Raw genomic sequence first — 105350 nt, 5'->3', positions numbered from 1 at the left:
CGGCAAACTGCGGCTCTTTAGCCCTTTGAGCGCGGCTCTGCCGCAGATGCTCTCTGCCATATTTGATATGGCTACAAAGAAGAAGCAAAGAAAATGGAAGAGGATATCCGTAAATGTAATGTTGAATAGACCGAGACTTTGCGTTTATTCAAAACTTAAATGGCTTACCAACCTTTATTTATGTGTCGGGAAAAATTAGCGCATTCAAATTTAGAGAGATACTACAACTAAAAACTCGTAATTTTGCGCTAAATATTCTGTCGATTATGCAAGGAAGAAAGCAGCTGAGGAGAAGAGTCAAGAAAAATAAAGTTCTGTATTTAATTAGGTACTGAATAACATCTTTCAACAATGTTAATATTGCAAGTTTTGTGATTAGTAAAAAGATTTCCAAGAGAGGAAATCAAGAGTAAATTGAGAAATCGATTTATTGATGAGAACCTGGAATCGTGCTTAAAATTAAATCAACAACATACGAACCTGACTTACCCAAACTTTACAAGGAGATGCAAGGCCATTATTCACATTGAGTTTGTCAGTCATTGTCATGATTCAATTTTATGGATACCTGACTTACAATTTAATTTGTATTAATAAATAAGATCATTATTACGTATGATATTCAGTTTTATTCAGTGTACCTACCTATAATTTAATTATGACTTAAAACTTTAACTAAAGTTTATTAAGTAAATTAGCAGTGTACCTACTTACTACCTACGCATATAATTTAAGTTTAAGAAATTTGGTTCTCAAAAGAAATCTCAATCGTTGTACTGTTGATATTTGGCTCTATTGACTAATGAGTTGGCCGACCACTGGGCTAGGATATTTGACGGGCCCCCTATCCACCGCTTAGATTAAAGACAGTGTAAAACACTACATTTACGTTTTTTAAATTGTGTTTTACTTCAAATTGAGGGTACTTATACAATGAATTATTGGCGATTTTCAATACATCTACTTTAATAATGGAGCTGTCGAGTATCGACACATAATAATCTGAAAATATATTGGACAATTATATAATTTAAAATGTTGTGATGATGTGTGTTTATCTCACTTATCTGGTCAACCCGACACGCCGGCCTCCCACAGCCCGGGCCCCCAGGCTAGAGCCCTGTCAACCCTCCCCAGCCATCACCTATACCACTCCAGAATTCGGGTGGACACCGAGAATTTCATTAGGGAACGGGTTTCTAAAAAAACCTGACATCAGTGTTTCGAAATTTTTGTGATAGAAATTAAAATCTAAGAAATTTTACTAAAAAGGGTGCTGGAGAAATACAAATCATTTTTTGCCATGTTGTTTGTCTAAGCCCAATGTATAGTTTATTGGCTTTCGATTTCAATGTGTAAAATCATTCTGATGATTTTCATATTTTGGGGGGGGCCAAGGCCCCCTGGCCCCCCCCCTGGGTGCGCTACTGCGTGTAATTATGCTCATTGTCTAAGTCTCCAGCCTATCTCGTTATGATAAATCCAATGACACGAGGATTGCCAAAGGGTCCAAAGAGGTCATGATGTGGTTTGTCCGGTCATGCAAATCACATACCGATTGTCAGTTTGATATTTATATGCGCGAATTCAGAATCTTTTAAATCACGTAAATTAATGAGTATTTTATGAAATACATGAAAAGCACTGATTTGGGATAGTAGCATAAAACATTTACTGAACAATAAAACACATACTATACCAGTAAGGGTTGGGTTGGCAGGAACAGAATTCAAGCCGCTTTGCAAAACCTTGCAAAAATGTAGAACCTTTATGACACCTTTCATGTTTTTGTTAATACTTAATAAGACAATAAAGCGCCACCCAAATTGAGGTGCATGTCACGGTGCATGTCGCCTACTGTCACGGGCTGCCGCTACGGGGGAATACGTGTGTAATGTAGTTGTTATTGGTGTTTAAAATGTTATCAGACTGCTGCTCCTATCCCGTGGCACATTTTGAAACTTTAAACGAACATTGTGAGTTGGCTAAATCTGCCGTAATCACTAAAACAACAATGAGGTCACCTCACGTTGAACTGCACTGCATCGACGCCTGTATGACATTTTGAACGTTTATATATATTCCACAAGCCTACACTTTCGAACGTCATGTCAAAATCACAATTTTTTGTTTATGTTGTTAGCTGTTGGCCAGTGTTGCCATATTTTTCTATGCTGATTATAGTACAAATGCGTAAAAATTATAGTATTTCTTAAAAATATATAGTACAGGAACATTTTTCGTATTGAATCCTTTTAAAGTATAGTATTTTGGTATATTTGGCGTAAAATTATAGTATTTTACATTTTTCGCGAAATCAAAATTATAGTATTGTACTATAATTATAGTACGGTTGGCATCACTGCTGTTGGCACTTTGTATTTTCGATGGTCTGCAGGTTGGGTTCTATTATCTATGGATGTCATTCCGCATGTATTTTAACGTAGGTAGTCACACGTAGAAACTGTTAAAATTAATTTTAATTAGCATGAATAATAATTCAAATTACTAATACATTATAGTAGGCACTCTTCATCAGTGTCATTTTTCAGTGAATATACGGAGATGGTGCACGTTCAAAATATTCTGCAAAATGACGAGACCATAGACTAAATTTTGATGCAATCACGTACCGTGACATGCACCTCAATGTGGGTCGCGCTTTCGTACCTACCTATTGTTATTTCGGTTTCTATACTTGCAAGTGCGGTTCCTTTTCTTTCGGTACAATACTGTATTGATACGTTACCAATACCAAGTATCGTTACTTTTACTTTCGATATAATGACCCTAGTGCCAAAAGAACGGATATGACAAAATAAATGCAATTACTATTTGTCTAATCTGCATTACCAAATTCATTAAAAGAGCCGCTACTTAAACTATTATGAAATCTAATAGTTATTCAAGACGCGAATAAAATGGACAATCGCTTAAAATGCATTACGTAATATATAATTAGATTCTAATAAGCCGGTGCCCGATAGTAAAATAATAATTAGTGGTCACTGGCCATTATTAAAACGTTTCCGTTAGCCCAGTTCGAATTTTAAACACATTTCTACAATAATAATATAATTTGTTATAATAATTATTAGGCTGGCTGTCAAAAAATTAGACCACATACTTGCCATTCGCGAGGTGCATTATTAATTTCATATTTTCGTGTAAGTTGTAATTATTAATAATTTACGCGATCTGACCATGAGATTCTGAAAGAATTCGCTTAAAATCAACGTAGTTAATCACGACTTTGTACAAGGTTGATAGCAGGAAATTTTAACATCAGTCGTGAGAAACCGTTGTTATAAAAATAATTACAAGATTAAAAGAACTTTTTATATACAACGTTTTTAAATCTGTTGAATCATATAAACTTGGCAATTCCATGTATTAATAAAAACTTTTTATTCTACTTAATGGAAATACTGAATAAATATAGAATACTGAAATGTCATTTTGACATTTCATATTGATTTCAATAATAACGCACGTACCTATATATTAATAATTTAATTGCCAGGACCCCTTAGCAACCAACATTAATAACTTTCCATACAAAACAGAATTAACTGAAAATGAATTCAATTCTGCTTAAAAATGGCTAAAAGTATTAAAAGAATGCATTGTCGTCGTGTTCTGATATATTCTAAAAGTTTCAAATATAGATAGTCAGGAAGATAGTTAAAAATTTTCAATCGTCCAATACAAATCTTGGACAAACAAGAAAAAAATTATACTGGACACACAAGAAAAAATCTGTACCGGACAAACAAGAATACGAGCTAATAAAAACGTGGTAATATTAGATATGTCATATCGAATGAATCAATAAGTAATAATTTATAACTGACCGAATTTCCACAGTATTGTTATATTGTTAAATAGAAATAGTTACTCGTCACTCTCCCAATTTTACTTATACACCAAGTACGTTTAACTCATTATGAGTCACATCAAAATCAACCCCCGTTTCTACGTATTGTTTCGAACTAGGTGCGGTAATTGTGCGGAAGTTGTGCGGTAGGTGTGCGGTAGTTGTGCGGAAGTTGTGCGGTAGTTGTGCAAAAGTTGTGCGGTAGTTGTTCGGAAGTTGTGCGAAAATTGTGCGGTAGTTGTTCGAAAGTTGTGCGGAAATTGTGCGGTAGTTGTGTGAAAGTTGTGCGGAAGTTGTGCATAAGTTTTGCGGAAGTTGTGCATTAGATGTGCGGTAGGTGCTATATATTGCTTATAAGTACAAAACGGTGACGTCCCGCAGAGGTAGACTGTTTAAATGCGCCAGATAAAGGATGGAAAAATAATACTAATTCTGATTTCATATTTTGTAAAAAAAAATGTTTTTTTTCGCCTATCATCACATCCACGTAACATTGCACATCACGTCCACATCGCATCCACGTCACATCCATATCACATCCACATCGCGTCCACATCACGCCCACATCACATCTACCGTTCACATCACGTCCACATCGCATCCACGTCACATCCACATCACATACACATCACATCCACATCATATCCACATCACATCCACATCACATCCACATCACACCCACATCACATCCACATCACATCCACATCAAGTCCAAATCGCGTCCACATGACGCCCACATCACATCCACACCACATCCACATCACATTCCACATCACATTCCACATCACATCCACATCGTATCCACACCACATCCACATCACATCCAAATCACAACCACAACGTATCCATAATACATTCCACATCACATCCACATCAAGTCCACATTACATCCACATCACGTCCACATTACTTCCACATCACATCCAAATCATATCCACATCGTATCCACATCACATCCACATCGTATCCACATAGTATCCACATCGTATCCACATCGTATCCACATCATATTCCACATCACATCCACATCACATTCACATCACATCCATATCATATCCACATCGCATTCCACATCACATCCACATCACATTTACATCACATCCACGTCGTATCCACATCACATCCACATCACATCCACATCAAATCCACATCACATCCACATCACATCCACATCACATCCACATCGTATCCACATCACAACCACATCGTATATACATCAAATCCACATCGTATCCACATCACATCCACATCGTATCCACATCACAACCACATCGTATATACATCACATCCACATCGTATCCACATCACATTCCACATCACATTCCACATCACATCCACACCAAGTCCACATCACAATCACATCTACATCACATCCACATCACATCCACATCGTATCCATCTATTAGCAGGTGTTCACTGAAGCTGTCGTAAAATACTTTGACGTATTTTTTTAAAATCAATTTATAGTATTTTCGCTTACAAATAAAATATAAGCGTAGTAAATGATTCGACAGCAAAAGTTTACATACACCTGGCATCACAAGCGATTCTCCCATATTATTTATCACACCAAACACTATATTGTATTCAAATTCGTTAAAATTATTGTTTACGAGTGAAATAACAAACTATGCTCACAAGATTCTAGGTTACCTTGATAATAATAATTCAATATTGCGGGTAATTCGACTATACTATCTATTTTAAAATCAATTCGGAAAAAATGCCAAAATGTCGTAATGAAATACATAAATTATTATAATACAATTTACTAACAAGGTCAAAGAAGATTTAAAGTGGAAAAATATGACAACTGAATACTGGTGATTTAAAAAAAAAACCAAGTCTCGGCTCCAAGTGACAGATATTTTCTTCTTTGGGTGCCACATTAGGATATGATATCTCATTAGGAGAAAACCTCTCATCGTAGGTATTCTTGAGACCTTCTGGATCTACTGAAGATTCTTTGGTTGATTTTTCACGGCAATATATATGTTCTGATGGGGAAATGATGTGTCGTTTGTAACTACCACGCCTAAATTCAATATTAAACCATTGACCAGGTTCTTTCATTGTCAAAAAGCGTGAAGTTTACGCGAGAAATACCTAGTACTTATAAAAAAAACAACTGAGCCATTATAGAAAACAACCACACACCCTACACGTGACTGCCCTAAGCTTAATATAAGTAGGTATGTGCCGGTCGCATCTTTATTTGCCTAACAATTGAATGCTGCAATTAACAGAGACAGAAGACAGGCCTCATTATAACTTATAAGATGCCAGCGGCCAACTCCCATTGATAAAATCTACCCAATCATTGGCATCACTCCCCCGTATGCGCGGAAAGAAGTAGCGGTAGGTATTCCAAAAGAATTAGTTGAGATCACAAAAATCTACACCATTGACATAAAGACTAAAAGTCCCTAGAGTTTCTTTAAGATTATGATCAAAAAATGGAAAGCGACACTAAGCCCGGTCGCACATACAAGCTCGTGTCAACTGCAACACGTAGAATTTGTCGATGCGATTTTGTTGCCATTAATAAAACATTTTTAACTAAATGTACTGCTACGTATCGCGCGCATGCAACATTTTCTTATTTGCTTGTCGCGTGTAACAAATTTAACTCGACATGGTTTGGGGGCACGAGTAGAATAGGAAATGTCGTATCAGCGGATGTGCAGAAGTTGTTTTTTCATTCGTTTCGACTAACCGCGTGATGATAATTGCACTATTCCCGATTGGTTTTCATTTATGACCATATCCTAGTCAAGATGATTTTTTATGTGCGACCAGGATTACTTCCATCTCTCTAACAATAAAAGTCCATGTTTCACACGCATATGGGAGCGTTGTTAGCGCACATTGGTTGAACACTTTACGTTTATGACACAATAGTCACTTTTTAAGATACTATTCAGGCGCCCAAATACACTCCATGCCAGTTTGAAATTTGACAAACAATAATTATAGTTACTTATTAATATTTTTGAGATATCACTGCTTTTGGTGAATATCACCAAAATGTTGGTACTTATGTGTATAGTGTAGGCCGTAAGGTCTACTTTAATATACAACCAGAACGCTTACACTGTAGGCGTCTCACGAATGCTCGTCTCCACTTGCCACGTGCACAAACTGGATATTTGTTTGATTCTTGCAACTGAGTAATGAACCTTCATTAGATAAATACACTGTACATACATACTTATACTTACGCATACGTAGCAATGGTCATCTTTTGACAGCCTTTTCCGGATCTCCGAGGATTGTTAGCACCCTTTGCCTTCATTCGCTGATATGTCGTGATCATTGCCAGGTTGGCTTCCGGAGAATGAGGGCCGGGTTTTAGAAGTTTTCATTTCATTTGAGGGTTTTGGACATAACACACCACGCTGTCCAGACGGGTTAGTGTGTAGTTTTTCTCGTTTTAAGGCGCCAGAGTTTCGCCTTGCACCCTTCTCTATTAGCTGCAATCGTCGGATAAATTTAGTCATCCAGTGGTATCCAAGAGGTACAAAACGTCCGCAAGATAGACCTAGAGGTCGCTGGATCGATGAAATGAAGTTCTGCGGAAGTACGCGGCAGCTCAACGCACAGGACCGAGAGAAGTGGAATCAGCTTGGAGAGGCCTTCATTCAACAGTGGATAAATTCAGGCTGATGATGCTGATGATGAAGATGACTTACGCATATTTATAAACAAATATCTACCTACCTATAATTAAAGTTATTAAATTGATAGCGTCCATATAAGCCAAAGGAGTGTGAAATTTAATCTCTCCAATGATTGCAACGCCAATTTAGGTGAGGTGTGAACGTGGTCGTAATAAACATTTATTTATTTTTGAAAATGGAAAACACCGTTTCGCGCCATATTTGAAAAATCGAACCAAATCAGGGGGCAACATGTATTGATCTACGTTCATTTTCCTCTAAAAGATCGTGAGTATCTAATGTTTTTCTGTTACTCTCAATTTTCGCCTATTTCCTGCACACCCAGAGACTTCAAATTTGGTACTCACGTTAAAATCCGGTAACAACACATTCTACAAAATTTGGAGGCGGCCCGATGCACCAACCATAATATTATGGTATTCTTAAACTTAAATAAACCTTTTTCTAAATGACGCTATCGAACTGAAACTACCACTAAAATATTCATTGTTTACGATTTGCAAATAGAAATGTAAAAACAAATAAGAGTGCCTTCGATCTACTTTTTGAAATAATGAAATTTAAAGATTGCATTATCTTAGTTAGGTGTAGTTGGTGGAGCTGAAAGCTGCCAGAGGGCCGAAGTCCCACTAGTATAATATACTTATACCTATTATGATATTATAATGAAAAATTGATTTACGGGTATTTCCAGATATTATTGTTATTGTCTATTTGATGTTTAATATTTTATAAATTATCTTAATATCTCCCAATATTATAATTAGTATCTACTAATTGGTTTTGGCGTAAATATTTATCAATTTGCAAATTGAAGATACGATCTTTTAGTGGGCAGTAATTGATTTCCATATCATCATAATGCACTCCGTTAAAAGAAGTGTTTCTATAACGTGAGCTATGAACTTAATATGTGTCATAAGTGCATACGTAAAGGTAAAATAAAAAGAATATTCATAACGAAAAAAAAATTAAAAAGTTTCATTGTTTTTATTAATGTTCTTCACAGTTTGAATTGTTATAATTATGTATATTATGGTGATGGTAATACTGGAAACACAATACCATCACGTCGTCATGTGAGTGCACATGCTATAAACCAGAACATTCAATAAGAAAAACTGACAACTTACAAAAACATTGTATCAATTACCTGTCATTTGTAACCCCCTTCCAAAACACTAAAATCAAAGATACGTAAGAGCACGTGACTCAAAAATGTGTAATTTTTCAGAAAATAAAAAACGTTGTATTACGCGTGAGGTTAATAATATTAATATGGTCCTGGTACATTTTGGCAGATTTTGCTAACTGACACTATTCGTTTTCGGCTCAAAATGTGCTACGGAATGGGAGCATCTCTCTGATAACATTTTAAATACTAAAGCTCAAATTACAACGTCAGATTCTCAAGCCAACCGTCTACCACGATCGCCCTCGGTCGTTAAAAGTCACTTTTGAGTCGTTACCTGGACTCGTGAACGAATTGGAGCAATTCCAATTTTTTGACCACGATTCACCCGACGATTACTATGACCGTATGAAAATATTCGAATTAACCTTGAGCTTCCAAGTATGGCCGCACGTGTCCTACCTTGCGTGTGACATAACAACACAAATGTCACGTTTACCTTACGAATACTGTCTGACTGTATTCATTATTTTAACAGATATAATAATACAAAAATAATATCCTAGTAAATACAAACAACTCGTTATTCTTGTCTAAGTATTTTTTCCGTAGTTATAATTATTAATTTAATCTACTAAAACGCAAAATTTTTGGTCCAGATTTATTTATTAAAAGTGGAAAAGGTAAGTAAGTATAAAATTTTTGCGTTTTAGTTTTAAATTAATAATACAATGCATTTCCACCATGAATTGAAAGTTAACACAATAAAAGAGATTACTTATAATTGTTCACACTAGCAACTGAGCGTATATTATGATCCAATCAAATCAAATCAAGCGTCAACAGGATCGTTCCGTGTAATTGCTATAAAGTCGACGACTGCTCACAACGATAAGATTGTTGAATCTGTTTGGAATCTGCGAGTCTGTTGGTGTAATTACATTACATTGCACAAATAACATTGCACTACTGTCCAACAAGATCTTCTTGGCTACGCATTAAAACTGTGAACTAACAAGCGCCTTCTATTTTAACCGCACTTCGATTGGAGCGGCTTCCGGTTGGCGACGAGTTGTCCACGTGTTAAAACTGTGAACTAAGCAGCTCCTACTTTTAACCGCACTAGCGATTTTCGGTTATTGCCTAGATCTTCTTGTCGGACAGTACTTTTGCCCATAGCGCGAGCTTACCGTGAGCTCACGTAACGTGATCGTAACCTGTTTCTAGCCATCAATGACAGAATGATAATTGAATATAAAAATAAATACTATATATTATATATTATTAGTATCGTTCATCTATCGGAAATGATATTGGTAAACATAAAATATGTCTACTATGGTGCAATGCTACTTTCACTTGTTCAATACATTTTTACAAATTAGTTTTGTATTGCAGCCAACAATAACAAATTAATAATAATATCTAAGTACGTGAATGTTTTTTTCAACCACTGTACGAAGATTTCTTTTGCTTCCGTTTTAGTTGACGTAATAAATTTTGAAAATATTATATTCACGCATGAGGCACGATATTGAAATTGCAAATCAATAACGTCATGTCATGTCATGTCATACACAAAGCTAAGACGGTGTCATCTTTCTTTCACATAGTATTATTGTAAAGACTGGAATATATTATATTGTTGTTGGATCATCCATAGCATACTTAAACTATTTTGGTTTGATTTAGGAAGGGTTGAATTGAATAATAAAATACATAAACACCTCAGATATACATATAACTAGAAAAAAATACGACGCCTGAAGGGATTTGAACCCGTATATTCACTGGTTTAACATTTAAGCTACATGCCTCCTACTTAATTACGATAATTTAAACTAGTGGGTCCTACATGAAATCCTTATCAAATTCCGTTATTATTGACTATTAGTTTTTGTGTTTTAAATCAAGTAATAATAATTGCCTTAATTACTAACCGACGCCCGGCTCCGAGATGTTTTCAAGTTATGACTTATGTACCTATATTACATTCTCAAATCTTGTGAAGTATTTGCTGAAAAAAGAAATGTTTTATTATGAATTTCAAAAACTAAAAAACAATATAAACATTATAGTCTTAAAGAAACATAGGTACATAATTTGAAAACATCTAATGCATATTAAATACCCACTATGGATTTTTTCTAGTAGTTATAATATGCAAAATATATTTTCATATTATGTATGTTCAATAATATATAATGTTATATTCTCAAATCTTGTCTCTTCTTCGTCGAATAAAAAAAAGTTTATTGTAGTATAGAGAAAACAAATACGCTTGACTGACAAAGTTCAGTATGCACTATCTTAACAGACTACCTCCACCCTTCATCAGTGCTATAATATAGGTACCTACCAATTATTTTATCTAATCAATGTTATTATTATAATATTAGGTACCTACCTACTAAAATTCAGTTTGTTTGAAAACAGTGTTTTAACGCGGAAATGTATTTCTTTATAATAAGGGCATAAGGGATTTATTGGTTGTATAGAATACTAGTTCGTAATATTTGACTCCACTAAGTGCTAGCGTCTCCACTGAGTTAACCTATACCTACCACGACCACAGAATTATTATTCATTCATTAGTTATCAAGAAATTGAAAGTAGTTGCCTCGGTTTGCAAGGCACAGGTAAATTAATAGCTTCGTTGGTTTGTGTTGTATTCACAATCACAGAGTTCGTGGAATGTGTTGCAGTACAAAGGAAACACCTGCCTTGCACTAGATTCGATAGATATGTACCTACATGTGTTATTATTACCTTTGGCAATAGATAGACGACCGTAAGCATGATTGCTTCAATGAATACGACGTACCTATAACATAGTAATACGATTAATAACGTGTAATACAGGACAGGACGCTTGTTCGCAAGAAGTGTTTTCTTTTGATGTCTTCGGTGTTTTCCGTAGTTGTTTGCTTTTGTGTGGCGGTTAGCAGTAACATCCCGCTTTGAGACGAGATATAGGCCTAGCTTGCCGGCAACACCGTTTATTTGAGGCTTTTCAGCAATTAGGAATGCAGAAATTATATAATTAAATTGTATACAATATAATAGAGATACGACAATTTCAATATTAAATGTTATATTTTTCTGAAAGGTCATAGTTCTATTTATCGCTGTTCTGTTTTATCACTGTTCTGTTTTTTCGTGTTCTGTTTATTCATGGAACCGTCATGGTACGCGCTAAATCCAGTACAAACAGCTTTCTCCCGAAAAAAATCAATCTGGAATCGAAATAAAACTATTTTTAGCTTTCCTCCCTAAAAAAATAATCGTGCAGAATCAAAGTCGTGAGCTTTTTATCGCTTTCCTTTACTAATAAAGATATTTCAATACTATGGGCTCTTTTTGCATATGAAAATTACTTTTTGCTTTTGCTCGATTCAGATTAGGTACCTACTGACATTTTTTTGCTTTTCTTAACTTAACAAGAACCCCGTTTTTGACGTTGACATACACGGAGCTGCGATTTGCAGCAAATTAGCACAAACTGTGACGATTCTTGCTTAATTCCAATTAGATACATTATGTAGTCGAGTTAAAATCTACGTTGACGCACCGCAATCTTGACCGCCGAACATTTTGCGTCCCGGTTGTGGTTCAACCAGGATCCTGGACAGAGACTTGTTTTCCGGGTAGTGCCATAACGTTCGCAGATTATTATATCAAAATGGCATGCGTGGACGAATACGTCTTTGATTTTCAAATATACTATTTTTTTTACTGTACTTTCTTTTACCAAAAATAATAATCGACCGCAAATGATTATCTGATCAATAAAGCTCAATAAACAAAATATTAAATGTGACCAATCAACCGCGATAGTATTTTAATCGAATTAGAGCTGTGGTATGCTTCATGACCCAGATCATGAATCTTCTATTTTCTCTATCATCCGAAACCATTATACAACCATAATCATAATTATTGTAACGACTAATGAGACACAATAGTGGTATATAAATTTGTCTTAATCTTTAACTTACTGACCATCATTGCTGATGGTTACTCCCTTTCAAAATATCTCCCAATAGCTGATAGGATAGCCTACTATTTTATGATTTTTTGTTTGCACTACTTATTTCATATTTTTTTCTATTATAATATTATCGTATACTCCTTCTTCCTCTGCACCACATTCCAGCAGTGACGTCCCGTGGGGGTAGGCAGATTGAGCGTCGCTTGGGGGCGGCAATTACTCGAAGGGCGACAAATCGAGAAGAATCATTAGGTATAAGTATATAGAAATAGGTACCTAAACTTATATCTTTCAATTAAAAAGTTCAGCTCACTGGTTGGAAACAAAATGTATTAATTAACATAAAAAGTTTAACAGGACTGTATATTTTGTCGGGGTTGCGATGTCTAGTTTACTTCCGTTGTACTTGGACGTCACGTCCTTGATGACCGAAGATTTGCGAATTATATTTGAATTAATTATAGGTAGGTGCATACTAACGTAATTAATTTATCCAAATATTTTTACCAATCACTTGCGAGTTTCAAAAGTTGAAAGTTGAAAATTCGTGAGGAATTTTGTTGAATTGAGGAACGACGTGACGCTAAAAATGAATTTCGCTGATGTTCCATTGGGTATTTTCTAGATTTCGGTTAATAAAGAATATCCTCGGATTTCCGACAAGGCTATCGCAGTTCAGCTCCCATTTTATACGACATATAGGTACCTATGTGAGCAACTTTTTTCAACTCAAGCTATAATTAAAAATGATAGGTAGTCATACTTGACGGGTGATAAGAACTTCGGGTTTCTCTTTCGTCTATATTACTACGCTGATACTAATATTTTTAAATATGCGATATGGGAGCGTTTGTATTAATAAATACAAAAAATAGCTAAACATACAATGAATACCATTAATTTTACCTCGAACACCATTTGAAAAACACTACCTACTTTAGAGTATCACACTGTCTTTAACCTTAGCGATAGGTAGGGGGGCCGCTTCAGCATGTGGGGGTCAATATTTTGATGTATAAATTGTTTTACCTGTGGTGTGCCGCGGAATTCTGGGAATACCTTTGGTGTGCCATGGATGAGAAAAGGTTGCGGACCACTGCTGTATTGGGTACCTTTCATAAATGATTATTATTCATTCAACACTTCCAGAATTATTTGTTTTGATGTGGTTGAATTAGCAGCCTTATAAAATAACGGTGGTCTGTATTGATATTAGGTATACCTAATATATGTATGACATACTTACTCTTAATTGAGATTTTTTGTGATTGTTCATCCAAAATAATATTCAAAATTACAATAGTACAAGAGAACTCGTTTTATCCTGACGATATAACTATTATAAATAAAAATATATATGTATATATTATATATAATATACTTTTTTGAATCGGACCCGAAGCTCTCGGATGAAAAGCCAGAGCCTTACGAATTACACCTGTTATATTATAATACCCATTTTACTACAGATTGTAATGGCGGTTTATCGTACAGGCAACATTTCGACAGGGGTGCCTCCATACCTGTCAGCGGCATAGACCTCCGCATACCTAAAACCACCACTGTTTGAGAGTAGGCTTCGTGAAAATATTTAAATTCTTAGTAAATGGTGTATATCTATATTATCAATTTAAAGATTTTTTGTGTATTTGTCTGTATAAGAAAGCCGAAAATAGATAAGTAGGTAGGTACCTAACGAGTTTTTGAAACTAAAAATGAAAGGGGTCGGCATTCTAAGTGTAAGGCCAAGGCGTGCATGTTAAACAAGTGAACACAATATGTGCGCTGCACGTTCCGCATAGCAAAACTCTGCCACTGAGGCCTTACACTAAGTCACTGTTTAAAACTCGTTCGACGCGGACGACACGGCTGCCGTGTCCCCGTTAAATGGCCATTAGATGCAATTAGCATGTTATTTAAATGTGGTAATTAAAAATTAATCAAAAGGTACGCAGTGATTATATTAAGGATGATTATTATCACAAGTCATATGTTCTTACATACACCAGCAACCATTTGCAGAACCCATTTGGGGAAAGCATCTTTAAAAAATAAGTAGGTACATATTTTACTTTTATACTTTTGAAGAATTCATATGGAAAAAATTGCAAATTTTATTATAAAATAACTACACACAGTGAAAAATAATTAATAGTAACAGGCTTTAAAAGTTTTATTTAAAAAATGATAGATATTCTAAGTATGTAGGTTAGTTATGTAAAAAAATCAAATAAGTAGGTAATTCATTTTATGCGTTTGATAAATTTCTTTTTAAAAATTGACAACATCCTTGGCAATCCCTAAGGCCCCCAATAGCATTCTTCCGGATTTATTTTTCAGTTTGCACCAGACCTCCAAAATGGTGCAATTTGGATATTCCAAAGAGAAATATCTGAAAAATAATAATAATACATATTATATAACTGAATTATTATTATAAAGCAGTAGCGAGGGAGGGTAGAGGTAGGCTGTAAAGATTCAACATAAATAATGCACACTAAACTGTGTCAGTCATACACATCCTCGTTGAAACTAGAAAATTGTGTAACTCCAATAACACTACAGGAGAAACACAAAAAACATTATAGTTTTGTCTATGTAAATGTAAATGTAAATCCATGGCTATGGAGTTATATCATCCATGATTTAAAAATGCTAAAATATTTTTGGAATTACATCATTTGCAAGACGGGTAGATATTAATAACGGTCACTAGATGGCATTCAGCCAATTTTCGATTAAAACTGAGTTACACATTTTTCAACGATGATATTTTGTTTTCATTGAACTAAGAATACAATTTGCAGATGGTGCTGGTTAGTGTTCAAAATTCAATTAAGCCCTTCCTAAACCAAACCATAATAGTTTAGTTATGCTATAGGCGATCCGACAAAATAGTGCACACTTTTTCAGTCATACTTATTTGTTTTCGTTGAATTAAGAATACATAAGACAGATAGTGTTGGTTAGTATTATATAGATAAAAAATCTAAAATTATGTATGGTTTAATGGCATAATTTTAGATATTTTATAGATAAATGAATATTTTTTGACTATTACCTACTGTGGCTTGGATTATTATTACGTATTATTATTATTAGACCATGTCCAATCCGAATTAATTAGATTATATGGGCCTCCTGAGTGGAGGTTTTTGTATTAACAATTTTTTTTTTTACGTAAAATGGATGTTAGCCACTTGCTCAACCTGTTTGGTCCACACTCTCGACTCCGAACACAAATTGAAATACAATATTATGAGAATTTGCCAGACCGAGAATTCGATCTTGAGACCCATGACATTATAAAACGACGCATAAGTCGCTCAGCCATCATCGGTGGTTAAAGAGGCGTGACTTGGATTAGGCGGGGTGTAATTGAATTTTAAAAACTAACAAACACTATCTACACACTGTAGTCTTAGTTCAATGAAAACAAATACATTTGACTGACAAAGTTTAGTATGCACTATTTATGTCGGATTTTAAGAGCACCCTTCGCCATGGAGGTAAATGTTTTAAACTATTTTTTTTTATTCAACGAATAATTCACAAGATTTAAGAATGTAACATTCTTTTATTGAAAATACATAACTTGAAAACACTAATCACTAGAAAAAAAAAATATGACACACAGCAGGATTCGAACCTGCGCCCCCTGGGATCTGCGCCCATGAGGACTGACCACAATTCTATACGTGTCCTATCTAATTGAGACAAAGTTAACCAATAGTTTATACAATAGTCCCTGAAACGCTTTCTAAACTGTGTTAGGTACTTATTGGCAGTCAGCTTTTGTATTTAATATGGTAACATCATGGCCCCCACATCCTGAAGCAGGCCCCCAGGCCGGAATCTTTGGCGGGACCCCCTACATATTTCTAGGATTAAAGATAGTGTGACGGTTTACAGTAGCGTTTTCCAAATGGAGTTCCAGGTATAATTAAGGGTATTCAGTATCATCAATCATCACACTTTCATTTCACTTCACACTCACATTTCACAAAAAAGGTGACCCTCTCAGCTGCGACAATTACCGAGGCATTACGCTACTCAGTGTTCCGGGAAAGATTTTGGCAATCATCCTCTTGATGAGAATAAGGGACCCAATAATGCATGTACTCAGGAAAAACCAGGCTGGGTTTCTACCTGGAAAAGCATGTGCAGACCAAATCCACAACCTTCGAAGTCTTCTCCAGCAGAGCCATGAGCTGAATAGTCCGATTGCCTGCTGCTTTGTGGATTAAGAGAAGGCTTTCGACAGTCCGCACTGCCCATCCCTCTGGAGGATACTGGGAGCGTACGAGATCCCTACCAAGATCATTGCCATAATCAAATGCCTGCACGAGAATAGCGAATGCTATGTTAGAATTGGTGACACTGTCACAGAATGGTTCGGGGTCACGACCGGAGTCAGACAGGGTTATGTCCTTGCTCTGTTTCTCTTCATCATCCTCTTTGACTTCATACTACGGAAGTCAATACCACTCAACCGAGGCATACCTGTTACCCCCACGGTGAAGCTATGTGACCTGGAATACGCCGATGACGCTGTCCTATTCGACAACTCAATCGCATTAATCGCTCAAGGGCATTCGACAGGTTGCATAACAACCAACAACTGGTTTGAAAATCAACGCGAAGAAAACCAACGTTTTGTGTAATAGAACCTGTCCTGATCCAGATTTCCCTCTGATTAGCGACGGACAAAACACCAAGAGCGTCGACAGCTTCAGGTACCTGGTGGTACACATCACGGGAGTTGGCATTTTGCAGAAAGAGCTCGCTATCTGAATGGGAATGGCTGGAGCAACATTCAACTCTAAGCGAAATGTCTGGGACTCACGATTGTACTCAGTCAAAACCAAATGCCGCCTATTCAACGCTTCCATTCTGACGGTGCTGCTTTACGGTAACGAATCATGGCACCTTAAGAAGGCTCAGAGCAAGCGTATACTGAATTTCGAAAACGGATGCTTGCGATGGATACTGGGTGTGCGGTGGGTATGACTTTAGGAGCAACGAGGAGATAAGAGAACACACCAAGCAGCCTCTCATAAGCCTAAGAGTGAAGAGGCAATGTTGAACCTGGCTCGACCAGTGTTGCGGATGCCAGAAGAGAACCTCAACCTGGCTTGCCTGTTCTTCAAGCCAACCGGATTTCGGCGTCCTGGAAGGCCGCTGAATACTATCTATAGAGTGTATGCGGCGGAGCTATGGGATGCTGGTTTGACCTGCAAAGAAGCAAGAAGACTGGCGAGTGACAGGGATTCTTAGAGGCGCCGCGTGGTGTCCATATGCTACAACTAAGGGGCGGATATGGCCGAAGAAGAAGAAGACGTGTATTTTTAACGATTTTTTGTATTTTACAATAATCAAAAATTGCATTGCAAAACCACGTAGCAATTATAGCAGATTTGTGAAGTGTGTTTATCTCACTTGTCTGAATGATCCGCCATGCCATGCCTTACCCTTGAGCCCAGGCCCTCAGGCTAGAGCCCTGTCAGTCCCCCCCCTTGTGGACACCATGGGTAACATACTATATTTCTATTGTTTTTTAAAATCATGTGAATAAAATTCTAAATTTGCATAAAAAATAAATAAAAATGTAACATTGGTGTAACTGCAATACTCCGAAAGAGTCAATTTTTTTTAAATATGTTTTCTGGGGTCTAGGACGATTTGGCGCCGGGACAACTGGACGCCACGCAATTCGAAATTAAATAGACGTAAGGTATTTATAGGTAGGTACTTTTAAAAAATATATTTATTATTATTTATATTTAAATTATTATATTATGATTTAATAGTTGGTGAGAATTTAAATTTGCACACGTAAATAATGATTTAATCGTATATGGTAATGGTAATTGTAATGGCAATTATTGTTTTAAATTAATAATTGTTGGCATGGTAATTCCCAATCCGCATTAAAAAAACATTATGTTAAGAGTAAAATAAATTAAATTGAATAAATTAAATAATAAATTAAAAGTAGTAGATATAAACTGATTAAAATTCTTCATCCAATTGTCCTGGCGTCCAGTTGTCCCATTCCCGTTTTCTGCCACATTCTGTTAAAATAACAAGACACGTAATTGATGTGTTAAAATCATAGAATCGATCAATAGGTTTTTTATCTACTTAAATCAATAGCATGTGGGAATCATCCATATCACATGCCATAAAAGAACATCGTATGAACCATAGAATAGACATTTTCAAAAATGTTTCATTCGCAATAGTGCAGTTATCCGATGACAAGTGATCACAATTACCTGACATCCCATTTGTTGTCATTTTCTACCGGTATATAAAATCCGGGATGGGTCATCAGAAGATTTTGTTGCAGCGTATTAAATGATTTAGAGTTAGCATTCACCGGACGTAAAACAATCGACACATTCTGTCCGGGCAGCGATTTGGGCACGTACTGACCACTCGTCAACACAACGTGGAATATTTCCCGCGTCCTATTATTCCTGAGCGAGAATATCAAATGAAGATCTTGGTTTCTTGCCACGTCAAGTTCTTTGACAGCGTAATAAACTGTGAAGTTATGATCGCACAGCAATTCGCAAATGAAAAGACGGGATATTTCAGGTGATTTAGTATTGTTTACGGGAGATATTTTGATACAACCGCCGCCTTCCAAACTGTCATCGTGATAGAATTCAACGCAGTTAATTTTATCTCTTTTAAGTTTAACCATGAATTTTTTAACTAGCGGTCTAAATTGTTTAACTTCAACACACGTGGTTTCTGATTTGATAATAGTATTTTCTTGTAGTTCTTTCAGATCAGTCTGATTACTTGTGTCAGTTGGACATATTGTATCACAATGAGTACTGTTAACTGGCAATTTATCAAATGCGAGGTCGGTGGTTTCAAGAACATTTACATCTTTTTCTAGATCTCTATTTGGAATCTTTACATCACTAACATGTTTATCAGAATAGTTTGTCGAATCACACATTCTCTTCTGCCTTTGTACACCGTCTGTGTCTTTCATAACATTCAATGTTTTGTCATGCGGTTCTTTTGGTGGCGTTGCAGCTTTGGGTTTCTGTATTTCTGGAGATTCAAACGTGAGCCAATGGCCATTGGCGCATATTGGTGAAGACAATTGGTAATCTTGCTGTTGAAGATTGAACCAAGTTCTATCTTCGATGACCTGCCAATATAAATATGTAATATTTAATCCATACAGGAAGATAGAAAATTTTTAAATATAACAACAATTTGTATTAACAGAAACTATGAATTTGAATTATATTATTTAAGAATTATTAAGAAGGTAAGTTATCCTTTTAATCTAAGTATTTTATCCACAAAACATCTTCAATAAAAGAAGAAATAACCTAAAATCAAACACAATTATGTGTTCTTTTATCTTTTTTTTCTTTTTTTTAACACTAAAACAGACCATGAGACCTAAAGACAGTATACTGAAACAGTAGTTTAGTTAGTAATAAAAGTGAAACAATCACAAACATATAAATAATATTATGACTTCATTGGGAATCGAACCCGGAGTCCCCGGATGAAAGGCCAGTGTCTTATACGCACTTATTATGATAATTTATAAACTCACCGCGTATGTGTTTTTGTTTGTTGTAGCAGAATGTCCATCCCTGAAGCCGTGGGTTCGAATCCCTCATCAGGTAAAAATCCCATGCTGTTTTTCAATGTGTCTTTGATCCAAGCCAAGGACCCAATCGATTGGGCAAATGGGTAACAACCGTTCCTTTTAAAAAACTCTGTCAATATAACCTACTTTTTCTCTCTGATATACTACGCTTAAAAGTGAAAATGATATTCAATATAATAAAGAAACGTTACAGTTCTGCTCTTAAGCGGAACATATTATGGGCCTCCATCGAGTAGACGTTATATTAAAAAGCTTTTTTATGAAGAGTAATTGTCAGGCATTCATCCAGCCTATTACGTTGTTGTACTGGATCAAACCATCGGAAAAAAAATATTTGCCGTCCGCAGGATCGAACCCAAACCCACGGCTGCAGGGATGGGCACACTACCATCTAAGCTACCGTGGAACTATAGTAAGAGAGAATCTTTGAATTGGTTACATTTAAAGGAGCTGTGGTAAGAAATAAAATACAACCTCTCCATTCATCCATTTCTTTTCACCAGATCCAAGACAAAAGAATGTCTGGAACGGCAACTGTGAAGGACCTCTCGTGTTCAAATAAGGCCACAGAGTGTTCCAAAAAGCATTCTCCCGCAAAATGAAATGTTCTCTGACAGCGCATTGTCTAAATCGTTGACTGGGGGATAAGTTGTTGCCACCGCTGGCAGTTTCATCAAGAGCTTTGGATGAGCACGATTGAGGATGATCTGGATCGCTTTGATTGTACTGCTGGTCCATCACTTGGATACTTTGGATACCCTCATGTGTCCAAGCCGGTGCAAATATGGCCAGCGATAAGCCCACATTATGGACCTCTATCACAGCCTAAAAACATAAATAAAATAAAATGTTAAACTCGTGACATACTTTGACATGTTGTTTGTGATTTTTTATCTAAATATTATAAATATAATAATGATCGTTTACTGCATAAAAAACTTGTTTTAAGCTTCAAAGAGTCATTCAAGGTGTTTTAATCACAATACAGCCCTGCCCATGGCCCTCTATAGTCAGGCCTTGGCACGAAACTTTGAATTTTAATCGTAGTGCTAATTATTGACCATATTTTTAATAAAATATGGTACTGTTTGTTGAAAAAATTGGTAGATATTAATTAATATCTAGCATTATTTTATTAATATTATCACACTGTGTATCTAATATCTATATAATATAAATAAGTATGAATGTCAAAGTTTAGTTTGCATTACTTATGTCGGATCTCCATAGCCTACCTCCAACCTTCGCCACTGACATAATTTGTTGTAATAACTCCCTTATCTTTAATAGTTGCCAGATATGGCAAAATGTTGGGTTGCCAATAAAAAGGTAACTCATCAATGTTCTATATAGAGAAGGTTCCCTCTTGTTCCAATTGTTTAGTGTTACCTCAGCTGTGTTGAACAGACCGCCGCCCCAGAAATTCCTGCCCCACACATCGACACCGACATACACATCATGCTTCCGGGCACCCGCTTCAATCACACTCCTTTCCAGGTGAGATCTGCCCCAGCAATAGTTGGTGAACAATCCATCACACACGTTGAAGAAGTCCCTGGAAAATTAAAATAAACAATAATAATATAATTCAACCAAGCACTAGGTATAGAATCGTTTCAATTTTTTTTTGATTTCGTTCACTTGGACTCTTTTGACTCACTCAGATTCATATGAAGGGTAGGTACACGGCAAAAAAGGCTCATCTACAAAATGATAATTGTGCAGGAGAGCAAAAAGAAGAATAAAAACATTATAGGTAGGAAAATGGTTTTAATATTAAGTAAAAGAATTTATATATTGATTTCTCATTTACTTTGATATATAATAAAAGTGAAACAAAAACATATTCTACGTTGTTGTGCAGTTTCATACGCAATGAGCTGATTTATTGCCTTGACGACACTTTCTTATCCCTTCATTTATGAAGCAATGAAATCTATTTTGGTAGTTTTAATGATACCATTTTTGAGCACTTGCTCTGTTGAACAAATTGGCATTTAAATCTCAAAAATGAAAAAATGCAATGAGCCTGTTTTTGCCGTGTACCCTTCATATATATTCAATCAGACTCATATAATATAATATTCATGTATAAAAATGATAACTGTGAATAAATAAAAGATGACAGGAAATGCTTACCACAAAAAAAGAGAACAGGGCATAATAAAAAAAATTCAAAATCACCATGGGCACATAAGAAACTTTTTTCGACTTGTAACAATGATGCAATATCTTCTAATCTCAGTGAGGCCATGAAAGATAAAAATCAAAAAAGAAAATGTGAATCTTGCTATATTATATTAACCTACAATGTGAAATGACTTTGAAAATTTAATCGTTAGTCTTACAAATATTTTTATATTCTTCACTTTCATAATATATTATTAAATTTAGACTCCATCTTTGTATACAAAATAAAAAAGGAAAGAACAAAGTGTCTCTTTATCTAAAAAAAATATTTAAGCAAGGGTGTCTATTTTTATGATCTTAATAATGGTTTCACAACTGAAATGGTTATTGACTAAAAACCTAATTTGTGGAATTTAATATAATTATTATATTATACAGACGGCAAGAATTGAATGAAAAGATACGATACTATATAGCCTTACCATTATATCTTAATTGTGAACGTCTTAGTGGTGATCTGCGTAACAACAACCCCCCCTCCCACCTGCTTTTTCACATACAGATCTATGCCTCCGATCTCTAATTCCATCCATTACACTACATAGCGCGTTATAAAATCGCAGCCATGACACACTAGTTAAAGAATAAGCTCTATGGTTAGCCGTACAAAGCTTGCAGCGCAGTTCTACCAACTGAGATTGAGAGACCATGCTGGCTAGGTTATGGACACCATATTAACGACAATGATCCGGTAAAGGAAGTAATGTCGAGCTATCCAATAGAATGCAGAAGGTGTAAGATTAAAATTTGTTGGCTAAATGAAGATAGCAATTACTGCCGTAACTTGGGGTACTGAATTGAAAACCTGCTATTATGGAAAGAAAATTGTTCGAGGAATCCAGTACCCATCCCGGGTTGTTCTGCTCCTGATGATGATGATGATTTGTACAAGTAGCTACTATTATAAACAAAATGACTGTACTTACATGTTCTTTTCATTAAGACAATTTTGCCAGGAGAGCGACCCATCCTTTATGACGCTGTCATACCAGATGACCACGGAACCCGGTATCTCTTCATGCATTGTTGCTGTCAAGTACTTGACAAACTTCAAAAGCATGTCAACATTGTCGATTTTATTTTCAATGTTGATCAACCACCCGTCCATTTTCAAATACTTCGCAATCGTAACGAGCTGGTCGGCGAACCTTTCCATCTCTTCTTTGTTTGCCAAAAATTGTTCACAGGTCGCTTTTCCATCGTTCCACTCCGTTATAATGGTACCTGGGTACATTGTTAAATGTTCATTAATAATAATTGAGAAGAAATTACATAATTTACTAAAATTCAAAAAAAGTTATTGATGAAAGTAAAAAATAAACAGTAAAAAGTGGACATAATTTTGTTAAGTAGATATATCCATTTTACGTGCTTCTTATTACAAGTTTTTTGGCGGTCAAAAAAATAAAACTGCGCTTTGCGTGCCCGGAATTCACGTTTTCCCGCTTTTTGCGTGCAGTTTCTGGAATCCCATTTCATTTTTTTCCGACCAGGATCATATGGGCCTCCACAGAGTAGAGGTTTGTATTAAGAGATTTTGTTTTTTACGAGAAATGGATTTCAACCACTTGCTCAACCTATTAGGTCCACACCCTGACTCACACACAAATTGAAAAACAATATGTATACTTGCCAGACCCAGGATTCGAACCTGGGACCTACGGCGTTATAGTCCAAGGCTTAAGCCGCGCGGAAACCGTGGGCGTTTCATTTTATTTTAGTACACTTTAAAATACATTTAATAAATACACAGTTTTATGTTTTAATTTCTCGAAATTTACGTTTGAAATTCATTTTTGAAATTGAATTAAAATTAAAATTTATTTCAACACATTCAATAAATGCACAGCAACCATTGAAATTTTAAGGTGCAGACGCATAAGCACATTTCTTTTTAAAGACAAGTCTGCAGTGTAGGCCAAGTATACACAACGCAGTTGACGGGTGATCTTTTACTTTAGCCAGCGTGGGCACACAATATTTTTTGTCATTCTCCGTTTTGGCTCAAATATTTTACTAGCCTAGCCTGACGTACAAGACGAATCCTTCAAAATAATTTATAAATATATCGAGTTTTATATTATAAACAAGCCAATAATATGCACTGAACCAATTTGTACGATTTTTTTAATTTTTTAATGCCCCCCATTTACATTTTCTCGCTATTTACGTTTTTTAGTCAGTCCAGTCAAAAACTTTATATCAGGATTTCACTGTATTATATAAATCACTTGTAGGAGTGGAAAGAGATGAGGAAAAGAAGAAGATAATAGAAACCCATGGATACAAGAATAATCTATTGATGATTTTAAAACTAAGTGGATTTTAATAGTCAGTGGGATTCTATCACAAACCTACCGATTGCAAGCTCAAAGTGAACAGCTCTTCTCTAGGAATAAATAATTTCTGATATATATTATATTATTAAAAAATAGTACCTAGGTATCCAGCATCTACTTACCTAAGATTTGTACTCCATGTTTATGGGCAGCATTTATCCACCCAAGCGGTGGAATCGTTATAAAATGATGACTGAAGTATATAAACATGTCAATGGCGCCCCAATGGTAAAAACAGTATGCTGAATAATTATCTGTTCCTAGGATAAACCTGTCAATAAATTTTATTAGAAGAAGGTACGCGTAAGCGTCAATGACATTGAGCTACTTTACGAGGTGCTTGTTGGCGAATTTACAATCTGCCTGTAAAGTCGCCCAGTGTCATCATCGAACAATCTAACAAGCAGATTGAAAACAATCTACCGAGAAAAGTTGAGAGCCGGTCAACTTTACACGCTACACGCCAGCATGTGGGCCTACTGCGTCTGCACAGTAGAGCGTAGTAGCGACCTCCCGGTAAAAAATGAACTACGTTCTGTCAAAATAGTCGCTAGCTTGTTGGCTTCTCAGCGAATGGAAAGTTTTGTGTGTCATCATCGCAATAGCAGTAGCTGAATCGGCCGCTTTTAAATTCGCCAACAAACAGCTCGTAAAGTAGCTCAATGTCATTGACGCATTAAGGAAAATAATCATTGTATAAGAAATTTAGTAAATCTATAATAATATACTTAGCTAGATATTCATTTTTATAATAAGAGTATCATAAAAGCAGTAATAAAATATTAATATGAAAATCGTAGGTATGCATAAATATAACCATTCTGACAAAACACACAGCCATATAATTAACTAGCTAATAAAAAATAAGGTAATTGTGCCGCAGATGCCGTCATGAGCTTTTATGTTTTTTTTTTTTTTACAAAAACAGTTTATTCCATGTAGACAATTATAATAAATACCTCTTTCGGCGCATAGGCTTTTCGATCCAATAATTATTGTTAATTTAAAATTATAAATTTTCATACATTTTGATGTATCATTATCACAAACTAAGATTATAATATTAGGTAATAAAATTAGGTTGGGGTAGGTTAGACTAGGTTAGTTGATGTTAGGTTAGGTTAGGTTTGGTTTAAAAAGAAAGTTATAAAATCTCATGACGGCAGCTGCGGCACATTTACCAAAAAAAATATATCGAAAATGTGTTGACAAAAATAATAAGTTAATAATTTAGTAGGTACCAATTTAAGAAAAGAAATGTATGTATTATGAAATTTATGAGTAGATATCAATCACACTTCTATGACTATTTTTATTGAACATTATTAATTTCCAACTTACCTATCATCGTGATATCCATTGGCCATGTCATGACAAATCAATGTTTTTGGTACACTGCCATATTCAAATCTCGCGGGTACTTTTGTCAGTTTGTTAAAATGACAGATACTTCCGTTGTCGTACAAATCACTATTTTTTATAACTTTGCTCCTTTTGTTCAGCGTTATTGTATTTCCTCCCCAACCAGGAGGATTTTTTATGAAATCATTTACTTCTGATAATGAATCGAGGGGTTTACAAACATTGGTTAACCTTAACTCGGCACCCGCCATGTTTATTTACATCCGAAATAATCAACCGAATATTTGTGTTTGCTCAGGTTGTATCGTATTTCTAGAATATTTTCGGTTGAATTTAATGCGAGAATAACACCGCACCATTCTGTGAAGTATGTAACTCACTGGACATCCGAGTGTACTTGCAGAGACATTAATGTAAACTTCGATTATATATAAACCACATAACCTCACATTGCCGACCGATTGACAGCTGATAATTTTGATTAATAATTCTATGATAAAAAAAAGATCGATAATTTAACCCAGATTAGGTCGAAAATTTTCAAATTAGAACATTTCTTTCACGTACATATTCGATATATAATATATTGTGGTATTCGTAATATTATCATTCATTTGTTAGAATCTGCTAGACTAGAAGTTTTTATTCAGTAGGTAGGTAACTGGGTCAGGGGTTCTGAACATTTTTAATTGTAACCCATCAAAATTATGACGTCCACCATCGTCACATCTGCATAAGTATGTTTTAAAAAATACGAGAACAATTAAAATAATGGGCTATTGTTTATTAATAACATGGAGGTACCTCTATGGGAATCTACATAATTTTGCCTGAGACTCACCTACCTACCTTGTAAATTATTATCACCACCTAAATATATTCATGGGATTATTATCCCCATGGGCTCCACAGGGCTCTAGCCTGGGGGCCTGGGCTCAGGGCGGGTCCGGTATGGCTCATAGACCAGATAAATAATGATATAAACACACATAAAAAAATTGATCTAATAAAAGAAAGTCCCTTGTATTTCAAGAATGTTGACATTTGAAAAAATGTCGTACAATACAATTTTTGATTATTGTGTGTCGATACTCGACAAATCCATACCTACTTCAAGTGGATGTATTCAAAAACACAAAAAATTGCTAAAAATAAAGTAAATACCCTTGATTTTTCCTCGAACCCCATTTGGAAAAATAAATGCTACTGTAGATCGACACACTGCCTTTAATCTCGTTAACTGCTGACCACTTAATGAATGTTAATTGCTACGCGCCAGGTGCAGTATGCACATTGAACGACTTAACCTTAACGATAGGTAGGGAGGCCCACCAAGGATCCTGACCTGGGGGCCCGCTTCAGGATGTGGGAGCCATGATATCCCCCACAGTCAATACTAATAGATTACCCCACTTTCCTATCTCACCTGGTAGGTTTTTTTTAAATCCATGGGAAAAGCAAATCAGGAATAAACTTTAGGTACCTACTATGGCATCATATCACAAACAATAGTTACTGAGTAGGTGGCAATAAGTATAAACACACCGCCCAGCCTCTCTTGAGTATAATCGTGTTTCAATTTTTAAAAATGTGCAATCAGGGCCGAATTAAGAGAGTTTGAAGCCTATGCATGGCTTTAATCCGGACTCTTTAATTCTTATTTTTATCTTTTGTCTATGTTTACAATAGGTAACCATAATATTTTTTATTCAGAAAAATTATGAACTGTTGAGAATGCCTGAACTTAAGATAGGTAGTTCCTATCATTGTGTTACAATAAATAATTGTTTGACTATCACTATCATGTGCTACATACATCAATGAGTCAAAAGGTTCCTATCTACTGTTTTCCATGTCAACAAAACAGTCATGTTTATTTAATTTATAAACCCAAGTTGTTTGTCAAATAATAATTTCTAGGGGAAAATATATTTTCATTTAAATTTAGTAAATTACAAAGTTACAGAGGTAATCAATTTTATTTTATAATACTTTTTATGTATTGATATCCATTTGCCAAGTACAGTCGGTAGAAAATTTTATCTTTAAACGAATAAGGATGGCTGACTGTGAAAGTATCATCAGTCTTCCAGGAATTTTTGCCCTAAGCGCTCTCTCTCCGGTCAGTCACACTCCGTGTCTCTAAATCGCTTTTGAATTTATATATTATGTACTATTTTAAAAGATTTGGTATTGTTTCAACTGTCAACACTGAGTAAAATAACCACAGATAGAATATTATTCAGGCCAATATTGATTTAGGGCATGCGGTGAACTACAAAACCACAGCGAAGGGCACGTGATAAATAAGAAAAGTAGAACATGCATTCTTTTGTGGTTTCCAAGGAGAGAAACTGTCGTAACTTGCACAAATAGACAGTTTCAACTACTGAAAAAATGTTATAATATAAATTCACTTATAAAGACTTTTTATCGTACTCAATTAGATTTAGGACGGAAATTAGCTGGAGAAATCCCTGTCGCTAGCCTGTCTTCTTGCGTCATTCCAGGTCATACCAATAAATTACAGTTAATTCACAGTGATTTACACACAAAATCATAATAAGTATTGATATGTTTTATTTTCTAAGTTATGCCGATATGTAATTTGTATTCTAACTACGTTTCGTTTTCTTAATTTTCCATGTTTAATACGAATGTTAATGGTTGATTTTAATAAATAATTTCTGTACAAGTCGGTTATGTGGAATACAGTGGTAAATTTACATTTTGAAAATAGCCGATATACTGGATTATTTGTTAGGTTAACCTAACCAAACCTAACAAATAATCCAGTATATAGGGTATTTCCAAAACGTGTTTCCCGCTGTATTCCACATAACCGACTAGAACCATAATTTCATCTAAAGTCTAACACCATCTTCCTTTAATAATATGTATGTTCCGTCGGTAAAAATATAGATGTGTACACACAAAGAAACACAAATTTGCGGTAATACATGATCTCTAAATCATTGAACTTTTGCAGTTCACACCGCATTTGGTGTATAAAGATTTTTCCAGTGATTTAAAAAAAAATACCATATTGTTCAATACACTCTCAAATTTTGGAATCAAATTAGGCACAGCTACTTGGTGACATAAATGCCACTGCTTACTATTTTTAGGCTCAGTCTTATGGAAATAACTTAGGCAGATACATAAATTTTTTTTAAAATTCCGATATGAAATTGTTATGGCATGGTCTAAAAAGATCGAGGCTAGGCGATGCGCGGATTGTGCAAATGACGCGTGCCGAACGAAATATAATTTGTCATAAAAATCCAACATGCATCCATTTAATGTTATGTTTATTGTTATATTACTAATAATAATAGTATATTCATTGACATGTTTTCTTTTTTAAGTACATACGTAAAGTTTTTTAGTCATCTTTACACGATTTAAGAATATTTTCATCCGACGCCATGACAAAACAAATCGACATGCACACACTCTGCTGTCGGTCTCTGATTGGTGAGTCCAGGCGATAAGTGAGAAATTTCGTCGCACCTACTGTTGAAAATTATTTGCCGTTTCACTGAAGTTACGCTCTTAAACCGCAGGCAAAAATTTTATTATTCATATTCATTCCTTAGTTTGGCCTGCCTATCCACATGGGACATCACTACCCTTATTTCTTCCAGATCTTGAATCCACGTGAACTTCTTACTTCTTCAATCTTGAAAGTATTATCGAAATCAGTTGCTAAGCAGAGATAGGTGTTATTAAAAAACAAACATTTGTGTAATGAGAAGAAGCATCAGAGGACACAAACTGGCGTAACGTAACGATAGATTATATTGTGGAATCATAATTTTTTTTTAAGAAATATATATGTACATACAGACGAATTTGGTTATTACGGGGAAGATGCGCCCAACTGAATTTGCTCGTTATAAGCGTTACTCGTTATATCATAGAATAGGTATTTTTAAATGAGCGGTCACATAACACAAAAAGTCGCAATTCAAACAAAAATACACAATTAGAATTTTCCCCGAAACAACCATGGCATTCACAAACTACAAAAGAAATTGTTTATTGTAATGAGCGCTGGTAGGTACCTACTAACTTCCAAACCTTGGATTTTTTGCATGCAATTTCAACCATATGCATGGATACTTTTTCAATATTGTCGGCGAAAACACCAATTAGGTAGGTTAAGTAGTAGTAAGTTAAGTTAGTATTAACTAGCGTCATAAACGTAATGCGATCTTGGCGGCATCCTGTCCGGTTGGATTTTATTGCTTAGGGTCGAAATATTTTTAAACGATCGACACATTAACAGTTTTAAGAAAATTTTTGACCATATTTTAGCTCGGTATATCCGATAAGTTGCTCGTTATAACAGTGAATAAATATATGGAGAAAATAAACTAAAATATCAACGAGTGTTTCCTCATTACATCGGAGATCTCGCTATATCCGTGATCGTAATAACCGAGTTCGACTGTATATGTATACTTTTTAGCAATAAAACAGACCATAAGGCCCAATGGCAGTAGTGTGATAATAGAAGTGAAACAACCACAACACCCAGGCTTTGAGAAAATCACATATCTTGTAAACCCCACCCCTAGATGAAAAATCACCGCCTTTACGCACTGTACTACAAGAGACACATCTTTTTTCAAACGGCCTGCCCTATGAATTAGTGCACAATACGCTAATCTAAATTATGGTGTTACAATGTATAAAAAATTGTTCTACCCTTGCAGTACTATAATGGAAGGTTTGTTTATCTCAGAGAACAAATGTGTGATGTTTGCTACAAATGAATCTGCAGTAACTTGTAGATATTTTAATCATTAGTCTAATTAACCCATTTTCAGTTACATCATTTAGGCTGCTTCTTTGTATAAAGTTTTCTTTAACCTGTTCTATCCCAGGAGGTATTAGTATGGCCATATACAGAGGGCCGCAATTTTCTTTGAAAAAATAAACTTTAGTAAATATACTTTTTTTGGCATTACATTAATACTATATCATATAAACTTACCAAATTAATACACGATGTGTCCATTTACGCCGTCATTTATCAAAATAAATCAAACTTAATGTTTCACAAAACGTCAGGGTTGTCACAACACTTACACAGTAGAGATGAGAATGAGAACGTGATTATGTATGAGAAGTAATTCTACAATATGCAGCTTCATATGCACTGGTAATCAAAACATATTGTTCCTCTTCATCAAAATCACTGTAATCCGATTCAACAGTGAGGCCTGTTCGGCATTTTCTGATGTACTTTGTGTTCCTTCCATTTTGATTAGGAAGAACATAAAAAATTTTATATGTAAAAAAGTTCAAATATCCCAGAAACTTGACTTATTATAAAAAGATATAATACAAAAAAGTCAAATATGTTAAGCACTATGCGAATAAAATAAGTCCCGACACTAATATCTTATAAAATAAACAATTATCGACACAACACAGATTACGTAGGTTTAAAAATTACGAAATCGTACCCGTAAATTACGAATAAAAATGCAAAAAGTTTAAAAGTAATTATTATAAAACTATCATAAAAGAAGTGAACTATAAAGTGAAAATATTTCAGCCGCAAAACCGAATTAGATACGTCAAATATGACTACGGATATTCAACTGGTATATATTCCGAGATGTGTCACTCCTATTGAGCATTAGTGTATATTCAGGAATCACAGTATTCCCCGTTTCTTGTATGCATAAACGAACCATAATTTCGATTGCATCTACTATAAAGTAAACGGGAATCCCGGTGTGTGATTTGATAAATATAGGATCCGTGGTACAACCCTACTTGCGACGTGTTTCGGTAACCCAAGAAAGCTTTGTTTAAAATTGACATTTCATTGATAATATAGAAATTGTCAAATGTAAGTATTACACCATGATCCTAAGAGATGTCGCTGTGTGGACAATGTGATTGAATTATTCAAAACATTGACCTCGGCCGAAATATTGCGTTTCAAGTGGAGCGTCTTCGCACGCGCATTTCGCTTGGCCGGCCCTCTGTTCTCGGAATAGAAAAGCGTGCTAAGACGCTGGCGGCAGTTATCCGGTTAAAGGTTAGGTAAATTACTATGTTTGCACCTAAGCACTGAAGAGTATATTGACAGAATTGGTTGATGGGCATTCGCCCAACCCATCGGGTCTAAACAATAAATCAATTTCACCGAAGCGGCTGGAAATTTATTGATATTCATGTAAATTAAAACAAAGGGAATGTTTAAAGATTATTTTATTTTACTTAAAACAAGGTATACAGATTATATTTTTTTTTTCAATTTCATCGAAACCCAATTACCAACACTCTTGCCTTGGTTCTGAACTGACCTAATCTACACGTATTTAGAAAATAGTTTTAGTTGACCAAATGACCTTACAAATATAAAATTGTATTGCATATTATACTATGCGCCCTAACACACAAAGTTCATATAGGCATCATTTAGATATTCACAAAATACATAACTGATGATTGTACATTAACACAGAATTAAAATAACAAGGTAATCAGCAGGTGCTGGCCCATACCAGTCAAATCAAAACACATAGAGCTAAAAACAAGAAACATTGTTGCAACAACCGAAACACAGTGCATCCGTATTTTGTTAATTGATGTATGTGTCTGATGTTTCTGCCAATTTTTTAAGCGTGAATACAGAAGCACCGTATCTTCAACTGATGTATTTGTCCAATGACACCAGGTTTGAATGTTTCACATTTTGATTCTATGCATTCATTACACTTTCAATCTGGATCGTGGATATTGAAAATCAAAACGATTCAGTTCATCAATCCACCGATCTGGTCATTACACATTCATCCTGGATCGTTACACTGAATCAATCGCGATCCGAATTGAATGTCTAATGTGGAATAAAACACGTTTGTATGTGTATCTGGAATACAATTCTGTGTCTAAGTATTAATTACGTTGGTACCGCATCAAAAGGCATGCCAAGTTTATTTTCATGTATTATTTATGGAAGTTAATGTGTAAAAAATATTGTGTACGAGACATCAAATTTTTAAACACCTATGGCCTGCCACCTATTACGACGGTTAGATGTCTCTGATGTCTCTGAAATTGGTGAACGAAGAATAGGTCAGTTAATCAAGGTGGCAATTTTTATAGGAAATATTCTGTAGACTGCTCTCACTAAAATGTGATAGTACAATGAAATTGGATCTTTTTAATTATTGTCAATTTAAAAAAGGTAAACTATGTTTAAATGAAGGAAATATTCAAAAAAAAAAAAAACACAAAGACTCAGTTGATTGCGATTGGGTAACGAACAGGCCTTCTTATTATGTAATATTTACAAAAAAATTTACTCAGATTTGAGTATACATAATATCCCTCTGCAGATTTAAGGATAATAATTCTTTCAAATTAAAAATTAAATAAATAAGCAACACCACAGAAGGCTATAGCAAGCCATCGAACAACATTTTTCTCCATATTTCATCACAAACGTATTATATTATATAGAAACAGATAATATAGTTACTAAGCTACAAATAAATTTAATCTAATTATTGTAAGATGAATTAAATTATATGAGTGATGTTGTGCAACACGATTTTTACTTCCAGTTCTTTGTTGACTTTTACTAAATGCCTACGCCGGCTCGCACATGAAACGTATCGAATACGTCGACATGACGTCATCGTTATTCACAAAACACACGTTGCCACATGGCGCTCCGCAGATTGGTCGAATGCGACTTTTTAGTTGCTATCAACAAATCACATACATTTCGAGCTGCGAGACGAAGACGCCAGAACGCATACACACACCTACGAATTGGTCATTCCTATACCGGCTCGCTGGTCACCGCACCCAAATGTATATACGCTTCGAAAGGTTACGCGCGACTGTCGCAAGGTGGATGTGCACGGTCTTCATATGAAACACCGGAGCGACGTTCCTAGAAGGTTTGATATGTTTGTATTTGCGGCAGACGAGGCGAGTTTAGATGTGAGAGCCGGCTACCATGGATTTGCAACATTGTGAATTCAAACCTTTTCTAACAAAAATTAAAACATCTCTATTGAAAAGGAACAATTTTTTAATATTCATATCAAAGTAAGAAGACAGCAAATATTTTGCAGATGCAGGTGCAACTTTCACACCATTGATTTATCTTGGAAAACTCATAAATCCTATTTTGGTAAAAAATTAGATTTTTAGTGAATAAACTAAAGTTAATTACGAACAAGGTTAATTTGAAATTCACCGTAAATCGAAATATTCAGCAAATTTCATAAAATCTATTTATAGCGGTTTCCACTAATTCGATGAATGGACCATAATATAGATGTACCATCATAAATCGTCAGATGTTCGAATTTAGAACTAAGCTCACCATAGTATAAAAAGTATTGAGTGATATGTCAAATATTAGCATGTGGCGCCATCACTCAGCGGACAATTTGTACTGGTGGATCTATAGTCACCAGTGATATTAATTTAGAAGAAATTGTGTCAGATTTACAAAATTGCAACAAAAAAAAAATTTTTTTACTGTCTGCGATACATTTTCTATTTAGTAATTTGAATTTTTTGTTCAATTCTCGATCCTGTCGATTCTGAATTAACAGAGTTTTACGTATTATTCTTGATTCTAGATTCTTGCACCCACAACATGTCTTATCGTTTCAAAAATCAATCCACAAAAACCTCTTAAAAGGTTAAAACCCTACAACAATAAAAAATTTGCTTACGAGGTTTGCAGACCAGAAATCATTGTCATTTTGTTTTCATTTTTTGAATTTCGAAACTCCGTATGAAACAAAAACTAGACGGTTTTTACTGTCTATTAAAAAATATTACAAAAATGAATTTATGAGCTTTACATGATAGACGGATGAAATGATGATAATATAGTCTATTTTAAAATAATCCAGATCCGATTATCTTTTCACATTTATTAGAAACTTATGAAAGAACATTTCTTCAAGTCAGGCATAATTTAATTATCATTCTTCAGTCGGCATCATCGAAAATCGGGGGGGAGTTTTCCAGACAGCGCTGGAGGTCCTCACGAGCTTCTTGCGGTCAATTTTGGGGAAGATGTCAGCCAGATTAGGATTGAACACCGTCGTCGAGTAGAACCTCTCATAGATGGACGACTTAACGTAACCTTGAATCTTGCACAGAACTTTTCGTGATGGCTCTGAAATAAACAAAACAATCATATAAAGCTCATACTAATAATAATGGTTTCTTATTATTTTTTATTTTTTTTAATACACTCATGGATGCGAAGAGATCGAATAAGAAAGGAAACCTACCAGAGCATACAGTGGTTATATAATATTTAATGTGATCATGAAATATTGATTCCTAGACGAGAAAAAACAGGCCATCATAATAACCAATCATACATTTGTCTACAAAGTCTACAGATTGCTCAGGTTTTGCTCCCAAAGATACCTAAAGTTCTTCATTTTCCATCTTTATATGTCTTGCAATATAGTCTTCTGGGTATGGTATAACATCTGGGAAAATTGATCAGGAATACTAACCAAGCCATTGGATCCTGGACACTTTTTACTCGGTGATTATAGACTATCAAACTACCACTAGAGGTCTAGGTTTATTGCATACATAATAAGATTACATGTAAATTGTACGTATTACATTTAGCTGTAGCACAGTTCACTGAGAGATATCTTACCGGAAAGAAGTGACCATAATATAGCATTAAGATCAAAAAATTACACGGTGTTCATGGAGCATTGCAGACAGTAATGTTCCAAATTTATTAGTTTCAATAAGAGCATTAATTTGATAATGATCGTTATCAAATATTTGATAACAACGCTGTCATAATTATTGTACGACTTGATACATACGAGCACCAACAAGAATTTTATATAAATTATACAATATGATTGTATATATTTCTAATTTACTTACTTACATAATATGTAATAATGTCTTTTCCCTGTATTCCGGTGGTAACTGTTTTATTTAGACATGAATTTGATCTTATTACTATACGGCCTTCTATTTCTGACACAACATCTCACAATGATATGGCCAAACTGCACACGTACAAATTTCCGGATATGACAATAATATATAAAAACATTTTTTTTGAAATCTGAAATTATTCTGTATTAACCGGTTAAGTGCCCAAAGCGTCTTTGGACGCCCTAATTACACCAATTCTTATGTTAATTACTATCAATTAACTAATTGCGGCATAGAAAGGATTAAAAAGAAAATCAATGAAGACTCACTTTGGCACCAAGGTGGAAGAGATCGCTTGCTATGTCCTTCGGTTTCCGATTCATCATCTGTGCCGAGCTGGTCGAACGATTTGAAAACACTTTTACCTTGACTACCACTGGAAGAAGAACCTGTATAATTCGCCAACAATGATTAATTACATCATGAGAAATGTCAGAAATACAATAGAAACCATAATGAAAATTCATGGTACACGTGCAGTTTTTAGTACGGATGTGATTATGACGAAATGAAATTCTGACAAGTTACGAATTTGGTTAATTCCCCAGTCATCGGAATGGATTTTTGTCATAATTTGCATCCATACTAATTGTACGTATTCAGAAGCAAAGGATAATACAGGGCTACCTAACTCGTATGAATTTCACAGTGTATATTATCATTTTGTTACCTGTCAAATATTTTGCGCATATTTTTTGACATTGTCAGTTGAAAGTCTAAAATTCAACACAATGGATCATTTCTCCACCACATAAGAATCGTACAATCGTACTGCGAAAATTAAGGTCAGAACTCGGTAGAAATCATTGCCCAACTGAAGGCTGTATTTGCAAGCCGATTAAAAAATTTGAAGAAAATTGTTTTGAATCGCAATGCAAAGTAACAGATATTGACAAGGTAGCGGATGTGCCGCGTAGAGTCGCTTGATATAACTCCAGCCTTATAAACCTAAAGATTTAGGGCCAAATCCAATGCATAGTAAATAAGTGGGCTTTTGCGTGTGTCAGCCGATTTTCAGACGTATAACAAATAATACAACAAATCGTCAGTGGCGATATTGATATTGATATTGATATAGAATTTAAAAAAATGTGAAAACCTTTTTTTAGCTCCGATGATTCTATTTATTAAAGACACATTATAAGCTAATCACAAAAAAAGATACTATATTTCACTTCATATGCCAGATGCCATTTTTACAAGACAGGTGACTAGTGAAAAATGATAAACCTGCCAAGAAAAATGCCAAGTTGCCAAGGTTGGTAATGGATAATAAACTAACCTGTCTTTTTGGAGGTAGCCTTTGCTGCAGCGGCCAAATTCTTTTGTTCCTGCAGCTTACGGGCAGCCAATACTTCTCTTTCTTCAGCTAAGTTCTTCTTGCGTAATCTGTAAGCAATTATAAATAAAAAGAAATTTAGTAACAAAATGTAACCATTGTGCAGTACATGACTTGTGTATGAGATGTCTCACATAAAAAAAATTATGTTTTCACTATTTTATCTTTTCCCACTGAATAATTATCTCAAATAGGAATGGGATGATTTGTTCTATCTGGACACCAAGATAATAGCGCCTGTACACGTGCATGAATTTACTGGCAGCAATAGTGCGTATTTTAAGCTATCGTGACAATAACTGTTTACACGTAAAAGTGTTGTCTATCTCTCCGATTTCATTCTTCAAGATTTACTCTTGAATGCGAAATGCGGCATGATGATTGACAGGTCGTAAAAATCGGTTAACCTCAAGATGAGTCTCTCCGCTGTGTAGTTCGTTTTTTTGCCGGCAAGTTCGCTGATATCATTCTACTGCGCAGGAGCAGATCGAAAAAATCCCAACTGTCGCATGAAAAATTCAGAAACTACCGAACTTTTTTGATCCAAGCTGCTGCAATTGCATGATAATACATTGTTACCACCTAAAGCATGGCATCCTCAGAGGATCCAATTTCAGGAGGTCAGAACAATTATCGGGCCGATTCACAGATACGAGCAGATCGACTACGAGACAGAAATAGCTAGCCCGTAAGCTTAGATGTAAAAAAATTTTTAGTCACCCTTTTGCAACTTCAACAAAATTTAAAAGAATCATTTTAGCCCTTAATATATATAAAATCCTGCATTTTTTTTATACCTACCTTAATTCTAGAAGCAAGCCAAGTAAAACCTAGTGTCATTATAAATTGTATACTTATTTCAATTTTAAACATACAAGCAAGCTGTAATTTTAAACTGGTACACCGGTCCGCAGTTATTCAAGCACCTCCATGAAAATAAAACCAATGCTTGTGGCACTGTACGTAAAAATCGTAAAGAAATGCCATGCTTCAAACAGCTGAAAAAGGGGGAGACAGAGGCAAAGTCAAACAGCCCATTGTTCGCTCTCAAATAGTGTGACAGAAGAGATGTCCACATGCTTGCAACCATTACTGACTCCTTTGGTCCAACCGGTAAAACTAATTTTAGAACCGGAGAACCCATAATGAAGCCAAAGTGCGTCTTAGAATATAATAAAAATATGGGGACTGTCGACAAGGCCGACATGATGCTCAGCAGCTTGTCATGCATGAGGAAATCTGTGAAATGGTAAAGAAAGGTAGCATTTCACATGATTGACCTCTATTTATTAAATGCTTTTTATATGTATAAATCTGTTACTGGTAGTAAAAAAACTCTAGGAAAATTTCAGTTAGTCATGATAAAACAATTAGTTGCTAAGTATGCTGTGAAAATCACGAGAACTCCACAACCCAGATAGGGATTCCAATCCCGGGATCCCGAATCCCGGGATCCTGAGCTATTTTCGTTACCTATGAATCCCGGGATTGATAAACATAATCCCGGGATTTCGGGATTGGTTTTTTATCAATTTTTATGGAAAATAAAATAAAAGCGAAAATAAAAAAGAAAAAATACTTTTAATAAAAAATAACTACATTAGAAATAAACTGAGTTTGAATGAAGTTTGATTTATACCCATGTGTAGGTTGCCGATTCATTTTATTTTTTCACGTGAATTATTAAAGATGAGAAAGATTGGAAAAAAACAATGCTTTGCACTTTTAACAAAGTAATTCTACCATGATATCATACGTTTTACGGCAGTTTCATATTTGGCTGACTAATTAGATTTATGAAAAAATAAATTGAAAATGATGCGGAAAGGCCATAAGTACGCCATGATTATTTGCTTTACTATTTTAAATCTCGCTAATCCATTCATTATGTCTTTACTATCAGAAACAGCAATCTCATATTAAATTCACATTATTATTTATAATACAATATTATTTACTCCATTAAACTTGTGTATTTCTAAGATTGAACGTATATAATATTAACAATAAATGTCTTAAATAGTATAAATTATACTAGATTTATTTTTGACCAATTTTATCAATGTTATTTGTAAATATAAAAATTTTATTTAACAATGGAAAAAATGCCAATCCCGGGACCAGTCCCGGGATCCCGGGATTGTCAAATTGTAATCCCGAAATCCCGGGATCAGAATTTTGGCTCAGGATTGGATTCCCTAAACCCAGACCATCGACTAGTGAAAATCCATTAAGGTTGTTGCCTAGAACTTCCAACAGATCATTTGCCGGAACACATTCCGCCCACGGCAAATAATTAAAAGCCCAGAAGACACTGTCATGTGTGCGGAAATTTCAAAAATTAATAATAAAAAAAAAACCTCTATCTAGATAATATGTGTTGCCTTTGTAATGTAGCTCTATGTCTGAGTCCATGTTATAAAATCTACCACTCTTCAAAACAAATATGTAAAGTAAAAATAAATATGTAACTCATTAAAAATATTTAATAGCTGTTTAAGTGTTTGCCTAAAAGTTAGTTTAGTTTAAAATTATTGTGCTATATTTACGACCCTACTCTGGGAAAAAACATTATGTGTGATTAATTTATTACCACTTTCTTGTGAAGTGTTCTATACTTCTGCTGCATACACGGGCGTGAAGAAAAACGCGCACCTTGCAGTGCTCTATATACATAAAGGCAAAATGGCAGATCTGTTATAAATGGTAAGTGATTGTATGAATTTATTTGTTTGGATATTCCTAACATTATGACTGATTTATTATGGTTTTTTAGTATTGTAACATAATCTGAACATGTCTAGGTGCCTAAAGAGTCGTAAAACTCATTTTTTATTGCCATTGCTGAGTGTACTGGATTAATAAGTAGGTACTAACCAAAAATGTACCTAGCAAACAAACTACGATATTCCGCATGAAGTCTTCATTGTCAATTCCAGCGACAGAATTTGCAGATGGTATTTTTTTGTTGTTTCGAGAGTTGCCGAGGGATATGGACAGTTACAAAAGGCATTCGGGCCTTGTCTCTGTAACCGACGCACCTCCGCGAATTTATTTATATTATAAATATTTTCTTTTAAATTTAATTTATACGCTGTACTGTAAGCTGTAAATGAATTTCGTCAAATAAAACGCACTGTTTTGACGCAAATCCGCGTTGTCAATCAACACGCATATCCCCGAAAGAAGAAGCAAGACAATACCTACCTCATCTGCCACACTATCACAGGTCCAGGAGGGGTACCAGATCCTACGTCTGACCCTCATGTCTCTTTCGGAGGTCACAACATGTTTACACATACGTTTTCTTGTTATGGCCATGATAATACTTACCGTCAGCAGTAAATCCATGCACGTCTAAAAGGGGTATAACTAACCGATTGGCGCCAGTGAAGGTAAATGTGCACTATTCTTCTACCAAGAGCCACTTTATCAACAAATATCAAAAGTGCAAAGATGTTAGAATATAAATATCTTGTAGCATTCAATGAATTTAAAATTATAAAATACATCTACAACCATTTTGGAATTCTTGAAAAGCTTAGTGCCACTAAAAAAACTCCTCATGATATAGACATCGACGAACGGGGATAATTACTTTTCGTTTTCGAGTTGCTGCTTCTGCCTCAGCGCTTGTTGTTTACGGGCCTCTTCTTCTTGTTCTTTGAAGCGAGCTTGTCGGTTGGCATCTTCCAGCCTCCGTCTCTCTTCCGTCTCTGCCGCTTTCCTCTCCAGGGCTATTCTTTTCTGAAATTATCGTGAAATTGAAAAGCACATTATATCAACACGTGCTACATAAAATAAATCCTTCGAAGGAGAGAGCTTATGTTTTATAGAAGAGTTGTGTAAAAGCTCCACTCTGGTATCGAATTGAGAAACCCTAATATGTATCACTTTAATGGTATTAACTGTCAATTCTCAAATCAAAAGGACATAATCATCAACAAACTGCATTATGTAGTCTAGAACATAACCCACCAATTTAGGCAAATTGAGATGTTTTTCGATTTGGGATTTTCAGGATTTGGATGAGAAGTTCAGGTATCATAAAGCTTAGATGAATAATTTTATTTAAAATCAAGAAATTCAATTTGTCACATTCCATTAAGATCACAAATATATTTGCAATATGTCATATAATGACATTGATATTATGACACCGGTTAGTAATTAAGGTAGGTAATTTAATACTTTGATTTAAAATACAAAAGCCGATTGCCAATTAATAACTCAATTTAGAAAGCACTTCAGAGAATATTGTAAAAGCGATTACATAGTTAAATTTGTCAGAGTTATATAAGACACGCATAGCATAGCGGTCAGTACATATGGGGCAAATCCCAAGGGACGTAGGTTCAATTTTATTATCGTATTTTTATTGTGTTTTCAAATTATGCATGTTAAATTCATATGTGTCAGCCAGTTTTATTAAAAGCCACTTATATCAGTTCACATACTATCTATCTATTCACTATCCATTTAAATATTGACAGCACACACTGACATTTTAATTAACTTTCTAAGAAAATTATTTCTTATTATCATAAATACACATCTTGCAATATACACTATCAAGTTCAATGTTCAAACTTTCACATTGAAATGTACAAATAGTTCTAATTCAGATTTAAAACTCAACAGTTCGACTGGGTACAATACTCCCGTATTCTCAAAATTGGTTGTGTACATTTTAAGTGTTATTAATATTGAGTAATTAAAACAAATATTCAAAATACTCCTGATGTCATCCATAAATCAAGTCAGTAATGCCATTGCTTCGATTTAAATTACAAAGATGGTAGTCGTTTCTTGACGGAATTCTAAACATCTCAGATAACGTCATTGGAAATTATTCGCAAAAAGGACACGTAGGTTGGTAACCTAATTGAATAAAGGCACCCACCCAACTGGTAAGTGAAAGTTTTGTATTCAAACCCTACTTTTTTCAAGATTTATTAGTATATTATTATTAAGAGACTTTTAAAAATTCAATAAAAACAGTGTCACAATTTTAAAATCTCGCATATTATATTCAGTTTTAATGATATAAAATAATTAAAGAGGCTATTAGTTTCAAAAATAGTGACCTCCATATTTCTTGATTATGATTCTATAGATACTTTTTCATCGTACCTATGTATATTCATAAAATATCAAATACAGCTCACTTTGTCAGCTAACCGATTCCATGCCTACAGCAAGTTATCTCGCTCTATGAGGCCGTGATTAACAGGCCATACATATATATTTCGCGAGTTATCTCATCCGACTTTAAACTCAAATTACTAGCCACTGTCGATTGGTTTGAATTATCTAAAAAATGAAACACAGTGATATGAAATACTGATCCAAAATTATCGGTATTACAGCGATTGTGGTAAGAGCTTCGCTCTACATTCAATGTGTGTCGTTAAAAATCTGCAGGCTGCCAGATACTGCCATAGTAAAGGTTAAATGGAATTAAACCGGAGGTCGGTTTCAATGTCGTTTATATTTTTTATCACCCGCTATTTTGTTATATTATACAACTAACTTTAAATGTGATTTTCACCAAATTTTATTTAGCTACATATGTATTCGTTTTTTCAAATTATTTTATTTGCAGTCTTAAATGTGCTTGGTAGTTTTTTTCGATTATCTAAAAATGGCGGAATTTAAAGGTTGGCGTTGGCTAACAGCTTCACATTAATTAACCCTTTTACTCCCACGGGGCCGATATTTCGGCCCACCATACCTATGCGAAAACTCCATCTGGGCCGATCCATCGGCCGAAAGTTTGGAACCAAATTTACGATTTATTCCAAATTTTTTCCCGTCATATTTCGTTCATGTAGACGAAGCATTATATTCACTGTGTGTTGGGTGGTGACTAACATTTATTTTAGTGTCGGCATTGTTTATAATTATGCCATACCCTAATAACTCACAAGTCATAATTGCTCTGCTGTCGAACTTGAGACCAAAGAGGGTCATAAAAATAATAAAACATTATTTTTATGACACATTTTAAATTCTGATATTTCTTTTAGTTGTTTTATGATTAATATATCACATTACAAAATGAAATTTGAAATTTTTGAACTAACAATGGATGCCACTGTATTTTTGGTACGATGGTGAAAAAATACATGAATATAAATAATATTATAAATGATTTAGTGCTTTGAGACTTATTTTTTGAAATTACTTCATTCCATATCAGTTAGTCGTCGATACTGTATCGAATTCTCTTGCGATTTCGTGAATTGAATAATATTCTTGAATACCTTGACACTATACGATTTTTTTTGATTACTTTATAAAAATTCTATTTCATAGAGAAATAATAATATGTTTATTTTTTTTTCTGTTACTACATAAGGATAGATTATATTATAAAATTTGATATATCAATTATAAATAAAAAAATGTTGTCACACTTGTTTTGTTGTTCAAACATAGTTTTATCCGTTCATTTCTAAATAAATATTGATACATTATTTTTTTCTTTTGTTTTATTGATGTAAACTATCAATATTATTACTTATTATTGCTTTATACACCATTGAGAACACACAAAAAAAGTTTCAAATTTTTAAAACATGTGTAGAATTAGTTATTTAAAAAAAACTAAATCGACGATTTGTTGTCAAAAAACGCTTGGGAGTTTTCGCATATGCTAGGCTAAATCAGCTGGGAGTAAAAGAGTTAATAATTGTTTATTAATAAAAAATAACACTTGCATTGTCTATTAACTATTTGGAAATTTTAATATATACATGACTATATAATATATATGCATGTCTTGTTAACATATATTTTTCATGACGACACTCACAGTTTACGGTTATTTAATCTATTGACAAGTACCAGAGTCGAAAATTCACTGAGTTCACCCATATTTGACTAACAGACTATCACCGAACGAGTAAAATAGTCGAGGTTCTGACTGTTAACTGTAACGTGACGATTCTGAAATATCATGTTATTTGGGTGCAGATTTGCATCAATTAATAGAGATAAGACAACACAAAATTCAAGCAGTTCTAATTCATAAATTCTAACCTTCCCATTTATGATAAATATTTAAATAATCACCTAACAAAGAAATATAGGATCGTTACACGTGTTTTCTGTTCAAATGACGTATCATCGGTAGCTCGAACTCGCAGTAGTCAATAAATAATGACGAATAAAATATCCAACATGTTTGGAATGAAATTAACCCCAGGGCAAAAATTACAAATGATCTCAAAATCTTCTGGTTTATATGTCAATGAAACAGAGGGGTAAGCACAAAGAACCGATAAACTCAAAAATGTCAAAATGCAATTAGATAAGTTCATATAGGATGTGTCAATATAATATTACGCAATATTGACTGGGTATTTATTATATTAGATATTTCTTTAATACGTGAGAGTACATTAGCCACAAATTTCTTTGTGCACTGTGTATAAAGTATCTTGTACACATTCTACAGAAACTTAACAAAACTCAAATCAAGCCGAATACGTGGACGGTTGGCTTTCAAATAATTTGTGATGCCGCCCATTCACGCGAATGAGCAGTGAAGTCATAACACATTGCTATGAAACATAGTTATGTAGTGAAAATTAGCATAGTGAAGTATGTAATTACCTTTTCAGCCTCTTCACGTATCCGTTCCTCTCTGTCGAATTGCAACTGGCGTGACTTTTCCTCTTTCTCTCTCTCCAATCTTTCCATTTGGATCTGTTTCTGCTTTTCCTGAGCTTCCCTCGCCAACGCAGCAGCTTTGCATTTTTCTTCACGTTTTCTAGGTACATTATTTATAATCAGAAGACAATATAAATCCACATTTCAAAGAAAGTCTGCCTACTTTTATAGCGTTAATATTATGATTGCTGCTTTGACAATGAATAATTATGTTTAATCAGCGGCGACTTTCTTCGAGGCAATCGATTTCTTAGAAGATTAATATTATTAAATTTTCAACTACAGCCATAGATACATACCGTCTTTGTTCTTCACTCCTGGCTATTAACAACTGTTCCCTTTTTCGTACGGCATCTTCGGGATCAGCTCGCTGGTTATGCACTGTGACCTGATTGACAAAACCAAAAGTTTAGGTACCCAATTTTTTCCCAATTAATCCAATGTGGATCTTGGCCGCCTCACAAAGAGGTTTTGAAACAGATTTCTTTATGAGGCTCATGCTCTGGATCCAAACACAGTAGACTCCGGATTATCCGGGCTAATGGTGGAAAGAGGTGGCACGGATAAACGAAGAACACGGATAATCCGAACTATGGGTTTTTCTTTTTAAAATACTACCTATTATTATACATTTCTAAAGCAGACAATTATTTTAACATGTTTAATAATCATTATTTATTAAGAATATCTGTGATTTTGGTTTGTTTGCAGGAATCTTTCTAATATCAGTTCGAATTTTCCAAAGCGAGGTTCATGTTTACGAAAGTAAGCGATTTAAAAAAAATTAAATTCATGTACGGATACATAATCCGCACACGGATAATCGGGAGTTTACTATACATGTTATTGAAAAATAAATGAATGAATGAATTGAGCAGACACGGGATTCTGAAACACGACTTCATAAGCAATCTTTCAAGTTTCAAGGATGGATTAGGATTAGGTTCTTTTTTATCAGCGTATTATAAGGTCTCTCATAATTTAAACAGAGGCTGTATTGGAATTCGTTTTCTTATATAATATAGATGATAAACAAACAAATCATCATTATCGTTCTTCTTTCAAAAGTTGTTGCACAATTAAATCCACAATTTTATTGCGTCCACCAATCTCAATGTCATGCGATAAGCTGACTGTCAATGATATCAGAATGTATGCCAAACAGCATATTCGTCACTTACAACTATCATCTGCTGTTGTTGTTGCGTGTTGCCACCCGCAGACATCCGAAATCTACCTTTACAGTAAAATCCAACAAAAAATATGCTCATATTCTTTTTGTAATTTTACATATTCAAAACTAATCAAAACTATACGGGAAAAAGATGTTTAAAAACTTACAAAATAAATACTAATATTAAGGGTATATTGGCTGATAAAAATTGGCTTATTATTCTAACTTGAACTACAATACAATGAAAAAAGAAACCAACATTAAAACCATCACAAGTATCAAGATTCAATCACAAAAACGTCATTTATAACCATTGATATTAAATTGTATAATCGGTATTTAGAAATGAACACCCCATCTCAGACTAGCACTATACTATATCATCAATCTATCTTGTAAAAATAATTATTTTTTCATAAGACAGTGAAAACCAAACCAGCAATTAAAATTTAAAGTTCGAAATTGAAAAACTCCATAAAATGACAATTCTTAGTATTCAGGAGGTATGCCAATTTTTCCATTGTGGGGACACAAATCAGCGGGTTTTAGTGGATTGATTTTTTGAATGATTAAACACGTTATGTAAAACGTGATTTATTAATCTTATAAAATAGACCGCAGATATGTTAAAGGCTTGATATTATGTCATAAGAGGAAAAATCTTGTAATTACATGTCGCTAAGCGTTGTAGCATAATTAACGGGTCAAGTAAGTTACCGGTTTTACGGGAACGATATATGGCAGGTTGTTTTTGGAATTTGATTTGGCGCTGATGGGCGTTGCGATTTTGCTCCTCATCGGTTTTGCGGCAGGTGCAGGGGGAGCAGCTGCAGGATGTTGTTCCTCAATATTTTCTTTGCCATCATCCTTTAAAATAAAAAACAAAATCTTTTAAATTATTGCCAACATTACAGTCACATTAAAAATGTCACACAAGTACTGTAGAGATCCAAATAGGTATCTACAAAGATTCTTATTCAATTCAATCCTTTAGTACCTACCACATCATTCAAAAAAATATCCACACAAAAGTTAATGCACCGTGGAAACTGTGTGAAATTAATTATCACCAATGACTTTTAGGTTTGCTTATGTGACCAATAGTTATATATTTTAAAAGCACAGTAAGCCCTTTATCATCCATATTTTGTAAAATATTTAAATAATTCATTGTCAATCATTATCTCTATCTCAGCGTTACGGCACGTAACAGTAATGTGTTTTGGCCATTAGTCACACAATAATATGATCAAAACAAAAAGTACATACATATTCCGTGCGATTTCACAGAATATATAATGATCGATAATTTTTAAAACACTCAAAAATATTTAAAACAACGATTTACAGAAATCGATTTTTTGAAGTGTAAATGAATGTTAATAACATGGCCAATTTTTTATTTACTTTTTCTTATTTTCCAATATTGTATTTAGTTTACATACATGAAGATGTTTCATTTATTTAAAAGGATTATATTAATACTATCGACCGAGGGGTACTGAATGGAATTTAAATTTAAATTCTGATGGATATATGTTTTGTACTACTCCATTCGAGTCGTTTTTTTCGACCCGGGTTTCGCCGTTCGGCATCTTCAGGCACTCAACAATGATAAATGCACAGACAACGAATACATTCTCGCTTATATAATAAATTAATACAATATAAGAAGGTAAAAATCTTATTACCTACCAAGTAAAGGATCAAGTATAGAAAAAACAAACAAATTTTGAATATTTGAAGTATATATACCCATACCTAACGAAAATGCCGAAAGGCAAAACCCAGGTCGTAAAACTCGAATGTAATAGTATAAAACTAAATCTATTTGAATTTAAAAGGGTTATAATGCAATATATAACATTATTATTATTCAGTGGATGTTTACCTTACGGAGAAATGGCTTGAAAGGCTACAGAGTTAGCGTGGTCTTTGACAGGTCTCGTATAAGGAATGACACAAGAAGAATAGAAAATAAGAAATTAATTAACCTCTTTGGCGGCCATCGCCCTGGTCTTGGTGCGTGTCACTCTAGTGGGAGCATCCAGATTATCGAGATGTGCACCCCCACCACCCGCCAAGCGTTCGAAATGTTGTACATGATTTTTCACAGGACTACTGCAAAGAGAACAAGTCAAAATATGGTTAAAATGGGTTCTTTTGCTATTTCTTGTAAACAGAAATCATATAAATATAGTATTGAATGTCACTCACTCATTTCTAATAAAAAAAGTGTATCAAGTATCAATCATTTACACAAACATGCGGCTAGAAATATTGGAAAAGTCTTATTATTTAGCATGCATGTATCAACTAACGTATTGTTGCAAAGTTTCTAATTCTAGCGTTGTCCAAATGCTAAGAACGCTATAATAGCTGTGGTGCGTGTATTTATTCAAATAAAACACTGATAAAGTAACCATTACATTATTTAAAGTTTATATCAATTTATATTGTGTTGTTTTCGTAGTTTTATATTGATATTCTTAACATCCTTAGTTGCTATGAATTGAATTAAATGTTTATAACTGATGTCCTGCTTCATAACTTACACAAAATGGCATTACATAGTAGTCTCTACTGAAAGAATTGAATTTTCACTTACTCAAAGACTTCTTTAATTTTCTTAATGCATTTTAATGTTTTGCTTAGCAGAGGGCGCGGCGGCGTCTCCTCAACTTCACTCTCATCATCTGTCAAGAGGGAGCAGTTAGGATCGAAGTGAATCAGCTGACCTGGAAATACAAGCGGGCACATTTATATTAAATTCAATTCAGCCCTCGAGCTAATTACAATATTATTTTTTAATTTAAACTCCATTGCCATAACAATTTTTCAAGACACTACACTGAGTTTTATGAGGAATACATTTTGCTGTTGGGGCGAGATGATAAAATTATGTTCTGTGATATTTACACGTATCGGCGGTAGATCACCATTAAACGTCTGCAATCTGCGTCGACAACATAAATTTATCATTGCAAAAATAAGTTTTGGTTAGTTTTGGGATAAATTACGGTATGGTTTAAATGAACATAAGAAAATTCTGATAATACTCTAGTTGAGACAATTTGTTTTAGCAATTATAAAAGTACACCCGATCCTCTTTTTGCAGTTTCGAAATAACACGGTTTAGAAAAGGTAGCGATTATTTTTATTTACACTGATTTTTTTGCTTTATCACGGTTTAAAAAAACTAAAAAGAATAAAAATAAGTATGTAAGTATTGTACATATTTATCAAAAAATTGTGTTGCAATGGACCGCACGCCACTGGCGCATACATGTTGTCACCGGATGCCGCCCAGACATACATACGTACATACATGGTGCCACTAGTAAGTCACTTCGGGTTGATACGAGAGACACGCCGCATGCTTCGGCGTTAGCGTCATTAAATATTTCCAGTGATGAGAGTGATTTTTCGCCAGCGAAAAACAGCAATAAACGGGTACGTTTATTATCAAATAGCGAAACTGAATGAATATATTTCCCTATGCTGAATTTAATTTAAATCGAAAACGATTTATTTTTGAGTTCAAGAACTCCGTATTTTGAGTTGATTTTAAGTAATGGAACCTATCTACCATTTTTGTATGGGCACCTTATCTTTTTTTACACGGTTTTGTTTTGCACGGTAGTCTTTGGAACGTATCCCCCGTGCAAAAAGAGGATCGGGTGTATATGTTACGCCGAATGTGCGAAATTGAATATTACATGAAATGGGCAAAATTTTGCCTAAATCATGAAAAATGCAAGCCCGTTGTCTTATTCATGAATTAGACAAAATATCTGGAGAGTGCGTGAAATCGGCAGTAATTTTTCTGCCTACTTCATGTCTTGGACAAATTAGATACTAGCGCTACGGTGGTATTTTTTGCAACTAAACTAAATGTGTGAAATGCTCGTGGATTGGTCAAAATATACGTATATTGTCTATGGTCGAAATAGGTGGTCGCGCTCCGGTGGTATTTTTTGCAACTAACCAAATTTGTGTCAAATGTCATTGATTATAATATAAAAATATACCAATCAATAACTAAAATGACGTTCATGTCCATTTACTATGCGCAAAAAAACTAGAACTATAATATGATAACGGATGAATTTTATTTAAAGGTATTTTCGCGATTTGATTCGTGCTTGGGTATCGTACATGCAATGGTCGATTGTATTGTTGACACTTGTTAGCTAACCTCAAAATGGACATTCAGTTGAATAATTCAGAATTTCAAAACCTAATCTAACCTAACCTAACCTAACCTAACCTAACCTAACCTAACCTAACCCAACCTAACCTAATAATATTATATTATGTCCAATTATAACTAATAAAATCATCCGTATTAAATTTACTTTTTCTGCTGTCATGTTGACAGTTTAAGAATTCCATGCCCTGGCGACTTCATGTACTCGGTAGAAAATTTACCTTATTCATGAATAAGGCAACAGGCTTGACTATTACATGAATTAGCCAAAATTTAGCCCATTTCATGTAATAGTCGATTTCGCACATTCGGTGTAACATATATAATATTAACGATATGGTGTTTTCCATTTCTTTGAGAATTAATAAATACATAACTAAGAACATTAAAAAGAAAAATATTTTTTATTTAAAGTTAAAAATGATATACTTACAATAAAAAAAAACATCACAAATCTTATTATTACAGCCTAATTACAGATATGTGGTAGTAGAAAAAAATTACTGAATCACTCGGGCTTGAAAAAATCATAATTTCATCTTGAATCGATCCCGGAAACCCCCCCGTATAAGAAGCCAATGCGTTGAAATGCAATGCAATGAACTACAAGTCAGCATTATTTTAGCGTGTTTAGTGCATATAATGGAAGAAAATACAATCGCCAGGAAAAACAAACCATTCAGAAGGGTGACAGTCTGATTGAGTGGCGCAGGCACGGTTTCAAATTGTTGTTTGCCATTCTTGGCGGGAGATGACGCAGGTTTCTCCGCAACAGCATACTGACGTTTTGAAGGTGAAGAATTAGATCCCCGACGTGTTCCCTTATCAATCACCACAGTCTCGTTTAGTATCTGTAAAAAAATATATAAAATCAATGAACTATGTTATTTTTATCGAGATCAAATGGATTCAAAAGTTGTTAAACATTGTAGGTAGGTACTGTATCATTTTTTTTCAAGGGAAAAAAGATTAAATACAATCTGAAACCATCGGTTCAGACCAGGGGTTGGAAAACTCTTTTGTAAAAGGTCAAATGTTGTATATTTGACATACTCAACAAACTCGAAGAAAATAATATGTAGACCTACTTAATAAATATGTAACAAGAAAATAAAGTTTTTAAAAAAACAATTGTTTCAACAAAATTTATGTTTATAATAATGAGAAGTAGACAATAATTAATTATTCAATGTTTATTACCCCTGAAGTCTATTGAGATTCTGCATAAGAGTATTATTTCATCTCGCACAGATAGGTGCTACCATATTATAATATTACTATTATATAGACATAAGTCCTTAAGCACATTAAGATCTTAGCTGGCTATCTTTAATCATTTTGAAGACACATATTATATTTCAGTTAAAGTTTGCCGTTTAACGTGTATACATGTGCAGATTAATCACTCTGATCAAAAAATATCCGCTGCAAATTTGTGTGAGTGAAAATTTCATTTCTTTTAATTTTTACATAATTTTAAATGTTAAATCATTGAAAAATACAAAATTTATTCGTAGCTATCGGGCCATACAAATAGACACGGAGACTGGATTTGGCTGGTGGACTGTAGAATTCCAATAATAATATTGATTTCAGGTTATACACATTTTAATTTTTTATAAAAACCTATATTTTTACAAAACACATTAAAACTATGAATCACTCAAAAATGCCTAAACTGTATTAGAGGAAACTTAATAAACTTTAATAACATTCATTATAATAAAATAATAGGTATTTATGAATAAATAAACAATGTAACAAATTTCCAATTTATAATGGTATTTTTCTAATTGTAAATTTTATTTTGGCTTTAAATATCAAAAAATTTTGTTTCTAATGGTTTTAAATGCATCATATTGATTAATTAAAAGACTTTAAAATGTAAAATATCAATAAAATATATCAAATAGCAAGCTTCGTATTTTTCACCTTAAGCTATCGATCCTTCTATGATTCATGCGAATTATTTCCAAACTGTTATTCAAATTTATTTTGATTTATTCCGAATTTCACCCAGCCCTCCATCTCTAGGGAAAATAAAAATACCTTAAAAACATATACATAGAACTGTTTATAAATTAGGTAATAATCGTGAAATTCGAAAAAATTCAACTTAGTTCATTAGTTCAGGTACCCACAGGTTGGGAACCGCTGGCCGTGGATCAAAAAAAACATATCTAGGTATATGTTACGCCGAATGTGCGAAATTGACTATTACATGAAATGGGCAAAATTTTGCCTAAATCATGAAAAATGCAAGCCCGTTGCCTTATTCATGAATTAGACAAAATATCTGGCGAGTGCGTGAATTCGGCAGTAATTTTTCTGCCTAGTTCATGCACTGGACAAATTAGATAGTAGCGCTATGGTGGTATTTTTTGCAACTAAACTAAATGTGACAAATGCTCATGCATTGGTCAAAATGTACATATATTATCTATTGTCAAAATAGATGATCGCGCTTCGGTGGTGTTTTTTGGCAACTAATCAAACTAACCAAATATGTCAAATGTCATTGATTATAATATAAAAATATACCAATCAATAACTACAATGACGTTCATATCCATTTACTATGCGCAAAAAAAATCTCGAACTATAATATGATAATGGAAGAATTTTATTGAAAGCCATTTTCGCGATTTGATTCGTGCTTGGGTATCAATCGTGCAATGGTCGATTGTATGTTTGTGATAGTTTGTTGACACTTGTTAGCTAACCTCAAAATGGACATTCAGTTGAATAATTTAATTCAGAATTACAAAACCTAACCTAACCTAACCTAATCTAACCTAACCTAATAATAATAATATTATAGTATGTCCAATTATAACTAATAAAACCATCCGTATTAAATTTACTTTTTCTTCTGTCATGTTGACAGTTCAAGAATTCCATACCCTGGCGTATTCATGTACTCAGCAGAAAATTTACCTAATTCATGAATAAGGCAACAAGCTTGACTATTACATGAATTAGACAAAATTTTGCCCATTTCATGTAATAGTCAATTTCGCACATTCGGCGTAACATATACATTATGCAATTAAAGTCGAAATAGTATGGGATAAATGTCACTTTCAAATTTGGAGCGTGTCAAGATGGGCGAGCCAAGCGGACTCTCGCGGTAAAAATATGAAACAGAAGATCGAGATGGAGATCGATATGAACAACTAACGAAAATGTTTCCAATCATGCCAACATTGCCAACAGATCGCAGTAATAAAATATGACATTTGTGAGATTGTTCTAGATTGGTATTTCGCCTATAAAAATTGCGATATTATGCCGGTATGCCGTATTCATAAGCAATTCTCGTGATGTTATGATAAATAACTGTAGACATATTATTTTTCGGTAAAAAACAATATGCATCGAGATAGGAATAAACGATCAAACACGAAATGTATTGTGCTATAACCGTCAAATTTTTGAGTGATTAGGGCGACATGGTAACAAATTTAACAAACGTAACAAAAAAATTGACATGGCGGGTGAATTTCAATTTCGATATATCGAATTATATTATTGAAAAGTGACACATCGCGATTGATTAACTACTGCAATATTCTACACGCGTATCCCCCGCCTGCGAATTGAGAAAAGGTATTTGAACAAATTTATTCTAGCAGGCTCGCATAATCAAAATAGTTTATACAAGTTGTACATATTGTTAATTTTATTACAATCCCAATATCACACGACCCAGGTACGTCAGAAAATGTTACTAAAACCGTTTATATTATTATTATGAGGGTATTTTCAATTTCCATAAAATTTAAATCGTTACAGCTTTTAAATTCATAAATTATAATAAATATCTTATTTGTATTACGTACCTACATATTCAATTCGTATTTTAAACGCAAATTTCAAATCTTGTGTTAACTTTTCAATAAAAAACCACAATATTAGTGATTACTATTGTGGTCCCGATTCCCGAGATTTTACAAAGTTTACAAAACTTTAAGGGTTCCAAAGAGGGTTGGATATCACCGCCATAGAGAAGTTATATTACTGATTAGTGGATAATTATAGTCAGTGGCGCACCCAGGATTTAATATTGGGGGGGCCCAAGGAGGAGAATGTAAATTAGTCCCATGGGCTCTTTTTCGTCTTCACAGCCTAATTTTTCGTTTATCGGTATTTTGTCTATTGCACTCGGTATACCTACACCATGGTCTCCACATCCTGAAACGGGCTCTCAGGCTAGGATATTTGGCGGGCCCACTACCTACCGCTAAGATTAAAGGCAGTGTGAAATACTACATTATCGTTTTTCAAATTGTGTTTTAGTTCAAATTAAGGGTACTTATACAGTGAATTATTGCCGATTTTTAATACATCCACTTTAATAATGGAGCTGTCGAGTATCAACACATAATAATCTAAAAATATATAAGTAATTGAAAATGTTCATGGCCATGAAGTATAATAGCGCCGCAGCCGACTTTTTTTACTATTAAAGCTAATTTATGATGTGTGTTTATCTCACTTATCTGGTTAACCCGACACGCCGGGCCCCAGGCTAGAGCCCTGTCAGCCCTCCCCAGCCATGACCTACACCACTCCGGAATTCGGGTGGACACCGAGAATTTTTTGACAGTTCCATTAGGGATTGGGTTTCTAAAGAAACCTGTGTTTCGAAATTTTTGTGTTGGAAATTAAAATCTAAGAAATTGTTCTAAAAAGGGTGCTGGAGAATTAGAAATCATTTGTTTGCCAGTGTTTTTATTTGTCTAAACCCAAAGGTATAGTTTATTGGCTTTCAACTTCAATGTTTAAAATCATTCTGATAATTTTCATGTTTGGGGGGTGCCAGGGCCCCTTGCCCCCCCCCCCCCCCCCCTGGGTGCGTCACTGATTATTTATAGTGGTCATACATACATTCCTAACGCAATATCTTAAGCTATGTACCTATGTGTGGAAGTTAATAAAAGAATGCTGAGTTGCATACAACTGATAAAAACTGCAGATTTCAGTAAAAAAAATAAGAAATAATATCTTAGCTATAAATAAATATAACAACGCACAAAAAGCGATCGTATGTAAGCATGGCAAAAAAATGTCAATTGATTATTCGGAAGCCGAGGTGTATAACAATAATAATAAATATTAGGTGTATAGCAGTGTTTCCCAACCTTATTTGTGCTATGCCCCACTTCAACGCTTCTTTAACTATAGTTAACTAAGAAATTCTGAAAAAAATGAATTGCTTCAAATAAAAAATGCACATAGGCAATACTATTTTTAATTTAACTTTTATAAGTAAGTACCTATACCTATCTATAATATTATATTATATGTTGGTACCTACAACTCGGAAGAAAATTAGTGCGATCCTTGTGCTTGATGTTGGCTGCAAAGAGTTTTTTTGTGAGGTACCTACTAATTTGGTCAATTTTAATCTTAAAACTCCATAGTTTGTCATGGCACAACGATTTCTTTTTTTCAGTAACAAATCATTTACAGCGCTAAAGTACCGCATTCTGGTTTCAATATCAAAAAAATATTTTCGATAATGCATTTTTTAACAAAAAATAATGTACCAAATAATAATGATTTGCACATTGCCCCCAAAAGATTCAAATTGCCCCTCGGTGGAGCGTACGCCACGTTGGGAAACACTGGTGTATAGGTACAAAAAACTCTACGATATCTCCCGAACAATAAAAATACTCAATGCAGACATAATATCATCATCGTTATGAGCCTAGGTCGATCCACTATTGTATGAAGTCTTCCCCTAACTCTTTCCGCTCTTCTCTGTCCCTAGTTGTTCGCTGCTTACGCCGAACGTGACGAGTTCGTCGATCCAGCGGGTTTTAATGCGGCATTATATTCGTTCAGTGCACGTTGGGTACCACTGTATGATTGCATCACATGTCCAGCGATTTTCCACTCACCACAATACCATTTCATCAGCTTTGCGACCTCTATAACATTGCGTACTCTTCTTGTCTGTTGGTTTTCTTTTTTCTCATTATGACCAACATGCACCATCCATGTCACGTTGGGCTACTTCGCTACAGTATGGATCCATCAATGACATTCATACGTTAGAAGTTGGCATTGTGTAAATGTTTTTTTATTGTGGTGGCATTGGTAAGCAGTACCCGCCTCTTTCAAAGCGCGTCCCTCGAGACATAAATAATTTCGGATTAAACTATGTATTATTTTAACAGTCAACATAGTAAGTACCTACTTGCCGGCATCTTTTTAACACAACATAATATGCAGTGGATACTTACTGCTGATATTACCCAGAATATTGCTTCATGGGCAACTAGGACTGCCCTTAAGTCCGCTCGATCGTCGAATTGAGCAAGTTGGAAATGCGAGGCAGTGAAAGTCCAAGAACCTGCCGATAAGAGCTTGTGATTTCTTGAGATTCGAAAAATCTCGAAATCAAGAATATTGGTTTTCTCGAAAATTCGTGATTGGTTTTTTTGATTTAGAAATTATGTGCGTACTTCTTGCCGACTTTTTTAGAAATTCCGTTCAGAATGGAAGTCAACGAATGCTTTTTTTTCGAGAAATCAAATTTTCTTGAGAAATTCCATTCATTTTTTTAATTCATATTGCGTTGGGCAGCTTATCCCAGTGACAAAGATTTTCTCGAGAATCTCGTTGATGATTTCTTGCAAAATAGGAATTCTCGAAAATTCGGATAATTAATTTCTCGAGATTGGTCTGTTCTGAGTATTTCTCGAGACGAGATATCTCGATAACAATCACAAACTCTACTACCGGTGATGATTATGATAATGTTAAAATATGGCTCTGCTAACAATAACGTGTTTTTGTTGGTCAATGGCCAGTGCATAATTTACAATAGATTTAAGCTATTAGTCGTCGGGTGTTCTTAGTCATTATTGTATAGTTTATGTTATTGATTTGTGTTTTAAATTATAGTATAAAACTGTCCAGTTCTGAGACCATTAGGCCGGTTTCAGACGGGACACCGGTGTCGCGCTCGATATAATGTAGGAGACCTTTGTATTATGTTTATGAACGCCCCAGAGACAATGAATCAACGCATAATTTCGCGTTATAAATTAGAACATAAAACTTGCTGCGGTAGTAAAAACAAGTGTATCGGCGGCTTGAGAATGTAGCGGCCGACGGAAAAGTGTACCGGACACGCATTGACTCATTAGCTCTGGGGCGTTCATAAACATAATACAAAGGCCCTTTTATTCAAATACAAAGGCCTCCTATATGATATCGAGCGCGACACCGGTGTCCCGTCTGAAACGGACCTTAGTAATGGTGTTTTAAAAATAGCCCAAAAAAATATTAAAAAATTTTCTATAAGTATTTGGAGTAGGTACATCTTCAAGGTACACATCACTAATATTCATTCCGACACAAGCTTACATAAATAAATTTAAATCAACATTACCTATTCAAAAAAGTAGGTAGGGGATCACGATCAGTATGATCAGTCAACCAAACATAAATGACAAAGCTAAAACATAGGGCAATAGTGCCAACAACTTAGCTGTACCCAAGAATAAAAAAATAATAGGAAGTGGGTTTGCCTTCTGGGTGAAGGTATTTGAAGCTCGAGTGTAGAAAAATGTGGGACTAAATACCTCATGTTTTATTTTCAATAGTTACGTCTTTGTCCATAATAAAGTATGCATCAAAGTTTGTCACGTAAACGAAACGCGCATTCAATATTTGAGAACATTGTATTTTTTGGGTTTACGGTCTGGTCGCCATTAAGCTATACATATAAACTGGCTTCAAAGTCTCGGTCCATGGCGACTGGCTTTCACATTTTTCTATCTTATAAATCTGTTCTGTGGTTGTACAGTGTAGGTACATGATTAATTTGTAAGACAGTCTGAATATGAATGAGGCAAGTATATTGACCCACTCGTATGTATTTTAAAAATCACATTCAATACTTTCAAAGTATTATTGTTATTGTTGTAGGTAACAATTTAAAGATTTTCCGCCAGTGCGATTTAGTCACTGTAATTTCCGACTCGTGCAGAAAAAATCTAACTTTACTTGGTTAGTATACCTAACTGATGTTTTTAATGCTTGAAGTGGGTAGCTGAATATTAATTTTGAGAACACAATGCACGATAATATGCAAAAGGCGACGCGAGAGAGTACCTATATTATATTCTTATATATTATGTCTCGTATACTTGTTCAATTCTCGCAGAGCAGATAACCAGTTTGTATATTTGCATGTTTTGTCAGAAAAAAATGTCAAAATAATTATCATTGGCAAGAAAAGTTAAAAAAGAGTCTTAAATCTAATCTGGCGATTATTTTTATTTGTCCCCTTTTACTACCTACATAATCACGATAATGACAATAATAATATTAATGTCTTAAAAAATATGTCAACCCTGATCACACCGCATAAAAAAATATTCGATTTCACTGGATAGTGGACAGCTGATATTGTATAGCAGTGTTCTGCGACAATTTGGAAAGGTTTTATACACTTTTGCAATATTTTCCGAAAACTAATAAGGACGATTCCTGGATTCAGAATTCATTTTCCGTGACAGCTAAACCAGTAAGCTTAAGCACAAGTGACTATGAAAATCTAATTGATTTAATTAGTGACTGATTTGAAACAAAAGTACAAAGATCAGCCTTTAAATGATTTCTGGGCGAGTTTGTCAGAAGAGTTTATTGTTTTACTTCCGTTTTCTACAACCTATTTATGCGAAGCGGGATTTTCTTTTTGTGCTGCAAGTCAAAGTGAAGGAAACAGCTCGACGCCACACCAGATATTAGAATGCAACTTACCTTTCATCAAAGTCATTTAGTGCTTTATTTATTCATATTTTTACGTTTATAATATATTATAGTTTTATATTTAAAAATAATTAAGTACTAAATAAATACATAATGTGTTTTAATAACATTTTTTTTAAATTTTTACTGTTCGGAATTGCCCAACCTAAAAAATAAGCTAAGTGTTCCGTTAAAATTTCCGGGTTTGCAAAGTGTTCCATCGCAGAAAAAGTTTGGGAAGCCCTGTTGTATAGTATAGCGAACGCATACCTACTATAATTTAGGTATGTACGTATGCTTATCCGTTTTAATTAAAATAAAAAAAACACGGCCATACATCAAATAATGAACAACCTTCGTGAAGCTAATTTAGATAATCTATTAAGTGATTGCCTGTAAACAGTGTAAACGAAAGAGCCTCTGTCTCGATTAATTTCGACCGTTTATAATTTATAAGATGTCGGGCACCTTTCTCTAATTAAATTGATACTGCTTCAAAAAACGTAATTAAGAGAGTACCTATTGTATTGTTCACGTGAATATCATTATCGTACATTGCCAGTATGTCGGTTGTTAGGCTGATAAGTCGTGTTAGTCAAACTAAGGGTCGCGAAAATACTAGAGCTAAATGACTATAACTATATTATTATATTACAAAGTCTCTTCATTTGTTATGTATCTACCCCATAGCCAGAAATTAATTGATATTGGATATTTTCTCCAGATTGCACGAATTAAAAAAACATTTTCGCAACAGTTTCTAGTCAACATCGATAAACCCCACTTCCTCCATATCAAATATCCCCAACCGACGTTCTGCGAAGCCCTGGGGTTTTGCAAAAAAAAGTACAATAATTAATAAAATCATTTTTTTTGTTATAAACAAAAAAATGCTTAACATGACCTGAGTTTTACTTGTGAGGGGACATTTTGAAACAGTTTAAATTCAGTTTTCGGGAATAACTATCACCGCATACTACGCACTGCTTTATTTGTATTGATGTATTACATCAATGGTATCAACGCATTTTAAACGTCCACTTTAACATTACAGCTTTAGCATAGCATATATTTTTTGTACACTATTACAAGTACCTATGCCATTAATTTTGGACAAATGATATTATGTCAAGCATGGCCCCCACATCCTGAAGCGGGCTCCCAGGCCAGGATCTTTGTCGGCCCCCCTACCTATCGCTAGGGTTAAAAGCGGTGTGACCCTCTACCTACAGAAACGTTTTCCAAATAATATTCCAGTTAAAATTAAGGGTATTTAGTGTATTTTTAGCGATTTTTTGTATTTTTCAATAAATCCACTTATGAAGTTTTCGAATATCAACACACAATAACCAAAATTTTCACCACAAAATCGTATATTTTAAAATATTAATATTCTTAAAGCAAAATAACAATTAGAAAACGATTCTGTAAAAAGTCCCACTGCCTTTATCCCTAGCGATAGGTAGGGGGCCGCCAAAGATACCGGTCTGGGGGCCCGCTTCAAGATGTGGGGGTCATGATTCTACTACATTGTTTGACAGCTTGTTGTTAACGCGGTTATGGTGTTAATAAAAAAACATCACGTCTGTCAGTTAACTTCCCGATGTAATTAACTACCCTAATACGACATATCATATGTATCACTGTTTTTTATTGGTTTTGGATTTATGTCATGTTGAAATACTGAGATTTTACAAAATGCCTCAAGGGGTGGGGGTCATGATTCTACTACATTGTTTGACAGCTTGTTGTTAACGCGGTTATGGTGTTAATAAAAAAACATCACGTCTGTCAGTTAACTTCCCGATGTAATTAACTACCCTAATACGACATATATTTATCACTGTTTTTTATTGGTTTTGGATTTATGTCATGTTGAAATAATGAGATTTTACAAAACGCCTCAAGGGTTCCGCCCATGGCTCCACATTTTATAGCGGGCCCTCAGCCAGGCCAGGATCTATGGCGGTCCCCCCTACCTATCGCTAAAGTTAAGGGCAGTGTGGTTTTCTACAGTAGTGTTCCCCAATGGTTTACACGGAACCCCAGGGTTAATGGTATTCCGTGTATTTTTAGCGATTTTTAAATAAATCCAGTTGATTTATTGAGTTGTCGGCACTCGGCACATTATGAAGCACTGATGGTGACCTGCTTTTGTGGTAACCAAGTGGAGTAGGTATACGTTTTATAACTTTGCACTATTTTGCACTTTTTACCACACTGATAAGCCTCTTTGCGTGATTACCTCGAATAAAAAATATTTTTAGAATATACTACGTCATTTGCATGCTAGAGCCGGAGTGCAAAGTTATGAAGCATATACTCTAACATGGTAGCCTTCGCCATATTGGATAAAAAGCCATTTTGTAAGTCAAGAAACACACAAAAAATAATTATAAAATAAAATTCTACGCGTGAATTAACATTTAATTATATCAGTCATCAAATTACAGCACAGCCACATATTTTGAAATGTTAATAATCATGAAGGAAAATAGCGCCGCAGGCGACTTTTTTACCATTTCAGCAAATTTGTGTTTTTCTCATTTAACTGGTCGACTTGCCGGGCCCCCAGGCTAGAGCCCTGTCTGCCCCCATGGTACCGCCATTCAAAAAAGGTTGGGAATCAAATCACTACTCTATATCAATAGTATGACATGTTAATATCTACTATTAGATTTTCTTTGGATAATATATGATTTTTCGGAGGAAAGGGCAGAGTATTATTAAACTATGCATATTTAAAAGGTATGTAGGTTCTTTAAGCGTGTCTCTTTGTGAGTTCCCGATTTGTTAACATTTTACGTTTCTCTAGGCGAAATTGACTAAAAGCCTATTCTATGTGGTAAAGCAGTTGGGCATAGTGGTTTCTCCTTCGAATTGACCGAATCAGCACTGCGAAATTAATATCTACTCAGATAGACGGAGCTACATGAGCACTATAAGAAAAAATAGACTTAGCTTAGAGCTTTCTACATTACCTATTTTAAAAGTCTTTAAACTACGGAACCTTTCTCGTAACGTTCATAATTTCGTGACCTTGTCTCTCTACGAAATTCTTGACATTCTACGCTGTGTCCACGACTTGGAAACCATTCATTTTTATTATATTAATCCACAAATTTAACGCCATGAAAAATTTATCAAAGCTCCATCAAAACTTATCGATCAAAAATCGCTGTTGGTATTCATCCCGCCCTCTATGAGCAATTTATGATTGCGCGTAGCCGATTAAACATTTAGTAACTTTACTATACATAATAAAGGACAGGGGCTGTGCCTCAAGAATTACAAGGGCTCTAGATCAGTGATTCCCAAACGTTCCCAACCAACAGCCTATTGAAAGTCGTGTCCGGAAATGTGTACGAATGCAGTTGGCTGTATAGTGAACTAGTTTTATCAAAAATAAATGACCGTATAGCATTGACATCAAATTCATATATCAATAATTTCAAGTCATACCCATCAAATATCCGATTGTAATGAGTAATAACAGCATTTTTATCAGATATTTGATACAAATCAATATCAAATTAATGTTCTTGTTGAATCTAATAAAATTGGAACATTACTGTCTGTAATGCTCTACGAACGCGTTATTTTTTTATCTCAATGATATGCGGCCATCTCTCACCGGTGAGACAGCTCTCGGTGAACTGTTTTACGGCTAAATCTACAATTTGCAAGGTAACAATAAATAGAGAAGGTGATTTTTGATAAGTGATTCGATTACGATTATGACATTCAAAGTAACAACATGGCAAACCGGTCCCAGGTGAGCATACTAATAAATTTCTCGATTTGTAACACCTTTCAGTGTTGAAACTACAACGACAATTTTTGCATTATAATAAATAACTCGATAAGGGTGGAGAGTCCATTAAAGACGAACCTCACACCCAGTGTTGCCATCTTTGAAGGGGTAAAAATTATACTATTTCTAAAAAATATATAGTACAGGAACATTTTTCGTCTTATTATTAAATTATAGTAATTGGTATATTTGCCGTAAAATTATAGTATTTTACATTTGTCGCGGAATCAAAATTATAGTATTGTACTATAACTATAGTACGGTTGGCACCTCTCACTTGCGATCCTTAGAAGCAACATTTGAAATAATGTGCAAGAAATTTAAAGTCATAATTTTTGTACACAGACGATTGAATATTTATCGAGTAGCTGAATAAACGGACATCTGAAAGATCTTTATGAACATACATAATTCGAAAGTTTAGAATCATACAAACAGTTTTTTTTTTTAATGTTTCGAATGTCGATATAACCGTGCCAAATGAAACGAATCGTAGGACGTGGGTACACAACAATATCTTGCAGTACACCCGTTAATAAACTACGATATAAACACGAATACAAAATGTTTTACGGAAAGGGGTCGCGCGTGGAAAATATTTAAGAACCTGTGGCGTAGATTACAAATGATTGGCAATACTTTGCTAGCGACCCAACAACTTAAAAATACAGATTGTCATCGTAACTAAAATGTTTACCTTTTTCCAAGTGTTTCGTTTAATTTCAGTGTTGTCTTTATTTAGCCTAGTGTAGACCTAAAGTGAGCTAGAAGCAGGTAAGTCCCAATCAATAAAATAACATAACAAAAGTGTTGGAACGTACAATATACAATGATTAATAGGCTAGTAATTTTATATGGTTGATTATTTTTCACAATAGATATCTAATAAATTCATGTTTATTCATCATTTATTTCGGTTATTTAAATAATATAAAGTGGTTTTTCCACTCGGCACTCATTCGGCCGACTCTAGAAACATAACGGTTTTAACATGGTCAAATACTGCGCGGATTGACTGACAGCCGTGACAATACGCAGACTATGTCCGTCGGGGACCATTTCCATGGTTAATCATAAGTATAAAAAAGCGTGAATTTCAGAACGGCGATGCTGTGAACTCTGCACTGACGCGTGGCACTGTTCGATTAATTTATTCTTAGTATACTTTGGCACTACAGTCCTCTGTTGCACCTTGGCTGACCTTCTCCAGTCAATCATCCCCGGTCTCTTTGTATGCCATCAAATCATCGAAGGCGTGGTATTCATGCACTTGGTTTTCCTTCTGGACTATTAATTGTACTCGTGTCACGTGACCGCCCCATCACAGACGTTGAGTTTTCATAAATCTGACGACGACAGGCTCATCAAAAAAGCTTTTATGATTACAGTGACGTCGTCAGGTGCTATTCTCACTCATTGGGTGAAACGTTTTTCGCATGATACATCGCTCAAACACCTGTAGCATCTGATAAAGTTGCACACGTGTTAAAGAATAGGTATATTATTATGTTCAATAGTTACATCTTTATCATAATATGCATTAAAAATTTGTCACGTAAACGAAACGCGCATTCAATATTCAACGTGAATGACATTTTTTTCTCAAAAAACGCCAAATTCCGGGACTCGGGAACATTTTCAATAGAGGGATCAAGAAACCGAGCGGGGTTGTTGCAAACACTTGATACGAAAACTACAAACTACGTCATTTTAGTGGCAGACAAACTCACGCCGGCTAATAACGTCTGTAGTCACAACGGTTATACATACAAGGATATAGTCAATAATGTTTCTCAAACTGAGGGTCCGTGAATCACCCTTCCAATAACCCGTGAAATATTTCAGTAAAAACAATTTTATGTAAGTAGGTACTATTAAATTTATAATTTTAAAAAACCTACACATAGGAATATCGAACAATGTTTGTTATATTATTATCTATAGTTTATGATAATGGCGTGCTCAGACCCTCCATTAAAATGTTTTCGCAAATTATATTATATATCCTGATTAATTACTCACCAGATCATTGCAGTCTAGATCTTAAGAAAATTTAGGAAGAAGAATCGAAAATGGGGAAAGGAGAAAGTTCATCTGCAAATTCCCAAAATATGGGGGAAACTCTTCTTAGAATTCCATAATATTATCTCCCTATACCTATAGGTATGTTATAGAATTTAAAAATCAAAATTTTCGTACACCTTTCACAAATAATTGTTTTATGGACAGTGACGCAATTCTGTTTGAGTTACGCAATTCTGTTTGAGTTTATTAACAATTAAAAACGTCATATTATAATAAATGTACCTACCTACTTTTTAAGTTTTCGCTTATATTATTACACCTAGGTACTTGATGGCTAGTTTTGAACTGTTGTCAGGTTAATTATATTTTGTCTTGAAAATAGCGGTAAATTATTTTTTGGGACCCTTGAATTAATTGTTCCTGACGTATGAGGCCTTGCAAAGGAAAGATTTGAGAAACACTGCGACAATGTGTCATACATGTCGCTTTTCTACTATTTGTTTAACCTTGACCCATTCGTATGCCCAAATTACACGAGCAGCCCTGCGACTCCCACCGACAGTCCGGCCCGATCGAGAAATGTAATTTTGAATCTTTTCGTCGAGTCGTGAGCGGAATAAACATATATTTACATTTTAGACATATCCATTTGACGTTAACATTATTTAAACAGACAATAATAATACGAAACAAAAATTATTTATGGTAGTAGGTACCCAACTACGATCACGAACTTGTTACTTATCCGAATATAACATCTGATAGTTTGCGGGTGACATTTGAATTAAGAACATAATGTGTGTATGAAGAAGGATTTGTTAGTGTGGCCAGCAAACTAACCAGTAGATTTTTGGTTCACTTATAATTTTCAATAGCACCAGAAACACAACGTAGGTACGTTAAGAATCAATCAAATCAAGTGTCGAATTGCCAGAACAGTTAGTTACGTGTAATTGCTATATAATGTTGACGATTGCTCACGACTAGGGATTGCAATACCGGCATTTAAAAACCGGTATCTTATTATTTTTCAATACCGAAGAACCGGTTTTAAAATCGGACAATACCGATATATTAATTACGTAACATAAAAGGTTTAATATGATTGTATTTTTGTCGGGTTACGCGATTTACGGAGACCAGCAATAACACGTGCTATAAAATATTAATATTTTGAAGAGATTTATATACTATGGCCGAGCGGCTTAAGCGTGGGCTTATAAAGATTCGAATCCTGGATCTGACAAATACACATAGTGTTTGTCAATTTCTGTTTGGAGCCAGAGTATGAGACCGAATAGGTTCAGCAAGTGGCTAAAATCCACATCTCGTAAAAACAAAATCTGTTTATACAATCTCTATTCCGTGGAGGCCCATATAGTCCCCCGAGGATCAAACATGGTGAAGTAGTATAATATAGATATATGTACCTACTTATTAGTAGATACGTCTGTTTTTCCCCATATATTTCAATAATACCGGTATTCAATACCGGCATTAGTATTTTCATTCGGTATTGCAATCCCTACTCACGACACGAGTCGTTGAGTCTGTTCATATAATTGTAATTAAAGCATTTTACAAGATTGAATGAATCGGGTAGACATCTTCAATTTCCTTCGATAGCGAATCCATTCACAGCTTTCGCGCAATGATAAAACTAGCTCTCGAAACATACCTGAGAGGACCAAAACGCAATCCGGTTCGCGAAATATTCGAAACTATCACTCCGTCTCGTGGAAAAATTATATATTACATTCCGATTCGTAAATTATTAGGAAAATAATTAAATTTATTTATTTTACATTTCTAATATTTCCTGGGTCTGTGGATAAATCTTATGTTATCACTAAATCAATTAATTAAATGATATTAAATTATTTATAAGTATCTAGCAGCGATGTTCCGTGGGACTAGACAGATCATACACTGCTAACGGACGACAGACGAGAGAAGAAAATAGAATAATACAATTTGATTAGATGAATTTGATTGCCAGATCTTCAGAAGATATTATGCATGTCCAAAGTTTAAAAACTGTCATTGTCCGCCCACCCTAGTTAAACAACAAAAAATACACTTAATATTTTCGGAAAAGCTGGATAAAACTTGGTAGGTATGTCTATATAATGTATAAAAAAATCACGAGTCAGTACGTTTTTCTACAATACATGCTCGGCTCGGATTGATCTTAAACAACTGATAAATTATTATTGTTACACTTGGCAGTGGTTGGATGTAATAATAATATACATAACATATAAATAACATAATATTATGTTACAATTAATATTGATATACCTATCACAATATACTGGAGAGTATCAGTGACTATTTACAAAACTCAGGTTCGATGAAATGTAGTTGGTATAAATACGCAGAATAGTATGTTGTCTTTCTCTGTGGCAGTAATTCCCAGCCTGGTTCAGTGAGAATTCAGTACAACTTGTGGCCTATGTCCAAAAAACGTAGTAATTTTGGAGTTCAGCCTAATTAGATATAGCAACATAGTTAGCGTAAGGAGATTATTCGGGTTCAAATCGAGAAATTTTTCGCCGAAAAGATAGCTCTTTTTTCATCATCGAATAACAAATTCCGTCCCGGTTCAAAGTCTAATGCGTTTTTTCCCCCCTGGGAATTTCTTAGGTTTTCATTTCAGACCAAGGTAGGCAGGCAGTTTTATTTTCCCGTTTCAAATTCCCTTCGTTATCTTTTCACAGTAACAATTTCTCGAATTCTCATCAATGATTCCTCGAGATTCGAGATTCACCTTTCCTGATTATTTCTCGAGATTTCGAGAGCCTGTACTAACTACCTACTGATCTACACGTCGATTTCTTAATAATTAACCTTGATATTACGGCGTGATAGGGTTTCGTAAGATTTGACAAAATGTTTCAAACACAAAATATTGAGAATCACTGCAAGACATGGCAAATCCGTTTGTCAGGCGCCAGAGTATCGCTATAGATACGTAGGTCCGCCGCCTATCATCGGCGAGTTTTTCGGTCTAGTTCGGCATTCGCTTTAATTTATAGCATCCAGATAGAAATTCCAATAAAATATGTAATCTCCCTAAATTCATTATTGAATCAATAATCATTGTGTGCAGTGCAGTGGGGTAGATGCAGTGTATACCCATCGGAAAATCCACTTTTTCGTTTAGTCGCCCTATTATCTAAAATCTAAATAATAAAATGTATTATTGTATACAATAGGGTCCGGCGAAATAGTCTGCGAAAACGACCGCCCACCCGCGTAGCGATCGGCCCGCTACAAATTACAATCAGACGAAAAGTATGATTTTCAAGAACGAGCGCCTGACGACCGTCACGAAATTCGCCTACAACTGGAGCAAGCTGCTGCTCGCAGCTTTCTTCGTGCTTCTGCTGGTTCGATGGCAGTTCGCGTGGCACTACCGCCACATCAGAAGGTCGCAGATACCGGAGGAACTCATGCAAGGCATCAGCACGTTAGACATTAACTTTAACCTTCACCCGTGCGACTACACGGCTATACTCCAGAACGACACGGTCCTGGAGATACCCGACTGGAGGAATGATCTTACGTTGGACGACAGGACCGGCATCGAGTCCGGGCAGTACGTGCCGCAAACCTGCAGGCCGCTGTACAGCACGGCGATCCTCGTGCCGTACAGAAACAGGCGAACGCAGTTGGATCTGTTTCTGCCGTACATGCACAACTTTCTCCGAATGCAGAAAATACACTACAGGTTAGTCAATTCGCCATACATATTCCACCAAATATGACAATGTCCTACGGTGTACAAAGGGACAAATTACTCAAGTATGTCCAACAGTCTATCGGACCGAGCAGTGACAATTATTTTACTGCGAAGAACTCGATTACAAAGCAAATACATCGCGTTACATTCGGGTTCGCGAAATAAAAATACTAGATAATAATATTATTATAATATAGGTAAAATGTTCAGGTTTATTATCGTTTGAATAAGGACAAATCAAGGCAAAATATTCAAATTAGATAAACCTGATAAACGTTGCTATGCAAATAATAACATTAACATTTTTTATACCATGTCCATGTTGGGAATAAAATGCTTATAACTGTTTATACAAATAAATTACAATGTTTAAATCCTGTTTCACGCATATGTGGTGATGCGAAAACTGGTCCTAACCAGAGCCGTAGGAATCTAATCCATTTTTAAAGATTCGGTTCGATATTCGGCTCCGTCAAATAAAATATCGGAGCCCCGGGTCCGATTCTTTAAAATCATACTCACATACTTAAATCCACCTACCTACCTGGGATGGATATTTCAATTTCAAAACTCAGAAAGTATGTGTCATAGGTATGTATGTAGACAGTATTTTATCAGGATATCTTTACGTCACATTTAAAATTTTAATTACTATTAACATCAATGGATCCATATTTTTTGAAGGGTTCCCAAGGTTGGTTCTCAAGATTCGGAGTCAAGGGTTACGGTCTCGGTTACGGTTCTATTTCCAGCTTTGCTCGTAACTATGTTGTTTCAATTAAACGAGTATGTCACTTGTACCCGTTTAATCCCCACCCCCTCAATAATTATGTGTTTTATTTCCATATTTGTAATTTATAAACCATCCACTATCTACTCTAATAGTTAGGTACCTACCTACACTTCTTTAGTTGAGAAAAAATCATGGAATACTGGTAATAATTCTACCTCTCTTCACATGCATCGAAATAATTACTATCGCCGAGCTAAAGCCTATTCCAGACCGACATACATCTTCCCGTAAAGTAAACAAATAAACATTGTCGAAAAACTGTTTATTACCCAACAAATTTTGTATTTTTTTTTAAACATAATGGTTTTTTATACCAACAACTTTGGCTGTGGCCATGCTTGCGGTTTTTTTTAGTGACGCGCTGTCTCGCGAAATGTCGTTTCATTAATTAAACCATGCAAATTTGTACGATGTGGACCTACCAAACTACATGTACTTAATTTTATGACAATGTTTTGCAGGTGTGGACGTGCATTGAGTTTCAAAAAACGATCGTGCAGCAGCAAATGTTTGCAATCAATAATATATTATGTGTAATTTGTTCGCGGGCAATGTATTTTGTATTTTTTTTTAAACATAATGGTTTTTTATACCAACAACTTTGGCTGTGGCCATGCTTGCGGTTTTTTTTAGTGACGCGCTGTCTCGCGAAATGTCGTTTCATTAATTAAACCATGCAAATTTGTACGATGTGGACCTACCAAACTACATGTACTTAATTTTATGACAATGTTTTGCAGGTGTGGACGTGCATTGAGTTTCAAAAAACGATCGTGCAGCAGCAAATGTTTGCAATCAATAATATATTATGTGTAATTTGTTCGCGGGCAATGTATTTTGTATTTTTTTTTAAACATAATGGTTTTTTATACCAACAACTTTGGCTGTGGCCATGCTTGCGGTTTTTTTTAGTGACGCGCTGTCTCGCGAAATGTCGTTTCATTAATTAAACCATGCAAATTTGTACGATGTGGACCTACCAAACTACATGTACTTAATTTTATGACAATGTTTTGCAGGTGTGGACGTGCATTGAGTTTCAAAAAACGATCGTGCAGCAGCAAATGTTTGCAATCAATAATATATTATGTGTAATTTGTTCGCGGGCAATGTAGGTATATTGGTCTGTCTACGATATTATATTTTTTATACTCTTCGATCTACCAATGTTACCTAGAACGAATGTACGCGCGAGATTGTGTCAAAGTATACTAAGCCAAAGGGGCGTAACTTGACAGAGGATTTTATTGATTTCATGAAATCATAATTTTCACTATTTACTCCGCAAAACAAATAATTGTAACTCAGTCACGACATAACTCCTTCTGATGCAATTTTGGGAAGTCAACGACGATATTCTCAACAATTCAAATTCTAATCGCTATTTGTTTACGAAATGCTCATTACGCCCCTTTTCCTTAGCAAGAAGCGGCAAGTTTATATGCAAATACGACTATGATGTCATATTGTATTACGATACTGCCAATCAATAAATATAAATTGATAAGAAATATTAGATTGGAATTTCGGCTACCATCTGGTAAAGTGACGTGATGATGTACCTACTTATATATGTGTAAATATTCACCAAAGCTACAATTGCTCCGGAAAGTAGTACCCAATTGCGAAATCTATACTAATATATAGGTAGAGATATAGACCTTACATTGTAATGTGAGTAAATTTGTAAATCGGAATCATTGTCGTATTCTGTGCCGCCATTATGTATTACTGTGCCGCCAGATTTTATTATAAAAATACATTTGGATGTAGTTAAAAATGAACTCTACCTACCAGTGGGTTGGAGGTAGGCTGCCGCACTAAACTTTGTCAGTCATACTTATTTGTTTTCATTGAACTAAGAATACAATTTCCAGATGGTGCAGGTTAGTTTTTACAATTCAATTAGACCCTGCCTCAACCACACCATAATAGTTTAAGCTATGGGCGATCCAACAAAAATAGTGCACATTTTGCAGTCACACTCATTTGTTTTTGTTGAATTAAGAAACCATTTTTAATGATGGTGTTAGTTAGGTTTTTTAAAAATCATTAAGCCCTGCCCACGCCAAACCATAGTAAACGCATTAACCCCGCTTACTTGCACCGCAACACATAATCTATCCTCAATGTATTTGACTGATAACAAGCACTGTTTATCGAGTTAGAAAATTATGTAAATTATAATTTCAAAAGACACAGTCAGTAAGCGGTTTATGAGGACAATCATTAAAAAAACTGCATTTAAGCTTATCTTTAAAAATTTCAAGTTTGTTAATCATCTTTTTGGTGATATCAATTCTACATAAACATTTGACAGATTAAAATGTTTCCAAATTAATAAAATCCATGTATGACATGAAACAAAGGTCTGACAGTGGAAATAATTGATTAGGAATTAATTATCAAGAATTAGCTATGTGGATAATTATTAATTATACAGGTTATTTAGGTTGCAGCTATATCTGCTTACCATATAATCGGTGGCATTCTGGCAACACACCGACACCCTCCATCTATAAAAATGAAGCTAGTTTTTTTAATGAATTATGTTATGCAAAAAATTACGCTTCAGTCTAACGAAGATCTTACATTCCAACGCATTGAATTGACACTTGAAAGGCATTGTCTACATAACACTAATAAGACCAAGTGTTAGTGTGGTTTGGAAAATTGATGCATGACCAAATAGATGGTAAGAGTACTGGGCTCATTTAATGTAAGGATGCCCACTTTCACTTTGACAGTCCCACGATGGCCGCGCGGCTTAACCGTCGGCCTATAGTGTCGTGGGTACCAGGTTCGAATCCTGGGTCTGGCAAGTACACATATTGTTTTTCAATTTGTGTATGAGTCAGAGTATGGAATCTGCTAACACAAACATCTACTTTGTAGAGGCCCGTTCATATGATCCCATTAGGATCGAGGATTGAGCTAAAAACTTAAATGAGACCTCATTTCGGCTGTGGATTGAAAGTAAAGTGAGTCCTGTCTTTCGCGCCTTACAGCTGGCACACATGAATTTAATTTGATTTCCACAGGTTGTTCATAGTGGAGCAGGGCGGGGCGGGTCCTTGGAACAAAGGCAAGCTGTTCAACGCGGGGGCCAAAGTGGCCATGGAGTTGGGCTTTCCCTGCCTGGTGCTGCACGACGTGGACATGCTGCCGTTAAACCCGTCCAACCTATATGCTTGCACGGCGCGGCCCCGCCACATGAGCGCCAGCGTCGACAAGTTTAGGTCAGTCAGTTTACGACTCATATAGAAAATATTCTAATCTATATTAATCAAAGCCATATAAGTAAAAATAAAACAACTAAATCTTTTGGGATATTGTCTGTTGAAGCATGCTTGCATATTGGAATTTTAATGTTAGAAGAGATTTTTCCAACTTAGTGGTCCAACTGAAAATTCTGCCATTTTGACTGATGTTTTCATTGGATGACTTCATTGAGTTGGCCATAATTTTTTATGAACCATAGACATTTAATGTCGTTAACAAGAGTCTTAGCTACTGCCATGACTTAATGATAGAAAATACTCAACCACTAAAAAGGCACTTCCTTCCTTGATAAACCAGGAGAAAAAAGAATGATCCACGATATCTCAACTTCAGTCTATGTGATGGTCAATATAGAAATGGGCACAGAGGGAGGTCATTGCAAATACAGGAGATTATGAATGACAAACTGTGGTTCTAGGATAGAATCCCAATTCCTACCCATAAATGGAGTTTGAACAATTGGCTACCAACAATTTTGCTACAAATATTATGCATAGTTGATTGACTTGCTCATATAAATTGTGTTATTTTTAGATGATCAACAATGTGATTCACTTTGTTGTGGTATTTTGAAAAAAATAATGAAACCAGACAAGTTTCCGCAAGCACTAAGATTGCTCATACATTGTGGGGCTTCAGAGGACATGGTGAGAAAAATTATCTAATCAAAATACTGTTGATGTTTCAGATATAATTTACCATATGAGTCACTGATTGGTGGCGCGTTAGCCATGCTGTCCATCCATTACAAAAAGGTGAACGGATTTTCAAACAAATATGAAATGTGGGGAGGGGAGGACGACGACTTGTACAATAGAATAATCAACGAGAACCTCACCGTACAGAGGTAAGCACGGGGAGTTATTAATTCAATTGTGTTAATTTGTTTGTAGCAAACATGAGATCTGGAATCAATTTTTGAGGGCTGCGGGCAACTCTTTATACTTTATATAGTGAACTTTCTTCTGTCATTCTCTCTTGACTAAGGATCATGACCATTCTGAAATGCAATCATCCCTCAGTTGTCTGCTTCTCTCAGAGCAGAGTTAAGGCTACCCTCGGTTAGCTCCTTTACTCAGGCACTACAGCGGGCGCCAACGCTCTTTTTCTGCTTAGCCTTTCTTCAAGGCTTGCCAAAAACCACCAGATCATATATTCCATGACGAAATCTTCAATTGAAGTGTATTTCTTCGTGTTCTTTTATTTTTATTAAAATTAATGTCTCATGAAATGTTGAATTTTACAATAAATGTTTTTGTAAATAATTCACCTACACCCGGAGGTTTATGCATAGTACTATCCGATAAGATATTTCAGCCATTTAATGAAAAATAATAGTGCATTGAAATCGCTCGACACAATCATTCCTTCAATACATTAAAAATTCAAATTCAATCATTTTTCCTACTTGAGAGCTCGGTAACCATTGCAGATATGATAAAAATTATTCTTATAAAAAATGTGTATTTATTAACTAGTTGAATATGGCTGGTAAACTAAAAATCGTCTGCCATTTTCCAAGATGGCGACTGAAACACATCATGTATGATTGTTGATTTTTTGGTATGTTATTACTGGACAGTAGCACTATGTATATGCAAAATTTCACCATTGGGGAAATTATTTCTAGGTAAGGGTGGGGTAAGGGGATATTTTCTACAAAAATGTAGTTATTTCAACTTTTGTGTATACTTGAATATTAGCGTGCCATTCTCATACCTAACATTGTGGCTATCCCACCAACTCGAAGGGTGGAGGTAGGCTGTTAAGATCTGACATAAATAGTGCACACTAAAAATTGTGTATTTGTTTTCGTTCGTGTTTGTTGGTTTTTAAAATTTAATTAAACCCTGCCTAATTCAAGCCATAGTAAATAATCGTGAAAAAAATATTTTATAAATGGAAGAATATTTTTTATCGATTATGTTTGGCATAGGCAGGGTTTAAAGAATTTAAAAAAACTAACCCAATACGATCTGTAATATGTATTCTTAATTCAATGAATACAAATAAGTATGACTAAAAAAGTTTAGTGTGCACTATTTATGTTGAATCGCCCATAGCATACTTAAACTATTATGGTTTCGTTTAGGCAGGGTTTTATTGAAATTTAAAAACTAACCAGCACCATCCGCTATTTATATGGAATCTTAACAGCCTACCTTCACCCCTCCCTCACTACTGCTAACAACTAACTAACATACATATTTATGCATCGTTATTTTATAATACGAAAACTTTGAATGATGGATCATTTTTATTTTATAGGCCAGTTAACATTTCCCAAATAATACGATTCGTAAACAATTATTTCTATTCATGAAAATTTGCAATGATAAAACAATAATAATGAATAGCGCTTATAATGTCTATTGTTTGATTTCAGATTTCCTCAAGAGATGTCAATGTATACGATGATGAAGCACAAGCACGAGCCGTTCAACCGAAACCGGCACACATTGCTCGACGAAAACTTCGGCAAGCACAGAGAAGACGGACTGAACACGCTCTCCTACAAGCATATGGTCCTTTCGAAGCATTCCTTATACACAAACATTACTGTCCATCTTTAAAACATTTACGCCAATTCTAGAATAATAAAATTAGCACAAACGCAGGTTTGTTCCCGCAGGCAAATCACAAACTAGTCCAAACCGGTTTGAAAAATACTAGCCGGAACATGTAATCTTTGGATGACAATGACCACCAATTAGTTTACCATCAGTTATATCAAAAAATTGTCAGTTTGGTTGTCAGACAGCCACATTCTGGGTCATTTGAAAGCATCAACCGATCTCTGACCATCTCACACCATTTGCTTTGCATTTGACTTGCGGGAACAAACTTTATAATCAATTTATAGACAAAAAAGTTAAAATTTCCTGGGCTAGAAAAAATTATTTCAATTGGATCTTCATTTTACGGCATGCTCGCTCAGCTGTGCTTTTTTAAATCTCTGTCAAACGTCTTTGAAAACATTCAATGGAACTGAACTGTTTTTCGCATTCACAGAATACAGAAGACTGAGCCTCATCAAGAGAATCAGCATTTATATGGTGGTAATTATTGATAAATAACTTATTAAATCTATCTCTTGGTAATTCACCATATATAATTTTTATTATTTAATACAACACATATTTTCCTCGAGTACTTAAGCTTCATCTTATTACATTACATATCTTGATAAACTTACTATTTGAGTGACACACATATTAATTTAAATAAAAAAAAATTACATGTGATAATCACCAAGTGATCGATAAATTATATAAATAAAAATAAAATTATAAAAAAAAAGAGTTAATTAGAATTAAAAAACAATTTTCTGCTTGACATGGACCAAAATGTTTAGATGGTTTGGTCTGTAAATTCAAACAGTGAAAGAAATAGGGATTAGAACTGGCAAACAATCAATCCTTTTAATAACTCTGCAAGGATTCATTACGATTGTGTCAATGCTCTGACGGGGAACGTGCGTAGTGCAACAAAAAAGTATTGAAACTAAAATTATCCTATTTTTCTACGTTAATGAAAATGTCTACTCTCCTAAGGGGAAACCGATGACTAAATTTAGCATAGTAATTTTTGTCTTGTCAATTATTAATGTTACAACTGTGGCTAAATTACAATGAAAATGTTCATAGATCTGTATTAGCAAAATAATATGAATAATATTCTTCTCCTGTGGCCTTACGGTATAAATATAATCCTCCTTATTATGTATTATGAAATGTGCACATTATAAATGTATCGTTTTTAGCTTTTTTTTCGATTAATTAATAATCTGCATGTAAAAAATGTATAGTATTATTTTTGTTAGTTCAACGTTAAGAAGTTTATTTGTATAAGCATTTTTTTTTATATAAGGAAGCTTTCTAAAAAAAACCATTGTGATAATATGTAGCTATGTAGAGTTGTTGTGCGGTTTTAAATTTTCAGAATGGATATTACAAATTCCAATTAAATATTATGTTTTGAATAAAATTACTTAAAATTTCCAAAGTGCAATTTTAAAAATGTGGCCTTTTAAGTGTCAATATAAAAATGAATTGTCTCCTGCTACGTTTGAGTGATGGATATGGTAGTACCAAATATATGTATTGGCACACCATAAAACTAAATTTAAATAAATAAAGTATGCCAGTATATTATATCTTTTCTTTCACGTGTCCAAAATAAATATTGTGAAGAGATTCTGATTTGAAAAATTTATCTACCGCTGGTATTCACCAAAAGTTATTTACGCAATGCGTGTTTCGTTTTGTAAGAATTAAGTGGTGATTTTACTAATGCGATCATCGCATCCAAATTTAATTTAACTGTCATGAATACAGATGGTTTTTAAAATTCTATTAACCCTACCTAAACCTAACAAAACCATAATAGATACATAATATTCTTTTATCTATAAAATATCTAAAACTATGTATAAATCAATGGCATAATTTTATATAGTTTATAGATAGAAGAATATTTTTTATCAAATATGTATTTTAATTTGTTATAAACAGGTTTTAATTGAATTTTAAAAACAAACCTGCACCATCTGCAATTTGTATTATTAGGACAATGAAAACAAATAAGTATGACTAACAAAGTATAGTTTGTATTATTTATGTTTAATCTTCAGTCTAAATACAATCTTAGTCTCTGCCATATATTATATTCTCTCAACCTGGGACGTGTCTCTTTTTTGAGCCCTTAGAGCTTGTCCACATGACGCGATTCCCATCGCTCGAGAATCAGAAATGTCTTCCGTCCAGATACGGAGTAGTTTGCGCGTTTGAAACAATTAGGTGAAGTAATTCATTTTTGAATCAGCATAAAAAAACAAACGCGAGTGTAGAAAAAAGCACTACAACTCGATGGTGTTAGTCGGTTTCTATGCAATTTTGTAATTCGCGATTACTTCCAATACCTATTCTCCGCACTTTACAACCTAGGTGACGTAATTTATTTGGAAGTAGCAATAAAAAGTCTCGCGTTCGAGCGCCAAGCGGTCGTATTTCATTTTGTAATGGCTGTAAACTCCGCGTTTGTCCAGAGTCTGGCGTTTGCAGGCGATCGTTGCGCGAGAGTCAAAACGCGCGAGCGCTTGTGGACAGCTGAATTGGGTCACATGTACCTGGAGAATGCGCGATTTGTCACTTGCGCGTAAAAACGCGCCATGTGGACAAGCTCTTAAATTTCCAATTACATATAATAGCTAAATGCAACTAAGAATCAATGAATGATGGATGGTGAAAATTTCTTGGACGGTTCGGATGTTTCACGGGAGGATGTGGAGGTGTCACGCCTATCAATCCGCAAAATGATCGAAAGAATGGCGCAGCCTCAAGACACTTCCGAATCCCTGCATAATATTCTCATGTTTAAACTGTCCCAGAAATGTTCATCTATACTGCATCCACAAATCGCAGGAAGTAGGTAGCAGACTAGGTGAACATATCTGAGATATAAGAATAAATTGTGCAGTGATATGCAGAGGTGTCGCATCCCATCAGCCAATCCACAAAGAATTGCGGACCACCTCCAGACCCCCCCCACATAATATCTTCATATCTAAACTGTCCCAGAAATGTTTACCTAGACTGCTACTTCCTGCGATTTGTGGTTGCATTTCGATGTCGTAATGGGTGGTAGGACAAAGAATTTAATGAATTGTCGACATATCAAAAGTGGGTCAAATATTTGTTGTCTCCTCACAATGCAGATGTGGTGCGACTCCTCTAACTTATGCAAGCCCAATGGATAAAAAAGAGAAACAAGTTATCTATGAAATCTGTCACAGGTATTCTGTTTGTGCAATACAATTTTAAAGGGCCAAAATGCATAGTCATACTCAAGTGCCTTAATCAACACTTAACGTTACACCGTCTCAAGAGTAGTTGACTACTTAGTGATAGTGAGAAAAACAAGCAACATGTTATTACCATAAGAATTAGTTTTATTAGTAAGAATCAGAGTTAGTCTTAGTTAAGACTAACTCATCGTCAACATCTCTGCATTTGGCTATAAGACATTCTTGTCAATAATTTCATACCCCACTAATAAAACACTATCAAAAAAAAATATAAATGGACCCAGATAAATGATATAAATATGTACATATAAATATGGTAGCATAAAAAAATTATATTAATCCTTGGAAAGTATTTAAATTTTAGCCTAAAAACCTTACCTATCCTTAACCTTGTATGTAACATGTTAGGTGAAACGTTTCCTCTAATTCTTCTACATATTGTGTGCGTGGATAATAAACTTATCTGAGCCGTAAATTGTGTACAAAAAATATGTGCACAAATTTAATATACACTATTTTAATGTAGATAAATGAACTCGTCAAATTATTATTCCCTGAAAGAAAGTATCATCCTAACAAGGAAGTAATTATTGTTATGTAAATTCAATATTCTTACCCGAAAAAGGGTCACATGTACATTGTATTTATTACATTTTGCCGTAGCACAGTTCACAGTGAGATGTCTTACCGGAAATAGATAGCCATATAGCATTGAGATCAAAAAATCACTCATTGTTCATGGAGCATTGCAGATAGTAATGTTAATTTGATATTCATGACTGATACTTATGAGCACCTATCAGAATTTTATATTAATTATACGATTTGATTGTATTTCTAATTTATGTACTTATCTATTTTCTCTTGTCTTTTCCTACATTTTCATACATATTTTTAAGTGTTCTATTCAGACATAAATTTGATCGCAATATTACACGGCCATCTATTTCCGATACAACTCACGATGAACTGTCATATGGCAAACTGTATTCATACAAATTTCTGGATACGCCAAAAAAGATATTGTATGTAATTTGTAATATTGGCAATTTCAACAGAATCGGTATACATAATTGAGCGTAGTTATGCACAAAGCAGCCGAGCCACACAAACTTCAAACAGAGATAGAAGCACTTTTATGTAAATTGTGTTTTTTTAAATCAGCAAAGTCTCTGTATACTGTTTATACTTTTTGAATGATAAGATATTATATATAATATATATGATTTTGTATAACTTTTGAAGAGATAAAAGCATATAATCTATGAAATTTTGGTGTTTTAGCAGTCCAGGGTGTTTTGTGTAAAACGATTTTTTTAGAATGTTCATTCTACAGAATGCAGCCATCTCTTATTTTTGTAAGAAAAGTCTTTATTTTTGATTATTTTCTTTAAAAATAGCCTTCTAAGTTACTAAATTATTATGGGAATTGCAAAATTCTGAAAATAATTCGAAAAACTTGTAAATTATACATCAATATTTAGCTGCCTGGCACTATTTTTTATATGAAAAATCTGTATATTATATTATATATAATAAAATGAAAAACATATAATGTAATTGAGAAAATAATGTTTATTAATTGAATGTAGAAAAACACACCTTACAGTCGCGATTTTAAAAATTAGGTAAGTACATAATATTATCATTTGGCTGCTTTTTGCAGAACGAATATGGCATATTTTTAGAACGCATTTATATGACATTTTTGTACGACAGCAGCTTGGTTGCTTTATGCAAATCGAAAATGTCATATTCTGCGATTTGCAAAATCTTTAAAACGCATTTATATGAGATTTTTGTATGACAACAGCTTGACTGATTTGTGCAGAACGTAAAACAAACGTGTGAGATTATGGAAATCACAATAACTCATTTTTTTCAAAATTGTGGCTTGGCTGCTTTGTGCATAACTACGCTCAATTGAGTATAGTAGCAACACTGATTATTTATCTCATTCACACAGTATCAAAATAGTTACGGCGTAAAGAAATAGTGTATTTTTACACATCCTCAAATCAAATATGTGAAGATTAAAATAGAATAATGTGATGACATTTGACAAGTGAGAACTGTGATTAAATTTGGTGGGTGCCAATTAGTTAGTCTAAATTGGAAACATTCTTACGGGCACACCTTATAGGGAGTAATACGTAATTATTACCGGTACCTGCCGCAGCACGAGTTTATGGTGGTTGATAAATCTATTATATCGATACCCCATTTCAATATTTCAATTCCAAATTTAAAGGTTTTGAGTTAATAATGCCATTCAATGTAGAAAGGTCTTCTGTTTATAATTCAGCAATTTTTGAATGTGTCATAAAATCGAATAACCCTTTCTGAGATTAATCAGCAATTCCGTTATGTACTGAAATTTATTAGTTGATTCCTTATTAAACCGTTTCGTCAAAGTCAAAATCAGAAAATGAAAATTTTATATGATTATCCAAATGTACTGATATCCGGATAACCTACATTCACAAATAGTCCAGATAATTGAAAGTTTTTCTGTAATCAATTGTACATATTTATCATGTATTATTTTTGTGTTTTTTTTAGCTATTTGTTTGTATCTGTAGCAACAGTTCATCCACGTTATAGATTCTATGGTGTAAATATTACATGCATGTATGGATATCTAATTTGATATAATGCTATCGATGGTTTTTTTTTTACTTTATCTCCTGTCTTCATTCTTCATTGCAGTTCTGTGTTATGGCTGAACCACGTTTTAACCAGGATTTTGGAGTACTATATTGTATTGACATCTACCAAAACTTAACTTAGCGTTTTTTTTTTGATAATTTTACTGATTACATCACGGAAACACAAAAAAAATCATAATTATAAGGTATCAAAACTGTCATACATATTTCACAAAACTTTATTTTCAGTTGTTTAAATGAATCATTCAATCGCTCAAAAATATAAGTATGTACTTAATTAGATATTTTCAAAATGCTTTCTCATAAAACATTGCAAAAGGAAGAGGGCTTTAAGTCTAAAATCACTACTTTTCAGAAGAGCCAAAAGAAGATTGGTTTTTGGACTATTTTGTATGGGAACTCCAATGTTTCTGCGTGCATTTTAGTAATTCATGTGTTAATTCAACTCATCCTTTATCTTATTTGAGCATACTTGTATTATGGTTCATTTGGCATATGATTTTTAACACTCATACATACACTTAATTAAGAGAGCTATTGATATTAAAGGTAATTAAAGCATGCAACCATTGTAAAAAAAATGCCCGAGTCTGATTAAATTATGTACATATTCAAACATCCCATTATGACAGCATTTAGCCACCTCCGCTCTTCTTGTTAAAGTTATTGCAGTCTATCACAATATAACTTAACCATAATATGGAAGGACACCTTATTCTGTCGTCTTCAGTTACTTTTAACACCAAATATTCGACGCTACAATTATTGTCACTATTTAAAATGACTACAAAATTAATAAATGTGCACTAATTAATGTAATAGTATTATTAAAATGACTAATAAATTGTTATTGTATTAAAAATATATTGAGATCTGATCTTTAATGTATTTTCGTATTTATAAAAATAAATGAAATATTTTTATTTTATTCTATGTATTTACTGATTTTGCCCAATACCAATCATTCAATAATTATATTCCCTTTAACATTATTCTATAATCCATAGCGGTAAATTGTAAATCTGTCAATCCACCAAGCACCTTATAGAGAGAAGCCATACTGTATCCAACTTAAGGTCACATACCTGTGCATCTATGTAATTTAATCTCGCTGAGCATTATGAGATAAATAAATACATTGCAAAAAAGTCCCGAGATATCCCAATTAATGTAGACATCTGTTTAACAATAGTCCTCTCTTAAAACTGTTTTAAACGTCCAAAGATATTTCAAGTCTGTAGACTGAAATAAATAAAGTAAATGGAACTACGCCACTGTTTTCTGAAGGATAGAAGATAGATTAATATAATACACCCTCTCTTTCTGTCGTGAAATGGAAGTTGCAATGTTGAGTTGTCATGTTATTTTATAACATAACACACTAAGTCGAGGAAGTCTTTACGAGGGCAACACTACGCAAAAGTACGACCGGATCGCGCCTGCGCACGGGATAGTTTGTACGGAGTTCGTGACACTATTTCCGGCGCTATCGGAGCTAGCGGGCTTTTGACACGTAGGCGAAGCGAGAGTCGATCTCTCAGTCCTGATCGTTCGAAGGAAGCAGACGTCTTGGCCAGTTCCGAGCCTCGGGCCCTGGGCACAGGGCTTTCGATTTCCTGACGTTTTGGAGACGTGGACGATGATCATCTGAAGGACGTCCCCCCCACGCCAGGAGATCGGAGTAACTCAACGGTCCCCACACGTTTGAAGACGCACTCCTCGATTCCGTCCTGGAAGGAATCGAGGGCAGCGAAAAGGCTGGAGAGCCTTTTGTGTGATCGGTATTTATTGTTATTTTATGTTACGGTCCACCGACCGAACTAGTCTTTGTTTCGAATTAGCTTTTGGATTTTTGTTCTAATTTATTTAAATATTGTATCGCATTAGGTGCTCGTGAATCACTTAAGTAATTATACACTTTTATACACTGTAGCCCGCAAGTTATCTTATTTATTAATATACAATTGTTGAAATTTCTCTACTTGCTTTTCATTTAATTTTCCTTATCACAATTGTCTCTATGCATCAACATAGAGTGGCGCTCAAACCGAGATATTTATATTTATCCCATTTATTATGCCTTTTTATTAATCTAGGAACCTACACGAATGAGTATAGTAACCGGACAGGTAACTGAGGTCTTAGAGGTAATAAGTCAAACCACCCACGACCCTGCATCCCATTTCCCCGAGTCTCATGCTTATTCCTATATCCCCAAACCTATCCCTATCCTATATCCCGTTCCTGATCCCATCCTTCCTAAATCCACATGTTAAAATCTTTTTATATGACATTGGCACCCAACAAGCATCGTGTTTCTTGTTGAATATTTCTTTTCCAAAACACGATGACTTACCTCCTAAAGACTACAGTTATTTGTTTCGGATTATGTACTCGTTCGTTATTTTGTCCTAATTTTCTAAATTTTATTTGTTCCGATTATAAAACCTTAAATTTTGCTAATCACGATTTCATACAATAATTGTTACCGTAACGGTATTTTGTTTTCAGAGTCATTAGTTCTAATTACACTGATTTTTGCCGGCTCACTTTTGGAATTTTTTGGTTTACCGTCGTGGAGTTGCAAACGAATCCGTATCGGGCGTGATTTTAGACGCACTTTGATAATTATTCTATTTCTTATAACTTATTAAACTTGTAAATTAATTAATGACAAATTAAAACGTATTATTTGCGTTATATTTTTCTTAAAATTTTCTGGTTCGGTGGTCGTAACTATGTGTGTTATATTTTTCTTATATTTATATAGTCTTTTATTGACTTACGCGGTACTTGCAAGAGACGTCGGACTAGTCTATGCGGTATGCGCAGGATGGCGATCTAAATGATAGAGATCAATACGTCAATTTTATCATTGTCCTTGTGGAATTTATTTAATTTTGTGTTGTAAGTTACAATTATTCCTTCGCAAATTAATATTAAGAGTGTTATATATGGTTTACACCTAATTTTGAAATACAATTTGCACATTTATCACCAATACATACTTCTTCTATAATTTATGTGATACCCACATTATTGGTATGGAAATGTCAATATTTGGGCATCGGAATTTGTGTTAACCATTGATTGTTTCAGCAAAAAGTTTGTTTAATGTTTAGTATGGTGCTATAAGTGATTTAATAAAGTTCCAAAGGAGAAGGAAGGATGTTAAACTAGGACGAGATCGACATGAACATTTATATACCTACTGGATGACAAGAGTTATTAACCTCAAATTTGATAGAACCATTGGATTGAAACATACTATGTGGATGTAACATCAAATCAATTGGACAGCTGGATGAACCTTATTATGGAATGGAGTTTACAAAAGGTCCTTTCGTTCCATTTCTATATTGTGAATAATTAATAATTTCTATACCTCGAATAAAATCATTATCGGGTCTTTCATTTTAGTCGGCAGTCGCGCTGTCATCGATTATTTGAGTGATTTATTTTCATTCTTGTTAAAATTTGACACTAAATTATTCTGAATTCATTTCTTCTTAATTATTAACTTTCTATTCATTTTATTTTGCTATTACAATTAATTATTTGCGTCGGTAGAATACATTTATTTCGGATAATATGTTTTTACATTGTTTTTTCTTACTTGTTTGACAGTTCGATATTAGTTTTTTCAAATCTGTTCTTTTTATAATGTAGACAATTGAAATTATTAATTTCGCGTCCATTATTGATAAAATTGAAATAACCTTTCGTTCATTGAAATAAATTTAGTCATTTTTAATTCCTATTCAATTATTCATATTCCAAATTGATTTCTGGGTAAAACTTTAAACGTCAAGCGCGCTTACATTTGCAGTCGATAGATGACACCTTCATAGAATTTATTTGAAATATTTAATTTCAAGATTCTGTTCTTTCGTAAGAATGATTATTTATTATACATAAATAATTATTTTTACAGGTGAATATTTTTAATAAAATTTTCCTTCTTAATTCCTATATAAAACTTCCGTCTACATATTTTTTTGAATCAATTTAATTTTTTCTCTCCTGTCAATCCTTTCTAATTTAAAGACAAATTTTTTTTTAAAGCTTTTTGATTTCATTCTAGATGCTTTCACTCAACTATATGCAACTTTCCGTCCTCTCCTAATTTTTTAAAAAAGCATATAAGCTAACATTAATTAATATTTTTAAATTCTTTTTTTCTCTTTTAAAATCCTAGCCCTCCGCTATTTATTATTCATAAACATTCAATTTACTTTCACTTAAATTATTAATTACATTCTTTTTGATTTTGCAATTTTTTTATATAAATAAATAATTATTATTTAAAACTTCCATATATGCATTTAGAGTACATTTTAATTTTGAATATTCTCTTTCATTGATATTTGGAAAAAAAAAATTTTTCTTTGAGTATTAAAATATTTTTCTTTCAAATACAATCTTGAATTGATATTTAATTACATTTACATTGGAACTAACTAAATTATTTTTTCTTTCAATTTAACTTGAATTTAATAATTGATTATTTTTTTTGCTTGTTCAGCGTGCTTATTTTACTGGGCAAATATTTTTTAAAAATGCTGATATTTTATTTATTATCAACTATGTTTGAAACTTTTAGGAGTTGTCAAACCTTCATTCAGTATGACACACAATGTCAGAGATTTTTTCTTTTGTTATTATGGAAAGGTGTGTTTCCGTGCTAGTCACACTCAACAAATTATTTTGGAATTTTGTCAGGGCCGCATTTTAATAATGCCTATTTATTAATATTCAATTTTTTTTGTGAAGGAATTTTGTACTGTTTGGTCTTTTGTCTATTACACACCTCAGATATTTATAAATTATAATTATTATTTTTGCTCTTTTACAAGCTTCTTTTTTGGATTGATTTTCTTTTTATCGAATTAATTATCGCAAATTTTATACATATATTATGTCATTGAGTAATATTTTCTATTATAAAATTCTATATTTCTTTATTTCAATTTCTTTGTGAATTTTTACTCACCTATGGTAAACTATTTCAGTTACTGACTTCTTTCCTGCACATGGCAATACACCCTTGTTCCGGTGAACGTCCATCGCAAAGGTGGTGGTTGCAGACCTTTCGGGAAGGAGGCCTACTCAATTAATACCACACATTCAGCATCTGGACCAACTTTTGGTAAACAAGCATAGTTCTAAATACTACCATAGTGCCAGGATGAGAGTTATGGTGTTCCCGGAAGACGCAACCGCTGTCTTAGCGTTTGGAAGGGCCTGTCAGTTTAGTTACCTAGTGATATAATATCTATATTTAAAATTACCTACAATTGTCTAATTAAGTACATCGCGCTGGTGATCGTGTGATCTTTATTTATACCAGTTGCCTTTGTACTTGTTTTTGCGTGACGGTTTTGTTTGCTATTTTTATAATATATTTTTTTTATTGATTGTAGTGATTGGTTATACTTGTTCTGTTCAATGTATCTTTGTCGGTACAGGTTGCGGGGAGATTTTATTATTATTTGTTGGCTGCTAGCTCCTTGGAAGTCGTGGGAACTGAAGGTGTCTCACTACTGTCCGGTGTGTTTTAGTGATCCGGGGTGCCGAAGATGTTCCTCGGACGCGTCTGATTTTTTTTCTCTAGCAGTCAACCCTCTTGGTATTTGGGTTGAACTATCGGTGCTGAAGACGGTCCCGTTAGTCCCCTCTCTTTTTGGCGTTGGAATCTGCCGCTGATTGTGTGGATTCCACCGCACTCTGATGTTTATGGTGGTGAGTTGGCAGGCGTGATGCGAATAATAGAAGCGATCGTCTGTCGACACTGATGATGTTGTGCAGCGGCCTGGACTGTATGAAGGAAATCAACCTACTTATCAAAATTCCTTGAGGGAAGAAAGTGGACGTTATAATACGATCTCTTTAGCCTTTCATTTTTTATTTTTTGCAGCCCCAACTTGAATGTCGGACCAGTTGCGAACCATGTTGTTCTTTAATTACATTTAGTTTCCGATGTGTTCATGGTTTCCTCGTCGTTGCCTGGTTTTCGTGTGGTGCTTCCTTAACTTCGTTTTCTAGCTCATCCGGATCAGTTCTCTTCTTGATGGAGCTCTAACAGCAAGGAGGGAGTTGTCTCGAGATGGCGTCTCGGGTTTGGCGGGATTGAGTTGGTCCAGAATCTGCGGCGGAGTATTTTAAGTAGTTAGCTTTAAGTGTGTATGAAAGGGATATGGCTAGTTTTGCTATCGCGAGGTTTTAGAGTAGTTTGAAGCAGAGCCGTATATTCTGGAACGGACGATATCTTGCTACACCATTGTAGACTTTAACGTAGTATACTAAAATCGATGATTAATTTTAATGTTATATTTTGTACTAGGAATTCTTTTCTAGCTTAGTTTCCTCCTTGTTCGCGTTATTTTATTTGTGGGAGCGCTGCTTGGGATCCGGACCATGGCTTGGAGGTCCATCACACGTCATTTGTTCTTTCAGGCTTAACAGAGAATCCACATCACAGCTGTTGGTTGTTAGCCACACTGTTATTTTTATTCAGATTAGACATCTGAAAGTAGTATATTTTAGTAATGTTCTTTTTAAATATTCGGACGGTGCTTGACGCACAGTATTTATTACTTTCCGACAGATACGCCCTCACGCAAAAGCAAACTGGCACTCATTGTTTATTAATTAATATGTTATTTGTTCGAACCAAGTTGGTGAATTTATTGTATTTATTATTATTTTTTATTATGTATACTTGCCAAAAACCACGGCATATACGATTGAGAATTTATATTTTTTGCTTTGTGCACTTTATAACTTTTGCCAACTATTAAAGGTTCATCTTTTTTTTTCAATAACTTAATATCATTTGAAATCAATTTATTAAATCATTCACTGATCTATTATTATTTTCAACTTAATTACTCAATGCTTATATTATTACTCAAATTATGGAAGCAATTTTAATTTCTATTAATTACTTTATTATATTATACTATCTCTGCAACTTTACCAATTTAATGAATTGAATTAAATTTCTGGAACCAAAATATTAATTCATTTATATACAATATATTAATTTATTATACCATTTTATATATTATTATCTGAGGTGCATTTAGGTAAATTTTTTGGCTATTATTTCAATTTTTTATACTGACATCAAATCTTTTCAAACTAATAATTATTATACTCTTGAATCCCCACTATTTATTATGATGTGAATTATCTGTGATAAATTATTATATTTTATTTATTTATTTCCATGTACACGAGCTTAGGTGTTTTTATATTTATTAGATCTTTTTTAAAATTTATAAATTATTGGTGGACCGGTTAGGTAGGGTAAATCTACGAGACCTCTCCCAGCTCTTCACTCTTCAGCAAATAATCTTCTTCGTTTTTTGGATTCTTCATAAGCCTCTCCCTCTGTCACCAAATAACAGAGTGGAAACTTCATCTATATGTCTCCTTCGCTTCGCCTGTAGCCGCGCTATCTCTAAGCATGCCGTCCATGATGCCCAACCCCTGGGAGGATTGATGCTATCAGAAGACCCCCCCGAGAAGTTGACAGTCGAAGTCCTCGCTATGGCTTGTCCTTCTCTTACCGAGGTTGGAGGTAATGTCATGTTATTTTATAACATAACACACTAAGTCGAGGAAGTCTTTACGAGGGCAACACTACGCAAAAGTACGACCGGATCGCGCCTGCGCACGGGATAGTTTGTACGGAGTTCGTGACACTATTTCCGGCGCTATCGGAGCTAGCGGGCTTTTGACACGTAGGCGAAGCGAGAGTCGATCTCTCAGTCCTGATCGTTCGAAGGAAGCAGACGTCTTGGCCAGTTCCGAGCCTCGGGCCCTGGGCACAGGGCTTTCGATTTCCTGACGTTTTGGAGACGTGGACGATGATCATCTGAAGGACGTCCCCCCCACGCCAGGAGATCGGAGTAACTCAACGGTCCCCACACGTTTGAAGACGCACTCCTCGATTCCGTCCTGGAAGGAATCGAGGGCAGCGAAAAGGCTGGAGAGCCTTTTGTGTGATCGGTATTTATTGTTATTTTATGTTACGGTCCACCGACCGAACTAGTCTTTGTTTCGAATTAGCTTTTGGATTTTTGTTCTAATTTATTTAAATATTGTATCGCATTAGGTGCTCGTGAATCACTTAAGTAATTATACACTTTTATACACTGTAGCCCGCAAGTTATCTTATTTATTAATATACAATTGTTGAAATTTCTCTACTTGCTTTTCATTTAATTTTCCTTATCACAATTGTCTCTATGCATCAACATAGAGTGGCGCTCAAACCGAGATATTTATATTTATCCCATTTATTATGCCTTTTTATTAATCTAGGAACCTACACGAATGAGTATAGTAACCGGACAGGTAACTGAGGTCTTAGAGGTAATAAGTCAAACCATCCACGACCCTGCATCCTATTTCCCCGAGTCTCATGCTTATCCCCAACATATCCCTATCCTATCCCTATCCTATATCCCCATCCCATACCTATTCCTTATCCCCCATTAAAGCCCAATTTTCCATGACAGAGTTTCAGTTTTTGATGATCATTCATAAAATATAGATTAAGGGCTCAAATATCGTAGAATTAAATTCCAACTTAATAAAAATGTTTCAAATAGCTGCATGGAAAACATATAAAATCTGTTTAAAACAAATATTAAATAAGGCACTCACTCTGCTGGGTTTGGAGGCGGGAGCATCGTCTACAACGAATGTCTGGTCTCCGGCAGGCACTACTTCTTGTTTCTCAGCAGCCGGGGCCTGCGTATTGGATTTCCGTTTTCCAGATGATGATCTCTTTGTGGAGTTTTGGTTTTCGTTGCTCACAGCATCCGTTCCTATTAGATCAACAGCATCTTGGCTTTTTGCATTGCTCTCTGGTGCATTTATCTTGTATTGGTCGCCAGATGTCGTTGGGTCAATGTCAGCAACCCTGTTTGAAAAAATTAAAACTAACGTAGTAATGCATTGAATGAATGATAGTCAACAGAATGTACAATGCAAAATCAGTTGACATGAAACGATGGTATCACCTTCCACCACGACATGGTCACGACACCACCAAAACACTGGTCAAACACATTATATAACATTGTAAAAGTGCTGTACCGCGTCATTTACGTCACAAATTTCATACAACTCACTCCAATCTACTTCACCCATTAATGAGTAAAGCATATCGAAGTTGCAACCTTCAAACTTCCACCCCCTCTGCAGATTTGTTCTGTGTGAGGGAATGTTAGTCCTCTGAAGGCGCGTTGGACAAAACTCATGTAAAAAAAGCTAAAGTAGGGTGATACGCATCTTCTCGTACGATCGGTGACATGCATCGCGAAATTGATATTTTAATATATTAGAGTTAGGAACATCATTGTACTGGGTGAATTCAAAAACAGCACAAGGAAAATCGAGTTCGCTCTTGACCCTTTCACTGCTGCGCACTGAATTCAAGTTAAAATCTCCCATTACAATAATCCTTCTATCCCAATTACGATGCCAATGAATTAGAATGCTGTACCAGTACTTCTCAAACTGGGGGGCGCGGCTCTGGAGCTCCTGCCAGGGAGCCGTGAAATATTTTAGTATTTCAACAAATATCTCCCAAACTTAAATGAAGACCAAAAGTACAATTTTATTGGATAAAAACACCATTTGCTAAATCCTTGAAATATGATCATATCACGTGGACAGTTCAAGAAGAATAGATTGATATTATTAGATCAGATAATTCCCGCGAAGTCGAATTTAATGAAAGAAGTCTTGCAGAATTTAGGATAAGGCGACAGCAAGAATATCCGTCAATCGCAAAAGCAACATTGTTAATCATAATTCCTTTTGAGACAATATAGCAATATTTGAGAACCACTGCTCGAACTCTAGTTAATGCTGCAATAACTGCTAAATATTAATCTACATCTATGAGCGATCAACACAAAGTCACAGTTTGTTCAGGTACATATTGCAATCCGTATCATGTGACTATCAGAGCAGCCGCTGATTGGTTTATTCATTTTAGAGGAATTTGAAATTCACATGCCAACTGTTTTAGGGGGTTTTGAAATAAAGCTTAATTTTTGATCAAAAATATTGACGGTTTTAGGCCCTTTTGAGACTTTGGCCACATATAATGGACAAAAACATCTCTCTAAATATATATTATCTGACTCAAAATTTTATGAAAACCGTTTTAGGGGGTTTTGAAACTATTCACTTCATATGTACATATGTACATTTGCCCATTATATGCCCATTAAAAAATGTATTAAGTCACCTAGCTTGTATACTGTCAAATATGAAAAATGCAAAAACAGCATATGCGCACAGCACATTTTTTATACTCGTGTGTAAAGCGCGATGAAACACGCGCCATCTGGATAAGGTGTAAGATCCGCCAATGTACCGTATTTAGGATTTGGCAGAAAATGAGTAATTATGGACCTAAAGTAACATAATATATTTTAGAGCCAATTCACCTTTTGACTCTATGCATGCCAGAGACCCGAAATTTCTGGTCAAAATGTTGAAAGACCATAGACAAATCTTCAATTGTATATATGTACCCAAGTATTATTTTTGAATACATTGGCTCTCAGGTACACTTACAGGTAGTACAGGTATATTTTCGGGTTGTACTTACAATCTGCCAGGTGAGTTGGGTTGTGTTGATTCCTTTTCAGTCTTCATTTCAGGTTCTTGCTTCATTTTTCTGGTGCGCTTAGATCTACCTTGCGGCTTCTTTGATTCTAAAATAAATTTTAATTAAAATCACATAAACGGTAAATTATATTCTACTACAAAATATCAAAATAAAAAGTCTTACACAATTCAAAATATTTTACAGTTTTGAGTGCGCACATATGTTATGTTTATGTATGTGATGCAGTTATTCTATGACTCGCTTAATATTAAAAAATCGATATCAAAGAATGAACTTTCACAATACTTAGTAGAATAGCTCATTTGTGTCGCTAAATTTCAAAACCCGCTATAACACCTTTTTGAAATAATTAAGATATATATATCAATGGGTTCGCAATTAAAATCTCTACATGAAAACTTTATCGTCTCTTTCAAAATCCGCTACGAATGACCATCATTTATGAAACAAAATCAATGCGTCTATCAAATCCAGCTATAACACTATGTCTGACCAATAAAAAGTGAGAATCAGACTAAAAGCAACATAGCCGCAGTACATTTATGTTGTGACTTGCAAGAAGAATGTTATTTTGTTGATTTGATAATTTAACTATTTGCAGTCTTAAAGTGTGTGACGAACTTCTGAATATGGTTAAATGTCCAATTAATAAAGCAAGGAAGATGTCGACCCAACCAAAATCTCGGAGAGTCAAACAAATGCACCAAAAACAGTAAGTTAAATTTAACATAAATGTGTTAGAAATGCATGGGTCTACCTGAATTTCCAGTGGCGTGTAATTTAATTATGAGTGGTTAAAAATGTTCTTTTCACTAATATATTTTTTTACAAAGAATAAATTGTCATGATATCATTTAAAAATCTCATTCAAAGGGGCCCGTAAACGAGCCACTTTTTACGGCAATTGTGTCGCCGTTAATAGTTCCCCAAAACATGACAATGGTAGTCTACGTTGCCGAAACTTTACATCTATTGCCTTTGTTTCTGGCAGCACGGTTGGTCGATATATCGAACTCAATCGAAAATACGGCAATAATTGCTAGATAAATCTATTTCATTCTCGCTCTGCTCCATGTATGCGTCTCTGGTTGACCTCACCCCTAGCAACAACAAAAACATTAGTGACAGCCGATTTGACAATACATTGTTATAATTTTTCACCGTGTCGTTATTAATATTATTATGGTGTTATTACTTATCGTGAATTCACACTACGTACAATGAATAAATGGACAAACGACAGGGTATTGGAGCTTATTAATGAGGTTTATTTACGTCCGGAGCTATGGAACATCGAATCCAAACTATATAATGATCCTAATATGAAAAGACCAACTACAAAGCTGCACAAATGTCAAATTTCACTAAACGTCAAATTTTGACATTCTTTCAAAGTTTTTAAATAAATAATTATCAATAACTAATTCCTGGTTTATATTACTTATTGTTTCACGTTTGTTTAAAAGTAGGAAACGACCCAAATCCTTTTTTCATTTTGGATTAATTTGTTTATGTGATTATTTATATGGTGCACAAACTTCATTGCCGGCCGTTGTTGTCACATGTACACACAAAATACATCAGCCTCACTTGCCCGAAACTGATGACGGGTCATACATTGCCCAGCAACTGGCAATAGTTGCACCATTTTTTTGGCAATTTTATCGGCAATCTGCAATTTTTGATGCTCGTTTACGGGCCCCTTTATATACATAATATTTTGTATACGATAAATAATGATACCCAGCAGATAAATTAATATAAAAAGTTACTAAATAGGTACTATGCAAATTTTATCTAATTAACTGTTTCATTTCAGATATGCATATATTTTGGTGTCGAGAAAACAACATTTTTCTAGCAACAAGTTTAAATAAAAATATTCCTAATTCATCCCACACGCCACCAATGGAACATTCTGACATTAAGTTGTCAAAATATTCCCTAACAAAATACGCTATAACCTTCAATGCGTATTCCAAACATTCAAGTCTTTTATTTAATCAGTGGACTAGAATACATTATAAATAGGTATGCAAAATATTTCCAATAATGATCCAAAAACATCAATAATCCCATTATCTATAAACTGAGAAACAAGTTTTTATTGATTTTCACAAAAAAGTGTTATAGCGGGTTTTGAAACTTAGCGACACGTATCCTCGTGTGCATTCAATAACAAAGCAACAAAGTACTTCTACAAAGTCTACTTATAAATGACAATGTGAAAAGATGGCTTTCCTTGAGCATACGCATGATATAGGCCAGTTGTGCGCACGATCTTTCAACCAAGGGCCACCATATCTAAAGTGACATTCAGGAATGTTAAAATTTTAACTACCTCATCAAAAAAATTATAACATTTTTACCTAATTGTATATTATGCACACGCAACGGTTTCTCTTTCTTGCAAAATTATCACATTAATTCTAGTGCCCATCTATGTACTTTGTTATTTACTATCAAAACTTCAATGTCAACCTTTTAGTTTTCGCTTATTATATTATTTCATGAAATATTTTTTTTTTATATATAAGTGCAAGATTACGGTTACATACATGTAAATTGTACGTAAAACATTTCACTTTGACACAGTTCGCCGACAGCTTTCTTACCAGAAAGAGATGACCGTATACAATACGGTCTCCAATTTTATTAGATTCAATATGAACATTGATTCAATTTTCATAGCTGATTTTGGCAAAATTCATGAAAACCAAACCTAACCTAACAAATAATCCAGTAAATTGGCTATTTTCAAAAATTGTTTGCTGCTGGCTTCCTGTAAAGTGTAAACCGACAAGAACCGTGTTTTATTTAGACATGAATTTTATGTGAGTAGGTACTATACAACCCAAAGAAGTTGAACGGTCTTTAATATACGGCCATATATTTCCAATACAACATTTCAAAGTGAAGTGTGATACAGCAAACTGCATACGTACAAGTTTCCGGAAACGTAAGATTACACAAGACATATCAGGTTTCGATTTGGACTAACAGTAAAAAAGAAAACCTATTCCTCTCCGTCATTACACTCATAACTTACGAAAAGTTTTTAAAACTTGTGATTAGAAAAATCACGGAATAGTTTTGTGATTGCAACTCGGCAAGTAAGGACGCAGACGACTCGTCACACGTCCCACTTTTTTAGGAATACAGAAACAACATGTACACAGAACCGATTAATTAGATAGAAATGTGAAAGCCGGTCGCCATAGCCCAAGACTTTAGCCAATTTTGGCTAAGACGTAATGGCCGTCAGGCAATAAGATGCAAGAAATACAAAGCCCGCTCAATGTCCTCAAATATTATCAATAGTGAATACGCATTTCGTTTACGTGGAAAACGTATTATGATAGTGTTGAAAATAACATATTCTCTAACACATATTTAAGTATCCCATATTTTTTCACACTCGAGAATTGTAACTTCTTAGAGCCACACCCAAAAGTTAATCCACTTCCCTTATTTTTATGTTCACTGGTCACATACAATAAATTAATGCATGGCAAACTGCAGAATAATATATATGTATGATATTTTTTATTTTATCAACCGGAATCATCTATGAACAGTTTCAACACTTAATACGATTTTATTAAAACGAGCGCTACCGAAAAATACACCAAAGGGTAACTTTGTGCACTTGATAGAAGTAGAAATTCACCCATCCCTTCCACAAAGTAGTTGATACGTGAGCCGGCTTTTCTGCGTTTACATTAAATATGAAATTTTTTAAAGAGCATGAATTAAGATATTTTATACATCAATAATATTACAATGATAAAAATATTTCGAAAATAACCTGTTTCAGTATCGGAATCCGTTCGACATCTCTTAGACCTCTGGTTGACTTCTTCTTCTTCAATATGAGTTTCTTCTAATGGCTAAAAATCCAATAAACATTAATTAATTATCATCAAAATAAACCTTGAAACTAGAATATGTTATGAATGTATGGTATATATTGTTTAATTAATAATTACTATGTACACGCATCAAATACGCCAAACTACATATTATTACCAGTATTTAGAATATTTAGCTAAACAATCTCAAACATCCTGTCATACGTAGATTACCGAAATGCCAAACTACCTGGCAAACATGGAGAAGTCTTCTTCCGTTTTCTAAAGAAGGTTTTCGTCAATGTTTTAGAACAATATTTTGTGTATTTCATTTATTGTATTTGCTTAACGTGATACAGCAGTGAAACGGCAAATAATTTTCAACTATAGGCGCGACGAAATTTTGGACTCGCTGCCATTCGGAGAGAGAACGTCGAGCTAGAAACACATCAATTTGTTTCGTGATGGCGACGGGCGTATTAATTCTTAAATCGTGTAAAGATGACTAAAAACGTTACCCATTTACTTTAAAAAGAAAACATGTCAATGAACTGATACTGATAGAACAATAAAAAGAACATTAAATGGACACATGTTGGATTTATATGACAAATTATATTTCATTTGACATGCGTCATTTGCACCCGCGACCCGCAATCCGCGCATCGCCTAGCCACAATCTTTTTAGACCGTGCCTCAACTGAGGTATAACCTTAAGGGTGAGCTAATAGCTTACTACCATTCTTGTAAAAAGTCATGTCATGGTTGACAACATTACCCTTCACTCAAATTTTGCAAAGAACCCGTTTTAGTCCGAGAATCCCGAGTGTGAAAATGAATCTTTTTCACATTATGAATGATTATGAAATGTAATTGTTTTTTCCACTGGGTTCCACTAAATCTCTCAATAGATAAAAGATTCATAAATATACCTAACCCACAGAAATAACCTCAAAACATACCTTCCTTCCTCGAGTTTGCCTTGTGGGGAGTGACGTCGGCTCACTTCTTTCACTATTACGGGTGGAACGAGTTCTTCTCCCCATTGACTCATCTAGAAAACAAACAAATATACCATCTTTAGAAATCTGTTGTGAATAATCGTTAGATCAAGTTATTTTACCAATTATGGACATCACACATTATAATATATTATGTAAACTGGAATCATTCCACAATGGCACCAAGAGTGATTCGCATGTGTATTGATATAATTTATTACAATGCCAATATAACTGCGTGTCGCTACGGCATTATCCCACTGTATTATGATTTTATTATAATTGATAACGTTCAAACAAATTTTACACAAATTTTACATGATTTTGCAATTAAATAATAACATGAAAGTGTAGTATTGGCTCCTTATCTACTCATTGAGACGGATTGTCTTTTTATACACCCTGCAAATTGGCAAATAAATGTCATAGAATTGTCTGAAGTTCTGCAAATGAACCTCCAATGCAAAATCACCTTCTTGCTTCAATTTCATACATTTAGGTTCTATCTCTATAGAGGAAGGTTTTTCAACATTAAATTTTTGGTTATGACCAAATAAACATTGGAAAGGAATGATTATTATCCATTGGGTTCACATTTTAGATATGAACAAAAAGTGAAAAAATTATGAATTATGGAGGTTGAACCACGCGACCCAGATTTAGAAACAAACATTCAGTCCACTACTCAACTGCGGGCAGAATTACTTGTTTATTATTTTCTTTTGTCAGTTCACACTTAGAGTGGATCAATCTGTAATATAATGAGGACTCTACTAGCCATTTACTGCTATAATAGATATACCAACATAAATTGTCCACTGTCCGAATTTGAAACTTAACTAATCACAATATAAAAAATACCGAATGACATGCCAAATGTTAGCATGCAGCGCCTTCACTCAGCGGACAACTTATACAGGTAGATCTACAGACCATGACTGACCTTGCGTAGTATCAATGTTTCGGTGCCGAAGACTCCGAACGGAACTATTTTGAACACTGGTATTAGATTCGTCTTCCGTGTCGGATTCATTGCCTGGCTCCGGTCGCTGTTTCTTCGATCGGGTGTTCCGTGCTTTTACAGTTTTCTTTTCTGGAAGAAAAAAACATAATGTAATTTTGATGAGATTACATCACCGCTAGAAAAAACTGCCCAAAGCGCTGATTTTCTACCATGGGCAATAAGAAGACATGTTTGCGCCATAAAATTCCTTCTTCTATACTCCACATTGGACACCTAATAATTTTGTGTGTGACAAAGATTCTAATTGTAAGCACATACGATTTAACGACATCAACACTGCGTGCATTAAAAGACAGTTCACTCCAAAGCTAACAACTGCAAACAATGTTCAATAAGTGAAGTGTGACACAATGTGAACAAACCAAACCGTCTGTGTATGAGTTGTGGGTCATCGACGATGCTCAAGAGACAAGAGTGCCAGCCGACAACATAAGGTGAGTGGCTGGGTTCTCTTATTCCACTACACAATTCCAAATACAGTCCATTAAATTATCACCAGTACATAATATCTGCGTACAATTGACTAGGTATACCTTCTCCGATACTATAAAACAGATGATCATAATAAAATTCGGATAACTGAATCTGTAGTCAAATTTAAAGATTAGTGTATTTCTTACTGGCAACTTTTACAGGCAACATTGGTGGAGGCATGATGGCAATGTCTGAATCGACGAGTTCAATGGCGACTTTCTCCTGAGTCACGTTTGCGGCAATCGAGTTGGTTTTTCGTGCGGGCCGCCCTCGTTTCTTAGCTGGCACTATTTCTGAAAGAAATCATTTATATTTATTGTGACATCCTTTAATCACCATCATCAGCACCGCAGGCACAACAGTAGGGATCTCCTCTTAGCTGTCTTTTGAGACTACATTCCGAAAATTGGGTGACTCGACACCGAGTCACTCATCCAGCATCTGCGTAGACAGACGTTTCGGTGGCTACCATCTGATAGATCTCCAATCGTACGATCTCACTCAATTACTTAATCCCGGAATTTTAAATATTAGAATCATAAGATTTCGTAATCAGTTTTTATATGACACATTTTTTCAAGTAAAGAAGTGTAATTTTGTGAAAGCGGTTAGTTTCTAATGAAAAAATATTGAAATCTCAGGAAAATATCATTTCTTTCATGAGAAATGTTGTTATAATGTTCAATAAAAACTTAATTATCGGTCAAAAAACTGTTACCAAATGAGAAATTTCTTGTACATGTCTTCTTATTAGTATAAATTCATTTCACTTGTTGTCAAATCACACATTGCTATATACATAATAGGGAGGAACCCCCATTTAAGAAAACACTGAGGCTATTTCCAGAGTTTTCAAAATTGTACTGAAGTCAATCACACTTAAACGGAATATCTCAATTTCTTGTTTTTCTATAAATGCATAATGTAGCACAAATAAATGTTGGCTACTCGAAGTATACTCATAACGTATTTTTTTTACCTTGTGTAACATTATTCAGGTTGATATTAACCACTTCCTGGTTATTTTCTTTATTTTCTAGGTCCTCGGTGTCGGGATCAACGCTCATGGGATCCACATGAGTGATAGTCACGCCGTTTTCCGCAGAAATCTTGGAAACCGTTGTTCTGTTCTGCAACTCTGCTGCCTCCGAGTTCACCGTTGGATCGATTGTCTTTGTTACAGTGATGGTCTTGTTGACTGTGTCACTCAGAGAGTCTGGTCTTCGCATTTTGTGGTTGAGCTTCTCATTAAGCTGTTAAAAAAATATACTTATATGTATTTGTTTATACATGACACCATTGAATGATTTAAGATAATCTATACCACTTAATAAAATTGTACTCTCTGTCCATTCTCGTTTGTTCTGTTATAATTCAAAAACTACATGACCAATATTGATGAAACTTGCACAGTTTATAGACTACACTGTAGGTACCAATTTAATAATGTTATATCTCAATATTTTAAAAGGTTCCAAAGTTACAAGATAAAACTTCTCGAAAATAACGCACTTGCAACAATTCATCACAAGTAGGTAAAGTGGTTAGATAGCAGTGGTGCAATGGTGAGTTGAGGTACGGATAGAGTACTACATCCAAGCGTTGTCGATCACACAGGATTATTTATTACTCAAGTATGATACATAGGTACTGACATACATGTCTAAAAGCATTGACTGGATATTCATAGAAATGTTATGACCTAATATTCATCTCATTGATTTGAAAAATATTAATAGGTAGGTAAGTTACATTCAGATCGACGCAGTCTATATCTTCATTCTATATAAATATATATGTCTACTTTTCATTCTATATTTCAAGCAGCCAAAGTCGCAGCCGATCGCCAATCTAAAATAAACTAATATTAAGCATACAACCCCACTAATTGGCATAGAATATTGAGTTGTCAAATGTTTCTATCATAGAGAAAGATATAAAACTAGGGAGAGTATTATCCAGTTATATGTGGCTGTTTTGAATGTATTAATGAAATTAAATTAATACAAACATGACATGCAGTAAAATATCAATTATCTGGAATAGTTGAGGTAAAAATACTCGAGGTAATAATGAATTCATACAATTGAAAAATAATCATAATCCCATTTTACTTCCGGAATAACCTTTTCGATATCTGCGCCTGCACAGTAGAATGATAGTGGCGAACCTGCCGGAAAAAAAATGTACCACACCCCGACTCATTTTGAAGTAAACCGATTTATATGAGTCAAATAGTACCATTGATGTAAAATACTGGATGAACCATATGCTTCTTAAAATGACCCCCGATTTTCTCTGACTCGGCCAGTGGCGAAACTTACTATTTTTAATATCAGCGGACTTAACTCAATATACGCTCAATTAATATTTGTCTCGAAAGCCACCTGGCAATACCCACGAGTAAGCCTTATCTATCTTCCATCTTACTCGAACTTATTGTCAGCTCTGCGCGCCAACGACAACTTTCTTTGTTCACCCCCTATGCATTTTTTTATTCGCTTGCAAGTTTTATGCACAGGAGCGAATTGACATAAACGAAAATAAAATATATTAATTTGTAAAAGAAGTGGTGCAATTTTAAATGACGAATAAAAATGAAGGGAGTGTGATGTGATAATACTTAAATGTGGCGCAGTTCTTATTAAAATAACACAGTAGTCTCAATTTATAATAATTACCAATATAATATGAAAGTAATAATTTGTTTTACCATACGATTTTGATGTCGCGTAGGTTTATTATTTATGTTACTCAGTAAACTTTAATGTTTTTCTTGTACTGTCATGTTTTCATATTCGTATATAAACAATTCAATAGTTAATCTAATGATATATAATTACCTATCATTAATATCATTATAATTTTTATACCGTTATAATTGTTATATAAAATATTAAAATCAACGAGAATTCCTCGCGGCGCAGAGAAGTATTAGACAGAAATACAGAGTTTAAATAAAATAATAAAAATATAATAATTTCCATTAGACTTATTAAACTAGACATTTAAAAATGCTTTATTGATAAAAACATACCGTGAAAATGTAATAGTGTTTTATTTTTTATATTAATATATCTCCATCTCTCATATTAGGTACAATATTAAGACAATTATATCGATGTGACTAATTATTGTATTCGTACTCCTCAACACGGTTATTAATCTAACAATGCATATATAGATTATACACAGTGTAACAGAAAAGGCAATATATTATATAAAAATGTAATAAATATTACTAACATAACATTTAAAGAAATGAAAAGTAATATTCCCAGTTCGTTCCTGATTATTTTTGAATACCATAAACAGTGTTTTTCAAAATCCCTTGGAATCACTATTCCACGCACAGAAATTAAGTTTTACAGCCCTTGTAAATACGGCTGATATTCGGCAATCCATGATAACGGTCTTAACGCATTATACCTACAAGGAAATATTATAAGGTGATATTCGTAATATCTTCTTTTGTGGTACAGTTTTAAAATGGCATTTGTATGGAAACTACTCATCTAAGTAATATATCAATGAATAGTACCATAAAATGACAACATCGCGTCTCGCTTACTCTTGAAGAATGAGATGATGAGACAGTCAGCACTTTTACGTGTAAACAGTTATTATCACGATAGTTTACATATACGCGATAGTTAATACATATACAGGCGTTATAATGTCAACAAGCAATACTGTCAAACTTAGTTAAATATTGTAGTTTTACTATTTGATTATTGAATCTCAATCGATCTATTTTCATGTATTTTTTATTTTCTTACTTTCAATTTGGTGATGTATAATTTTTTGGTTGGTATATTGTTGTACGTTCTAATTAAATAACATTCATGAAAAACTTGATATGTACTGCTTATCAAACATTGTAACACCCCCAGCTCAAATGTTCAAAAAAGCAAATCATGTAACACCTCTAACTTCTATATTAATAAACATTTCGTAAATTTTCAGTGTCAATTTCGGATTTACTCATTTATAATTTATAACATATCATACTGAGTGTTTTTTCCAAATTTTCCTACACCAGTCCATATTCTTTTAATTAACCTTTTCTATGCCTCACGATATTACTATGGCAGTATCTGACAGGCCGCAGATTTTTAATTACACACGTTGAATGTAGAGCGAAGCTCTTACCACAATCGCTGTAATACCAATAATTTGTGGATTAGTATTTCTTAAGGCCGTACATCAGTTGAGGCACGGTCTAAAAAGATCATTGCTAGGCGATGTGCAGATTGCGGGTCGCGGGTGCAAATGACGCCTGTCAAACGAAATATTATTTGTCATATAAATCCAACATACGTCCATTTTATGTTCTGTTTATTGTTCTATTAGTAACAATAATAATATATTCATTGACATGTTTTCTTTTTAAAGTAAATGGGTAACGTTTTTAGTCATCTTTACACGATTTAAGAATTAATTGGCCCGTCGCCATCACGAAGCAAAGTGACGTGTTTCTAGCTCGACGTTCTCTCACTGAATGCGAGCGAGTCCAAAATTTTGTCGCACCTACAGTTGTAAATTATTTGCCGTTTCACTGATGCGTCACCTTAATTATTCAAACAGATCTGTCACTGTGTGTTAAATTTTTTAGATTATGCAAATCAGTCAACAGTGGGTAGTAATTTGAGTTTAAAGTCCGACAAAATAACTCGCGAAATTAGTATGTGAGACCTGTCGATCACGACCTCATAGAGTGAGAAAAGTCGCTGAAGGCATAGAACCGTTTAAAACAGTTTTTTCTTCCCCCTGAAAAGTTAATCAATATGGCGTTACAAGTAATGCACATTTAGGTGACGATATTATACTGACAAGTTTGCTGTTCATGGCTGTGGCAGCTTTGGAGGCGTTCCTCTTCCCTCGGCCACTGGCGGTGGTTTCCAGAGGAGATATGACATCTTTGTTTGAGGGTAGTGGCAAACAATCCACATTGTTCTGCGGGGTGGTCACTAATTCTTTCGGGGTGGAGCTACCTTTTAAACTGCCCACCACAAATGTCTCATTAGCCTGTTGGATCGCTAGAAGATATCCATTGGCCGGTCTCTCCGTTTGAGCATTATCTAAAAAAAAGAACATTGCTCAAATACAAATGGTTATATTTTGCAGTAGACACATTATCACCACTTGCTACAGAGTGGAAGTTTAAAAAATCCCGATTTAATTGGCCCTCGGTGTCAATTCGGTCGGTATCTGGATGTCTGTACACACCTAGTATCCGCCGCAAACATCTGTTCTCAAAGCTCAGTACATATACGGTTGCTCTAAGCCTCCGTAAGATGCCATGTCACGTTCGTAAAACAGCACCATCAGAACACAAGCGTCAAATAGGCGGCATTTGGTTTTAACCGAGTAGTCGTGAGTCCCAGACACTTTGCATCGAGTTGAATGTTGCTTCAGATATTCCCATTCAGATAGTGCGCCCTCTTCGCAAAGGCACATTGGGGGTAGACATCACGCCATGTATTTGAAACAGTCGACACTCTCAATGTTTTGCCTGTCGCTAATGAGCGGTAAATCTGGATCGGGACAGGTGCTATTAGCACATAACATTAGTTATCTTCCCATTCATTTTCAATCGAATGCAAGATGAACCACATGCAGCTTATCGAATGTCTATTGAATGACCTTGAACGAGCTGTCGAATAGGTCAGCATCATCCAAAGCATTACCGTGAGATGGCTGCTATGCCTCGGTCAGGTGCTATTTTATTGACTTTCGTAGTATGAAGCAACTGGTCTACGACAAAAAATCGACTTCTCATTTCTTCGCGCCACAATTTGGACATCACTGGTTGTACACAATACTATGTACCTATGCATAAGTGGGTGCCTACCTATATAAATATTATCTTTCCTATGGTATACAAAAAAATGTTTGTAGACGTACAGACATTAATAATATATTACTAAATTAATAATATTCTTACCGTTGTCTTCAAACTCGGATATCGTGTTTAATTTTGGTTTTTTGAATGGTGTCTTGGGTATTACAGGACTTGCTGAACCAACCGTCGCAATCTTTGACAGCATTGAATCGACTATATCGTTGAGGAAAGTCACCTCATTCTGGAAATACGAATTAATAATTATCATAAGATCCTGTACAATAAATCGAAATTCTGTCAACATTCTGTATATTTGATAATAATTTATAAAAGTGTACATGCCCGTAAAACTCTGTCCAAACTGGCGATGGCTTCGTTAGCCGCTTTATCAAGCACGGCACATGCATTCTCAAGTATGTCTGGCATTTTGCACATTTAAACTAATTGTCACACTATTGTCAATGTAAATCAACAACTTAATTCATTGAAATGGTAAAACAATAAAATTATAATTTTCGACACATCAATAGTACACAAAACTTCAGTCTGCCTTCAAACTCAAACGACCGGTACAGTCAAATTTGAATTTCCATTGTTTGAAGGTTGCCATTAAAAACGAATTATTTTCCTTATTTAATGAATTGTTATTATTGGCCATGCGATGCCATTGGCCGCTGCTGAAATCGCTTTTATTTATATTATTCGCAAAAGAGCCTACAGTCATGCACATCTCCATTATATTAATAATAATCAGTTAACTTAATTAAATATAAAGCATTGCGCTATTTGACTATAGATACATTACGTTTAAAGCAGAGGAATGGAATTAGATTTTTAACTCTATTAATAGAATTATTACGAAACCTGAACCCTTTTATCCTATTTGTGATAAGTGATAACCGTACTATGCCCCTTAGGCCGGCGCTCCATTGGCACACAAGTCAAACGATTTACAGTCTTCGGACTTTTTTTTGCGTGGAGCACCC

General features: G+C 34.5%; 3 protein-coding genes across 4 annotated transcripts; 1 reads left to right on the top strand and 2 right to left on the bottom strand.

The window, feature by feature from the left end:
* Window positions 1-14828: 14828 nt before the first annotated feature.
* ENGase (cytosolic endo-beta-N-acetylglucosaminidase) lies at window positions 14829-26669 on the bottom strand. The gene is made up of 7 exons (XM_085949379.1): window positions 26202-26669; window positions 24983-25131; window positions 23448-23745; window positions 21721-21886; window positions 20806-21156; window positions 18959-19854; window positions 14829-15072 (listed from the first exon to the last, which is right to left on the bottom strand). The coding sequence occupies exons 1-7, from the start codon at window positions 26471-26473 to the stop codon at window positions 14952-14954; spliced, it is 2253 nt and encodes a 750-aa protein (XP_085805505.1). The 5' UTR covers window positions 26474-26669; the 3' UTR covers window positions 14829-14951.
* A 5771-nt stretch (window positions 26670-32440) lies between these two features.
* Window positions 32441-104962, bottom strand: Incenp (Inner centromere protein). Its single transcript, XM_085950057.1, has 20 exons — window positions 104707-104962; window positions 104467-104605; window positions 103353-103600; window positions 99499-99772; window positions 98666-98812; window positions 97965-98114; window positions 96983-97074; window positions 95978-96059; window positions 92149-92254; window positions 90186-90444; window positions 51280-51454; window positions 49002-49131; window positions 48388-48514; window positions 47111-47260; window positions 45519-45607; window positions 45163-45319; window positions 41141-41289; window positions 37486-37592; window positions 36473-36592; window positions 32441-35400 (listed from the first exon to the last, which is right to left on the bottom strand). Exons 1-20 carry the CDS (start codon window positions 104797-104799, stop codon window positions 35204-35206), a joined length of 2991 nt encoding a protein of 996 aa, XP_085806183.1. The 5' UTR covers window positions 104800-104962; the 3' UTR covers window positions 32441-35203.
* On the top strand, window positions 53823-76307 carry LOC147070128 (beta1,4-N-acetylgalactosaminyltransferase B-like). Of its 2 annotated transcripts, none has more exons than XM_085950061.1 (5): window positions 53823-53897; window positions 68433-68947; window positions 72794-72991; window positions 73723-73881; window positions 75421-76307. In XM_085950061.1, the coding sequence occupies exons 2-5, from the start codon at window positions 68514-68516 to the stop codon at window positions 75605-75607; spliced, it is 978 nt and encodes a 325-aa protein (XP_085806187.1). In that variant the 5' UTR covers window positions 53823-53897; window positions 68433-68513; the 3' UTR covers window positions 75608-76307. The 2 variants fall into 2 exon arrangements, with proteins under 2 accessions (XP_085806187.1, XP_085806186.1); XM_085950060.1 differs by having other exon boundaries at window positions 53823-54212.
* Window positions 104963-105350: the final 388 nt, after the last annotated feature.

Source organism: Rhyacophila brunnea, unplaced genomic scaffold (assembly GCF_057557595.1).
Source record: "Rhyacophila brunnea isolate RB1 unplaced genomic scaffold, BYU_Rbru_1.0 scaffold_22, whole genome shotgun sequence".
Lineage (NCBI taxonomy): Eukaryota > Metazoa > Arthropoda > Insecta > Trichoptera > Rhyacophilidae > Rhyacophila > Rhyacophila brunnea.
Note: the sequence above shows the minus strand (reverse complement) of the source record. Positions and strands in the feature narration are given on the sequence as shown.

What these genes read in the sequence shown, in the direction of transcription:
- ENGase (XM_085949379.1), bottom strand. Translation starts at nt 26,473, where the DNA reads ATGGCGGGTGCCGAGTTAAGGTTAACCAATGTTTGTAAACCCCTCGAT. An exon ending in AATGGATATCACGATGATAG is followed by an intron (nt 25,132 to 26,201) that starts GTAAGTTGGAAA and finishes ATTTATTGACAG; the next exon opens with GTTTATCCTAGGAACAGATA. An exon ending in TGTCTTAATGAAAAGAACAT is followed by an intron (nt 21,887 to 23,447) that starts GTAAGTACAGTC and finishes TTAATTTTCCAG; the next exon opens with GGACTTCTTCAACGTGTGTG.
- LOC147070128 (XM_085950061.1), top strand. Translation starts at nt 68,514, where the DNA reads ATGATTTTCAAGAACGAGCGCCTGACGACCGTCACGAAATTCGCCTAC. An exon ending in ATGCAGAAAATACACTACAG is followed by an intron (nt 68,948 to 72,793) that starts GTTAGTCAATTC and finishes TGATTTCCACAG; the next exon opens with GTTGTTCATAGTGGAGCAGG. An exon ending in GAGAACCTCACCGTACAGAG is followed by an intron (nt 73,882 to 75,420) that starts GTAAGCACGGGG and finishes GTTTGATTTCAG; the next exon opens with ATTTCCTCAAGAGATGTCAA.
- Incenp (XM_085950057.1), bottom strand. Translation starts at nt 104,799, where the DNA reads ATGTGCAAAATGCCAGACATACTTGAGAATGCATGTGCCGTGCTTGAT. An exon ending in GTTTGGACAGAGTTTTACGG is followed by an intron (nt 104,606 to 104,706) that starts GCATGTACACTT and finishes TCGTATTTCCAG; the next exon opens with AATGAGGTGACTTTCCTCAA. An exon ending in CCGCCTCCAAACCCAGCAGA is followed by an intron (nt 51,455 to 90,185) that starts GTGAGTGCCTTA and finishes ATTTTTTTACAG; the next exon opens with ATACTAAACGAGACTGTGGT.